At 48.1% G+C, this 142,056-nt stretch overlaps 1 protein-coding gene and 3 long non-coding RNA genes across 10 annotated transcripts; 1 reads left to right on the top strand and 3 right to left on the bottom strand.

Moving 5' to 3' along the window:
* Nucleotides 1–613: 613 nt before the first annotated feature.
* On the bottom strand, nucleotides 614–4,627 carry LOC148051640 (uncharacterized). Its single transcript, XR_015700192.1, has 4 exons — nucleotides 4,435–4,627; nucleotides 3,213–3,346; nucleotides 2,031–2,360; nucleotides 614–700 (listed from the first exon to the last, which is right to left on the bottom strand). It is a non-coding gene; the product is annotated as an uncharacterized LOC148051640 (long non-coding RNA).
* A 21,495-nt stretch (nucleotides 4,628–26,122) lies between these two features.
* Nucleotides 26,123–137,821, top strand: ANTXR2 (ANTXR cell adhesion molecule 2). 3 transcript variants are annotated; one of them, XM_087736875.1, is made up of 17 exons: nucleotides 26,123–26,139; nucleotides 27,581–27,652; nucleotides 30,753–30,824; nucleotides 37,833–37,914; nucleotides 38,954–39,061; nucleotides 39,161–39,229; nucleotides 40,071–40,151; nucleotides 57,616–57,676; nucleotides 58,798–58,893; nucleotides 63,440–63,509; nucleotides 81,986–82,064; nucleotides 85,675–85,770; nucleotides 92,019–92,060; nucleotides 93,102–93,197; nucleotides 97,227–97,394; nucleotides 98,670–98,750; nucleotides 135,932–137,821. In XM_087736875.1, the coding sequence occupies exons 3-17, from the start codon at nucleotides 30,760–30,762 to the stop codon at nucleotides 135,968–135,970; spliced, it is 1,233 nt and encodes a 410-aa protein (XP_087593001.1). In that variant the 5' UTR covers nucleotides 26,123–26,139; nucleotides 27,581–27,652; nucleotides 30,753–30,759; the 3' UTR covers nucleotides 135,971–137,821. The 3 variants fall into 3 exon arrangements, with proteins under 3 accessions (XP_087593001.1, XP_087593000.1, XP_087592999.1); XM_087736873.1 differs by lacking the exon at nucleotides 26,123–26,139 and adding an exon at nucleotides 26,385–26,664; XM_087736874.1 differs by lacking the exons at nucleotides 26,123–26,139; nucleotides 85,675–85,770 and adding an exon at nucleotides 26,380–26,664.
* On the bottom strand, nucleotides 43,236–73,169 carry LOC148051639 (uncharacterized). Of its 3 annotated transcripts, XR_015699777.1 has the most exons (4): nucleotides 72,950–73,169; nucleotides 70,653–70,820; nucleotides 70,022–70,141; nucleotides 69,214–69,876 (listed from the first exon to the last, which is right to left on the bottom strand). It is a non-coding gene; the product is annotated as an uncharacterized LOC148051639 (long non-coding RNA). The 3 variants fall into 3 exon arrangements; XR_015699776.1 differs by lacking the exons at nucleotides 69,214–69,876; nucleotides 70,022–70,141; nucleotides 70,653–70,820 and adding exons at nucleotides 43,236–43,992; nucleotides 59,320–59,452; XR_015699778.1 differs by lacking the exons at nucleotides 69,214–69,876; nucleotides 70,022–70,141; nucleotides 70,653–70,820; nucleotides 72,950–73,169 and adding exons at nucleotides 43,236–43,992; nucleotides 59,320–59,452; nucleotides 60,620–60,677.
* Nucleotides 75,771–81,979, bottom strand: LOC148051638 (uncharacterized). 3 transcript variants are annotated; one of them, XR_015699775.1, is made up of 4 exons: nucleotides 81,620–81,979; nucleotides 80,353–80,835; nucleotides 79,336–79,521; nucleotides 75,771–78,346 (listed from the first exon to the last, which is right to left on the bottom strand). It is a non-coding gene; the product is annotated as an uncharacterized LOC148051638 (long non-coding RNA). The 3 variants fall into 3 exon arrangements; XR_015699773.1 differs by having other exon boundaries at nucleotides 80,353–81,979; XR_015699774.1 differs by having other exon boundaries at nucleotides 80,476–81,979.
* Nucleotides 137,822–142,056: the final 4,235 nt, after the last annotated feature.

The following is a 142,056-nucleotide window of genomic DNA, read 5'->3' as shown; positions in this document are numbered from 1 at the left end:
AGCGGTGGGCAGCCTGACCCGGCGTCTCGCTGGTGGCCACACGGCCTGGGTGTTGTGGGGTTTATGAGGATGTCACTCAAAACTCCCCACCGCGACCCTGGGTGGCCACGTTCAGGGTTACATGCGCACAAGCCTCGGCGGGAGCCGACCGCCCGGCATATTCCCGTCGGGCAGATGATCCGCATCTGGGGATGGCCTTTTCCTTCCCCGCGCAGCCCGCCGGGCTGCGAAGGCCTCCGCGGCTCCAGCGAGCCACAGTCCCTAAAGTTTGCAGGGGTTTGCTAAACCCTGGCGGAGAGGGGGTGGGGAGAGCAGTGAAAGGACAGACAGACAGAGGGGGAGGGAGAGGAAAAAAAAAAAGAAAGATGCAGAGGATTTCAGCTCCGGCTCTGCTACGGCGACTTGACACGGGGTGTGCGAAGGAGCCTGAAACTTGAAAAGATTTATTTTCTCTGGTCATAAATCTCATCCCGTTGTTCCTCTGACCAACCAAGCATGATAAAGTCCTTTTCCATAAAGTATTCAGTATTAAAGCCACAAAGCTCACCCAATCAGTAGCCATCTGCTTCTCCCGTAACTGCTGCTCCAGAAGCAGGGAAAAGCAGCCAGAAGAGAAAGGGCACCACTGTTAGGGCTCCGGGACAAATGAGGAGGCACTGAATAGCAGTCGAAACCTTTAGTTTGCCTTGTATATCTGTATCTATAGAGACAGAGAAAGAAAGGAAGCATTATATTGATACAACAATTGTAAAACAAAAAAAGGAAGAGGCATCTAAAGGGCAATACAGCAGGCATCAGAGGGCCCCACGTAAAAGGGATGCTAACAGATTTATAGAAACCTTTAATTGCTTTTCAATTGAAAGATAAAGAGGCCGAGGAAAAAACCGGGACGAGCGGCAGAGCGATCCGCGTTACGCTCCTGCACGGCGCCCGGTCCCGCGCAGCCGGAGCGTTCCTCGCTCCGATGGGACGTCCCCCGGTGCGGACCCCCCGCCGCCTCTCCGGGAGCGGCCCGGCCGCGCCGCGCTGAACTTGACTTTCCGCCGGCTGGGAGGGAACGGCCCCGGCCCCGGCCCCGGCCCCCGCCCGCGGGCACCCCCGGGCCCCGCCGCCGCCAGCGCCCAGCAGCGCGTTTCGGGGCACCCCTCCTCCGGGGCGGGCGCTCGCCGCCCCCCTCAGCTGCGGGAATAGCAAGCAACGGGGCAGGGTGTAGGGACGAGGGGGTGGAAGGGGGTCCCGGAGGAAGCCGCCGGAGCGGGGAGGGGGCGATGCTCGGCCGGGGAGGGGCGCGCAAGCCCCGGCCTCGTCCCCCGGCCCGGCGGGGCAGGATCCCGCCCCACCGCCGGGTAATTAGCGAGTTAATGACCGAGTTACGCGACGCCGTAGGAGCAAAGGGGCCGAAAATGCCCAGCGCACCGCGCCGGCGGCCGGGCCCCCGCCGCTCCCGGGGCCGCCTCCCCCGCGGCCGGGGGGAGCCGCAGGGCGGCGGGCCGGGCCCACGCACCCGGGCCGGGATTAGCGGCCGCCCGCTGCTCGGGATTACTGCCGGGATTAGGAGGCGGGGAGGCGGCCCCGGCCCCCGCCCGCCTGGGTGACCGCTCCCCCGGGCCGCGCCGGGGCGGGGGGGGGGGCCTCGGGGCGGGGTAAGGGGGGACCCCCCCGGCCTTTGGGGGAGTTGGGGGGCGGCCCGGGGCGCCGGGCGCCCCCCGCCTTCCCCCGCGCTGGTAGGTGCTCTGCAGGGTAAATGCTGCCTTCCCTCCGATGGAGGGCAGGAGAGGAAAGACGAAGCCCGCGACGCTGCCGGCGGCCGGACCTGCGGCCCAGGCACCCTCCCGCGGGAGCGGCAGCGGGACGCGGCCCCTGCCCGGCTCGGACCCCGCTCCCGGCCCCGGCCCCGGCCCCGGGGGGCTGCAGGGACCGGCTGGAGCCGGCGCGGAAAGCGCAGGAAAAAAGGGTGGGGTGGGGGATAGTCTCCTTTTTTCAGGTCCCCTGGCAGGCGAGGGAAACCAGCGCAAACACGATTTACGCACCGCTCGGAAACACGGGCGGCACGGATGCATCGCCCTCCCCGCCCGGGTTTTGTTCCTCTCTTGCGAAACTGGGAGCGAGATCGAACGCTGCGTCGAAGGCGCAAGTTACACCGTGGCTTCTCCCAAGCGCTATCGTGTCCAGCAGCACTGTATTATGTCAAAAATCTGGCATGGCAGCCAGTGGCACATCTGCTAGGTGTGGATGACATTCATTAGCCAAGGTTCTCTGCTAAACGGCCTGCCAGAGTCTCAGCAGTAATGCCCAATGCCAATCACTCGTCTGCTGCCAGCTCAAAGGCAATCCTGCTTCAACGATGGCTTCTTTCCATCCTGGCAGGAGAAACAGAGGAAACAATGCATTTAGATGTTTGGGATGTGAGCGAGGTTGCACATGGGAGCAGCAAGCAGATGCAGCAGAAGAGGAGATGAAGTTGTGAAGTGTCATTTAATAATTGCAGCACACAGGAGATGTACCGGCAAGTTGCGGTTTAGGAAGGGAAAGCGTTAACCCCTTTCCAAAGCACAGGGCAGACAGTGGTGGCTGCTTTTTGAAAGGAAAGGCAATGAGACTAATGCAGCAAATTGCCTGCTGGTGCCCATGAAGGATACACAGCATCTTCAGCGTGGGGAGACTGCGTGTCAAGACAGCCTGGGAAGCGTCTCAGGCCCGTGAACGTGGCGGTGCCTCACCTCTTGGCAGCCGCGAGTCTGGGCTTGAAATCAAGCAGCGAAGCAGCCGGGGTGGGCTTTGAGAAGCCATTGTAACTGACTCGTGCAGAGGTTTTCTTCCTCGTTTTAGTGGGGCTTTTTTGGGGGGAGAAATAAACCCAGGCACCTTTGAGGCAGATTTCCTGCATGTGAGCTCTCCTAAACCCCACGAAAGGGGAGGCAGGGCAGGGCGGCAGCAGCACCCCCCTCTCCACCGCCCGGGTGCACCGAGCCCAGACCCGTCCCCCTGCCCAGCCACTCCAGGCACGACGCGCCGCCCGCGCCGGGGAACGAGCTGCGCCGCCCCGCTCGAGAGCCAGCCTGCCTCCGGCTGTCCTGCCTCGCCGGAGGTCCACCCGCCGCAATCTGGGCAACCTCCCCGCGCGTGACTTAGTGGGCTCAGTGCTGGTTTTGACATTTTGGTTTACAGCCTAAAAAGGGCAGCTGCCTAATTGGGGCAGGCTGGGCACTCACCGCGCTCTCTTTTGAGTGATGTGGAGGCCACCGACGGGGGAAGGAGCACCTGCTCGCCACGGCTACTACCGTCTTTCTCTGGGAAGAGAAGCTCCATTTCCCTCTGCTCGTAGGTCCTGTGAAGGCCCTTGTTCCTACAAAGGAATTAAACCACCGTGGGATGAGAAGGATGTAAAGATGTTCATCTCCCCCTCTTATTACTTTCATAAAATTCCAGCCACCTAACGAGGTTTGAATTTGAGCCAGTATCGGGTTTTCAGTGAACCCAGGAAGCGACCTCAAAGAGGTGCTCAATGAAAGCTTCCCTCGTCCCCCTGCCTGCCTGCTTCCACTCCTACTTCTATTTCTGTTTACATCCATTCATTTAAGTAGTGGTTCATAAAATGTGTAAAATGCTACCTACACACAAGAGCATACAGTCCTTGCCTCACAGATGAATTTCTGTGACAGTCTGAGTGTCTGAAATCTTCTACTACTTTTGCTCACACTGTCAAAGTCCACTGGTGCCTTTCTACTTCCCGCAGCGCCGTTTCTACTTCTTTCAGCCAGTCAAGGAATTATGGGCTTTTTCCCCTGGCGTTGGCCTCTCTGCAATGACCTGTGCTGTTCAGCCTGCACGGACACCTCTGTGCAGCCCCCCAGCAGCCCCGCTTGCCCCCCAGGCCAGCGTGCTGCAGCGGGGGGGTGCCCGCCTCTGACGCCACGCCCGCTCTGCCCAGGGCTTATCAGACACCGTTTCCCATAGCCAGTGGTTGCGGCTCCCCCGATTTCCCCTGCCCGGCCATCTGTGGTGCAGGCTCCGCTGTAAACCCTTGTCCTTTGAGCCTTCTGCTCCCACCTCCCTGGGAAGCCGCTCTGCTCTGGCCGTAGGCAGGGCCGAGCCTTATCCACCTTCTGTTTCTGCACTGGGTTTGTCTCTGTTCTGGTCCGTCGGTTGGCCTCAACCAGCTAAGTGTCTGCAAATTACAAGATATTTCCCCAATTTCCTGCTTTCCGTGGTTTAACACTTGCTGTAGCACACCAACATAATTCTGGCGCAGGCTGCGCGAATCCCACAACGTACCGTCCCCGTGCCCTGGAACCGGCTGTGCTTTAAGAGCAGGAACCAAACCGGGAGGCAGCGAGATGTGATGCTTCCCCCTGCCCATCTCCAAACATTATACCTTCACTTCAATATGTCTAATCCCATTTGATCTACTGCGATGCTTAAAAACAAGCCTACCGAGCGTTCACGGGGCAGCGGCCTCCCTGCAGCGGAGTCAGAGGAGAGGGGAAGGGGGAGCGGGGCACTGCTCCGGAGGGGAGCTGCGGCGGTGGGGAACGTCGCCTTGCTCTCCGTCCCCCCGGGCCATCTTCTCCTTCAGCATCAGGCTCCCCTCAGGGTCTGGCGTCTCCGTCGCCATCAGCTATGTGAACGCAGTAGTCGTTAGGGCTGTCAAGATGGAGGGGAAAAATGTATTTTAAAAACTCTTGTCAAAACAAAAGCCTGTTTTTAATTCCACGTTGGACTTGGCGGTCACCGCGTTTGAAACCATATTTCATCTTATTTTCAAGGTGTTTCTCGCATGACTCATTAAAACCGTGTCCATTGTCACTATTTTCAGACAACTGTGTCAGAGAGAACAGAGTGATTGCTGCTTCTACAATGAGGGCTCTGTGCAGAAAAGCGCTTGTGCACGCGTTTCTTTCGCTCTCAAAGGATTTTAAGCACGTACTTAAATTTAAGCCTAAGTACTTTTTGGAACAGGGACCGTCTCTCAGAACTGGGACTCGATTCAAAATCTGTACGTCCACAGAGCTCTGTCTCTTAACTCTTTGCTTTAAGCACTAGAAAATCTCCCGCCTCAGCCGTACAAAACCGTGTCACGCCGTTCGATGCGTTTCTTGGCACGCGCGCACTCTAATTCACAATACCGCCGTTTCTTCCCCTTTTTGTAGTTTGCTTTTCTTTGGGTGCAATGTATTATGTTTTACTGTATGTACAACTACATACTGCTTGCACAATGTTTTGCATGATCTAATATTCTTTGTTCAAAACTGCAAAAAAATCTAAATAAAGACTATAGCGTGTCGCATCAGTATAGACATCAGCTAACGTTTTCTACGGCATATGGTACTTCAGAAGCCATATGTACCACTGTTTAGTGATTCTGGCAAAGAGGCACAGAATGGTTAAATCCAACTGCCAGGATTTCTGAAAACAAATATGTAAATGCTCCAGTGCTTTTGTTATTCATAACATACCTCTAACACAGCACATACAATATGCTGTTCATTCTGTAACTAGTATACTACTAAACTATATTTGCTTCAGTTCTCATTTTAAAAGATTTTTTTTCTTCTATGCACGATTCCTCCATCCTTTCTATCAAATTCCATTTAAACTGCAATTTAGAAAAGGCACTTTATCTATTTTAGAGGATGCACTTTGGGGGGGGGATTGGGTATCTACACAAGGGTCTCGGAACAAAGGCAGACATTATTTCAGCAGTCCGAGAATGCCCGTTATAACCAGCGGAATGAGAGCAAGCAAGCAAACCGCATTTACCGAGATCAGTTGTGCAGAGTGAAGTCTGTTCAACCAGGAATAACCTCCCAGGGAAAACCGGTTGGTTGGCCCCGCTCGCGGGCTAATGCAAAGCGAGCAGGCTGACAAATCCTTTGGGAATAGGCTCTAGGAAACAATAGTTGTGAAGGAAACAGATGATTTCAGGCAAGTGGTCAAAGGTAGATGGCAGCTGCCCAACTCTGACCTGGGCTGAGAGCCGTCCTGGCAAGCTGGGGCTCCGTCGCCGGCCGCGGAACAAAGGAGATGCTCCGCAGCCCTGGGTTTCTCCCCAGGAGGGCCAGCGGCACCGACGCTGGCACCTTCCGCGCAGCAGCCCGACAAGTCGGAGCGCAGGCATTAGGGCAGCACAGAGCTGCGCGGCCTCCGTCTCTCTCGTTTGGTGACCAGAACTTGCCGCGAGTCCGTCTCAACGCTCACGTAGAGCGTTCGCGCCTCAGCGAAGGCGCTTCGGACCCCGCCGGTGAAGGCAGGAGCACCGCTTCCAGAGCCAGCACAGGCAGGTAAACAGGAATCGACACCTGATTCCCATCAGCCGTCTCCCACAGCCCTGCTCTGTGGTGCTCCTCATCTGCAGAGAGCCTGTCATCTTTCCCTGGGATTTTGCTATGATGAAGTATTTCAAAATGTTGCTATTTAACATTCAGCTTCGCTATTCACAACAAACATTTTAAAATTCTCTGTCGCCACTATTGCCTCTGTCTTTCGGTTTATCGGTGTACACGGAGACGGGAACGATGGGAGCGATCAAACACGTTAGCAAGTTGTTCTGCGGCTCACTCCTGCCTCGTCTGAAGCGAGGCCGTTGTAAATCACTGTCACAGCTCGCGCTCGGTACCCCGGGCTCCGGGCAGCACCAGCGAACCAGGCAAACCTGGGGCTGCCTGCGGAATTAGAGGAAGGAAAAGAATGGCAAAGCCTCTGAGAAACACTTGCCTTCTCATCATCGCGTTTGTTACTGACATCGTTGAAACCAAACAACAAAACAAGGACTCCCCCCCCCCCCCCCCTTTTCAGCAAAACATTGTCACTCTGCAAGTTCTTGAAAAAATTCCACCCTCTCCAGACGTGACATTACCCAAGGCACCCGAAGGCCTTTCTCCCAAGAGATCAAGGGCTGCTTTTCCTTTCTTTGCCAGTCCTGAACTCTAGCACCCCATTTCAGCAAGCGCGACCTCCCTCGCTGGGCTCTGCTGCCCACCCCAACCTCTGCTTGGCTTTCTTCCCACGCACATAACAGCCCTGCTCCTTACCTATGATCTCCCGTCAAGTCCCCACTATATTGTCCTGAACTGCAGATAGTCTGGGTGCCCAAGCAAGTGCTTTTTGGTAGTCTTTTTCCCCCTGCAATGTCAACCAGGATCCCGTTTTCCTCCTCTGAAGTTAAAAGAAATACTCTGTTATAAAGCTTAAGCTAGAGCTCCGTGTGAGCTCCGTGCGCAGCCAGGTCTTTCGCCGCTAAGCACACACTTGTTTTTCTATTTTATCGCAGAAGAAAACCTTAAAATTAGCCTTTATGTTTTCCTGCTTTCACAGATCCTTAAACCAGAACCTGTTTTTTCTATTCTGTTCTAGCCAGCAGGTGATAAAAAGTTGCCACAAGAAATTTTGGCTTTGAGCATACGTGCCTGGATTAGAGAAAGAGACAATTAGAAAGTGAAAAGTGGCAAAAAGCTCCTAAGCAGCCAAAAATAAAAGAACAAACAAACGTACAATCTGGCTATCAATTTTCACTGCAGTAAAACTCCACGATGCAGCAATCACAGAATATTCTGAAAGTTAAGAAATCTATGAGGAGAGGCAAAAACCAACGGTCCAACACAGTCAAAACGCTAAAGCTAGGGACAACCCCGAGAAACCCATCTGAATAAGGCAGCGGGGCTCCGCTGCGATCCGGGGCGCCGAGGTGCCGCACGGAAGGCAGCAGCCAGAAAAGCCAAGCGGCTCGCACCGCGCCGCGGCCCGCTAAGGTGCTGCCCTAATCACGCAGCCGCGCGGCAAGGCAAACTGCACAAAGGGAAGGGAGCCAAAAAAGGAGCGCCTTGGTTGCACTGGCTCACGCACACTGGCGTTTACGGCAGAGAAAAGGTCAGTCCTGTGTCACCTCTTGGGAATCCCTCTCAAATGAGCAGGCTGGTGATTTAATGGGCTAAGAAAGAGGATTTATCAACGTACCACGGGTTGCTGGCCCTAACTCTTAACCCGCTGGCAGAGTCTTTATTTTTTATTAAGGGGGGGGCTATACATGTAACAGTTGCTTGCTTGCGTTAAGAGTACGTGTGATCTCATCCCACAGAGCTTGCTGCCGCATGTAGGACAGACTATTTTTTTCTCTAAGCACAAAACTTAGCGGAAAGCTTCCTCACCTGAAACGTCTGAACAGTTGAGGGCACGGAGGGGAGGGTGAGGGGAAAGCTGGAAGGTCTGTTGCGTAGTTGCTGGAACATCTGCATTCTTTGCCTTATCACATCTGTGAGCTCAAGGTTAGAGGAAACCCAAAACACCGCTAATGAAGAATACAGCAGGCGTTTCTCCCTAGGCACCCTATTTCTTGACCCAGGTGAGCACCCCACAGCCCATGCCAAGGCAGATGCCTCCAGAGGGCGATGCAGAGGTCACGGCTGTGATCTTCATATCACCACCGCAGAAGCTGGCCTGTTCTTAAGGGAGAAGAGTCCTTACGTGGGATATAACCCCCTCAACAGACTTGCTCCCCTCCTCAGTCACCACCCTTGATTGCTCAGCAACAGCGGCTGAACACGGCAAGAGCAATCTGAACAGCTCTGTATTTACAGAAACTCATCCTTCCATCGCTTCTACCAGCAATTTTCACCGAGGTCCTCATCTCTGCACTCCTGGTCCCTTCATCTGGAGCATTGCCTCTGGCTGCCTATACGTGAACTGCTGGGCTGTTTTCCCGCCCTGCTATTCCTAGGAGGTTCCTGTGAACCCTGCTGTATCCAGCATACTTTTGTTTCACGAGACCCAGCTCCATCTTGAAACCCCCTTAGACCCCTGAGCCTTCACCGGCAGCTAAGGAAAAAAAGGACTCTGCAAGCCGTTTTTACACTTAAACTTCTTGCACGCTTCACACTTGTTCTTACCTTTTCCTTTTCCTGTTGCAAACCAAATTCCCCACGGGGCTGAGTGGGAGCACAGGGGAACTAAGTTCGCCCCCTCCTTCCCCTCCTGCTGTCCCAGGCGAACCGCACAGCTGTGCTCCGCTTCCTTCTCCCCGCTGTAAGCGAGAGGCGAGCCCTTCCTACCTCGCAGAGGCGCTGCCAGAGCAAGCTTCCCCGCCTGCCCGGTGCACTGGCGCACCCAAACCCCTTCGGCTGCCTGGGCTGCGGCGAGCAGGGCTGGGAGAGCCGTATAAGGACTGGGAGAGGGATTCCCAATATGTGCTCCTGCAGAACGAATGAATAATTTCTCTTCTGCAGCTAGTGCCAGCACTTGCTCTTTGCCAGTTGGCAGAGGGTACCGCTTCCTTTTCTGAGGAACGCTTAACATCCACCTTTCCCCCCACCGAGGGGTGCCACGGAGGCTGGCGCGAGCCCTTCCGAGCAGCCCGGAGCCTGCAGGAGCCGCAGGCTTGGGGAAGGAGGAGGAATCCAGCAAGGAGGAGATGGCTCCTGCTTCAGGTGCTCCTTTTAGCTGAAAGGGAGCAGCTGGCACATCTCTCTCCCTTACCTGAGAGTTCCCATGGGAACACAGAAGGGCTCTGTAACAGCAAGTTTTGGAACAGGCGTATATGTGAAAAACTTCTGATATAATATTTGAGTCCTCAGATGTTCAACCATTTGCACATACTGCGCGAATGCCTTATTTGCATAGAATTTGTATTTGTTGGTATTCACATTTGTAGGAGAACGCATACATTAGATTAATGTCATCACAGTTTATGGAGATCATCTGTGCCACAGTATCAGCTCGAGGCTCCGGCTGCCTGCAGCGCCCCGTGGCGCACTGCAGTCCCTCCTGCCCTCCCGGGAGCGCAAGGCAGGGCCACCGAGAGCTGGGACCGCTGGCGCGAGGCTGCAGACCTGCAAATGGCCACGCTGAGCCCCAAAAGCCCGGTCCTGGGGGACTATCCTGGCTGTGAGCCTGTGCCAATATTTCAAAGCAGAGAAGTTTAAGGATCAGGAGGAGCAACTGGTCAAAATTGCTTAGCCCGCATTTCCAGAGGTGAAGTTAATTGAACTATTTGGATTTATTCTCTGATATTTGCTTACACAATCTTGCATCACGCTCCCTGCTCACATCCCCAGTGCCAGCATAGGGATGTTCAGCTGCGAAACAGTGCAACTAGGTGGTCCCCTTCCATCTCGCAACAGCATCCCTCCCTCCGTAAAACGGGAACGGCTATTACTCCCTCCCTGGTTTACCATAGCACCTGGGTGCTCTCGTCTGCTAGACAGCTGGAAACTGTCACTAGAGATGCTGTTCTCACAGAAGCGTTGCTAGGCTCAGTCAGATATTGTTGGTAAAGCAGATGGAAAACCTCAGAAGAACAGCACTGCAGCAACAGAAAGCTCATTTTCTGCTAGGAAATTTTTGTTATTGGGCAATGTTTTCATCAGGTGACTGCACATCCCAGCGAGCCCACATGCCAGGACGGCCTAATAACGATTTCGTTAACCTACTTCCATTGTTGAAACCCTACAGCTTTACTTCCCAAGGCTGGCCAACAGCCCCAGGTCATTTTACAATCTCTGCGCTCCCCAATTCGTGGCACAGAGCGCACCTGAGAGCGGCGAACAGCCAAAGCACTCCCAGCTCCGGCACCCAGAAAGCCTTCCTGCAGCCAGCTGCTCCGTCCCGGAGCAGCGCTCACACCGAGCCTCTCCCCTTGGCTTTCAAACCCGAGTCGCTTCTCACCCGCAGGGTCAGTCGGGTTTCCCGCGGAGGCCAGCCACCCCCCAGCAGCAGCAGAGCTGCCTAGGAAGCGGGATGCTGCGCTTCCCGCTGCGCAGGGACACGGTGGGACCAGCCTTCGGCGGCTGCTCAGGCAGCCTGAGCGCCACCAGCTCATTTGAGTGGCCGTTTCGGAGAAACTGGCACAGGTCAGTTAGCAGGAGAGAGACATTCTTGGTGAAATGCTGACGGCGCTACTCCGTTTGCTCAGTCACAACCACCGCTGGGCATGGCATTACAGTGGACTGACGGGCTTCACACTGGCGTTGAGACTTCTCTACAGCTGTTGACACTACGCTACCGCTCTTCCTTCTCCCTCAAGCTGTGCGTGACACAGCCCGCTGCAAGACACGCTCCCCCCGCCCCACAACCACAGTCATCATCTGCTGCTCGAGGGAGAGGTGTAGTCACCAACCAAGAGCCGAATCCTGCACGGGCAAGGATGTGTTTCTGTGAAATCTGTCTCAATCTTGATGATGCAACCAAAAGGAAGCGGGTAAGACAGGGGAAGAGCGCGCATCGCCATATCCGCTTCTAATGATTTTACGCTTACTCCGGTAACTGGCCGAGTAACATCATTTTGGCAATCATTAATAGTTCTGCTATTAAGATTACCGACCTACGCTCGAGCTCAGCACGCAGTCGAGTTGCTCAAATTTCTCTCTTGCGCAGGCTCAGCTCTCCCACCCCACAGCCAAGGTCCCGTCCCTGCTGCATTCAACGCAGACAGTTACTATGGTGTGTAATACTTGTTTAAGAGAAAAGCAAGCCCAACTCTAACGTGTTTTAGCAGACATGATTTGAAATTACACCCCCGTTGCAAAAGTAACTTATTGAAAAGGCCTTTTAATATTGAACGGCTTCAGTCCTACTTTCCAAGTGATTTGTGCACTACGAAACCTAGATAGAAACTTCCAAATCATAATCAAACTCCTCAGATATTTCGGAACCGGTGTTCCCCAAATCTTTCCGTAAGTAACGCCCTTGTGACAAATAGCTCCCTATTTTTCTTTATTGTTGGTTCCTGCTTCTCACCAACAGCTGTCACTAGGATTATGATCTCTAAAGAGCTTCTAAATGATACCACAGCATTCTGCACTGGTGAGCTACATTCAGGAACCAAGTGTTTCATCCTGCAAGACGTGAAACGCTTCTTGCCAGATTCTCAGTGCTCTCCATTCCCACAGCACAAAAGGTGAGAAACTTTGTGTGTTTGTTTGTTTGTGTTTTTGTGTGTGTGTGTGTTTGTTTTTTGTGTTAGGGTTTGTCATTTTCTGGGGGGTTTTGGGTGTGTTTTTTTTTTTTAAACACATCCTATTCAAGGAAACCTGGGAACTTTAAGAACAAGAGACAGAGATTTGAGCCTTTCTGTTGCAAGCCTTTACGTAAAGATGAGGGGCTTTCTCTTGACGCACAGCAGCAAAGAGATGGCATGCATTTCTGTAAGGTGGTAGGACAGCAGAAAAAAGCATAAGGCAGGGCCCCAGAGGAAGTTATCAGTATTTTCATGTTGATTTCCAGTTAGAAATGAAGGCTAGTTGGGGTGATTTGCCTAAGCAGCAGGGATGCTGTGCTGCCAGGACCCAGCCCTGTGCTCCACACCGGCAGACACACTCTTTTTCCCTGATGGCCACACTGGGAGACTTTGGTATCAATGCAACTGGAAAAGTTATTAACAACAAGCAAGGTTTGCTACCTTGGCTAGAAGGAACTAGTTTCACAGCTGTGATTGCACAGCCCTGCAAATGTGTGCCTACCATGCCTGGCAGTCTCTAGATGACTTGGGTCTCTCAGATCCACGTTCCTGCTAATTCGTGAGACAACCTGTAGTACCACAGCAGCCCCGCTCACCTTCCTTACTAAAGCTTGCTCAGAACATGCACATCCAGAGTCACATCCCGCACTGCTGTCACTCGCCCCGTCTGGAAACGGGGTGCTGTGCGCTCAGCCAGTCCTGTCTCAGGCAAACCAGGACGGAAGGAGGCTGATTTCTTGGACAGAGCATACCAATATCCTTCCGTGAGGTAGGCAGCAAGGTGATGGCTCCCTGCTGGTGACTCCCTGCTGGTGACTCAGCTGTGCCTTTCGCTGCCATTCAGCCAGGTTCCTGTGACATGACTCATGAGAGCAGAGGTGGGCAGGGTTTGATTTACAGGACAGGGTTTATGGGTGCTATTCCTCGCTTCCTGCAGATAAGGACGTGCAGAGCCGATAAGCAGTTCCCACGTTTCAAGCGCAGAGTAGCTGTGCTTTCCTTGCAACTCCTGTCTACAGCCAGCCTTCCACTTTGTGTCCGCAAAGCGACTTCCAATCTACTGGGATGAAATGTGCTGTGCACAGCAAACATGGGAATAAGCATTGCCGTTGCTGCGCCGCTCCTGGCAGAGCTGGGCTCCTGGACGCTGCGGTGGAGCGGCTTCGCAGACAGGAACCCTGCAGTGGGGCACGAACTCTTCATTTGTGGCTGTCAGGGCCAATGGCAAGCTGTACGATTTCTACGGGTGGCAGTCATCCCGCTGAACACAGCGCTCTCTTTTGCTGATATCTAAACACAAGCTCTGCATCTTGAGCACTGCTGTTTGCTGAAGCGATTCAACCCATCCAAAAGCCCACACCTACATTTGGCCAGGTGAACTGCGTCTCCATCTTCTCCATCACCCAGAAAGACTAACTCACTGTGGCTGTTTACCACCTAGAACAAGTCAGGTTCACCAAGGTGATGCCATAAGCCACATTTCAGTCCCCTCCGCGTACACAGGGCTGCACATGATTCACCTCTCCTAGCCGATCCCCTTTTAACGTAGCTGCAGCCTTAGCAAGTGCCCGAGCGCTAGGCAGATGCACGTGCGGAGGCTGCAGCGCGTTCCTGGAAGGGAGAAACCTTGCTGGCACATACCTAACTGGGACCGAGTTCCCACACAAACTGTATTTCTAAGGGCACAACTGGAAAAAGCAAGGGGATGCCTCTAATCGCAGAGTAGACTGGTCCCATAGGAATCCTGTTTGACTGAAACCTCTGCCTGCTCTCGCCCCAGCTGACAGCCTCTCCCATTTCTCTTGCTCTGCGTGCACCAAGAACCTTCCCAAGCCCACGCTGACTCTGACTCACTCCCCGAGGTGCAGCTGGTTCCAATGGTTCTTGCCAGGTCAGGAGCACCAAAGCCTAAATAAGCAAATAGAGACACAAGGAAACGCTACTACGCAGAGGGAGACGGGACAGCACTGGCAGGGAACTGCTGCGGGGCCTGTGCACCGTAGCCGGTCTGTGCCGCAAGGCGTCTACTCTTAGGTGTAGGTGAGGTGTCCGTGAGTTGCCCAGCTGAACACACACTGACTCATCGCCGTCACCCACTCAGGAAATGAGTTTGCCAGTGAATTAAACCATAGCTTATTCGCACATCCTCAGCGGGGACTGAAGCATCTCCCACCCCCAGCGTGCTTCACGACAGGCATCTTTGGCTACGATGGTCCTGTAATGAAAAGAAAAAGCTGCTTCCGGGCAGAACCTGAGCAGCACTTCTCAAACTAGCCAGGGGAAATGCAGATAGGGGCAATAAGCACAAGCCTCCCCGTGCACAGGCAGACCGTGTGCAAGCCTGCTTTCTCCGCTGTCAGAGGGAGTCGGGCGGGTGCCCACCGGAGTCTGTACAAGAGGAGGTGCCTGTGCTGAGGTGCTGCAGAGCCGTCACAGCAGGACTTCTGCAGAAGACCCAAATCCACACGGGAATCCTGTGCAGGACATCACCAAGGAAACACAGGTATAACAACAGAGGCGTCCATCCCCTACAAGCGAGGGGCACATGGCTGCTGGCGCTGCGGAAAAGCCTAGAGAGATCAGGCCTCATTGGGAACCGTTTTCTAAACATCCCAGGCAGCAAAGGAATAGCAGGAACCGGGTCCCTATCTCACAGACGGAAAGCTGAAAGTCAAACATTGGATCCCTGCTGGGTATCACACGGGAAATAGCGGTGGGTTTCACATGATCAAATCTTCCTTGGCAATCAGGCCCCTTAACCACAAGGTCAGCCACAGTTTTCCAAAAACACTGGAGAGGCAGCTGAGAGTGTCATCCTTGGTACCATGAGCTATTTTGCTTCTTGTTTAGCTTTGCTGAAGAAAACTTTTACTTTAGAATGCTTTTTTCAGCTAACAGACCACAAGAATTCAATATTAATCTAAAATACTGCCACATCAGGATGACAGCTTAGCAATCTACCTCTTTTCCTCTACCTATTACTGTATGGCAACTGTAAATGTTCCCCAAAGCCATTGCTAAGTGTGCTGGTTCTGGCTGGGCTAGGGTTAATTTCCTTCACAGTAGCATGGGGGATGTTTTGGATTTGCGCTGGAAACAGTGTTGCCAGCAGAGGGATGTTTGTGTTGTTGCTGAGCAGTGCTTACACACAGCCGGGGCCTTGCTGCCTCCCCCGCCCCAGCAGCCAGCAGGCTGGGGGCACAGGGAGCTGGGAGGGGGCACGGCCGGGACAGCTGCCCCCAGCTGCCCCCGGGGACATCCCACACCGTACGAAATCACGCTCGGTATATCAACCAGGGGGAGCTGGGCAGGAGGCAGCAATCACTGCGTGGGGACTGGCTGGGCATTGCTCTGCAGGTGGCGGGCAGTTGCATTACTTGTTTTTCCTGGGTTTTGTTCCTCTCTCTCTCTCTCTCTTTGTTCTCCTTTTCATTACAGTTTTTTATTATTATTGAAATAAGTTTTTAAAATAAACAGTTCTTAACTCAACTCACAAGTTTTCTTACTTTTACTCTTCAGATTCTCCACCCTACCCTGCTGGCAGCAGGCAGGGGGAGCAAGTAGCTGTGTGGTGCTCGGTTGCCAGCTGGGGTTAAACCACAACAGCCAGGACAGTCACACCATGCACAAGAACTGCTTATCATCCAGGCAGCTGGGGGAACCGCTCACACGTACAGGGCAAGCAAGACTGACGCACAGCAGACTCACCAGCGTGGCTCAGCTGATCGATAACCTGGCACGGCCGTGACTCAGCTGGCAAACGCTGCCGCGAGTGCCCTTCCCGCCCAGCCGTCTCTGACGGCAGACAGAACGAGAAGGCTGACCCCGGTAGAAAACCCAGGCTACTTCGTAAATGTGGGTTTTCACCAAGCACACCCTTTAGAAGGTTAGACTGGAGTTAACATTTTGGTTGAAAAGGTTTCAGTAATATGGAACTACACAAGGCAGCAGAAGACAGTTCCTCAGCCAAGTTTAAGCTCTGCATGTCCAAAGCACATCGTACCTTGAAGCCCAAGACGGAAGACCCCCAATCAGGTTTGAAAGTACCTCAGATGGTCCAACCTCTGCTCAAACCATGGTAAACACCAAGTCCAGAACCAAGTTCAGGGCTTTCACTAGTCAGGCCTTAAAACTCTTCCAGGGTGCAGATTGCGCCTCTCTGGGTTGCCCTGCCCCAGTGCTCCGCTGGCTTTGCGGTGACACGGTTTCCCTCTATCCTGCTGCCAGCACCCGGCAGGGCGCTGCCCTCCCATCCCAGCCTCAGGCACGCGGCCAGCCAGGCACCCCGTCCCCTGAGTAACGCCTCGCAACCGCTCCTGCCTGGGGAGGGGAATCCCTCTCCTCTGCCTTCCCATCCCTCTCCTGGAGGGCCCATATCCATCCACTGCAGCACTCCCTCCACCTCTGAGGTTCCTCACGGCATCCTGGACCAAAAGCGATATATGGAGGCTCTGCTTCTCCCACATTTGCCGTGCCATGAGGATATGCTCATAGGCTTTAAGGCGAGCACTCATCTGAGCTGTTTCCTCCCAAGGTCTCTCCAGCAGACCTCACCCTGCCCTGCCTGCTCAGCACCCAGGGCCTCGCTCTGCAGTGCTTCTTCCCTCCCTTGCTATCAGACCCGTGGCCATTAAGACCAGGAAGCAGAGAAGGAGCTCTTCCCCAGCTGCCAGGTGGCACGAGCTGCCAGGCCACCCCACATCAGAGCCTCCATCCACCTCTCACGGCAGCACCACCTCCAGCCATCCTTCCTCCCGCGTGCCCTGGCTCTTACCTGCAGGCAGGTCTCCGCAAAGCCTCCACAAAAGGTCTGGCATCTCCTCGTCTGCCCCTCCCGGTGCTGCGCAGCCCCGTCCCCACCTCCTCCAGCTCTCTCCTCCGCAGGGCTCCTGCAGGCCAGAGCACAGCCACCCCTGTGCCAGCACCGTCTCTTCCTTGGGGCAGCCGGAGCCCCTCCAGCAGCAGGGACAGCCAGGTGCCACCAAGCCCCCACACAGCCCCGCTGCACAGCCCTCATCTTCTGGAAGCAGTATTTCTACCTCTCCCTGCCCTGCAAACCTCCAAACTCTCTCTGTGCTGAGCTCCAGGAGCATGAGTCCCTCCTGCCAGCGGGAGCGTGAGTCCCTCCTGCCAGCAGGAGCAAGCCCACACCCGTGATACCCAGTAAAAGAGCAGAGGCTCTCAGGGCTCAGCCTTTATAATCCCAGACCCACAATCAGGAAATACCTAACAGCTGCTCTTGGCTGCAGGTGGCCGCAGAAGCAACCCAGAACAGTGACCCCGACCTACGGCAAGCAGAACCTGCATGAAAAGATAAATGACTCAATCCCACAAAGAGCTGCTGCGGGGAGGAAAGGAAGAGAAAATAAAAAAAAAAAACCCAAGATGCTTCCTCAAAATGTCACACAAGGAAAAAGATTAAAGAAAAAAAAACCCACCACAAAAGCCTCTCCAAAACTTATAAAAGCCCCTATCTAAATAAATAAGATAAATAAATGCCCCACTGGCAAATCCCAAAACTGGGGAGCACCTCAGATTATGGATGGAAAAAAGGAGAAAGAAAGAAATCCAAATAAACTGGCCAAAACCATGGAAAGGAATGAGACCGCCCTCCAAGAAAGAGAGGAGAACCATGAAAAGTTGTTAAAAAAAGCACGAGCAACAATGCCACCAAGAAAATCTCCCCCGGTCAAAAAACAGAGTGGAAAATCCCCCCCCCCCCCAACCTAGCAGCCTCTGCAAGCGTCCGTCGCTGCCGAGCTCCCACTTCCACGCTGAACTGGCCCCACGAGAGGTAAAGCAAGCTAAGGAACAGACCCGAATCCCAGCGGGCTTTTGGCTGGACCGTAAATGAGTTACGTTTGGTCAGAGCATGGGCAAGGTGTTTCGGCATGCTGTATTCCGCCACGGAGCTGTAGGTAACCGGCTGCGAGCGCGATGTATCCCTGGCTACAGGTCTGGCAAAAGCTTACACTGCGCTGAACCCTGTTTTTAAGGAGATACACGGGACTTCAGCAGCACATACGGCTCGCTCGGGAGTGAGTTTCACACTCTGCCGTGACCGCGATGCTGCAGGCGAACGGGGGCTGCGTGTGGCCTGCGCGCTGTGTGGCGGTGCCCAAACCCCCCGGTGCAAGCCAGGCTCGCAGCTTTCAGGCGCTGCCTGCTGCTGTTGCTAAGCACAAAGCTCTTCGTGACTGTCGCTCGCCCATGACTGCATGCCGGAAGAACGTTGCACAGATGACTTCATGAAACAAAATTAAGAGTCATACATAAGAAAGGACACTGCCACAGCTCTGGCGTAATTAGGAGCCATCATCATCAAATACAGGAAATTGCCACATCTGCTTTCCAGGCTGTTGATCCAACAGTGGCTCGGGCGCGCTGTCAGGGGGAGTCCTGCCGCAGCTCGCTGGCCCTGCAAAGCTGTCTTTGCATAAATATTTACATAATGTTCTCCAAACAGCGGCCTAAGCAGTTGTTTTATCATTTATCCTCCCAATTGTTCTTTTGCCTTTCTCTCCTAGGCCTAGGAAGACAAAACGGACTTTGCAGCATAATGCTCTCTTTCTCCTTTCCAGCCCCAAAGAGGTCAGGCTAGGTAGATAAGCGTTAGTTGCTTTTTGACCAGCGTAACTCCCAGCAGAACAAAAGTTACGTTTCTCTTTGGATGCACCCTAGAAGGGGGTTGATCCTTTTCCCCTAGAGGCAATGATAAAACTGTCGCAAACTGGGTGGCTGTGGGATCATGACCCGTTTCATACCTGCTTCTGCTTTTTTATTTTTGCTTCATATACTACTCCGAAAGTGGTGTCCTTCCCATGGGACGCACTGCTCTTCAGGGAGAGTTCCTGCCTACTTGACTCCTCCGTCTCCTCTAGCTGGGCCGGTGTTTCCCGAGCAGACCAAGAAGGGTCAGTACAGCTCCAGAGTTGTGCTGGAATCCCAGCCGAAGTTAGCCCTCGGTGCTGCTCCGAGCCAGCAGCGGCGCCCGGGGCGGAGCGGACTTCGGTGCTTTCTATTGTGCTTTTTTTGGCTCTCCCGGGCCAAGACGGATTTATTTTTCTTCTGTGATGGTTTGCACCAGGACAGCCCATCTTTCCTTCTTTGTTTTCATTCCTTCTGCCCATCTGAGCATAGTGGAAACAAACAGCTCTGAAAAAAGTGGAAACAAACAGCTCTGTGCCCCGTGCAGGGAGTCAGCCAGCAGATAATCACGCCAAAAAATGACGGAGCCTTCTCCACCTTTGCTGAGACCAGGAATGAGCACCAATTATCATCCCTGGCTCGTCTGGGCAACTAGCGGCCCAATGTGCCCTTATTAGTGACACCACTCCGTGGTCTCACATTTATAACTTCTCCCATCCAACATATTGCTAATATTTAGGTTTCCTAGTTTTTGGAGTAGAGAGGGCTTTTTTTTCCCTGTGTTTTTGTGTGTATTTTCAGTGGGTATTGCAAACTGTTTAATGACGTTGGACAGGAATGGTTATTCAGGAATTCTGAGCTCGCATAATTCCCAGATTTGTCTAGACAGATACTTTCCATCTGGATGATACACGCAACATCGCACTAACATGAGAGTTCCTGTGTTACTTAATGCTAGCCTTTTCATTTATTCATTTAAACACTCATTTACAGAATGAGCACAGACCACGAGGCTACATCTGTAAAGGGGAAAAAGCATTTGTATCGCTAATCCTCCGGGAGACAGCTCCCGAATAACTGCTGCATATTCCATAACTCCTGGAGTCACTCTGCTTTCTGTTTCCTTTTGCAAAGCATGAGACTGCCACGTGTTGTTTATATCCTCTGACGGGACAAGCAAAATACTTTCCTGTGAGCTGCCTTGAGTCCAGTTCTGGTTTAAGCTGGAACGGCTCAGGGGTTCAGATCAGCATCGCCCCTGCCTTTCGGTTCACGCAGCTCAGAGCATCTCAGAGGGCTGGCTGGCGCCTGCCCCCACCGTACCGGCAGCCCTGCCTGCGGATCAGGCAGGCAGCCCGCTGCACTCGCAGCAGGCATCGCCGGAGCTGCGGAAGGGACCAGGACGCCTTCAGCGCTCCCGTTTCACTCCGCTCCTGCAACATGTGGCAGAACGACAAACCCGGACCTTAATCAGAAAGTATATTTGATTAATCAGAGCTGCAGCCACACACACACGCACGCAAGTTTAATTTTTCCCAGACAAAATTTTGGCAATCATTGAGCATCTTGCAGAAAGCAGGCTGTTTCGCCGTTACAGATACAGAGGTATCCTGGACCAGAAGTGCATTTAGCGAGCCGCAAAGACCTACTGCGCCTTTGCAGTCTCTAGAAAAGGCGGCCCGTGCGGTCGCCGAGCCACGGTTTGACTTTGGTTAAGCCCAGCAGTCCTTTCTCCTCCCGCCGAGGTCGCCTCGCCACGGCCATGAAGTATTTCCCACCACCAAGCAGCACCTCTCTGCTCCAGCGTTAACAAGCACCCAAGGGCAGGGCCCGGCTTACAGCCAGGTTACGTTGAAGTCACAGGTCGGCTTTTCACTCCAGCTGCTTACTTCTGAAATACGCTGAGTTCGGTCTGGCAGAAACGCAGTTTGCCTAAGGTCTTCCCGACCAGCCTGTGCCAAAAAGAAGGTGGGAGTGGGTGGATCTTAAGGGACAACATGTGAGGAGATCATCTGCAAGTGCTGAAGAAGAAGAAAGGAGTTGTATAATCCCACACGTGTTGTAAACTGTACTGTTTACTACTTTCTCTGCAGTAAATCTTGGCGGTAAACTTAGGTTCATCTGCACATCAACCTTCCATGTGAAAACTTCTGCTTCTATTGCCGGGCTATTTTTAAGCTGTAGTTAAGAGCTCTGTTCTAAATGACCGCAGATTTCCCTGCTAATAGCTAACACCTTCCGTTCATTATCTGTATTTGCTGCATGCAGAAGAAAAGGACCCTCGGAAGAAGTACAAGTGGCAGACGCTTCTTTTACATGGCGTCTCCCAATGCTGTCAGCCTTATACGTACCAAGGGCGCCCGAGGACGGTTTCTCCCCAGTTCCTCTGTTTTCCCCGCTGTCCCGGCCACCAGTGAGTGCTGGGGCGCAAGAAACCAGCGCAAAGGAGGTCCCTGGGCGAGCGAGCTGCACTCGAGACCGATGGGATGGCGAGCGAGGGGAAGCTGTTGCTACTCCAGATGTGGGACCAGTACCCAGAGCCAGCGGGAGACTCGCCCGGTGGTGAGCAGAGGTCTGCAGCGGGCCTTGGTCCCTCGGTACAGGCAAGAGCATGAGGAGTCCCCTCCTTCTGCTGCAACGTGATCTTTTTCTCCGTGCTGGCAAGCTACTGACACCCCAGCCAGCTCCGTGGATGTAAGCGAGTATCTCCACGGGCGCTGGAGGGAGCAGCAGGAGGGGCCAATTGAAGGAACATCTTGCAGCGTTTCTCCGCTCGGCTCCACGAGCCTGTTTTTCTGGCGGTTTGTATACAAACAGTCGTCAGGGCAGCCCCATTTCCCCGCTCGGCGCTTCCTGTGCTGGTGTGTGCGCAGCGAGAAACGCCCGTCCCGCTGGGGCCGGGCGCTGCAGTGCCAGCGGTACTTAGTGAAAGCAGACCCCGGGCCCTCGTGCGAATAAAGCCAAACGCGTGTAAAGAGCCACGAGCTACTGCCCGGTACCTCCGTGCCTGCCTCCCTCTCATCCAACCGCTCCAGCAAAACAGGAGTGATTTATCCGCTACTTCAGCAGAAACCACAGGCTAAAAGAGGAATTCACACACTTGGAAACAAGAAAAGAGCAAACCCTGGCTACCACAGATCCCCAACTGGCAGGGCTAGCTCGTTCCGAACACAGTCGGTCACATGCGCTTGAAGGAAAATTTCCAACAGCTGGATAACATGACACGTACGCCCAGGCGAGGGAGGCGCTCCTAGGGCTTGGGGCTGACTCGTGCAGCTCTGAGAGCTGAAGCGCAGCTTGTTTTGGAAACCTCAGCAAGCCCGCTCTGCCGTACCGCACGCCTCTGCAGCGGGGGGGAGAGGCCGGCGCTGCACAGCGCTTCCGAGATGTAATGGGTTATCAGCCTTCGCTTTTGTTGGGTCTGTGGCAAAGCGCAGGCTGCTCGGTCCTTCATCTTCCGTGTTTCGTGCATCCACGGGGACTGTAAAATACCGCTTACTGACCCTTTAGCCTTGCTAGCTCAAAGACATTAAGAACTTCATGAGCCAGATCTTCGGCTGACATAAATCACTGTTGGTCCACGGACTTTTGCAAAATTTCCAACTTGCATCCTACTGAGGCTTGGCTTTGCGTTCGGATCGGCACGGAGAAGGCCTTCTGACATGGATGTGTCAGGTCAGAGCACTGTGCCCGCAGGACACCAGCCAAAGACGGCAGGAAACGGGATGAAATGAAAGATCTCCGGCAGGCCGCCTTTGCCTACGACTTTCCCAGCTCCTCTTGCAGAGGGAAGAGGCTTAAGATCCTTTTTGGAGCAGTCGACGTGTCTGATTCACCTCCGTGGCCCGCGAGAGCCACATGATGCTTGTTAGGTCATTGTCTCCGTTAAAAAGCTGTTCTGTCCTGTTGGTGCAGATGAAACTTTCAGTCCCTGGTAGACTAAGATGTGGTGTAGGTCAGGACGGAATTCTAACTGCATGTAATTTTGTGTATTTATTTATTTCACCTACTTTGTTTTGTAAAGCTCTTTTCGGTCCTCCCATTCTGACTTCCTGACAGCGCCACTTCAGCTGACTGCTTCATTTGCACTGAGAGCAAAGGGAAATGATACAGTAAGGAAAAAACATACTGTAACACCAGTACATTTTCAACATTAAATTTGTTCGGGGCTTAACCTTTGACACATAACTGCACACGGGGAATGCTGACAGCAAGCTGCAATCCTCAAGTCGTTCTTTCTATAAGAAATAGCACTTGTTTAAAGACTAAGGCTGTTCAAAAGTCCGCAGCAGGGAAAAGAGAAGTAATGTGTTTGATCTCAGAGCGGTGGGACTGCGTTGTGACCCAATTTAACGTGAAAATACTTGATAATTTTGCGTGGAGTCCTGTCGCTCCAGTGAGCGATTCAGCGTGGGAAACCTGTCTGTCAGACGTGACACGGAGAAGATGGATGGTAAAGGTATCAACTTTGCCAGCTTACCGCTGGCGTGACTGACGCGGGATTCTTCTTGTATTTTATCACGCACGAACAAGAAAGATGTTGACTGGGAGATGGAGGCTCAGCGAGGACAACAGATATCAGCCCCCCATTCTGTGTATTTTTCTCACCTATCAATGATGCCCCAGCTGTCTGGACTCCCCTGAGCAGTGCGCCAGCCTTTACGTCCACGGTAAAACAGAGATCCCGTTACGGAAGCTTGCAGGAAGCTGTGCTTTTCCAATAGCCACATCACTTCAGCGCTTGCCAGAGAGAGGTACAAACGATGTGTTTCTCCTTTAAACTTTTCTTCGGGAACCCCTCTTGGATCCAAGCCGCACTCGGTTTCAGCTGCCGGTACAAAGGACTGCCTGCCGCAAGACGGGGCGTTGCGGTTCGGCGGCCGGAGCGCTAGCTGCGCTGCCGGGCAATGGAGCTACTTCTCCTATAAATCCCGAGGGGATCGTCGCCCTCCTTCTCGCCTGAGCTCCCTGAGCATCAGGCCTGCTGCCGCCGCAGCCGGGGGCTGTGCCCGGCAGTGCCCGCGCCCAGAGCATTTCTGGCAGGGAGGTTTCTGGAGTACCCGTCCCTCCGTATAACGCCAGCAGGATGCCTGGCAGCGTGAGGGACTCTCACCGCATTCAGAACAGACAGCGGAGCAGTGACTGCTGAAAGGGAGGTGTAAATAAGATGGTTAACCTAAGAAATGAGATCCTTACTATGAGGCAAAAAAAAAAAAAAGAGCATCTTGGGACCAAACGGTAGGGTTCCAGGTTCTATCCTCTACGCAGCCCCATAAAACATGAATTTAATAAAAGCCACGAGGCCATGACAGCTTATTGCCAGTCACAAACTCATACTGACTCATGAATAATTTATTGGGCAGGTGACGGGGGAAATCAGTAATTTCAGGGGGTTTTTGTCTTGGTAAATTGCTCACCCTCTGACCACTTCCATCGCTGGCAGAACTGTCAGATTCTGAGGGAAACGCGCTTTTTTGTCATAAGGCACGGGGCACCTCTGGACTGCGTTTTATCTCTCCGCAGCTGGACAGCCTTATTGACTCACTGCTCCTGAGATTGATGTTCTGATGGGAGACCGGCTCTTGAGGGCTCCAGCACCTTACTTGGCTAGCAAGATGGAACTGCAGCCGTCGTGGGAGAGAGTCCTGAGCCCGGTCCGCGCTTGAAGACTCCCGAGGCCTGGGCTGCTCGAGAGCCCCGCGTCTCGAGTGCCCCTGCACCGTAGTGGTGCCTGCAGTCCGCTGTCATTTAAAGCTGCTCAAAGCAGATGCTATATAAAACAAAGCACTGGGCACACAAATGGTGAAAAAAAAGAATAACCAATTTTATTTCAAGTCCTCTTAATTGCTTGTCACATAGCGCTCGTGGAGAAAACTCCAGAAAGGAAACAAAGAAATAGAGGCTAGACATTTATTTTTAACTTACGAGATAATTTTGGTTTATGCAGCTTGTCACATGACTAGCACTTTTCTTCACAGAAAATTCACACATCTTTTTAGCCTTCAGATAATATTTTAAGATTATTAAGTATGTTTGAACTCACTGCAAAAATCTGAAACCACAGATGGTGTCGTGCTTTAACCCCAGCCGGCAGCTAAGCCCCCGGCGGCCGCTCGCTCGCTCGCTCCCCCCCAGCGGGATGGGGGAGAGAATCAGAAGGGTAAAAGGGAGAGCGCTCGTGAGTTGGGATAAAGGCAGTTTAAGAGGGAAAGCAAAAGCCGCGCACGCAAGCAAAGCAAAGCAAGGAATTCGTTCGCTCCTTCCCGTGGGCAGGCGGGCGCTCAGCCATCCCCAGGGGAGCCGGGCTCCGTCAGGCGTCACGGGGAGCTGGGAAGACAAACGCCGTCACTCTGAAGGTCCCCCCCTTCCTCCTCCGTCCCCAGCTTTCTGTGCTGGTCCTGCGGTGCCGTGGTGTGGGATGTCCCCGGGGGCAGCTGGGGGCAGCTGTCCCGGCCGTGCCCCCTCCCAGCTCCCTGTGCCCCCAGCCTGCTGGCTGCTGGGGCGGGGGAGGCAGCAAGGCCCCGGCTGTGTGTAAGCACTGCTCAGCAACAACACAAACATCCCTCTGCTGGCAACACTGTTTCCAGCGCAAATCCAAAACATCCCCCATGCTGCTGTGAAGGAAATTAACCCTAGCCCAGCCAGAACCAGCACAGATGGAAAAATCTAAACGATAATACTCTTGCAGCATAAAGCGACGCTTTCTACGGTGCCTCATGCTCACTGTGCAAGATCCAGCTTATGCTTCAAACCAAATGTCTGCTCTATATTTAGTTTTCCAAAGCCTATTGTAAATCAGGACATTTTGGTGGTTACCACGTGCACAGTCCCAGAGCAACAGTTTGGATCTATTGTAGCCGGTTTCTAACACAGAGAAAATGGCCAATGCGCATGGCTGTAAGAGGGGTTGCAACAGCTTTTAGCTGGCTGCCGATTACAAAAAATGTTCAACGTTCAGCACTCCTGCCAAAGAACCCTAAGACTCATTAAAAAAAAAAACGAAAAGGATCCCAGGAGGCTCCTGGCTGAGTCTCCTCGGAGGGGTAGTGGACGCAGGCTAGCGCAACGGACAGGCCGAGTATCAAATCCCAGCGAAGAAGCGGTTTAGAGGGACGTAAAAGGCAAGCCGCCTGCCCTCCCCGAGCACGAAAAGCCTCGCGAGCCACGGGTGTTGTTTTAATTTCGCGTGTTCATTGTTAGCGCGGAATAACACGTTCCCGCCGTGTCGCCATCAGTGGGCTGCCAAACTTTGCTCAAGCCAGGCCGAACCCGGGCAGGGCAGGGGACGTTGCTGCTCCCCCGCTGACCGTGCCACGGGCCGGCTTCGCCCAGCCGGGGCCCCCCGCGGGGCGGCTCGGCTCGGCCCGGCCCGGCGGCCCTTGGGCCTCTCCCCGTCCGGCTCCCAGCCGCTGCCCGCCGGAGCCGGGCTGGCCCCGCGCCGCCCGTAGCCCGCCCCGGCCCCGGCCCGGAGCCTCGGCGGAGGGCGGCGGGGGAAGCGGGGGGGAGGCTCCCGCCGGGCCCGGCCGCCGGGGACGCGAACCGGGGTGAGCCGCGGGCCGCCGGCGAGGCCGCCGCCGGCCGGGGAGGCGCCTGCGGCGGGGGAGCGGGGAGGGGGGCCGAGACGGGGACGCGGCGGGGTCGCCATTGCCCAAGTTGCGGGTGGCCGCGGAAGCCGGGCGGCTGAGGGAGGCGGGCCGCGCCACACAGGCGCAGAGGGGCGCGCCGAGCCCGCCCGGCCCCGGCCCCCGCCTCAGGCACCGCCGCCGCCGCTGACGGGCGGGGAGGGCCGGGCCGGGCCGGGCGAGCCGCGGCGGCGGGCGAGGGGCGGCCACTTCAGCACCGCTGAGCGGCAGGACGGCAGCGCCGGGCCCCCGCGTCCCCTCGCCGCCGCCGCCGCCGCCGCTCCGAGGCCCCATGGCCGGGCCCGCGCCCCGGAGGCGCCTCGCCCCCCGCGGCCCGGCGCTGCCGCTGCCGCTGCTGCTGCTGCTGCCGCTGCTGCCCGCCGCCGCCGCGGCCCCGGAGGGGCCCTCGTGCCACGGCGCCTTCGACATGTACTTCGTGCTCGACAAGTAAGGGGGGCGCGCGGGGGGACGCGATCGCCGCCGCCGCCGCCGCCGCCTTGCTCCGGCCGCGGCTTTTGTTCGGCCGCGCGCGCCCCTGGGAGCCGTGGCGGGGCTGAGGGGGCGCGCGCCGGGCTAACGGCCGCCCCGGGGGCTAACGGCCGGCCCGGGGGCTAGCGGCCGGCCCGGGGCTAACGGCCGGCCCGGGCTAGCGGCCGCCCCGGGGGCTAGCGGCCGGCCCGGGGGCTAACGGCCGGCCCGGGGCCGCGGTGCGCCGGGGCGGGGGCCGCCGTACCGTCCGCGCTGAAGCGAGGAGGACGGGGAGGCGCGCGGAAAGTTTTGGGCTCTCGCCGTGGGCTCGCTGCGGGGCGGCGGGGAGGGCCGGGAGGGCCGGGCTGACTCCCCCCCACCCCACGCGCGTCCCTGGAAACTCCGGAGCTCGCGGGAAGGAGGGTTTTAGCGGAGGTTCATTTTCTGACCGAAAGCGGACGTTTCTGAGGCAGCGCGAGCGACCGGCGGCATCTGCCGCCCCTCCCCCGCGCAGCTGTTGCCGATCGCGTCCCTGCGGTGAAGCTCGCACCGCGCGGAGCGCCCTCGGCGCGCCCTGCCCGGGCCGGCGCAGCGGCGGCGGGGCTCCGGGGCTCCGGCGGGGCGGGGGAGCGGTGCCGCCGGGCCTCGCCGCCGGACGGGCCGTGTGCCTGGCACCGCGGGCTGCAGGCGAACGGCTGCCTCTGCCGGGCCGTAGCTCGGCAAATCGTGACGACGATCGCGTGCAACTACCGCCGCGAGCCGCGGCCGGTGACAACCTGAAATAATTGGAGAAGCACGCTGTCGTGTCTTGCCTAGTTTCCCACCGAAATTGTCACCCTGCCTTGCCTGGTTTCCTTAAATAAGGCCTCCTAACGTACTTTTGTTTTCTTTTCAGATCTGGGAGCGTAGCACAGAACTGGCATGAAATCTATGATTTTGTAAATCAGCTGACAGAAAGATTTGTGAGGTGCGTTTTGCTCCTTGTGACATCTAGAATACTGGGATATGTTGAAAAAAACCCCATGCTTTTGTAAGCTCAGTAGATGGGTTTCACAAACACGTTAAGAGTTTGGCTTCTAGTGCCCAAATGGCTGGAGAATATTGGAAACCTTAACTGCATTTTCTCATGTTTGGAGCTCAGTAAAAAGGTGGTCATATGCATCTTTAAATACTTAATCTCTAAAGTTACTCTCAGATGTAATTTGATGTTTTTTTTAAAACTTTTGTTCCATAAGCCACGTGCCTCGTTTCTGATGGAGTACTTCTTGTATATTGCTTTTAGAGATCTATCTAAAGTAGGCAATCTGAACACGTCTACGTATATGTCAATACATGCCGCAGGTCAAAAGGAAGGGGGTACCGTTCAAGCTCAAGCGTACAGGAAGTTTTATGCCTTGTTAACAGTATATTTGTTGTACGTACGTGTAATCAGCTTTGGAACTGGCTAGCGGTATTGTCTGGCAAGTATTGCTGCCACAGAAATGGCTGTTGGAAATACTGGCTAACCGTACTCTGTACGAACAGCTGGGGATTACTGGGAGGCAGCATTTTGCTTAAAAAAAACCAACCCAACCCACCCACAGAATAAAACAAAGGAAGCCCCCCAAAGACACAGACATAGGTGCTGTGGTAGTTTTTGCTAAGGAAAATGAAGTGCAGTGGGCAATTACAATCTTGGCTTGCTGATAAAGGGATACAATTAGGCTTGCATAATTAAATATTGCTTACATTCATCTTACAAAAGCAAATCTTTTGTAAACCAAGTGGGTGACACAAGCTTTTGAAAGTTATTTTGTAAGCTTTAGAATTAAAAAAAAAAAAAAAAAAAAAAAAGGGCCTGAGGATGCCAAAGCAGCACTTCTTTTCAGTGAGTGGTAAAAAGCCAGATCTGCCCCCACTGACAGGGCGGTGCTTGTTCAGTGTAAATCTTTCAGTCCATCATCTTTTACAGCCAAAGGGCGCTCCCTTTTGCAACAGTTGCCGTGTAGCGGTCTGGCTGCATTAGCTGAAGCAAAGCTATTGAGTTGGCAAGTTACGCCGCTGGCCTTTCACACCAAAGGAGGATCGCTTACGGCGCACAGCCAGAAGGTCCAGCCCGCCAGCGTCTCCCTCGGTGTCCGGGTGCGGAGGACTCAGCCTTACTGTGGCACAAAGCCTTCACGGCGTGCCGGTCGTTGGGCTCTGGTGGGAGCCGGAACAGTACCTCTCCCCGTGTGCTTCCCTGACGGGGCCGGCGTGCCTCTGAAGGCTGATGAGGCTTTCTCCTGCCTTGAGGCCTCAGCACACTTCCAGAGTAGGGCATGGAGTCATTTGACCTCGCCCTTTCTGCAGCTGAAAAGAGAAGTTGGGGGAAGAACGCGAAGCACCCACTGGTAGCAGTTTCCTTCAGTCCTCACCTGAAGGATTAATTCATGGTGCCGCATCTGCTCTCCAGTTTGACCTGTCTGTAACGTGCACGCGTGCAGTAACAGCGCTGCGTGCTGGTTTTTGGTTCCGAAAGGCCTGCGCCCGGCGGGGCTGTCAGGTCTAAGGGGTGCGTTCCTACGATCCTCCTTCATCGTCACCGTGTCCGAGCGCTCGGAGAGTGGAACTGAAACGGGATGTCTCACATAGAGGACAGTTTTGCCGTTGTCCTCAAGACAAGTTAGCTAAACTGTAACTTTGAGGTTATTACGCACAGTGAGTTGCATCTCAAACGGGGAAGTCTCACGTTACTTGGACTAGGTGGTGATGTAATTACCAGAGACTGGGATTGCAAGTACTTGTTTATTGTTTGGCACCTGCTTGCGGCAACTAAGAAGGTTGATAACCCCATGTCTTAGATTATAATTGAATTTAGAGCGTCTCAAATTTTTGTGTTCAGAGCCTTAACGGACAGACTGCAAGACGGGGTCTAAAATCCAAGATCTGTGCAAAGACTTGCCCAGTACTTACATTTCCACGATGTCAATAATTTTAAGTTGCATCATAGACATAAGTGAACTGAGAACGTACGGTCATTCATCTTTACAAGCGTTACGTCTTTACTAACATTCATCCGATTAATTAATGCTGATACACATATACAGTGAATTATAAAATTATTGACTATATTGAAGTTGTCATGTATAAAAATAAAAAGCAGGTAGGAGAGATGTAGCTGCAACTTACCTTAGGAAAGTTACTGTCTCGGGCTTCCAGAGCATCACTTCTTGTGCATTTTCCACTGATGGCTGGGTATAATTCCTCGTCATCTTGTTGGAAGAGACAGGTGGGCTTCTTCAAAAAAAGGTGGAATTCCTTAATCAAATCAATTCATACGGTACTGCTTTTCATTATGACGTTTCCCCAGATACTTGTATGGAAGTTCATCTTAAGTGTCACAACTCTAAGTCACCAAAACAAAAACGTACTCATTCTGGAAGTTTGTCATGCTGCTTTTTTGGCGATGAATCAGTTGGAAGGCACTGGTTTTTTGACTTTGGTGATTTGATGGCTGAAAAGCACAGTTAGTTTGAAATTTACATTGGGGCAGGATCAACCCTTAAAAAGGGGAACGTGACTTTTGAACGTGCCCAAGTTTTAACACCCTGGAGCAAGAGTTTACTCTGGGTCTGCGTCCCTCACTTGTTTTTACACCAGCGACCGTGAAAATGTAAGGGGATGTGTTACCTTCTGTATGTTGGTAGATGACAACCTAACGGTTGGACTCAATGATCTTAAGGGTCTTTTCCAACCTTAACAATTCTATGATTCTAAGTTCACTTTCAGCTGGGTTGCATGAGATCTTAACTGTTAAGCTTAGCATGTCTTGATCTGGAGTCTCGTCAGGCAAGAAAGAATAATAATTCTGCTACTTCCTTCTCAAAGCATCTGGCTACGGAGTAGATGGGAAGAAATCCTTTAATTCCTCTCTCATTCTGGGTTTGTAGTTCACAAGTATGTTCTTTGGAAGCTGGAGGATAAAGATGATACTAATGAAGCACGAGTAAGCGAATGAAATGCTGTGCATGTGTACATTTCTCTTCGTTTGTCTAAAATGTTTTTTTTTTTTTTTTTTTTTTTCTTCTCTTTCCCTTTTTTAAAAGCCCCAAGATGAGATTATCGTTTATCGTGTTTTCCACCCAGGCACACATCATCATGCCATTAACTGGAGACAGGTTAGTGCGCTGCTTTTTTAATTCTCCCTCTCCCTCCTCAGCCCCAAGGGCTCTTATTAAATCAGAGAACAGTAACAGATACTGAACAGTAACTGATACCTTTAAGTGGTGGCCAGTCATGAAGCCTCTGTGCGGAGCTGGATTTAATTTTGTCAACATATCAATGGATAGCCTAGTAAAAAAGGAAGGAGAAGAACCATGGGAAATAAATTCTTGATGCAAACTCCGCCACTGCTTTGCAAAATGACTACAAGTAATGTTTTAATCTCTGCGTGACTCTGCGTCTTCCTTGGCACAGCAGGAGAAATGATTTTGGCTTTGACTTGTGTAAAGCAACGTCTGTAGATAAGTCTTCAGTGTTTTTTCATGTCTAGGTAAAGCATACAGCGGTAAACTAATGTTTCCCATCATCTCATCTAAGGTAGGTATTTAATTTTGTATTTTCAAATCGCGACTTCAGAATCGGTTTTAGACAGTGGAGTTGGTGCCGCTTGAAGGGTGCGAGAACTTCCTGGCACTGTGATGATGTATGGACGTGCCCGACTCTTCCTTTCGGTCGATGGTCTCAAAGGCAATGGAAATCAAGGCTGCTCACTCTGATTTCTGAAGCAAATAAGGGTTCGCAGCTAGGATGGGTCACGGCTAGGCGGAGGGAAACGGAAGGAGAAAACCAGGTAGAGAAGAGATCGTTGCAAAATGAACTACCACAATCGCAGAAATTGGAAAACGATATAGTGGAATCAGTGCCTTCAGCAGAGGGCCGCTGCACTGTCATCCGAGTCCTTCAGTGTCCTTTCAGCCTTGTCAAAACCCACACGACCTCCTCTCTCTCTCTCCCTTCTGTCCAGAAGCTAATCGCACTGCACAACTTGTTGTATTTTGAACGTGTGGATAAACCCTTTAGGAGTCATTTTAACGAACTGTGGCAGGGCGGACGCGAGGCAGTCCTTCCTTTCTGCTCCCTTCAGTAGAGTCAATACAAAATGTGGCCTGCCATAGTCACTTAGTTTACTGTGTGTTTGGTTGTTTTTTTTTTTTTTTTAATAATACATAACAGCAAGTACAAGAGTTACTGAAGAGACCCGTCACGGACAACAGACAAATGTGTCACGCTACAGAAATGTACGCTGACATCCTGGAAATAGGATGTCTAAAGATCCCATTCTAAGCCCCTCCTGTTTTAGCATTTAAAAAAGTGGCCTGACGCGAGAACGGCCAAGCTTTCGCTTCCCCCCACCTGGACTTGGACACTGGGTCTGCTCTCTGCGGGGAGAGACAAGGTTCTCAGCCATTTTTCCAGATGGCTCGAGAGAGGCCAGGAGAGGACACTTAGGCCTGTTCTGAGGCCTGCTGAAGCCTACGAGGTCCCTTCTCTCGTTTCCAGCAGGCCCTTCATCCCTCTCAGCGGCCTGCTCCTCATCAAGCAGGGAGAGTCAGCACTGATAGCATACAGACCACTTGGCACGCCTGGGCAGAACTCGGGAACCCTGCCATGGAAACACAAGCGCCTTTTTCATTGCCTGTCTGTGGCACGCTTGAAGCCACGCAAAGAACCGTGTTTTTCTCGGAAGCCTCGTTTAAAGCATAGGAAGAACCTTATTGAGTTCCAGCGGGTTCCTCTCTGGGACTTGTCTTTAATGCACGGTTCGCCGACGCTTTTTTAAGTGTGGTAGGGGACAGGAAGTTGCTAACCGTGTTGTTGAGAAGGAGTTGTAAGGAGAATGAAAGAAGAGACGTTCGTAACTGTGACCGTATGTACGTAGGTAAGAATGGACAGATGCGGTTGGAACAGCTGTGCTTTTAAATATTAAAGAAGTCGACAGAGGAAAGTGACTTAGAATGTCTGACTCCCATTGTTGCAAACAGAAGATGAGGATGCTAAGTACAGCGCAGTTTCGGGGATGGGTGTGTATGTGTGTGTGATTATGGGCTATTATGGCTTTGGGTTTTTTATGTGCATTTTGGACTTGCGGGGAAGTTTTTCCCCTTGCTTGCTTGCTAATTCGCAAATGTCAGGAAACCACAATTCATTCCCAGCAGTTATTTCAAAGTAGGGAAGTCTTTTTTGTTTTGAAAGCCTCAGGCTTCTAATTGTTTGCCCTAAGTTCTTGCCGGTTTTTACTGCATAATAAAGCTGTGGATATAAAGAAACCCACACCACAGTGCTGAAGCCCCCAGATTACCAAATATTTTGTGACTATGAACAGTGCTATGGGAATACCTCTGGAAACAGAAGTCACTGTTAACCACCGTACACACAATGCTGTAATAAATACATAGAATAAAAATAACACCCAGGTGGAAAAGGCTGCTTACAATGGTTATATCCCCTTTTAGAGAGACCCGTTTCCCCTGGGAAGTTTAGCTGGAAACCGTACGCTAAGTGGTAAACAAAGATTTGTGCCTTCACATTTGGGGCTCAGTTTTGCTGCTAGTTTTGAAAAGCAAGTTGTTTGGAAAAGCGGGTACACTTACGAATATCATCCAGATGTCACGTCGTCGTCCGCAATCTCTTTTGGCCAGCTGTGTGCTGGCCAGCAGAATTTCAGGTTTCTGTAAACCTCCTTCTGCCGCATTTGACCGACGTCCGTGGCCAGGGCTAGCCCTGCTGACTCTGCTTAGGTGAAACTCCTGTTGGAGCTAAAGAAAGATTATTAACGAGGGTGGAAAAACAGGACACTTAAGTCCCTGGTACATGAGCAACTGTACCTCACTGTGCTTGTCCACAGCCTGGTGGAGCACTGACTGTTCCTTTATTGCACAGAGATGTGTAATTTATGCATTTTGAGCCTTGGTCATGTAAGCTGACCCTACGCTTTGGTTCAAGAAGCTTGCCAAAACAGGGCCATCTGCAGAGAGCATGTTCTGCTGAGCATGTAAAGTACAGCAGTGTCAGCCTCTTGCGTCTTTGTCATCTGGAGCCCCGGCAGGACGCCTGCGGTTTGAAGCAGAATAATCATTATCATTGTACCGAGCCCTCTGTAGTATTTGAGAGATGTAGAAACCAGGAACCTCCTCCAAATTCTGCATCTGAGGCGGCTGATGCGCAGGGTTTACTTTCACCAGTAGGACAGCTCTGTTCGTCAGGGATGTAACCATCCCTCTTTTTGTTAAAGAACACTTCCCCCCCACCTTTGTTTCACTAACACGTTTGTGTGTTTTCTTGTTATTATAGTTCCTTCTTAGCAGCAAAACCAAAGTACCTGTTTTGTTTGCCTCTATTTGTTAGAGATGAAGTACGTTGCCTCGCAGGCACGTAGCCTCATTCCTGATGATAAATACATGCTCGTGGGGAATCACAGTTTCCCTGCCAGCACTCACGGTCTCAACACACTGAAAAACGATTCAAGATTCCAGCACTTCAATAGGTAGAATGCAACATGGAAAAGAAATACAAGATACTACTGTCCCCCATCCGGAAGAGCCAAGAACACCACTACTTAAAACTGCAGCGCTATTAATGGAGACCCAACGTTTCATACAAGGCTAGCCCCTTGCCCAGCTGAATCGGCACGACCCGAGGCTTACGTGACAATTTCACCTGGTTCTAACCTCTGCAGCACTAATGTACATGCACAAAATTTTCTCCCTAAGAAGCAGCAGGGATTTGAATGGGTTTTAAGATTCAGTCCTCAAGCATGCTTTGCTTTCCAGCAAGTATAAACCTTTCTTTGTGCATGTTGAAGATACATTTATTTACTTTAAGGCAAAAGATTGTCCCTTTCTGTTAAGTCTCTTTGCTCTCAACGAGAGTATCGCGTCTCTGAGAAACTAGGGTGGCTAGTGCTTCCTAACGGGTCTGTAGCTTTATCACCGGTCCTCTCAAATGGCTGCGTGATCTACATCCTCCTGCAGCGGAAGGACGTATTTCGTGTCTTCCGCTGTGGACCGGTCTACGCAAGGGAGCGAGGCAGTGCCTTAACGACATCGGTAGTCCGACCGCTCGGCTGCTGACAACACTGTTTTCAGCACAGCGTCGTAGAATTGCAGAATGGTTTGGGGTGGAAGGGACCTTTAAAGGCCATCCAGTCCAACCCCCTGCGAAGAGCAGGGACATCTTCGACGAGATCAGGTTGCTCAGAGCCCCGTCCAGCCTGGCCTCGAATGTGTCAATTAAACTTACTTAAGGCAAGAGATAATACTAGACAGTGATGAAAACAGTACCTGTTGAGTCACCTACATAAAAGCTTGCAGCTTGGTGCAACAGAGCTTCTGCAGAGAAACCTCTCCTGTAAACTGCTGATAGTTGCCTTGGCGTGATTTGAACTCGCAAAGGCAAACGGTTACGTTCGGACCTGACAGTAAATCTGAATTGTGGAGCACGCTCAAATAAGGAGAGGTTGCTACATTTTGATTTATGTTAAACTGATTTCTTCAGCTGATTGCAAAGCTGGGCTGCTTTGTCATCTCTCTCTGCTAAACGGCCTGTTTCCAGTTCTAGATTTAGTTCTGCGTGCCCTGCCTCGGGGAGGCACCGGAGGTACCAGCCGAGCTCAGCGTCGACTTTGGCCCGGGCAGGGAGCAGTATTTGTAGATAGGCCGAACCTCTCCTGACCTCCGCCGGGCTGGGGTTACGCCTGCAGCCCCTGTTCGTGGACTAGCTAAATAGAACCCACGGAGCAAAATGACGAAGAGCGCGTAGCCACGGTTGTGTTTGGCTGGCTGCTGCTGGAGGAATTATCTGATGCCGTTACAAAGCTTAAAAGAGAGAACAGACAGGGGAGCTATTAAAAATTAGATGTGCCTTTTCTGAAAAACAGAGATGTGATGCAGTTCATCCGCTGAATGGGGAAGACATATTAAACTTGTACTCGTTCAGCTCAAACACAGGCAGGCTGCACGTTGCTGATTTTGTTTTGCTTTTTCCACCTCCCTCCCTTGTCTGATTTAAACCACGAAGCCAATGGCCCTTTTTCGCTGTTACTGAGCTGTACTGAGGTACTGTCCAGGCACCCAGACTGAGGTCATGGCTCTGTCATTTCAGTACAGAGGAGTTTTAAAACCAGACGTTCTCTGTGGATTTTTGCGGCTACAAAAGATTATCACAGAGACTAGAGGAAGGAGAGTTTTGAGAGCACTGAGGAGCGGGAATGAGGGCTTCAGAGTGCTATGGCTAGTTGACGAAAGAGAGTCCCGTTATCAGAGGGATTCAGGCAGACACGAGCTCCTGTGCCCACCCTCCAAACCAGCTGGGTGCGAGTTTCAGCGTGACTGAAGCGACCTCTCCTGCTGTCTGGTGGGGCTCACGGGCTGGGGCCTCAAGTCCTGCACCCACGTTGGCCTTGCGACATCCAGGCCAGGACTCGCTCCTACCTGACCAACTCGAAGCACGGGTGGAGCTTGTTCACATCTGGCTGGGCCTATCAAGTACAGATGTGCCCCGCGGGAAAGAGAGGGCGACTGATTAAATGCAGCTAAAAAAGCTCACGCTGCCAAAGATTTTCCTGGAACCCCTTGCAGGCAGAGGCCTGGCAACACCAGAGATTTCTGCGTGACCGGGTCACAAGACATTTTAGATAAATAAATCTGAACTGACTGTACAAAAGCTATTTTTGCAAAATGAAATCTGTTTCAGAAAACTGGGACTTGAGTTGCTGCTTGTTTCTTGGCAGCAGAACACTAACGCCTGTGATGTGCTGCCACTCATTTCTGGCAAGCACTAAGTACGTGGTTTATAATTGCGTTCATACATAATCAGTTTCAAGTTGTTTCTATAGATGCTGAATGTAAAATATTTGGATCAAACAGATTGTATTATCTTACATAACTTGTTCTCTTCCATATATTCAATGCCACATTTCTCCCTTCCCCTCCCCGCCCCGATTGTATCGGTTGATCCTGTGATTGGGAGCTTATTGCAGCTAGGGATTGTACTTTGGAACAGAGCTTCTAAACATAGAGGAAGCCCATCAGCGGAACAAATGACTAGTGGGTGGCATTCAGGCAGAGCGGCATATGCATTCTTTCTCATTTTGTTTGCCCTAAGGAAAGCTTTCACGCATCCTGCGACGTATTTTCCCTCCATCTCCTCACCCCTGCTGCTTTCCTCTTTGTCACCTATATTTGTTACAGCGTTCTATATATTCTGGCCCAAATTTTGTCTCTACTTAGTTTTTGCTCATCCTTTCCTAGCGCAACTTTCCATGGGCTTCACTGGGACTTAGCTTGCGTAAGAATGAAGAACTTGCAGATTTGATTCTTTCAGTACAGCCTCTCTGCCTTTTTTTCCCTGCTCGTGCTGATTTCACTGGAAATTATTCCTCCAGTCTTATCATCGTACTTAAGTGAGCATCCTGCCGTCAAAGACGGATTTATTTAAAGGCCCATGAGAAATCACGGCACAACCTTATCCTCCTGTTCGATGTAAGCGAACTGTGACCTGTCTAAGCGTGATGTCTTGTCAAAGGTCACACGGAAAGGTAGCAACAGCCAAAAATTTAAAAAACTATTCTTAATCCTAGTCCCTTTCCTTGGATACAAGGGGTGTCTTGCAAATGATGCATTTGGCTATCGATACTCATTTTTGAAGGGAGAAGATTTTCCTTATTGCAGTTCTGTCCTACCCCATTAAACACCCGCATATTGACCTGGAAAATTTCTCTAGAAATAGGACTGCTGTTTTAAAGGATTTCTTTTTTCATTCCGGCGTGATTGGAAGTGCAGTTGGTTTAATTGAGCAAAGCAGACTTTACAGAATTTCCACTGGGCTATTTAATACTGAGGCTTTGCCGCTTCTTCGCAATATCTGCTCCGTCTGAAACGTACTACTCGATTCCAGCTCTTTAACTCACTGAGGCATATTGTGTTATTTAGGTCTAAAGTATCCGTTACCACAGTGCCGCTGCCATTGCGAATACAAAATCTGCCTCCACATGGTATCTCGGCTAAATGCTGTATTTTACAGATTTTCAGTTCTCCTCTATGGCAAATACTAATTTTTCCATCAATACACTAACCTCTTTCCCCACTTCAAATCACGCTAACGGTCTTTTACCTTTTTGTTTTCAGAGAAAAAATCAAGAAGGGTCTTAAGGATTTGCAGGAGGTAAAACCAGCAGGTGACACATATATACACGAAGGATTAAAACAGGTAGGTTTTACTCATCTTCTTACAATTAAAATATCCTCTGTTCTCGCCCTTTGGATAACAACAGCAACAACCTGTAACATAAATGGATTGATTGTATGCCTCAGTCTGTTACGGTCGAATCTTTTGGGTTTCCTAAGTGGTCCCAAGACTGCCCAGATACTATGCAAATCCCAGGCAGAAGATTAACCATCACGGAAAATTGCCATATGGAATTTCTTTGACTTGATCCTTCGCGGTAGAGAGCGGTCCCGTGTCGTGAATTTAGCAGCTAACACAGCATACCAATTACATGGTAAATAGTCACACGCAGCTTTGTAGGGCTGCGAGTCTAACAGTGCCTTCTAGAGCATGTGCTTCTGGAGAGTTTACTGCACAGATCAGCATGTTCGAGACAACGGTCTTAATTTTGGACTATCTTAATTATGGAGTTCCCAACTGCTTACATTTTCTTGAGACGTACAGTTAAAGTAGATTTTGCGATCTTGCTGAAAGACTCGGGCCCTGAAGGGGGAGGGTAAGTTGAGGATCTAAGCTTTCACCGTTACGGACAGAAACTCAGTTTCTTCCTTTGTGCCTTTGGGGCCCAGTTTGTAATTGTCATCTGTGGGCTGAGAAGCTAGGCAAACAGCAGTTCTTTGCCCTTTAAAAACATATAGTTTTAAGACATCGTTTTTTATATCTTGGAACCTACTGACTGACATTTGAAATCTGGGAGGGTATCAAAGGAAACCTTATGGTGGATCTAAAGAGAAGCGAGCTTCACAACTCGGAGAGTATCTGTCCCGAAAGAATCGAGTGTTTCTAAGGGTTGATCAGTTAGTGACCCCAGCGCTTCGGAGATGGGCTCACTAGTGACTGGAAAATACCGATGAATGATTTCCTCGTTGGCAGCGAGTTAAAGGGAAGCAGAGGATGGTCACGAGGCTGGGTTCCAAGATGAGGCTGAGTGTTGTTTCAGATGCTATATTCGCTTAGAAGATGCATCTTGGTTCCAAGTCCAGGTGTAACTTTAAGCTGGATAAATATTTTTTGTTTTCAGGCCAACACGCAAATTGCGGAGCAAGGAGCCTCAAGATTTTCTAGTATCATCATTGCATTGACAGATGGCAAACTGGATGGACAGATTCCCTTGTATGCAGAGAAAGAGGTGAGCGCTAGGTGAAAACGCATGCTCTATTCCGAAGAGTTTGGGTGTTGCCTGTTGAATGAAAAAAAATGCTTATTCCTCTGTTCTATTCTGGGGCAGGCAAAGAAATCCAGAGAGCTGGGAGCTAGAGTTTACTGCGTTGGCGTCCTTGATTTTGTACAAGAACAGGTAAGAACGTTACTATTGCAGATTACTAGGCAGTACCTTGTCACAGGGGTTTATACAGTTAATATTAAGTAATATAGAAATTAATTTTACTTGCGTTAGGCAGTATAATGTTTTCTTTGGCTCAGGCAGCAGACACTTAGATGTGTACATAGACAGAAATAGAATACGTGGCAGTCACTTTCATTGCTGAGAAGGCCCATCGGAAATACCCTCGGCTAACCGGTAGCTGCCAGCGGGAAAGGATGCAGGCAAAATCCCTTTCATTAAGATGGCAACCAGATTAGGCTACCGGTCGGGTGAACAGAGTAGCTATAGACAAGCTTCAAGCGGCGTGTTTGACAGCCTTGGGATAAGAAAAAGAAAGAAGCATCCACGGCCTTCATTGACTGAAAGCTCTTCCAGAGTCGCTATGTCCTAACGGACGCTGTAGCTGCTCTTGTACCACCCAAGTGACTTAAACGGAGAAGTATACAGAAGACTCTTGACTACAGAAGGCGCACAGAAAGGCTTTTTAATGGAAGGCAGAGCAAACGGGGAAGGTAATTCTGTAAAGAGTTACGAAATCACTGCCAAGACACGGGCGCCAAAAGGTTTCTTTAGCGCGGTGGTTTGACACGATGGCTAGCCGCTATACCATTTTGTGAGGTGCAGTAGGTTGTAGTAAGTCCTCCCATTTAGACAAGTCATTGTTAGCTGTGAGGGAACTCAAAATTTTCCTTCGCTTTGCAGAGTTGATGGGAGTTGTTTTTAGACACCCATTTACATTTTAAGGGTGAAAAGCAGCGCGACAAACTTAGTTTGCCAAATGATTCACGTGTTTGCACGCGTTTTCTCTCCAAAGCTTGAAAAAATTGCTGACACGAAAGAGCAAGTCTTCCCTGTCACTGGAGGATTCCAAGCACTTAAGGGGATAATTAATTCTGTGAGTATCGGGCAATAAGCTTAACATGTCCTCAAGATGACAGCATACTCTCCTGTACCGCTTACTTTTCCAGGCAGAATTGGTTCCTAAATCAGTACCCGCAATATATGAACTTCTCTCCTTCTTATCTTAGAGATGCAGTTCTGTAAATTAACATTGCCTGCCACTCCTGCAATTATTCACGCTCTGACCTCGTGTGGAGTTTGAGGACTCCATGCAAGTGCAGGGCGTTTGAGGGGCATGCATTGAGGAATGGCTGCTATAGGTTTAGTCTGAAAAAAATAGACGGTTACTCCAGGTGAGTTGAGCACAACTGGTTAAAATCATTAGCAAGAAGTGCAATTTAAGAATTGCCCAAATCTTCGTATACAGAGAAGAATGCTAAATACACACTTGAGCCTTGACTTGAACCACTTCTCCTCCTCCTAAGGGATAAGACTTTCCGTTCCTTTTTTAAACTCCCATCAGTGAGACGAGGCCATGCAACTGATAACTCTGATTTGCAAGAAGGGATCAATGCAAGAGGAACATTTTGGTCACGATAGCGGCTTGACAGTATTTTAGCCGTGTGACAAGACGACACTTTTGGTTGCGGGGACCTAATTTATTTGCCTCATCTTAAACTAAAGGCCGTGTGTTTTGTGCAAGGTTAACAGTGCTGCTGCTGCATGTAGCCAGCACAATGGAAAAAAGCTTACTGTCAAAAGTCAAGTCAAAACCAATAATCAAAACCTTTTTCTGGGAGGGATCCCACTATAATTCATTTCCTTTTCCTTTTTTTTTTTTTTTTAAATAAAGAAAGGATACTACTCACATACAGGATATTATGCAGTCATGAATTTATCGCTTCCCTTGAACAGTGTGGGTTTTGTGGAAGTTAATGTCATAATGAAACAACTTTTTTTCCTTTTTGATGCTTAAAATAACCGTAATTTCAGAATATTCCTCACACGTTCTAAAGAGATACAATCAACCTTTTCATGCAGTGACATTTATTTTCCTGAAAAGATAGTACACCCCGTGTGGTACTGCTTTTTAAAAATCTCATTCTATGCCATTTTAAAGACTTAGACGAATCAGTTTTTCTGCTAGTCAAAGTGATGCAACATTGAAGTCACTAGTGATAGACTGATTTATAAGAGCTGAACGTTTAACCCCAGTCGATTACGTTAAGTTTCCAAGGATACTGCGTTTCAAAACACGTCCGTCAAGACGGAACTAGATAAAGGACTAAAGACATTTGTGTCTGGAGTTTCCCCTCCAACAAGGGTCACTGACCTGCAGATTGGGCCCTTCCCAGGAGTCGGGTTTCTCCGCTCTTCTTGCTCGCAGCAGTGCCAGTCTGCCTCTTATACCTCCCAGGAGCTTTCCAGCACCTTCCCTCGCTTTGTCCACACAAGAGTGAAGTTTTTCCGATACGGTTTGGCAGGTGGTGTTTGCACAAGCCTCAGTCCAGCTTCTTCTGGTACTTGTGCAAAACCCGAGCGTAAAAATCCCAGATCCGTGCTGCAGAGCAAGAAAAGACGCCCGCCATGGCAGCACCTTGCTTTAAGATATCAGCTTAGCACTGACAGGGGCTGTACAGAAAAAGCAAACTTCAAGTGCACTGTTCTACACCTTAAGTGCGTTGTCTGCTCCTTTAAACTTTGAACTCCTGAATTGTTTAGGGTTTTATTTAACAGACTGCAGCTGGAATAGACATTTCAGCACTTGGCTTACTGCATATTTCTGTCCATAAAAAGACTCTTTATGTTGCGGCTGCCAGGGCAGCGGGAAATGTTTTTGCTGATAAACAAAGGAGCACGAGCAGGCCTTTCTGACAGGAATCACATCAACTGACTTCAGTCTTACCTGCATCCATCTCATTGGTTGTGATAAAGGATCACACAAAAACAGGCAGCGCTAGTGATCTGGTAGCTCCCGAGAGCTTTTAGAGGCTTGAATGTTGTTTACAGCTTTCTGAAAAGCACTGAATCCAACCAGAGTTTCATTTAGCCGTCAAGGCATTTGAAACTGTCCTTTTCTCTCCTCTAGTAAGCACAGTAAATGTATTTGCTGGAAGCAGTGGGAGAATGATACCCTGCCAGTGTCCCCGTTTTACCACAGAGCCTGGATGGAAGTATCCACAGATGGGTTTTTTTTGGTGTGTGTTTTGGTGTTCCCCCCCCCCCCCCCCTTCAAAAGCACGTGTGGTGGCTGTATTGACATGATTTTTTGGTATGCTGTAGTTTCAACTCAATTTTCTTTGAAGGGGTTTTGACTGATTGTGACAATTCATTGCATTACAAAATTGATAAGCAGATCCAATTGAACATGAAATAGTCGCAGTTTCCGTTTTTATTCGCAGTTATAAATCCATTTCAGTTTGCAAGTTAGCTAGAGCATACAGGCTCAAAGAGACGCTCTGTCATAAAAGGGGAAGCTAATTTCAAAACAGATGAAAATGAAATACCCAGGTCAGAAACATGCACAAGTATTGCTCAAAGTGTGGTGTCGAAGGTGCAATTGTGAAACCCTCCATGAACACTGCTGAATGCTTCTTGTTTAGAAAAAATACACTGCTCACGGAAAGGGCGGTGACCCAGCAATTAACACCCTCGAGCAAAACTACAACCCCAGTCTGTTGGGTGGGAACGACTGGAGGAGCCTCTCCTACCTTGGTCTCTACCTGACTCAGCTGGGAAATGCTTGGGCAGCTACACTGTTACGCTTGTAGCGAATTCCAGGAGAGCCGAGCAGTTACCTTCATTTGTTGGTGGCAAAAAGAAGCGATGAGCTTTTATCGTAGAGTATCCGTTAGTACCTGCTTCTGCAGTTGTTTGAAGTCTAAGCAATTATTCCAGTTTATTATCTTTGGACAGATACACAGGGTATACTTAATCCTGGCCAGGGATTAACATTCAAGACAGCTGAGATGAGCTTTTAGGGAAAATATAGCTCAGATGTTGAAAAGCTTGCATTGCATTTTGACCACCTTCTTAGTTCAGATAAAACCCAGTGAAGTGAGGAAGGATTTAAGCACCACCATGCTGTGTTGTGTTCCTATTGAATAATATCAACTCACGATTCAAAACCCTGCAGATTTCTGTGAAGTTTCCAGCTCTTCTGGCATTGCTAATATCTAACTTTACAAAGTAGTAACTAAACAGCGCTGTCAGGCTAAATAAATCTAAGCAGAAGTCTAGAGCTTAAAAGAAAAATGCCGAAGGCAAATTATTACGCTATCAGGAACAGTTTACTGATGTAGTTTGGCTGATAATTACATGGAGCATGGCCTCATGAGCAAGCCAGAGCAGTGTGAACTGCAGAGGTTTGGGACTGCACAATTTATATCACCATTTGACAGTTTACTACTGTATAAGGAAATGAAACCCATTCTTCTTTCCCTTCCTTTCCTATATATGATTTATGTTTTTTTTTTTTTTTTTAACCCATTGGAGAAAGAACCATTTGGGAATTGATCATTTACCTTGTTAGATCCGAGTTGGTCTGTCATAACCAAAATAGCACCTTCCTACCTGGCTTTGGGGGAGCGTCGGTGAGCCTGCACATCTCTCGGTGCAAGGGCGTTGAGCTGTAAGCCAGCGGTCCGTAAGCAAGCTAACTCAAGTGTGCCTCCCGTGCATCTAACCAGAAATGGTCCTGAACCAGCACTTCCATCGGGAGAAACTGTGGAGACTTTGTGCTTATCGAATAGCTCAGTCAGACTCCCAGTTTTCCTCAGGGATCAGCTTCTGCCAGGTGACTAGAGACTGCGGGGCTGACAGCCTTGAGTGAGTCGGATGGTATCTCGGGCATCAGGTCAGCTCTTATCCGTAATGCAAAACCAGCGTTGGAGTCCCTGTCGAGGAGGGGAGCAGAATGTTTGTAGTTATAGAAGCAGGAAACGTTGTGTTCTGAACACCGCTCGTTTTAACTGTTTGATCGCTTATGAAACGATGAACAGAGGAATAATGAGAAGCAGCAATTAAATTAAGGAGCTGGGAGCCAAGGTGCTGCTACCACTTGAATCGAACACGCAGATTCTTAAGACAAGACAGTATCTTCCGTAAGGCTGAAGTTTCTGTCATGTTGCCATAACACTCTGCTGTAAATTAGTATGATGTTTCATTTCCAATTTTTCCTGCAATTGTTCCTTGTTTTGCCCGCTTTTGTGGCACGTTTCTGTGCACGTGGTTAGCACAGCTCAGCAAATCCGAATCGCTTTTATGTGCTGCCTTCTGGAAAACATAACCAGCGAAAGACCCCCGCTTCCCCTCTCGCTTAAGCAAACACAAGTCCTACTGATTTGTGAGTGAAAGTTGTCCGGTTGTCTCTGCAGGCACAATCGGGCGAGGCTTGTGCCTTCGCAAGTTACATTAATGGAACTCACTTTAGTAACACCATTAGAGTGCGCGGCAGGTCTAAGTCGACTTAAACACATTTTTATACTAAAGTGAGTTGGCAGTGCTTAATACAGGAAGTTAAAACGTACTTGGTACTTAAGCAAGCCCACAAAGACTGATCAGATAAGACTACAGGAACTGATACATGCAGAACTTGAGAGGAAGTCGTCAGTTTAAGGAAAGTTCAGCCTAGAATTGTTTTATATTTAATTGCTACAAACTTTCTTAGAAAAAGTCTATCAGAGCAGGATTAGAAATAGAATAGTTAAGCTCTCTTCTTGCTCCTTCGTATTGCAGGCGCTCAGTTTTGAATTGTTCATTTTATGTGGGCAAACCACCCTTAAACATACTGGAGAAAACAAACTGATCAAGACACACAAGCTGCGCAGTTGCATCACCTCGAACGTTTTAAATTGAAGCTAACTTGTCTCCAAGTTGGCCGAGGCCCTCAGGGAAAAACCCTGACACTTTGCATAAAGTTCTAAGTTTCTCCAAGAAGAGTTGCGAAGTCAGAGATAATATTGCAACAAAATAAGAGACTCGTTAAGTCTTGAACGTCAGCGCAGGTATGGAGAGACAGGATGCAGACGAGCAAGCTACTCGTCACCCGCGGGCAGCCCCCCTGCAGCTGTACCTTGACCACTGCATTCAGCTCCACTGCTCTCACTGCAGGAACAGTACCAATAAAAACTGGAGGAAGGTTAGCTAACAGTATAACTGCGAGGGGAGAGGGACAGTACGACGGGAAGCAATGATTCTTGCAAGAATAGAGTAATACGTACATCCGTAGTTCTCTTCTCAGGCAGAGCTTTTTTTGTGAAAACGCCTGCACGGAGATGATCGGCACCACTTGCCATGTGGTACCTTACCCCCCACGATGAGACTTCTCAGTATCTACTCAAGTATCCACCTCTTGGTGAAAGGGTCACCTGGGGGAGAGGAGACCTCAGTCTTTGTAGGATGTAAACTCCAAGGCTTAAGTGGAGCTACTTAGAACCATCAAATGAGCATACCTAGGGACGCCAAAACTGAACAAAGGATTAAATGCATCCAGGGTCCTTTAAAAAAATATATTCCTAACATACCCAGCGGCAACTCTTGCTAAAGCGGTCTAAGCAGGTAGCGCTATAAAAATCTTACTGCCTAATTGTAAAAATTCTTTTCAGGATAACTCCTGTTGATGACAGAGGGAAGTCTGCTCTGGCTGTAAAGAACAGTCAGCAAAATCCCTCTAGTATGCAGATTCATTTGAGAACAGAAGAGAACTATTGAATGTCCAGGGGGTTTCCACATCAGTTAGGTGGTTCCTGTATCAATCACTGCGCATGACAACGCATTCCTACCTTTCAGTTACATGGACGGGTGACCACTGGATCAGCAGGGCCCAAAGGGAAACACTGCGTAAAATGAGCGTGGCAGCGGCACATTCAACCGCTCGCGATACCCGACTAGTCGCTTCTCGTCTTGAATGCGGTGACGGTCATTGTCACTACGCTTGTAACCCAGTGCCCCAGCAGAGAGAGGGGCCGCACAGACTGTTGATGAGACTTGGTGAAAAGCAGACCCGTACCCCGGTGCCCTACAGCCTAACAAAACGTCAGCAGGGAGAGAGAGGCACAGAGGGAGAGGCAAGCCACCCATGTTGGGCAGCAAGTTGGCGCAGAGGCGGGAAAAGAACAAAGGCTAGCGAGCCGTAGTCAGTTACGTTGAGGGAGGCGAGAGCCGTTTCGCGTGAAGAACTATTGTAGCCTTTAGGTTCGTAAAACTTATTGCAATGACTTGACAAAAACGCGCTCCAGCCTCCCTCTGTCAATCTGATGCCTTCTGCGCTAGATACGCCATCAGCGGCGCTTCCTTGGTCTGATCTGGCTTTTGCACTGGGGTGACAGTGAATTATTCAACTCGTACATACGAGTCGATCAACATCTCCCACGGTTACCTGCTGTAAGGCAACAAGACAGGTCGGCAGAGTTCTATTTTCGGAGAGTGGGAAACTTAACAACTGCAGCAGTCAGGGTGCCAAGGTTAGACGTTCCGGGAAACATCTCTCCTGTGAATGTTTACTGAGCCTCTTCTGTCTACGCTGCTTGTGTCTCAGCCGCCAAGTCGCAGGCAACTCGGTTATTGAGTAGTAATCGGGGACTACGTTATTTTGAGTTAGACGATCCTTCTGTCTTGAGCCAGCTTGGCTCGCTAGAGCTGAAATTCCTCCCTCGCCTACCTTGCTTACAGTATGCCGGGTCTGCTCCCCCCTTTCTCCTTAAACGCTGTCCCTCAGCTGCAGATGAGGGGAGGAGGGTCACCCAACTGACTGCAGGCTGTTAAGATTTTTCAAGAGCAAAATCAGCTTAAACAGTTCATTATCAATTATACATCAACTTAATTGGATCATTTCCTGTAGGAAGAAAATATGCTCAGTTTATGCACTGGGAATCCAGGAAGCGAACTATTAAACATTTAAGGAGATGGGGGAGGCGAAATGCAACAAGTTATCGTTAAAAGAATTATTCTGATTAAATCAGTCATCGTCTTTAATCCCCTTGGATGGTCTAATGTTCAAGCTGCGCTGGGTGCAAGGTTTAGAACTAACGTTGCGCTATGTTTTCCATGTGATTGAGACCGAGTAGATAGTTTTGGGAATTACTGCACGTAGTTGTTAAAAGGAATCAATGGCCTGGAATAGAATGCTTTCTGCTCTACCCTTCACTGCCGCGCAGCCCTTAATTTGACATTCTCTGACATATTACAAACCATATAATGTTCTCCTGGAGAACCGAGAGCTTGATAACCCAGCAACCTAACTGACGTGATTCCACTCCGGGTGAGCGTGCGTGTGCCTTGTGACTGGGATCCGACTTGTCAGCTATCCCTGCGTGCCTATCACTTCTGTTACGTAAGGGCTGCTGTAGGACTTGCTTAAAATGAAGCACTCGCATGCCTAAATGAAGTCTAGTGTTTCCTTAGCGATAAGTTTCTTCGACCCAGATTTTCCTTACTAATTAAAAAAAAAAAAAAAAAAAAAAAAAAAGCCCAAACAACTTTTTTCCTGTTATGGAAAGTAACAGTTTGTCTCGATTCTTATTTACATTACTTGATAAGTAATGGGTTTGGGGTTGTTTTTAGCAATTTGGGGGTAAAGGTTCCGATGCTGTTAAAATACGCATCTCTCAAGACCCACGGTTTTGTCATCTACATTTGGTTTACTTGGTGACTGCAAATGAGGTACTGCTTAGACATTGTATAATTAGAATATTCTCACTAACCTGACACTGCACCAGGCTTCTCTCTGATGGTTATTTTATGCAAGACCATATGTCTCAGGGATTTTTTTCATTTAGATAGGGGACAGGATAGCAACCTTCCCCCACCCCCTTTACCCTGGCTCTTTGTCTAAGGCATTGCTGAGCAGCGTCAGGAAGTAAGCAGAAATTGGCAGCGAGCTGTAGCTGAGAGCACAGATGTTTGGCAGCGGAGAGAGGTAGATCCCATTAGGTCTAACTGCTCTAGTTCCTTTCCCGTGACTTTGCTGGAGAGAGGCATCAAAATGGCGTTTCCTATGAAAGCCTGCGTTTCGTTCCAAGTTACCTTGAATGGACTGTCTTCCGTCTAGCGTGAGGTGGTCCTGTTGCCTCATCGCTTTCCGCACAGATTAGCGCCGGGAAAAAAATGGGAAAGGGTAGGGCTTGCTTTAACAGAGCGGAGAGACGTGATGCTGGACTGACCCATAGATACAGTATGGAATTTCATCTCGCATATGGATCCCAAGTTTTGGGGTTAGGTTTCTTTAATACTCTTTTTTCATTAAGTTCAGATTATAACGACATGGAACTTGTGACGCTATCTGAAAGAATGGAAGATTCCACTTTGGAAACAAGCAAATAACTTCAGGGAGTTTGAACACGAGTTGCTGTATGGAGAAGCTGGCCTGTCTACAGGCTAAGGTGTGCCGTGAAGGGGCTTCTTGCTTCGAGATCCTGAGCGTGACTAAGGTTACTCAAGTGTAATCAGTGAAATCAAGGGCTCTACTTATATTCCTTTTCTCTTGTAACCTACTCCAGATCTTCATCTTGAAAACCTAACTCTACCACAGCGTAAGGGAGCACAGCTCTTCTTCAGATAGAAAAAAAGCAACGACAACTCATGAATGAGAGAAACCTGTAATGATGCCGGCATACGTACAGCCGAAGCTCATCACCACCCTCATTTCACACATGTTCACTTTTACATGCTGTAAGGCTCAATGAATTCAGTATGAAAAGCACTGATCTATGGAGAGTCAGCATTTCATTCTCTAAAGCAAAAATAGCAAATGAGTCCATTACAGCAATTAAACACCTCCTACTTGACTTTTATTTCCTTTTCTCTGCCTCAGCAATAGTGGAGGAAAGAAGTTTTAAGTTACAGGAAAAAAAAAAAAAAAAAAAAAAAAGAGGAATAAAGCTGCCAGTAGTACTTCTAAATGACTCACAGAAAAATAAAACCACATGGAAACATGGGTTAAGCCCAATCCTCATTCCGCCAATCAGCACAAATGAAGCAAAATAACGTAAGGAACGGAACTAAGCATCTGTGTGAACTGGGTTTTGATAGGCTCTGCCTGCCTCCCTGCAGCCAGACGGGCTGCTGGGCCAACCTAGCTCCAAATGACTAAACCAAACAATAGTACAACGCTGTTTTCGTGACACACTCTTCTGAGGAGTTACACGGCTGCGCGCTGAGATAAAGCTCTAGAAGGTATTAACTTACCAGAGAAGAGACTGACTCGAGAGCGTTGTTCCACAGGCTCAAGCAGCTTCACACAGCTCCGACCCAGAGTTTCTAAACCCCCCCCTTAACACACACTGCTATACCTGTGCCCTGAAGCAGCCCTCTTCCTGCCTACCGCTTAAATAGCTGCTCCCAAGCCCCCGTTGTACAGGTGTGTGGCATTCCCTGAGCAGCACTTAGTGGGAGCCAAAAGGTGTAGGCAGCTCCTAATCAGGAAACAGCCCACAGAGGCTGGGTATTACAGCCGAGGGTCAGAAGCAGCTTTGCCTATGCGTGCAGATCCAACTGAGACTAGTGGTGCTCAAGGTAGCTGGAGATGGTCTGATGTGATCAGGGCCCTCTCAGACGCTCTTTTGTGAGTCACCTGTAGTGGGTGCCATCCTGCCCCCTTCTCTCAGCACATTTTATCGAATTAAGTATCCGTGTTTTGCAGTAACAATTACAAGGTGGTAGGTGGCTAACCTGAGAACGTTTGCCACTAGATCTTGATGGAGGGTGGAACTAAAGGAGATGCAGCTCTTTGTGACGCAGGTTTCGTGGTTAACGGAGAGGCGCTTGGCACGGGACGTGAGGAAAAACACGTCCTCGTTGCGTGTCGCACTATGAACGTAGCTTCTCCCGGGTTAATTATGTTTGCAGTTTACCGTAGTTCCTAGATCTGCTTTCCTCGTGGCTGGTTATTCCTTGCGCACTAGGTGTTGTATTTACAGCATTCCTGGAGAGAATGAACCCCATGTTTGGAAGGGAGAGAGGAAAGAAAAGGGGAAATCCCCGGGGAAAAGCCAGTGTCTCGAGTCTGCTGTTAGACTAGCATTTATGGGTTTTTGTAGTGCCGTTTTGCCATCCTTCTGAATCGTGCAGCAGGCATTTCGCAGCAAGCATGCCCGTGACTGGCTGGCAGCGCATCAATAAGCAGTGCTCCAGGCGCAAGCTCGGAGTGCAATCAGCAGGAGCTAATACTGCTGTAAATATATTTTTGCACACGGACTGTAGAAGTGATTATATTGCACTGTCCGCATGCTTTGCACGTGTCTTGCCATATGTGAGTATAGCAAATAAGATTCTTTTTTAAAGGTGAACAATTTTTTCCTCTTTAAAACTTAGAATCATAGAATCGTTAAGGTTGGAAAAGACCCTTAAGATCATGGAGTCCAACCGTTAACCTGTCGCTGCCAAGCCCACCACTAAACCATGTCCTCGAGCACCGCGGCTACCCGTCTTTTAAATCCCTCCAGGGATGGGGACTCAGCCCCTGCCCTGGGCAGCCTGGGCCAGGGCCTGACTACTCTTTCAGTGAAGAAGTTTTTCCTAATATCCAGCCTAAACCTGCCCTGGCGCAGCTTGAGGCCGTTCCCTCTCGTCCCATCGCTTGTTCCTGGGGAGAAGAGACCGACCCCCACCTCGCTACAGCCTCCTTTCAGGCAGTTGCAGAGAGCGATAAGAATTGGTTCTGGAAATAGCAAGTTAGATGCAGTTGTTTGATTAGGGTACATACCCTTTTGTTCACGGAACTACATTGCCTTCCCCTGTAAAGAGTCAAGCCGGCCTGATCTGGGATCGGTTTCCAATGAGCAATGATGTAAAGGAAGAGGTGCAGGTTTGAAATTGAACCGTAGGGAGTAAAGGCCAGCAGTGACTCTGGAAAGCCTTAGTTGTTCCAAATCATTAGCATGCCAAGCCTGACCAAAATGTGTCAGAGAGCTCTCCTCCTCCAGCAGTTCAGGGTTATACTAAGCTTTATACCGGGAAGCAAACACCTTACACGTCCATATATCATTTTCTAGTTTCAGAACAGTAGACTTAAAAATTGTTACGGTGGTTCAATAAAGAATCCCGCTGTGCTGATGACCTGCCCCGAATCCTGAACTCGGCGTACAGTTCCGGGGAGGAACAGATGCCACGCGCGTTGTGATTTATGGTGCTGACCGCTGCCAGAAACTTTTGAACTGCATACTGGGGCTAAGCAAAATCGAATGGTGCGGTGAAGTAAATTGACGCTTCGCGTATTTGGTTAATTGTTGACGTACAGTTGGGTTGCTCATGGCTCGTTACTACTGCGTTGTTCTCACAATTTCCTGGAACCTGAACTTCATTAAAGTGCTGGAAGGGAAAGCTGCTGTTTTAGCCTGCGCGTAACACCGCAGCGCGCGGTACAGCTCTGTTCCAGAGTATGTTCTGAGCGTATGGTAGTCAAAATACTTAAAAAGCTGCAGGAGCCGTACCGCTTTACCGTTTCAATTCCGAGAACTTTTAAGAGGCAGTAGCAAGGGCGAAAAGTGAGTCAAAGCAGAGCCGGGCCCGGTCTGGGACACGTTAGAGAGGTACTGGAAGATGCAGAAGGCACGCTTTCTATGGGAAGAAACGTCTGTATAAAGCAGGGGCAAGACCTATGACAAGGCAAAATTTATCACCAGAGGTGGAGTTTGCAAAGACTGTAAGCACTAGCGAGCCTTGTGTCGTCTTGTTATTTGGCTGCCTTTTTGCAATTTATGGCAGGGACATCTGCCTTTTCTACGGTAATGTAATTATTAGCGTAGGTGTATTGTTTCTGCAGCTTAAATCTAAGCAAACATGATTCTGTTTTTCAATTCAGACACCTACAGGTCAGAAACTGGCAATGTTTCTGTAAAAGATCTCTAATTGGATTAAATGTTTTACTAACGACAAAAATGCTGAACCGCTTATTTAGGAAGCGGGCCGTGAAGTTTATGTGAGCCTTCGGGAACCTTCTCGCGGGAACCGCATAAAAATCCATGCCGCTGATAAGGATTGATATGGATTTGAAGTACTGATTAACAATCAGGGTGTTCAGAAAAAACTTTGCTAGGTGAAAAGTGGTCCCAGACGGAAAAGTTGATAAAGCCAATGGACTTCCTACAACTGTTTTAAGAAAAATGTACACGTGTACTTGTTTGTGCCTGAGGAAGACTAAACTTACATTGAACAGAAAACTTTGGTCTGTGGCTCGTAAGCCTCTGAAATAGCTTGAGAGATGGAGACAGGCGACAATTGGACAATGTAGGGCTTCAAGAGAAAATCGGAATGCCAGTCAGCTGGTTCAGGAGCGAAACAGTTGCGGTTCTGATTGCTGCATGCTTCGCCGTGGCGAGCGAGCTGGTAGAAAGCGTTTGACCGTAAGAGCTGGGTACATAGAGACTCCTCTACAGGACAGAGCCTCTGCGAGCCGCGTGCACGCCGGACTCTGCAGGACGGTTGTGGAAGGAAGCCGAATCTGATTTTCTGTATGGGACATCAAAGCCTTGATTCAGCAAGGGACATCTTTAACCGTAAGCCAGGATCTCATCCTCCTGGGTCGAACAGAATATTCGTACGCTTAAAGTTACACAAGCAGATAAGGAACGCGATAGCTGGCTCACAGACAGAATGGGGCAGTCCGGCAGCTGATTTCTGAGCGACCCTTTCGGAAAAGGGAAGCTTGTGTGGCAAAAGAGAATCCCAGCGTTACGGCAGTGAGTTTACATCAAGGGTGAAGTCGCTTTGGAGTGCCCACGGGATCTCTCGGATGCCTTTATTCTGAGAACTTCTGCTCTCGGAAGCATTCTGAAATGATTCACTTGCATTACTGAGAAATGCTGTGGAAACTGTACGGTGTCCATTCACTTAATGGCCGTAAGATGCGATTTCCCTAACAGCCTCCGCGGCTCCTCTGCCTTCAGCCAGCCCTCAGAAGCTGTGCCGGCTGGTGTTCGCAGCGCCGAGCATAAGCTGCGTTCATGCCGCTTGTGATGGAGGTAGCTGCTGTAATAACTGCTCGTAGAAAACAGCATAACAACATTTTTTTAATCTTAGATGCTCGGCTGCTGCGATATGGCAGTGATGTAACAAATTTTGTATACGGAGGAGCTACACAATAGGGTTTCCTCGGCAGTCTGTTCTTTTGTTGTTACTGAATGAGAGGATGTTTGAGGCCTGAATTGCATGTCTCATTTTCTTTAAGTAGAAGAGACTGACTGCCTAGAACTGCAGAACTCCACTGCCTTCTCCTGTTCCAGCAGCCACACATGCTTCCTAAGGAGCGTTAAAACGGCCAGCTCACAGCTGTGATTTTGATGTGATCCTCTCTGCTTTGATTAGCCTCTGCGCGTTTCCAGCTGTAACCAGTTCCACGTAGCACCGTTCTGTCTCAGACCTGGAGGAACCACTCTCTAGTTCCTCCGCAGTTCTCCCTATTTGAAGCTGTAAGACGCCAGGACGCAGGCTGACAGGTTTCAACTCTGTTTTGCACGTTGCTTTGGGGGGAAACGTTTCTTGCTGGGACAGCTAGCCTTCAGGGAGGGGACTAGAGGGAAAGCCTCTGCAAGCCCGGGAGAAGAGCGCCCTATATTTGGTGTGGAGCTCTGCAAATGAAGCCAATGACATCAACTCTCTGAATGTCTCCCTGCCTGCTGTCAAACTAGGGCAATTTATAGTCTTACTTGAATTTATTTAATGTTAGCAGACTGTTTGACTATCCTATCCAAGGATGGCCTTATATAGTGATTATTTCAGCTTTTCTTGTGGGCAGTAGGTTTCTAAATAATTGATTTGCTATGCCAGATCATTCTCTTTGATTATCCTGAACTGGGAAAGAGGGAACGCGGTATGGATTTTTGTAGAGTTTCGACCTTGCTAACTTTGCAACCCAGGTTTGCACAGCAAGATAGTTGAAAGTTAGTTTCGAATTTTTACCAGGGGTGGGGGGAAGAGAAGGGAAGTGAAATTACATGCGTGCTTTGGTTTGTGTGTTGCCACTGTTAAAAGCGTTTCCGTAACACGGAACTGAGACGGCTCCGTTAAAAGCTGCTACTGTTGAGACGGGTCAGATCCCTCCTCTCGGGCTGCAGAAAAAGCAGCGAGGGTACTACATTTCAGCACCGTGCACGAGCCCTGCGCTTCTCTCTTTCAGCTGTACGGTAAAGCACCGATGTCTTGAAAAGGGGAGCTCGGACAATGAACACAGACCTTGGAAAACCCCTCCTCGGCTGTTGCTGAAAGATCGTACCACAGGGGTAGCTGAAAGGGTGAAACAGGAACAGCCCTGGTCTAGAGATATGGAAGCATATTAAATAATGAACATGGATCATAAGGCAAAACGGGGGAGACGCCTTCACGTCATCCCTCCTAAAGAAGAGATGAGCTTTTTATTGGTGGGCACCACGCTAGCTTGGAAGGAGCAGCTTGCATGGAAAGAGTGAGAAAAGAAGATTAAAACAGATAGGAAAGAATGCGAGCCAGAGCAAGGAAAGAGCAAAGAAAGGCCGCAAGTTACAATTGTTGCTCTGATTTTTACTTAATTGATGGAAAGTTCGGTTCTGCATCTTGTGTCAGTGTTGCTTAGAGGGAGCATTGAGAAGAACCCAGAATATAAAAGGTTGAGCACAGAGCTATCTATATGCTTTGAGGTTGGTTGCACCTGATTCCAGTCAATTCTTTACAAGGTTTCTTTTATTTCTGCTTCTTAAGGTTACTTGATAATTGTTGTTGAAAGGAAGGATTTTCAGGTTCAAGGCAGATTTCTATACCATTATCCTTTTTTTTTTTTGCAAAGCACGGACTATGAAGAAGCTTTTTGAAGGGTGAAAAAGAACTAGTTAAACTTGGAAAAACAAGTATTTTCACACAGGTTTTTTTTTTTTTCCCCCTAATGTAAGCTTTGTTTGGGTGAAAACAACAGTCTTAGGCCACCATCCTTGCAAAGAGACTCAGGATCTCTGCACAGTACAGCCTTCTCGTGCCAAGTGGAGAATGTCCATAGTTAAAATGATCAAAAATCAGGGTCAAAGCAATTGTTTATTTCTAGGAACAGAATTAAAACCCAGTATTTTCCTGCTTTATGCACATCTCAATGTATAAATATGAATTCTATGCTGCCGCGTGGGAAGGCAGTGTATCCTGAACCCTATACTAAAATTTGCTTTTGTTCACGCGTTGTGCTCTTTTAATCTAAGCCATATTTGATCGCAGTAGGGGTTGGTCCCCTGCCCCCCCCGCCAGTTTATTCTTGAATCCAAAGGGAGTTAAGCATGTCCAAATAGGTACTTTGCCTGTTTTATATTGCATTTGGAAATACAGTGTCAGACAAATCACTATCGGATACCGTGCAGTTACAGAACTGCTACTTTCCAAGAACGGACAGATGATGCCTGTCGTCGTCCTCCCAAGTCAGCATGTGGCCCTGCTTCATCGGACAGCGGGCAAGTGGGGACGGGACAGGAGTTGGAAAGTTCCTCCCTGTCTATATAGTGCTGCTCTAAAAAGAAAATTAATGAATTCAGTGGGCTTTGACACTGCCAACTGCTAGATCTGTACTTCGTATTAAAGCAAGTCCATAGTCTCATTAGCTTAAATTGGACTACTCATCTGACTCTGTCTCTTCAGAGGGTAAAAAACAGAGCCTGTTTTTACAGTAAAGGGATAAAATGCTTTATTCTTTCTGTATTTTATTTTGCACAAACTATCCCCCCTACCTCCCCCAATAAACTAGGTAGCACTTGCTCTCCCTACACCACAACAGGAATCCAAAAGCAAAGTCCTTCTTTGGAAGCGAGGCGAGATCCTCAGCTCACGTAAACTGGTCGACTTGCACTGAACTCGCAGCTACATTCTTTCCAAAGATCGCTGTTGCTGTGTCTTATCCAAATGCATCTGCCTGCAAAGTCTCTATTTTTTTAAGTACTACCTGATGTTTATAAATGGGTTTTGAAGCACTAAAAAGATAATCTGTGCGCAACAGTTTGTGGGGAGACAGGCGATAGGGAGAGTGTTAAATGAGGCAGGCTATTCTTTTTCTTGGGGCTTGGCACGCTTTCTGTCGTTACCATGACAAATATGGTATTGTTTCTGCTGAGCCTGAATACGTAGCAACAGAAATCATTAGCAAAGAGAGCAGACAGAGTAAAATAAGAATAAAAAAAAAAAAGACGTATTTAAAGGAAGGAAAAAGGAGTTAAGAGTACGACAGAGTTACATTTACTGACAGGTAGGCCAGCTCAGGAGCAGGCACAGTTTTGGCAAACGGAGGTAGAGAGGGGACAGTAACAGGACTTTCTACTATGCACAGAATTACAAGGACCTGAGTTGATCCCATGTAGTATTACCTATGAATGCCTGCTAAAAATATACCCCTTATTACAGGGAAAGCTATATAAAGACATGGTGAAAGTTTTCCGAGAGGAAAATTAAAAACCATTGGGAAAAAATCACCCCTTATCACGTGAAGGCAGAAGGAAGTTCAGTTGGGGATTGTTCGGGTGTTTAACCCTACGAGCTTCGCGAGACTCATTCCCCCCGAGTTAGCAGAAATCCCGTTACCTGCTTAGAGAGGAGGATTAACATTTCAGTAATACGTATCGCATCTTCCTGGCCAACAATAACGATTAAGAGATGGGGCCCTGCGCTGGGACTTTGATCCCAGCAGTGGGAGGAGAGTATGGTCTCGTTGTTAGATTCCAGAAACAGTTGTAGTCAGAGCAGCTTGACCCGCTGCATCTGAGATGCACTGTTTTCCAAGGGAGAACCAAGTGGTCTGCAGTAATCAACACCTGGGTGCTATTTATGCCTCTGCTTAAGTGACCATGGATAACCTGATCACTTGACATATTTGTAAACAGTAAAACGCGAGTCGGCTGAAACTAAGGGCAGTGTCTGAGACCTTTATAGGTCCAAAGCTGTCAAAGGTGTCTAGTTCCTCCTTCCTCTTATGGTCCACCCCTTGTATTTCTAAGGCACATGTGGGAGGATTGTTTATCCCTGCCTTCTGGAAGAATATTCCCTGTCTGGTTGGAGAATGAAAGCAGGCCGAGTGGTACAGCAGTGAAAAAAACCCATCGGACAGAAGGCAGCGCAGTCAAGAACACTGTGGGTTCTTGCTCTGCTTTACACAGGGCAGGATGCCCGCACTCGGAATAACGTGCACTTGGCCTGACCCACAGATTGTTGGAAGACTGCTTTTGACTGGCTTAGGTTTTGGATCAGGCTCCTTGTGACTAATTTTTGGCTTAGACATTAGGATCAGCGTTCATGGAAAATTAGGTTAGGGATCTGGACAGAAATTTCAGCACTAAAATCAGACATCACTATGTTTTGAAAACCGTCCCGGATTTAACAAACCAATCCAAGTCTTACGAACTCCTAGGAGACTCGACCGTGCAGAAGTTTTACATGGTCAAGGCAACGTCCTACCAAGTCAGACTTACACAAACCAAACCTGTAGCTGTGCATGTGTATCTTGTGGGGACAAGCGTTTGTTTTGTATTTCTCACTATAATAGCACTCTGAAACCTGTTTATGACTGGTTTCCTCCTTTGCAATAGGTTTTGAAGCAATCATGCACTGAGATTTTATATTTGGAGCCATCCAGTGTCTGTGTGGGAGGTAAGTTTTTATTATTTCTATTATTAAAATAATATTCAGTTGTTATAGGTCTGTGATTTCCCTATGTTACCCGAAGGAAAACCACACAGGTCTCTAGAATAAAACATGTCTATCTTAAAAAAATATCCTCAAGGAGTTTAAGAAAGATCATACCCTTCTCTATTGACTCATTTTGCTCCTCAGAGGAGCTCTCTTCCAGGCCTACTTTCGTCATTTAGGTAACGCATGCAAGAGTTGGAGACACACCGATCTGCCCCTCTCCCATCAGTCTGCACTCGCCCTTGGCTTCAAAGCACTGATACTTATTCTGTGACAGGCACATACTGTTTTACCTATGGTCCCAGAGTGAAGTTCTGGCAATCCTGATAACGTGTGTTCATCTAAACGCAGGACAAGATTTCTAGTGCCCTGCCCCGAATCTGTGGAGCGTAAGCAGTAAAACATTTCACTGCATTTTTGTACAGCAAGCTGCAAAACATTTACTAAGTACTGTCGCACAAAATTCTAAGAGCTTGTCTTCTTTCTGGCTTTCACAATCCACACATAGTTGGAGACCGTTCAAAATAAGGTCGTTGCAAAATCTTCTTATTTTGATGTTTTTGTAAAAACATGGATCGTCTCAATGAAATCAGCGGCCTCGGTAAACAAGCCGTTTTCACTCCTCCTATGTGCAAGTCACAAATAGGGCGGCCCTTACGCAACTTCCAGAGCAACAGTACCGAAGAGCCATGTTGTCGTCATCTGGCACTTTAAGGGGGCCTGATCCAGCGTGGGGGAGTCTCCTTGTTAGGAGGCTCGGATTTCTCATTTATCGGAGTATTCGCGGAGATGCTGTTTCTAACTGTGCAGCTGAGCCCCCGATCCTGTTGATAGTCAGAATCAACTTCCATTTTAATCGAGCTGCCTCAGTGATAGAGATTGGTTCCCAGATCTTCATTTTTCCTATCGTGACCTCACTGAAGAATGCAGTACCAGGGGTCAATTATAAAGACGACCTCAGTAAGTTGGAAGCATTACTATGTTGTGCTTCACTCATTGCAGGCTATATTGAAATTCTCCTTGTCTAACTTACTGCAGTGCGCTACAGATTGGTGATTATGGGTTTTTGCTTTTCTCTCCAGAGGAGTTTCAAGTTGTTCTTAGAGGAAGCGGCTTAACCCTTGGTGGGAAAACCGATAGCGTTACTTGTACCTATCAAGTGAACGGAACTACAATTAGTAAGTATTGATGTTTGAGGTGATCTACCTTTATATTTCCTAATAAGTGATTTATTTTGCTTCTTATTACCTCATTTAATTAAAATCAAAAGAGAAAGATATCGAAGAAAAGGAAAACAGGAAAGCTCTGAGGACTAGTAAGAGGATGCAAGTTATTTCACATCTTGCTCAGTGGTTTGAATTTGCTCCCAGTTGCTCTTAGTTGTGAACTCTGAGTGGTGTTTGGCAGCCCAGCTGGCTTTGTGAATTAACATGGTGATAACTGCCTGGCTCCTGACGTACAAGTAAGCAGATGCTTGCCGATGAAAAAAAAAAAAATGACCACAGAGCGTACTGACCAAGCGTCCCTTCTTGTAAGAAGACCCAGGCCAAAACATAGGCTCTCATCACGATTCCAACAAGCGCTTTTTCCCAAGAAGCACTTACCTTGTTGTCTTGCAGCATCTCTGCCCGTTCGGTCTGGCGTACTGGATGCGTAGCCCTCACGCGCTTGTTTGCGGGGCTTGGCAGGGCGTGGGTGCCCCTCCGGGACATGGGGTCAGTCCTCTTCCTGCAGCTCCTGCAACAGCACAGAATAAGGCCAAGTCAGAACAGCTGGTACTGCTTTGTCCCTGTATTTTGACATGGTTCATCATCAGCTCAGTGTCCCAAGCACCACTCGCCTCCAGGAGCGGGTCTCACTGCAACCAGATCCCTAGCTGGACTTCAGTTCCCTGATCCCTGGAAAGGAATTCTGTTTCAGACACAGTGACCATGGCATCTTTTACAGGCACTTTCCCTATAGCTTCATCTGTTGTCTTTTTTTTTTCCGGGTGGGGTGGGGTGTGCATGCAGGTTTGGTTTTTTTTATTACTAGTACTCACCATCAGTAGTCACAACCCTTATTCCTTTGTCAAGCTACAAGTGTCACTGGGGGCGTTCTTCTGAGTGGACTGCTGCTGAAGTTAGAAAAGCTCTAAGAAGTAATTGAGAGGTAGTGCAGACTATTTTCTTCTTGATATCTGATTAAGTATGCATGCTCACGGAGAATTTAATTTTCAGTAAAATATTCCTGACTTGGTCTTGTCTTGCTCAGTGCATTAACTTGCAGCAGGGCAGATGAAAACCCATGCCAGAATCTGGATCTGAATCCCTGTGCTGCTGTGTTCCCTGAACTGGCACAAGGCAGATGATGGTGGGAAAAACGCCATTAACGGAAACCTCTGCCATTTTTTACATCCAGAAACTCAAGTGGATGGCTAGTCTAAGTATATCCAACTTCTTGCTCTGGGCAGTATCCCTTAGAAGCCAGCCAGACTGGATAATGACCAAAAAGGAACCTGCAGAAAAAACCCCACTCATTTTTTCCCTACTGGCTGTCTGATTTTTGTATTAGCCTGTCTTAAATTCCTACCCAATTGAACTTCTGTTTCCAGTACATTTTCTTCCTTACTCTGGATATCATGTATACTCGAATGGGCTGCCAATCTCTCCTGCCTGTTAAATGTCTAAAATAATTCTGGAGAATAACAGAATAGCACAGTACTTCTGGATAAAGGCAACCCGTGTAAATAAATTCTGCCTGCATAAATTTCACTTCAGTTTCAATTAAAATCGTCACCTTCGTTTCCTATGTTACAATATAGCTTGCTTACTTAAACTTGTTGCGTAAATCAGCTTCATAGAGCTAGAATTTGCAATGTGGAAAAATGAGTGCTACAGTTGTGTATTTATCATCATGGCGTACCTTTCTTGCGTGGAGAAGTGGGGACACAGACTAGTTCAGTTCCAGGTGAATGAAATTCATTTCACACTCTCTAGGGTAAAGAGTTGAGACATCAGTTACATGACCAGAAGATAATTAAAACTTAAACTTCAATTTAAGTGGCTGGTTTGCAAGTCATCAGGACTCCTCAGTTCTGTTCCTGCTTTGCTCCTGACTTGTGGTTTACCATGAGCAGTCACTTCTCTCTCTACACCCCAGTCTGTCCATTTGGGATATTATAACAATAGCGCATACCTCCTTCGCCTGACTGCTTTGAGGCTTGCATCAATCGGGTTATGTTTGTAGCGGCATTCGTACCATTCAAGGTCTTCTGATGGAGCGCATTAAGGTACCGGTGTAGATAAGGACCTACAGCATATGAGAGTTAAGGAGGGACGTAGCCATTTTCCATACGCACCGCAAACGTAAGCCTCCTCTGCCCTGCTGGCGGGTGCTACTACCCAGCTAAAAGCTTTTGGCATTATTTAGTAGCAATGCTAGCAGCACACACCAAATCGGCTTACAGTACCTAATGACTGGAAGGTCGCAGTGCTGCTTGAATTCGGGGCTGTGCTGCGCTGGCAACGGTAGCCCCTATGAACCTGGATTTTTCTGCGCTCCGTGCTACAAGCGGGGAAGGATCCGCTGTGGAGAGGGTCCAGAGGAAGCGGGCAAGGACGGGCAGAAGTCCAGAACACAAGCTGTGAGCAAGGACAGAGCAGTTCAGTTTGTTACACCTGCAGGAAAGCAAGAACGGCCAAAGTAATTGTTAAGTATGGGCTGCTGCCGGGCTGAAAATACTACGCTGGGCTCTGCCAGTCCACTGAGAGGAGAACAAGAGGCAACAGGCTTCAAATTCTGCCGCAGGTCTAGGTGAGGTACGAGGAGAATAGCGGTCACGGGAAACATGTCTCAGGCCTGGAACAGGTTACCTAGAAAGCCTTGTAACAGCTTAGATGAGTGTCACTGAAGAACGTCTGAAGCGTATTGCCTTCTTTATATGACCTTTTGAAATGTTTTCTGACTGGTTTCTCCAGTTCTTCTATTGTTCAGCCTTTTATAGCTGTACGGCATGTGTACGTCTGCTTTGCTATGGTAGAAATAACTATACTTGGACAGGATGAAGCCCCCAAATACTTGCTAGCATCTGATGTGAGAATTTCCACAGAGATCTCTGGGCTGCCTTTTTTTTTTTTCTTGGCTTCAGGAAAGGGTGCGCTAACGCACACGAAGGCAGGGGAATGGCGTAGCGATGTACTGATTATACGTTGCAGTGTAAAAACACAATCTGCTGTATGGGGTCTTGCCAGAGGCCTGCTAAAATCTCCCCAGGTTCTCGTCTTCAGCAGTGGACAACAGCAAGTGTTTAGGGAGCAGTACAGGAAGGCAATAGGGAAATGTTACGCGACCCCTGCCCTGATACGCAGGCTCATTCTCTGCAGCTCTGTGCTGGGCTCCAAGCGCTTTCGTCTCAGAGGAAACCTAAAAGAGCACAGTGGAGGTAGGATGGACAAAAAGGTAGGAAGGCGGCTTTGAGCAGTAGCAGGAAGAAGGAGATAATCCCAAGAAAAGGAAAACCCTTCCTGTGTCATCACATTCGCCTCTACGAAAAACTGGCAGTCTCTCAGCAGAACCCTCGCCACTTGAAGGCGTAACGCAGGGTACTTGCACGAGGACGTACTTGAATGTTAGAGTTCCCCTTACTGACAGCCTGGGCTCTGCTTCGGGACCAGCCTCGGAGCAAACGGTTATTTTGTCAGTTCTTCTGGTTTTAAAAGATGCATTTGGCACGTTTCTCTTTTTGCATTTATAAAGAACCGTTACCAAATGCTAGAAAGGAAACCTGCCAAATGTAGCTGTGGGATAGAAAAATAATCTATGAAACATACCATTAAGACAAAAACATATGGCAATGTGCTAATCCCTCTTCCCCACCTCACAACTAGCCCCAAATCTAGGCCAAGCAGTCAGTGCAGATTATAGCACACGAGAAAAGCTCATTTATGCTAACAGCTCCTCCTTCAGCTGCCCCCGAACTACTTGTATGCCCGCCTGTTCCCTGAGCGCAGGACAGAACGATCTCCGAGTTTATCCGGCAGATCATTTATCTGCTCTCACCCCTACATCGGGAAGCAGCCCATGCTTGCAGGAGCAGCTCCACTACCGAAGTTATCAGTCCTGCCGCGGGGAAGCTGGAGAGGATGGCTCTGCGCACAGGAGCGGAATTCCTCCCAGCTCATCCAACGCGTGAGGTTAAAGAGCTCTCTCCTCTGCTTTTCACAACTGCAGAAAAGGAGCGCTCTCCTGGACACGGTGCTCTACAACTAGACGCTTTATAAGTTTAAGAGATTTGCAAACAGCTAGAGACTCAAAAGCATGAGAAACACTGCAGAAAGAGATGCTCCAATCGCAACTGATGAAATAGTCCTTGAACACAACAAACAGGGTTGGAGCTAATTAGAGACAAACCTTCGTCATCCAAATAACAGGAAACCCCTAATCACGTTCTCACTCTTTGCAAACAAGGTCTTGATTTAAGACATAATCTCTCTGGAAGAGCACGAGCTGACTTGAGTCAAATAAAGTCAGCAACGTAACGTGGGCTCACACTCACACGTAAAGCCAGCTCTGGGTTTTTATGTTCAAGGTGCAGCTTGAAAAAAGCCTCGCTTCCAAGTTCTGACGTTACCAAACCAGTAACCAGCATACTGTGAGAAGGGAAGGGACTTAGTAGCACGTTCACCCAGCAGCTCCTCATTGAAGCAGCACAGTGTATTAAGCTCATGTGATTTGTTTTTTCAGATGAAAAGCCAAAAACAGTGGAATCTGACTTCTTGCTCTGCCCTGCACCAATCCTATACAAAAGCGGCCAGTAAGTACTCGCAACAAATGTCGTCCTACGTTTTGCTAGAAGCGGGCCCATTATTGCTGATGTTTATCATGAGGGGCTTTGGCTAGAGGCAGTCTGTTGTTGTTTTTATGGAGGGTGGTTGGTTGTTGCATTTTTTCTTTCCCTATTCTTGTGTTATTTCCCTGGTGTGTTTGCCAGCTTTGGAATGGGCTTTAAATAGTCATCTGTGACCAAACCAATTTGGACAGTGCCTCAAAAATGAATATTCAGCCAGTTTATTAAACACTGAAAAGGTCTGGCTTGTCATAAGTTTTATGCAGATTAGCTGTTTTAACAGGGCATAATATGCTCTCTTCTGGATAATCTTTAGGCTCATTGTTAAATAGATTACATTATCACTGACACTTACAAGCTATTATTAAAATTATGTGTCAAGATGCATACCACTGCTCAACATGTAATGATAAAACGAGGCACTAATTTAACAGCAGCAGCAACCTCAGAAGAGCACTGTGGCTGAAGTGCAGTTCTAGCCTTATTCTACGTGTCACCGGCCATGGCTGCGCATGACTTCGGGCCCTTTGAGAACTAAGCCTTCCCTCCTCCTCTCTCATGCAGACGTGCCCTAGGCCTTTAAGATCACTTCAACTTCATTGTTCAGTTACGTGAAATTCTAAGCTAAGCAGGAGTCAGAAAACTGCATGTCCGATCTCAGCCCTGGAGGAGGGCGAAGGCTTTCAGGCTGTTGACTTTCTCCCTGTTTTGCAAGTAGTTCTCTCCGGAGAGTTATTTGGGATGAGGTTAATATTAATCCGGTAGGAAGCACAGCAGTTCGTTACAGCTCTGCACTGTCTTTTTTCTGTGGCAATTCTTAGCAGTTTAACAGCTAAGCGTACTGCATAGAGGGTTTTCAGCAATTACTTTTCTGAGTTCAGCAACCATCAACCTCCTCAGTTGTGCTTTAAGACCGATAGCAAAACCCCAAAAACACATCAAGTTTGTGCATTAAATGGCAACCAAGAGGAGCAAAGTTGGAAAGTGGTAGAAGAAAAAAAAAAAAAAAACAAACAAAAAAACCAAACAAACTTTGGTGGTTAACCCCAGAGGAAAAGAGCGGGGTGAATCGCTGCGGAGCAGCTGCATCGCGGCCTCTGCGCAGCAGCCAAAGCTCCCCTCCGGGGAGCGAGCGCTGCTTTATGGCCGCGCAGGGAAAGAAGAGAGGAGGAGAGCTACGTGGAGAGCAGAGGAAGGGGATGAGTTTTTCGCGCTGTTATGTTTTCCTGATACTCAAGTTGCCTTTTACATAGCTACTCGAAATGTCCATCTTGTCCTACGTGCAGGAGTTGGTTAGACCTATCCGCCTGTATATTAAACAGTGCAGTTGCAGCGTTTTCGGTTGAGCTAGGCTGCATGCAGTTCTGTGCCAATTGTGCACAAAACCAGCTGTAACAAACTGCTGTTGTGGCTAAAACAAATCAGCACCATGTGCAGCTGTAAGAGAACTAATTTTGTCATCGGCACCATGTAAATCAGTCAGGTTAAAGACCCCTCCTCTCCATGCCAAGTATTTCAGTGCAGTTACCTTACAACAGAGGCACAGCAGCTAATTAGGCCCCCAGTATTAACCAGCCCAAGACCCGAAGCTCTAAATGCGTTTCCACACGCTGTTCGTCTGACAGTATGTAAACAGCCTGTCCTGCCAAATGAATAACAAATGCACAGAGTATTTATATAGATTAAAGCACAGTGGAAGTTACTTGAACATGCTGCATTTTTTCGTATTCTGTGAAGAGCTTGTTTGGCCTGTGAAACATGACCGAAATAGCCAGCTCGCCATATTGCAACGGCAGTGTCCCTCCAGCACCTCGTTACAGCATCTTTCTTCTCAGCAGCGTTTGAAAGAAAGAATGCACGGACAACACACACCAAGTCACACAGGTTGACGGGGAAAAAATTTTTGAAGAGTTAGCACGTGAAATATCCTTCCATAACCTGATATTGAAGTAGTTCCAGCTTTGGCCCAGGGATAAACAGTTTGCTGTGCAGAAGACTGACAGCTATTAAAGATACATACATACTTGAACTCTTGACTTTCCATTGGCACAGCTCAGACTATTGCTGGATAACTCCCAGTAATTCCTCGTGTAGTGGAGCTAATATTAATCGCTAATGGAGCAACAACCCGTCTGCTCTTTTTCTAGTGCTCTTTTTAGTGGAATTAAGAGCAACACAAGCAGACAAAGTTAGTTTCGTGACTTATAAACCAGCAGGTTTGTTTCTGGGTAAATGGTATAGACTAACTTAACAGGTTTCATTATATTTTCCTGATTGGAGACACTTCTTGTTGACTGATGAATTCGCAGTTTTCACATGGAGAACCATAGAATCCCATGTGGAATAGGTAAAGTGCCAAGAACCCGAGATGTTGGGTTGGCAAACCCCTGGTCTCCTGAACTTACGCCATTGTGTATTACCACTTCCTTTCCAGCTGCTGGCTGCACGTAGTTAGGAGCCTCCAAAAGGCCAGCTGTAGATTTAAGCAAGCATTGTTTTCCAAGCTATTTTTTCACAGTACCATGGAGCAGATGGATGTGGTATCCTTTAGTTATGTGACAACATGACTGTGCCGCCTGTGCCATTTAAAATACCTTCTTGTCGTGCCACTTCTGAAGTGCAAAATTACATACTCTTGAGTACAAAAGCAGCTCATTTTAAAAGACCCCTGCTTAGCTAACAGATGAGAACTACTTGGGATTTCTACATGACCAACCTATGCATTCTAAAAAAATATTCGGAAGTATTGAAATAATCCGGAAAGGAGAAGTACCACGTACACTCCGCAGGAAGATGGTGAGGAGACAAACCCAAGTTAAATTGCTTTGCTTCGCGTACTTTGAGAGATCGCTTAGATACTGTGAGGGCAAGCGTAACATCACAACTAAGCTGGTTTACTAAAAAGGACTCAGATGCTGCTGCGCTGACCATTTAGAAGCCTTATATTTTTAGAGTCTTGTAGAAGATTTGAGGAAATGCGTTCCCCTTTTTAGCTCAGGCTTGAATTGGCTGTCCTGCCGCAGCTCAAGGGAATCCAATTCAATCAGAGACTTCTCTGACCTCCCCGTTGCTTTAGATGTTTCTGCAGTTATTGTCCTTTGGAAAGACAACAGAGCCCTTGTCTCTTCGGGAGACCAGTACAGGAAAAACGGGTGTATTTTTATAAGTCTACGTTCTTGCGCTACCTTTGCTTTTGTTCTCTTCATTTTGCTCCAATTTCTTTGACTACGCATTCAGAAAAGATATCTGTAGGCTTGGCTTCACAAACACATGGCTTCTGTTCCTCTAAGCCAGTGGTGAAATCCCCTCCGCCTTCCACAGAAAGGCCATCAGAACAATATACGTTTCTCTTGCTTCCTAAGCATTTACAAATTCTCTTTTATTTGATGAGTGGATGAGAATAACAAAAGTTTCAACTAGCACAACAATACAATATTTTACCGAAATATTTGTAGTGAATATTTACATGTCTACTGCTTAACTACCTCGGTTCGTTGGGACTCTGGTTTCTCACTGGAGTATTAACAGTAAGAGATTTTGGATTGGGTGGTGCCTACTGAAAAACTCCGATTTGATCTTGTGCAGGTACTCATCTAGGCAAAGCAAGAAAGGTTAGGTCTAGGCTAGGCGGTGAATTATTCAAAATGAGCCCACAGGCTGAGAAGTTATCATAGTTCTTAAAATAGTTCAGGGAACTACAGACGTTGATTTTTTAATGCAGCTGCAGTGTTGCTGGCCAGCTTCCACCTTCACGCATCCTGTGCTTGAATTCAGAGACTCTTTGCTCCAAGATTAGCTCATAAAACGACTTGAGCATTACCCCTCGGTCCAACACGATACATAAGCTCCTCATCACTTGAAACACATTGACTAAGTCTATCTGAGCACATGTACGAAGAGCTGGTTGTGTGTTTCAAAGCCCCAACAGAAGGGCAAACATCGGGTTAAGTGGGATCCCTGCTTTCCGTCTCTCAGTTGAGCGACATTTTGACACCCTTGCGGTGAATGGCGCTTGACTCTGCCTATCCGAGGGCTGCCCTAGGACAGAAGCGTGCCGTATCCTTCCCCTTGGGCTTGTAAGCTTAAGGAATAACAAAGCCATAAAGGACAAATCCAAACATAAACCTGCGTACAAGTGAAACCTTGCTCACGGTTACCTTGAATTTAAGATCAGATCACACGCAGAGACGGTGCAGCCTGCACTTCTGTTTTTTACTGACCCTATCTGCCCCCTACTCAAACCGTGTTGGCTTCAGCTTGCCGATGTCCCTTCCTACATCCTGCCCAACGCAAACAGCCGGTGGCACTTAAAGAGCAAAGATTAAATAGGAACTATTTTTCGTGTGGTAGGAAGGAAAATGACTACACTCGTATTCCCAAATCCTTAGTTGCTTCCAGTTTCAAACCAGCTGACTTAAGTTCAGTCTCCAGCGTGCAGTTCACTTGACACAAAGCACACTACAACGCACGAGATGATCTGTTAGCAATCATCAGATTTTTTTTTTTTTTTTTTACTATCACTAGTAGTAAGAGCTCTGGGCAACAGCACAAGTTCACAAGTATAGGGGTAACTTTAAATGTACTTCCTATCCAGGCATTCCGATAAGGAGCTACCGAGGGAAAAATTAACCTTATTAAGCAATTCTTACAAGGGTCTGAATGTAATTGGCAAATAAACAGCTCAGACTCTAACAGCTATAAGAAAAAGTCAGAACTTTTATCCTAAAAGAAAACATAGTGGGAAATGATCTCTAGGCTTCACATTTTAATAGTTTTTGTTTCTGGTTTACCGCTGATTTCCTTTTGATCCTGTCTTTACAACTCGGATATTGTCCCTTAGTCCTTCCGATTGAAAGGATGAGGGAAGGAAGAAGCAACCATCGCCTCGTTTTATGTAACACCTTCAGCCTTTAAGTAACCTGTTTCTGCAACGAGCTTAAGCACCTATTGCTTCCACGTGTCTTCCCCTTAAGAAGTTTCTCAACTTCTTTACATATGAAAATAAAACCTTTTTTTTGGGTTCCGCTTCACTTTTAGAAAATCAGTTGTTTTCCCGCAGCAGGAAGCAAGTCCCGCAACGCCCAGTGACGCTACCTGGCTGTTTATGCTTGACAGTTCGCATTACCTGCCCTCTGTCCATTTTTGTTCGAGCTAGTGCCAAAACAAGCTCCACTTCTTTTCTTTTTTATACCATTTTTGTGTGGCCTGTGATAGCCTGAACGCGGGCAGGAGTTTTCTCTCTCTGGCCGAAGTTTTGGTAGCATAATCTTCATCTCTGAAGTACAGGTTTAGGGCAGAATGAGCTGCTCTGCCTTTCGCTGTGGATCACACGCAGGGTTGAGGACAGTGGGAATTAACCACAAGCTTCAAGTTAAACCTGGCTTTGAGAGCACCTCTCCATACGAGGCTTAAGGGAAGCCAAGGCTCTGTCTTCATTCTGGAAGAGCTTGTAGCTCTGTGCAACTGGAGAAGTAGACTCGTGAAGCCAGTGCATTTCTTCCTATGGGTTTCTGACAAACTAAGGTAAAAACATGTTAAAGTAAAACAGTACTGCAGGACTCCATTTAACAGGTATTCATTGCAGGTTATAGGACGCACCAAGAAACTCCTGCTCACTGCTGTAGGGGCCTTTGGAACAGTCTTCACAGCAGCTATGCAGGTGAAACCTAAAGCTAGCCGAAAGCCCAGGAATTCACGCCCAAGCTGTCACTGGCACTCTGGCCCTCGGTTTCTGCCTCCCTGGGAAACTCTCTCCCAATACAAAGAGGAAGCACGTGCTTCATATTTAATTCTAGGTGCTTTGAGTCAAAGATGTCTCCGAGGCAGTGGAACTTGGAGTCTTGCTTCCCAGTTCCAAAGTGTTATTTTTCTTAATACCAGCCCCAGATTTAAGAGGAAGAGCATGGACCCACGAAAGCAAACAGACACAGTGAAGATGAATGGATTGTGGGCTCCATCCTGCAGGTGACCTCATTTGGTCTCTAGACAGCTGCTCTCATTCGAGAGCAGCTGAAAGGTGTCCTACAAAACGGTTGTCATGGCAGGCTTCTAAGAAAGGATCCTAAGTTTTCCCCCCGCCCGACTAGCCCAAAGACAGAGCATATTCTGCTTTTACTCTATCCACTGCTTCCTGGGACAGGAACCCGGGGGCCAGAAACTTCAACGTTACTTTTGAATTCCATCTCTTGGGGAAGGGGAGCACGTTACATCGGCCAGCAATGCTTCCGACTTCGTTATGCAGGCAGAATGCCACGCAAGCGCTTGCACCTTCAGGGATGCGTACAATATATGCAGAAGCAGCGAAGCCATCCTTTCTCCATTTGACTTGACTATACTAAGAAAAAAAAAAAACAAAACAACTTTCTCCACTGTTAATTCCCTTTTCTCCCACACCTGTGGGTCCTTAAACAAGCCTCCCTGCTTCCTCCCATCCGACAGTGTACTTGCAGCAGTAAGAGGCACATAGTTAAGGCAATTACCTGCAGCATTGCAGTGTTCATTAGTACGTGGTGATCAGATGTCATAAATCTGTTTTTTACTGCAGCTCTTTTATGGGATCTTTACTTTTTCCCTCCTTTTTCCTGTGGTTAATAATGGCTCTAAAGAAGTAAAAGCAGTGTTAAAGAAGCAATGCTTGTAAGGTGACTCATGTTTAATATGTCTGCCTAATTAACTCCTGGCTAATAATTCTAACCCATTAAGTAGCTAGTTAGTACATGTTACAAATAAACACATCTGGTCCCGCCATGAGCGAAGGCTCTGCCTGCGTGTAGATGACAGATGTGACGGTAGCTTCCCCAGCGCTCTCTGTTAAATAATTAACAGCACAGTGGCGAAGTAGCCTTAGACAGACAGCCGCAAAGCCAGCTGCGTAGTCTCCGGGCTGTGTCTGCGGACATGTGCCTCATCTCGTTAGTCTGCTCCAGCTCTTACATGCCCTCTTCTTTGGCATTTCACAAGCTACATGTAGCTCTAAAACACCCTTTTCAATAACTTTGGACTCTTGGCTTCTGGTCTGAAAGGCAGCAGGAGAAGACAGAACAATAGGTCAGGCCACCCAAGGGGCAAATAGTTTCTAATTCACAAGCCTTGCAGATTGATCTCTCTTACCGAACAAAGGGCATTTGAAGCAGTCCCACCCTGCTGTTTCGTTACGTGGAGTTGCTGGGCTAGGTTCGGAAACAACCTTCTTTTCAAGGCAACGTCGTCTTCTGGTAGCCTACTTCTTCACGTGGTCAATAGCTGCCTAGGCTGGAACAGCTGGTAATTCTTGTCCATCTCAGAAGTGAGAGAAGCCAAGATAAGCTACATGCAGAAGAGATCATTCCTTCGACTCAGCTGTCATTTTGTTTTTAAGATTTTGGCTTTTTGTGGTGGGGCTGTTTATTTTTTTCTCCAGATGGAGGGAAGAATTATGTCAATAAATTAAACAAACAGCAGGAAATTTTGCAAGAGGCTAATTTGCACAAAAAATGACTTCTTAAAAGCGAGACTCGCGTTCTCGCTTACCGAAGGGCAAGGTAAGATTTATTCCCGCTTCGGAGGGCGCGTGAACCCTGATCGTTCTGTGCCTCTACCGTAATGGTTAACATGCAGCTGCCATCAGTTCTAGCGATACGGGCTCGGTCTGTGACCTTTGTTTTGTAAGGCATCAACAATAGCACAGCTGCCCCTGCATAGCTGAGATCTCAAACCTGCAATTTGGCAGGAGGAACAGAACAAATTGGATAAATATACATAAACACATTGTGAAGGAAGGGAAAACAGAACAGAATGAACCAGAGCATCATCCTACAACTTGTTTGATAGGGATGATTTAAGTAGGCATATGGTATAGTTAGATGTGCTTTCAAAAACATTGGCCCGATTCTTCGAGCAAATACGAAATAAATATCTAAATAGCGAGAGCGCCGATACAGTATCATTAGTTCTCTCGAAGGAGGCATATGAATGCCTTTGGAAACGTGTGCGGGTGGGGGCTGGGCGCGAACGATAAGCAGATTTACATTCCCACACAAAAAGTGTCATTAACTTATTGTTAAGATTACACAGTTGTACTTCCTTCTAGCGCTGCAAGCATTAAAACACCAAGCAGGCAATGCGCTAATATTTAGACCTAACCCAGCACCCATTTTCACATCTTATTAGCTCAGTGTTGGCGTAACAGACCACCGCAGCCACCGTAACAGCTCTCGCACGCAGAGTTTCCGTCCAACAGTCGCACTGCCACCAATGCGCACGTTTAAGAACTGAAAAATCACCGCTGTGCTCATCCTACGTGGCGACCTTTCAGGGCCGTGTTATTTAGTAGCTCAATAACAATTGTAAGTTAAAATTAGCCTTTGTCTTTCCGCATTCATTTTACCAGATGGAAAGAAAACACTAAGTAGATAAGCTAGGCAACTCCAAATGTGTCATTACAAAATAAATCTAAACATGTCTTTACATGATGCTCTACACAAGTCACGCCAGGTATAGCTCCCACATAAGCTGCATGCAAATACTCAAATACCCAAACCATGTCATTTCCCGAGCGTGTAGGTAGACATACTAGATTACCTGTGCATTCAGACAAGCCTGTAACTGCGTTAAGGTCATTAATCCGAGTAGAACGTACGTTTGTCGGCCTTAAGGAGTATTGATAAGAGTGGCATGTAACTTAACGGAGTTTTCTTGTGGCATGGAAGTCAGTAGCTGAAGACCAGATGAAGGCAATAATTACTGTTGTTTGCTATGGCAGGAATGACTATTATTATTATTATTATTTTGGTCACTTTTTCCTCCTCAGCTGAGAAAGGTAAAATTTTGGGCGACACGTTGCAAGCGCAGAGAAGTAGTGCCAAAGGAGGGAAGTTGTATGCAAGCTGCAGGTTTGCCTTATGTATCTTTCAGAGTCCTTTAAGAAGTTTTTTTTTAAAGGATTACTATATCACGGGGTACGGCGAGCATTTTCTGTTCTCTTTCCAACTAAGAAGTTACGTTTACCTTCTGTTTGTGGTATTGTTAGCTAGATAGCCTTATTACAGCCTTAGTGGCAATTAAAGCAAGAGACAAATTTTGCCACAGCACTAAAATACTCGTTAACGTAAGCACGTGCGATGAGTACTTAGCCACTTGAAAGTTACGCAACTTATTTAACATGTTCAAGTGGGGGTTTAAGGACCCATTTTTCAAAGTCTCATCCTCAGTCTATAAACTACATTGCAACCACACGTTGCTTGAAGAACACCTTGACTAGAGAAAAAGGGAGCATTTAAAGTAAGGATTCAATAGGATTTCTCAGAGAAGATGTAGCTTGTTGACTAAGATACTTCACATCCTAGATAACAGCAGTCGTAACTGTAAAAAGGCAGGACCACAATAAACCCGCGCGAGCAGTTACCTCTAGTAATCACGTTCAGCCGTACCTTAGGAAGCGCTCGACGAAGGAGAACAAGCAGTCCGCTGTCGCAGAAGGAGGTACCAGCCATGGGAACACACCCTGGGCTCCCTTTGGCTTGGCAGCCTTCCCGAAGCCCCGCTGCCTCCCCGGCGTGCAGCAGCTGAGCCCTTCCCTCCTGCGGGGAGCACAGGCAATGCCCGTGCCCCCGAGAGCAGGGAGGAAAGGGAGAGAGGAGCTCTGCCCGCTTTTGAGTTCGTGCTGCCCGCGCCTGCCAGGTGGGATGCCCTCTCCGAATCAGGTTGTTTTCACCTGTTGTTCTCATGGCAGAGCCTCTGTGCCCAGGTGACTGGAATACTTCTCCATCACGGATGCACTCATGGCTAATTAGGCCCACTGATTTGATATTAACATTATCCTTCAACGTAAACAACCCCTTTTCCCTAGTAGCACTGGGTAAAGAGAGTCGAGGTGAATCAGATCCTCTCCCACCTGGACCTTCCTGTCTTTGCAAAGTCATTGAGACTTAGCGTTTATTTTCAGCGCTAGCGCTTAAGCTTTTTTTTGCCTGTGCGAGCATTTTGTTCCAACAAAAAACAAAAGAGAGTATGGTTACCAGTCGCCGGTTACTCACACGGTACAATGTCCCCCCTCCAAAATAGCTAGAGAAATAAACTCAGGTAGGGGGGAACCAGAAATACGGCTGGATTAGGCTTTATGACTGGATTAGGCTTAATGTCTGTTATAAATATTAACTTATGAAAATATTTTAGAAATACATTTAGTTTGACACAATTAGATTATAATGGGAACTATTCACAGATGGAAACATCCTCAATGAATTGTGTAGGCTAACTGGCTCCTAAGACATATGGATCTGATGTTAAGATCAGTAGTAATTTCTAATGCAGTCCTTCACGTTCCTCAATAGGGCACACGGTGTTCCCAGAGCATTAAGGAAGAGTGCGTGAGCAGAACTAAGTGCTTCATATTATGCAATGGAGATAGTATCCTGAGCTGAATTAATAGACTAATTTAACATAATAATGACATTTCATACCCTGTTACTGCGGGTTCCCATGATTCCATGAGATCAGAGCTAATTCATTGCTGGCTTCCAGTTCTTTCAAATCCACTAGCACTTCCCAGACGTGAAATCCTTACTTCTCCATCTCTGCGCTTCTGGCCGTTTCCCGTGGAAAGCCAGACCCAAATAGACGGTATATTGAACGCTCTGCTGAGAAAGCCAGACGGTTCTGAGGTAACAAGAGGGGATCCTAAGAGAACTATAATTTGAATTTATGTCAGCGCTGCGCGACACCAAGAAGGCCGGGGGGGAGAGTTTGTACTAATTCTTTACCAAAACCCCAAACCACCGTGATTTTCATAGACTGCAGGTCTTGCTATCCTCGGGAAAGTAATTAAATATCCCTTTTTATCCTTGTGTGGTTGGTGGGAGGAAAACAACTCTGACCATCTATCGTAACGGCAGATTATTAACTGTCCCCAGTGCGATTCCCATCGGCTCCAGTAAACTGTTTCCCGTGCGTCCCAGGCATAGGTGACCCTTGGCACAGCGGAACTGCGCCGAGCGTTTGGCAGGCAAGGTTTGTAACCCTGCTCCGAGGGAACTTGCCGTGTCCTTATGCAGCTGGGGCTTTTGATCTAGGAAGAGCAACAAAACCAGAAGCATGGACTTGAAATACCTTCCTCCGCGGCTTTGTCTGGCCTCCTCCTGCTGCAGGGATGCGTCCCCAGGGGCAGAGACTCGGCTTTGTGCTCCTGCAGCGCTTGTTAACCAAGCAGAGGGGAAAGGGTACTCTGTGCTTTGGCTGGTGAGAAAGTGGGAGTAAATATTGGTTGTACCCCCAGCAAATAGTGGCCAACGATTTCAAACTCAAGTTGGTCAAACGAAACCCCCGTGTCCCTACAGTGAGATTGGCACTGCCCCCGCTGAGACACCACCAGCTACCGCTCAGCGTCCTGCGGCTGTCCCCCCTGCCCTAGGGCTGAGCACGAGTTGTCTCCCCGCGTGCCACTGCCCCGCCGTTCGCCCCTCGGGCAGAAAATGAGGGGTGCCGTGCCAGAGGCTGCCTCGCCTGGCACTACGCATTTCAGTCTGCCTCCCGAGGCGAGGTCGGTACTGCTTGCCAATGGAGCTTTTCCTTCAAACTCTAAAACGCGGAATATTGCACTGAATGACACCTTGTATCTGCTCCAGCTGTGAACGGCGGTGAATATTTCTGCGTTAAAAACCTGAACGTGCCACCGTCCGTCACAGCACGTTCCGGTTTCCCCGTCCTTCAGGTGACCACCAAAATAAAGTGCGGTCGCGGTGGCACCCCTTTGTGCTGCCAGACTGTTGTGCAGGGGACGGTAAAGTACGTGGGGGTAAAGCGATAGGCATGCAAAAACCCCATGCTTAAACGGTAGTTCCAGCAAGCCCTTCTCCCACCCCGGTGACGGACTGTCCCGCGTGCGATTGCTGCATACGCACATATGCGTGCAAACACACAGGCAGACGCGTGTGCGTGTGTAGGTACATTCACAACACATACACACGCTCTCTTACTACTGGCTTACCAACGTTAACTGTGTAATAAAGCTATACGTTAATGCACGGAGGTAGGTTTTTCTAAGGGAAAACACCCTTTTAAATACATAGATCTATTTTTTTCCTTCCTACTCTGTACGGCATTTTAGCTATTTTAATCCTGGCACTTGCTTCTAAAACACCTTTGTTACCGTAATTTTAATAACTTTTTGAGCAGTTGCCAGTTTAATTCTCAGTGCGTGAAAATTGGAGGTAAATTATTTATTACTTCCAGCAAATGTCTTTCACAATTTTATTTAATTTTTTCAGCTTTTTTAATGGGTCATAAAATGGCAGTCTTTTACTGGATACTCATAAAGTAAGGAGCAAATGAATACTTTGCAAATAGGTTACTGCGGATTGAAATGTCAGCTGTATTTCACAGGGTATGAAATTCTTTAGACCAGCGCTGTAGTGACATATGGCAGCGGGCCACGTTCCTCTTCCGTAACAATAAAACAGCAGCGGACACGAAGGAAAGAAAGAATTGCAATTGGTGGGTCTTCTCAGGTTACCTTTTTTGGTAAATTATTTATTAGAACGGCCAGCGGGCCATGACTGATGCAGTTTAAAGTAGCGAGAGTCTTGTGGTTAACTTTGGGTCACGAATAAGAACATTTTTTTAAAAGCTCTTTTCAGACTAACTTTTCCAGGATTGATTCCCATCCAAAAAGTGACACTTCACAGACAAGATGTGGGAAAATCCCTTCCGCATTGAGCAAGGGCTATGAACTGTAAATAAAAACCACAGTGTTTTCCTATTCAATGAAACAGCTTTACAAGTATGGACCACTGGAAAATTGCACATTAGACCGGTGGTACATAAGAAGCCATAGAGTTGCGAGGATCTGCACAGCACGTTAATTACACGTGCGTAGTAGCTCACGTTTGCCATCCCTTTGGTGCCGCTGTGCTCAAGTGCTGTGTCAGAAGCGGTCGGAAGACAGGAACGAGCATCCTGGCTAAAAGCCTTCAAAAGAGGCTGGACTTGGGCACTGCTGCGTTTTTGAGGGACGGTGTGAAGGGCTGCGCCTGCCCTTCCCCGGAGGCTTGTCCCCGCAGCCGCGGTCTTCAAGCCAGACACAGACAAGCTGGCTGACTCCTTGTGCTCTTGGGTATGGCTGCAAGGAGGCCCGGGTATTTGTGCCCGGCGTGAGCGGGCCTGGAGCATTCGAACCTCTGACTGCTGTCCTCGGGGCCTGCTTGCCCTTCCCGCGCGCACGGATGTAAAACCCACGGCGCGACCCCCGCAGAACGCGCCGGGCAGCAGAGGAGAGGCGCTTATCTGGTGAGAGGAGAAATCAGCAGAGGAGACAGAGGCTGGTTCGGCTCTGCGCTAATTTGAGCTTTACTGAAGGAACCTGACACTCACAAAAGAGGGACAGTCACGGCGGGAAGTAAAGGTGCCCCAAAAATAGAATCGCTGCTGAACATCGTTTTCTTTTCAAAATATTTGCAGTTCATGCACAGTGCTGAGCTAAAAGCCTCACACGTGTGGACGGTTACTAGAAAACACTAGATGTATTTATATATACGTCTTTCTCTTGGATGTTTGTGAATGGGCGAGTAGAAGAAACAGGGCACCTAGTTTTGGGAACTCCAAATGTGAAGGGGTAGCGTTTATATGAATCAGAAGTACACATAGCCCATCAAACAGGTGGATGCTAAACTAATGAAAAAAAGGCATTTCTTATACCCTACAGACACGACAATTTGAGGAAAGAAGTGATTTTGTATGTTGACAGGTTCATCCTTTTGAAGATGAGATAATTATCTGTATGAGTTCACTCTGTGGCTTCCAGAACTGAGCGAGTATGATCAACTCCTGTGAAGATCTCAGATGGCTCATCCCTGCAGCTGCGTACCAGAATGGAAGTCGATAGGGAAACTGGTTGTTCCTACTGCATCGTATCCGCGCCGATAGCTGACGTGCTCAGTGAGCCTGCTGCCTGGGATATCTGTCAGACCTCCCGACAGCTAAAGGTCGGGGGAATGCAAAGCTTGACAGTAGCGAGGCGGCTCACGGCACCGGGGACTCGAAACCCGCTCTTACCGCAGGCCGGGGGAGTCGGTGAGCTGCGGGCCCCGTTCTCGTTCAGACGCACGTCATAGCGGTGCCCTTTTTGGGCGCCGTCTGGATTGCCAGAACGGTGCATGGCGGCGGTGCTGTGCGTGAGGATCAGATCTCCAGACCTCCCTGGCAGCAGAGTTCAGTCCCAGAGGGAGACAGGCGCTTGCTCAGTGGCACCTCCTAAAAATACGGGCAAGCTCCCCATCTTAGTAACCGTCTGTAATACCTGGCCTTCAGCAACTGGCCCGAGCAGGCTGTGCGGTGCGCTTCTGTTCCGTTAACGGCAAGTTCCTTCCTGGGCGTTTTTCCTGGACTGGGATTTTTGTGCCGCTTTCGAGGAGCTGTTTCCACTCCGGTAGGAACTGTTTATTTGTCATTGACCGGGTGCCTGAGCGCGCCTGGGTTCTGAAGCTGAGAAAAAGAGCTTAAAATGCCGGAGTTGTGTCCCGGTGACCCTGCCCGCTCAGTACGCCGCCCCTCTGGGACTCGGGCAAGTCACGTAAGAGAACAGATTACAGGTGTCCATACTCACTGTTTTTCTCCTAAATCCCAGGTAAAATATTTAGATAAGCGAACGGAGGCAGAACGCAGCTCTCAGGCCTGTACAGCACATCAGCCGAGCAAACGTGTTTTTGGTGGGGCTGGAATGCAAAGCTGCCTTTTCTAGTAGAAGACGGTAGCGGTAACGGTGCCGCTTCTCAGTCCATCGGAGAATCCCAGTTAGAGTGGAGCTTGTCAGTGGACATAAGCAAAGGCCAGTTCTGCGTCACAAACAGTAAGGTGTAAAGACGGGCATTAGTCCGCTCAGAAATCCTAGCTATTATACAAAATTTTTCATACAACCTAGTGAGTTCCAGGAAATTTCAAGATCCGCAAGATACCTGGGCAACGACCCTTTTCTTTAGTATGTGTTAACATGTTCTTCTGCAGTGTGTTATCCAAATGTCTTTCAGGTTCCTGTTTTGCTCAATTTGGTAGCAAAGACCATATAAAAAACCAGCTTTGTTTCTCAATAGCTGAATTAGACAAACCTTGCTTGTTTCGGCCTAGACTCATCAAGCTCGCAGCGGCAAACAGCGCAAATGTGGTAGCTACAGAGCACTGCTAGAGAAAGACTAATACAGGTGTTCCGTACAAAGGCAAGAGAGAACGGTCCCTCTAAATGTAAAAAAATAATACCTATCGCAGAAGGAGTACGTAGTTTGCTGCACGACACAAGGATGGTAGAAGAGAAAAGGGTGACACTGGCTCCAAGCTTTAATGCGTAAGAGAGCAAGGGAGTTTAACAGGATCGACTGTCGCGTCTCGAAAGCGGGACTTGTTCTAGGGAAGCCAAGAAAGCCCAATGCCTGAGTCACAGGTCCAGGCATTCCTAAGGTCGCCGTCTGTCTCACGCTGAAACAGTTAGTGTGAAATGCAGTATTTTAGCGAGTTAGAAAATCTGCCTTCAGCATAAGCCACGATGGGTGCCTAGATTTTCGCTGACGAACCTGGCGGGGCGTGGGGGGGCAGCCGGGAGGTTGTGACTATAGGAAGCGTGGTGCAAAAGAAGTAATTTGGTTCCTAAAGATCTAAGGGATATGTGGAAGCCTACTTTTATGAAGATCTGCGTGAAATAATTTATATTATCATTTTAGTGGTCCTAGCAGTTTTTTTGTGTAGGCTTTCTTACACAGGAGAGTGAAATTAAACGTGAGTAGCAGTCAGAGGTACTGCTAGCATGGTGAGAACACGCCTCGACAGTACTTACCTGCTCTGCTGAAGTTTCAAATGTGTTTTGTTTCCTAGCTGCTCAGCTGAAAAACACGCGGCCCGAGTATGTGACATTTCAGCTGGTGCCTGCTGCTGCTGGCAACGGTAGTCAGCCACCGGAGCATCTTCCTTTTCAGCCGCGTAGGTCTGGGACTGGTAGTAGCACGTCATGCAAATCAACAAACTGCCAGAGGATAAAAGACATTGTGAAATGATGTTAGAAAATAGTCCTGACTGACAAGAACACACACGAGTCAAGAGGAAGGATGATATTGCCAGGCAGCAAAGGGAATTGACTGGATAGCAGAAAGACCCCATAGGAAATCGAGGATTCACATTCACCTTTTTTTTTTTTTTTTTTTTAATAAAAAGAAATGGGGAAAAAGTGAGCATCTGAAAGCGCTTTGGAAATTCGACTCCAGTAGCTGGCAGCAACTGTAGTCAGATGTGGCTGGCCAGATCCAGCAGTTCTTCACTAATGCACAGGCAGAATTATTTTTGATCTCGGTGGGAGTTTTGCCCAACAAGAGACCACAGAAATGGTTCCAACCAAAGGTAAAACAGCTGAAAAAAACCGACAATGTATTTAGACGCAGTTCAAATATGATCGGAAATAAAGTCAATGCAGGAGGTATAGAAGGACTTAGGTCCTTAAAGAACACGGTACGTTCATTTAAAAATCAAAATTACTTGGCGTACTACATTTGGATTTAGAGCAGCTGGAAGGGCTATAGCAGGCTTTGAACCAAGCCATATAATCCCAATTATGGCATCAGTCAGTGCCACGGCACCCACCGTTACTTAGGAAAGGTCAGAAACAGCAGAAAGGCTGAACAGCTTTGCTGTCGGGAAACACGACCGCAATGAACGCCCTGTCTGGGGCGTAACCAAGTTCAGCACTTGGTGTGGAGCCTGTGGCGTGTTTCTCTAAGTCATGCTTTAAAAAGGCAAGGCTAATGGGGGAACACGAAACATTTAAGAGATTCATCTCTCCCTCTTGGAATCTGTGCTTAACTGAAAAGCTGCCATCAAAAATACTTCTGCGTGCTGTGGATTCTTCGGGATTTACGGGCTGAATTCAGTTATTCCCTTCCCCCTTGAGATATTCCACGATTCTACGGTTCGGTTACACCCGTACAGTCGCAGTTAATGCAGCGGCGCGGCCAGGGCGCAGAAGGATGCGACGCCAGGACACGGGAGCCAGGTTAATGGAACGGGGCTGTAGGTTAGCGACTTGGAGAGAAGAACGCTTTGGCTGATGGGTTCGTGATGCGCGCCTCTCCAAAACGTTTCGGAGTTTCAACACGCAAGTCTCTTCGGGGACAGCGGTCGGGATTTGGGCCGTGTTCCGACAGCACGGCGCGGGTATTCAGTCCGTCTCTGAGTAAGAAAAGGCACGGCATGAAGTCCTCTTGCACTGCAGTCAATAGGATTGTTTTGCCAGCCAAACTCGAGCAGAATTGTCGTGCTGAAGTTTCCCACAGCATTTCTCGTTACACTGGCAAAGCAAAACATTGGTTTAAAAAAAAAAAAAAAAAAGGCATCACATTTATAAAATTCATCACTAACAAAAGTTTTGGTATAGTTTGCTTTGTATCTGTTCTGATTCACTTATTCCAGTAATAATTAGAAGTAAATTGCAGTTATTCTTTCTCTTAGATCAATTATTCATAACGCAGATCATTTAAAAATGAGTTCAGCGGAAGCAACTTACTTCATCTTCACTAAAATGGAAAAAGAAATTAGCCAAATTAGTTAAAATAGCTTTGAACTCCATATTGACTAAAGCATTTGTGCCAGAATAGAAATTCATGACATATAAGAACGGTATAAATGATTAATCGTTTTAGTTCATGGATATCTATATTTTTATTTAATTACATCTATGCATAATATAAACTGTCTGAATCTTGGGAATCCAAGCCAGGGAAGCTGAAGAGTCTTCTTATGTTTAACATTCACCATGTGTTGTTTTCTTCTAGGGTTAATTTGTAAAATGTAAACCACATACTATTTGTATGCAGTGTTTATGTACTATTTATGGAAAGTCTTGACCATTTATAATTATCCGACATTTTTATCCATAATGTCTGCATATGACTAAAGAGATGTTTATGGAACAGACAAAACAATGTTATTTTTACAGTTGAACTTCAATTTATTTTATGTAAAACTTTTTGGAGCATTTTACGCTACGCGCACTAGAGAAGGGATAGTCTCTACTCAGATAGCTCTCTGTTGAGAAGACGAAAATGATTTCCAAACAGGAATCAATGCCGTACCCGCGGCAGACCGTCTTGTTCATTTTAAGCGGCGTAAATTGAGGGAAAGCAAGCTCAGCCTGAAACAACCAAAGACTGGTTTCTGACAGCCACAAGGACCAACCCTGTAACAGCAAAGTATCTCGATCACTTAAAAGTCATGAGAGGTTTCTAGAAATGCTAACACAAAGGCATCGTGTTCGTTTTGTGATTTCTGTGACGTCGCTTCTGACGCCGAGCGCAGCTCAGAGGCCCCCACTCCCGTCTTCCTCTCTTGAACCCTTTCTCTGTGGAACAGAGTCTGTCCGTCCAAGCGCCGCCGTAGCGTGTACGCGCTCCTATCGACTGCTTTATGGCTGCTGATTTTCTTTTTCTCTTTCTTTCCAGAACTCTGGAAGTTTTGGTGAGTTTGAACGAAGGGCAAACTTTCATGTCCAGCTCATTAACAATCACCGCTTCAGAGTGTGTAAGTACATGCTAACATCATTCCATGTAAAATCCTGAAATCCAGTTTCTCTTTTGGTTTTACCCTTGCATGACGTCTCAGTGCAGAGAACCTCACCGCACGGCAAGTCCCGTGAGCTGTTCAGAAGGCACAAATCCACCGAACTAAAAAATACACCTGTGCAGACACACAAAGAATAGACAGAATTTCATGATACGTGATTTCTTAATATGTAGGTGCATACATACGTAGATGTCCTGAGTTGCTTTCTCTGTATTTCGAGACTCGCTTAGAATCTGTTTTATAACGCCACTATAGGCAACAAAGTTCTCAGCTGTTCTGAATTCCCTGATGAAGTGTGCGGGGGGGTTACAGACAAGATTTTGTTCTGCAGTTACATAAAACGATTCCCTTAATTCTGCCCATTAAGGTGGCAAACGGCTTTATTTTAGGAAGATCGGTTTTTGCAGGATTCCACACAAGTGAAGTACTGCTGTATGTACCATCCGATCCTAGTAAGAGACGAAAGCCATCTCTTAGGCGGCAGGCTTGGAGATTTACCTTTGCCTTCTGACACAGGCCCTGTTATAAGGGTTTCTCCTTTCGCTGCTGCTGCGTCGGTTTTGCTAGCTGCTGCAGGGGCTGCTGACTGGGACCACACGCAGACCGTATGTAGCGGGAAAGCCGTGGAATCCTCCTCCTCTCCCAGGCTACCTCTGCGGTGTCTGTGCGGGGCTTAGCTTTTTCTATAGCTTGTGAATTGTATTTTGCTAGATACATTACAACAAATGACTTCAAGCACAGTGTGCAGCTGTGCCTTTCAAAGTATTGGGAAGCCTCCATGCCATCAGAGACTCGCTCACTCTAAATATAATCATGTCACGAGAGCCAGGTGCGACACAGTCACCGGGGGTCCCGCTCCAGCACAGCTCCACGGAGCGGGATCGGAGGCAGCAGGCTGAGGCCGAGCAGGCAGAACCTTAGGACTTCAGCCTTGGTCTGGAAGGTGGTTATAATCCTACAGGAGGATACTAACGCTCCGTAACTTCAAATACCTAACTGCGGTGCCTGAGTAAGGAGTGTAGGCTCTCAGCTCTGGTAATTAGGGGAGATAGGCTGGAGTACCTAAGTTAAGCTTAGGGTTAAGGTAGTGTGAACATCCTGCTATGTTTTTATCATAGCCTTATAGAAAAGAGCTAAAAACAGCTTCTAGGATAAACCCGCATACTTACGCAGTCAGTGACTCATCTGACTTAATACATAAAATTTCTAATCTCAATTTCTGCTCTCCATTAATTTCTTCTGTCCTCTATATTACATAGGCAGGACAGTTAAAAGTTTTGCAGTTAGACACAAGACCGCAAGGTAGCGACGGGGGTTCTGAAAACGTGCTGCGCATGGATACCGTGCTTCTTTAAATGTCTCTCATTTAAAGTGCGACTTTAGCGCAGCTGTCCTGTCAGGCACAGAAGCATACAGAACAGTACCTTCTGCTCATCAGCATGTATTTTTCCAACGGTATTTTTATCGCTCATAGGTAATTAACCTAAAAGGGAAAAACCGACATTCTTCTTCCATCCATTTAAAAACGAAATACTTGGGTAACTGTAGATATCCGAGTCATCTCAGTCTGGCCCTTCAGCCTTCAGGAAGAAAGCCTGAAGGAACGGAGAGCTGAAGAAAGACGCGCTACCCAAATCACGTTAAAGGGCCTCTTTATCACTCGGAAGCATTCCCACCTTACAGCAAAGCATGCTGTAGCAGCCTCGCAGCACGCTAACCTAAGGACAGCACAGTCGCAGGAAGATGCTGGCGACTAACAGGAGACCGCTTTTCTCTTGATCTTAGTCCTTTCGGAGAAAGCAGCACATGTTAAGTCTGTCCCCACGTCCCCTTAAAAATTGCTGGGATTGAAGAGATCGGTAGAAACAAAGCCCTGATGCGGAGCAGATCATACCAAATTGGCGGGTGCAGCTGTCTTCCCTCTGCTGGACTGCGACAGTGCTGCTCTGTGGTCAGAAGTTGCCACTAACAAGAAACAGAATGAGTGCAGATGTGCACTGACAGTAAAAACTGTCGTACTTCTGATCATCCTTTTTTTTCTTTTCCCTTTTTTTTGCCGTTCATACATGTTGCAGCAAAGAGAGCTCCATACAAGGAGAACTGCTGTTTCCATAGTAGCAGATGGGCAACTGCAAGAAATGGGTCACTGCTAGAATTGTTCCACTAATTCTGATAGCTGAGCAGCTGATGGCCAGTCGGTATACGAGAGCTACAAGTCACAACCTCCTCTAGCTAACACACGTTGCCGCAGTGAAAACAAACAAAAAATAGGTTGCATCTAGGCACCGGGGCATGCATCTTACCTGTTTCTCCTACATGCGTATGCCTCACTGCACCTACGTGGACTTGGCACAAAGCTCCGTTTCACCTTCCATTTGCAGTGGTGTACCTCCAGCACAACTTCTCTCCCTTTGTCAGAATTACTCAGGCTGTACTCCAGCCTTAGTGATTCCCTCCTTTCCTTTTCCCCAGCTGAAGTCTGAATAACTTCTGTTTCCGTAAGGTCACCGTTGCATTTTTCTCGCTGTTGTTAAACCGGCACAGCAGCACGGAAGACCGCGTGTAAGAATACAAGCACCTACAGGACGTGGGTTTGAGGTGGTGGGAGACAGGCTGCTCGCTTCTTCATTAAAAGCAGTATTGCTGGAAGCAGTAACGCTCGCCCGGAATGTCTTGGGATGGTGGCTTCGGGTTCAAATAGCACTACTACAGGGATTTAGCGTGCTATAGTCTGTACGGCGTGAATGCCCCAGATGTGTGGGCGATAAGCGTAAAAGCCTTGTATATGGATTGTCAGTAGAGATTCCTTAAAATTCCACCCACCCACCGATTACTGTGGTGAGACCTGAGTCCTCATGGGAGGAGAAGGGCACCTCTTGTCCACAGGCTCAGCAGGAGACTTTCCCTGTTTGTGTCCAACAGCTCGCTTCTTAGCAGTCAACGTACCCTTTCTTTTCTTCACGTTGGGCCTCATTCTTATCTCAAAGGTATCAGTTTTTCATCAGAAAGAATCCACTGACTTCAGCAGAAATAATCCTGGCTCGGGCCTGCTACCCATGCCTGAATGACTGAATTTGAACTTAGGTTTACAGGGAGGCAGAAAAAAGCAGTTTCCCAGACTGGTCACTTTCAGGGGACTGTGTCCACCAGCACTGCTGTTTTCGGCACGCTGTGTTCAGTCCCTTAGAATACCTGAGACTTGCAGGCCCCAGAATACGTAGGGAATGAGAAACGGGAATAACATCTTACCGCCTCCTCCCACAATGACCGATTTTGACACGCAGCTCCCGTTGAAGCAGCCTAGCTTGCCTTCTACGTAACTCGTGGAACTGAGGAGACTTACAACGGAGGGTGGCACCGAACTCGTGCCAAATGCCCATTTAGCTAAGACCCCCTTCTTGATCCCTGGCGAGGAATTTCTCCGTTGGCGAGAATAAGATCCGAGGAGTGGGAACACTTTGTTTGGGATTTGTATCGGTCAGTAGGAAGCTGGTCTGGGGCGAGTGGGAAAACCAGGCAGCAGTTATTTGCAACATCCACTGACACTGTCTTTCTGCTTTCTTCGCAGTCTAGTGGAGTAGCAGCGCTTATTGCCATTCTCGTGCTGTTACTGTTAGTGGCACTCGGTCTGCTCTGGTGGTTCTGGCCCCTCTGCTGCAAAGTGGTGAGTAAAGACTATTAGAAAAAGTCCCTGGATGTGTGACTCGTGGTTGTAACTCATACCACGTTGGGAAACACAGATACCGTAGGAAACAGGTTAAGTAACAGGAGAGCTACGTGTGACATAAGCCATCTGTTGAGGGAGCATTCTTTCATTAGCGATAGGCAATAAATGGAAGACGAGACCAGCTTCCTTCAACACTGTGGACTGCACTCTCAGCCGTGCTTCTGGCTTTCTGAGACCTGCACACACGCGAGCCAGCATCAGCGTGCTGGTGTGCTGCTCGTTGGCTATGTACTGAGCGAGCACGTGCTATATTTCTGTGAAATCTTCGATAGAAGCCTTTTCTCTATTATTTGAAAGTTGTTGGCCATAATAGTATGCAGATGTTACCCTGAAAGCAAGGACCATTTTAAAAGTCCTGTCACTAAAATTGCTATTCGTAGTCCATTATGGGCTCTCAAGTTGGAAATCCCTTATTGTCTTCATAATCCCTTGCACACATTGCATCTCTCTTCATCTGAGTGCGCTCTCTAGCCTTCTAGCAGCAGTCAGCCGTGCTGTTTCACTAACTCTCCTTCCATCTCCTTGCGTGTTGGGGTTTGTACACTGGCGAAGTTTATTATTCATCCAGTTCAACGACAGCGCTGAGGACTTGGGAAGCCGAGCTGGCTTCCAGGCTGCTACTGTGTTCCTTGTCTTGTCTGGGGCTTGTGGAACCGGGGGCGGCAGAGGAACCGGCCTCCCTGCCCGACCGTGCCCAGGCCCACGTAATCAAAAGCTTTGGCGTGGTCCGTCAGGCTGTCCTAGGGCAAGGAGTCCTCCGCCCCCACCTGCATCCTCGTGGTCTGGGGTTTCCGAGGCAAGAAGGACGAGCTCTTCTCTCATAAAGAGACCCTCTTCTGTCTCATTCCCCGCAGTACAGTCCATCAGAAATCTAGGGAGGAGGTTGTCTGCTGGTCGTTTTACTTCAACTTTACTTTATACCATGAGCCTTCCTGTGGAAAAGGAAAATTTGAAATCAGTGAGAAGAAAGCTTCCTATTGTCTTATTTTAAAATAATTGGCTAACCTTGATTCATAGACCGTCTTCACACTTCTTAGTTTCTACGCTTGCTGTCTGTAGAAAGCGGCTGCAGCTAGGCATTTCATGTGGATCTGTCACCTGCGGCAGGGTGAGAGGGAGATGGAGGACATGAAGGAAATAATATTGCAGCAGACTTGCGCTGGTAGGAAAGCAAACATTTTGTGTTTCAAACTCTAGTTATTTTAAAAATACACATGTAAAATACAATTTAAATCCTTAGGCGAAGCCAAGTAACTTTTCTTCCAGTGCCTTCTGTCGGCTAATGACAGACATACTTTGGAGTGAGTTGTTTCATAGTTCTTGAGGGGGATCATCATATCCTTTCTCAAGAGCTGCTTTTCTGAAAGCAGCTGCTCTTCTTTTGTCCTTTTCCTGACTTCTCAAGTTTTTCTTTTTTCTTTTTTTTCCCCCCCAGACAAACACACTTCCTTTTGAGTTGACTGCTATCAGGAAACCTAACATTCCTTTAGTTTGTCAGAGCTCTCAGAATGAGTCACCTCACTGAAACCGTGGCTTTTGTCACTAGCTGGATGCCACTGTCAGAACATAATGCATGCATCTCTAATTTATGTTAGGCCGGAATCAGTCTTTCACAGCTGGAAGCGCAATCGATCACATCGTATCCAGTTGCGCATGCAGTTTTAATCGCTTGCCAAGCGGATGTTTGTTTTTTACATGCATCAGGTTTACACATGTACAAGCTAGTGAAAAAAATCAAAATACTCTTCGCGTTGGTCAGCGTTCAGAAGTCAGTGCTCGTCCGTGGTCGGTTCCCACGGCACAGTAAAACTTCATATACCACGCGTTTTCCTTTCAGTACAGTGAAGAGCGATGGCAGGAGCTCAGTCCCTTGAGAGCAGGAATTCTCTGTCCAGTGACGGCTCTTAATGACAATCAGTAAGGTGCTTTCTGGATTTTTTAGTGCCAAAGTCCTACAGTAAAAAAAAGTCAAATGTCTACTTCCATAGTATTCATTTTGGAAGCTACACCAGATTAATACATAAAAAGATTAGCTGCACCAGCCTATGCTTGTTGTAAGTGAAAAGAGTTCCGCTTACGTTACAGGTGTGCATCAACACACCATGCAGAGCTGGGGAGGGATGGATACCTAAGCTAGGACCCAAGTAACTAAAATCGAAGCCCTTTATAATGAATTGCGGAGCAAAGATGCTACCTCGGGTGCTGAGGATGCACCGTGGCGTTAAGGCGTAGGGTTCTGTCTGGGCTAACCTCCTGTGCGGAGCTACACCTCCCCAAAGAGCCGCACCGAGCCGTGCGAAAACGTCCCTTGGTTCTGATTCACCTTGCGCTTAAGTCTGTTCCTCCCTGATATTTACTTGAAGGGACATTAACTTACCCTGAGCGTCTTTTCTGGATATAGTATTTGGTACAGCAGTAATTGGCTATTTCTCGGGAAGGCTTGAGCTGTAGGTTGAGAAGTTATTGCTAAGAAGCAGCCTGACTTCTACGAGAGCAATGTCAACCACGGCACTTTAAATGTTAGTGCCCTCTGTTGCTTCCTCCCGCCTCTCACGGGTATTACTTGTTTCTTGAAAAAGGAAAGGTAATTTTGGGACTCATTGCTACAGCAATACTGAGTTCCAAACCCACATACAGTGGCATTGAACCTATTGCCGAATACGGACTCTTCCTTTCTTTTTGTTTTGATATCCGTTTCCTCAGATCATTATACTGTGCCACCATTCTCTCCCCTCTCTCCTGCACCTGAGGCTCTCACGTGCCATGTTACTGCCACTTCTGGCTGTGAAGTTCCGGGCTTCGGTGCCAGTGTCCTTGACAAGAGAGGCAGCGTTTTAGGGCCAGGCAGGACCTCCTCTTCCCTTCCCCTGAGTCCGCTTCCCTGGCAAAGCGGAGCGTCTGGTTTCATGGGACAAAGGAACAGGAGCAAGGAAGAAAGCAGGAGCCCTCAAACCTCGTAAGCATCCCATGCTTCAGAATCAAATGGGAGAGAGAGAGGCGAAAGGTGTTGCGGGCTGAACAGAATAAGCATCCGGAGCCACAGGAGCGCGTGGCTCCTACCGCCCGCAGGCAGAGTGGAGAGCTTCAGGTGGTTCGGGCGCTCCACTCCACCCTGGTCTTGACAGCGTTCCTTGCTAGGAGCTCCGTGTACACTTACAGGTTGGGGTAAGGGGACTCCTTTTTCTCTTCTTCCTCCCTCCCTACCCCCTTTTTTTTAAAGGCAGTTCACTGTTGACAGTTCTTTCACTCTTCCCTCAATATCAGAACATATGATCGCATCAAGCTGGCTTCAGGCTCTGGTGCTGACATTTCCTAATGCCCACATCACGCGAACATTTGAAAAGTGTTAATGAGCAGATCAAAGGGACTGTTGCCTGAAGCAACTAACTTTTTTCTTCCCTTTCTTTTTTTTTTTTTTTTTTTTTTAAGAAATTGGCTCTCCTCCAAACTCAAGTCTTCATTCTTTGCAACCAAATAAATGAGATGCAGCCTTGCCTGGTGATGATGATGATGATGATAAACCAAACCAAAACAAAATTAGGAAGTAATCAATCTCCATGTGGGGTTAATAAAACAGCAGCATTATTCACAGTCTTCGGCATTTAAACCAGCTGAATCAAGTTCAGGAAAAATCAATTTGCAATATGATGATCTTCAGTAGGTGCACTTTAATGCCATATTTGCATTGTTTTCTGCCAAAGCTGCACGGGTTCCTCGGATTTCTCTTTTTTAAAATGGCTTTCTACTGATCTCACTTGAAATATCGCACAAGGCTGAAAACAATCTTTGTGTGTGCACGTGTGCGAGAGAGAGAGGGAGTGTGCGAGCGTGTGAGGAGCCTGGGGAAACATAAGGATGCAGCATTTACATTCCACTTCTGTCAGCAGGGGTGAGTATCTGCTACTCAAAGCAGATTATTTTCTCACACCACTGTCACGTTTAAAACAAGTTTCATTTTCTGAAGCTATTAGAAATAACAGCTAATTAATGTATTGGTTAGCTTCAAATCAGGTTTACCCTATATCTTCAGGGAGTTTAGCAGCTGGCATAGGATTAGATCCTTTGCTCAGGGAGTCCACCAAAACCCGTCGTTGACTCGTGACTTTCAAAGTCTCGTGAGGTCCAACACGTAGAGTTTTTCTTGATTCACTGGGGTAGAAATTTTGACTCTGTAAATATCAGGAAGCGTAGGGCCCAAGCGAACTTTAGCACGCATCACAAAGAAGTTTACTGTGCAAAGTTGTCTTTGCTTGGGACACTGCAAGACTGAGGAATTGTAGAACTACAGAAAGTGGAGTGATAATACTGTTTAATGCGTATTTATATAAATCCGAAACCTAGCTAGGCCTTCCCCCGCCGTACAGCTTGCCATCTTGGCAGCGAAATACATTTTTTTTGAGATAATCGTTACAGACGGGCAAAAGGGAAAAAAGAATGGGAATTAAATAAGATAAGGTGGCCCTTAATATATTGAAAGTACTGTTTTACCGTTTCCAGTCTTTGAATGGCTTTCAGTGCAAATGAAATATCTTCATGCTTTGGAAAATCTTGCTCGGCATCCGAGTATCTCTCAGCATCTGTCCCGTGATCCCTCTGTGTTGTTGTTTCTTGTAAAGTTAGGGCAGTAATTCCCATCTGGCTCTCGGGAATGTTTCACTAATTAAACAATTGACTTCTGTTAAGTATTCTGAAAATTCCTGATGGGCGGGAAGAAAAAGTATTCAGAAATATTTAAGGAAAAGTAATTTCTGGCACGTTTTTGCAACATTGTGGCAGCAAAGGGATGCCTGGTTAAAATCCAGAGTTGACTTTCCAATCCGCTCCAAGTACCCCCCCTGAGTTTGCTTGATGAACAGTTCAATATCTTAAACCTGAAGCGCTGGGGAAACAAGGGTGCCGTAACTCATTTCTCTTACTTGATAGAATTCCTGTATCCAGTGCTAAAAGTCCATAGCTTGTTTTGGCAGTAACTAGTAACTATCTTGGTGGCCCTGTGACTTGAAATGTAAATCAAGAAGGAAAACTCTTGATTATTGGTCAAGAAAAATAAGTTTCTTTTACGTATGATGCTATACATCTGTCCAGTAACATTATGAATAGGCAGTGGTAGAGTAAATGAAGGTGCTACAATTAACAGCACGGCGTGAATAAAATAAGACACATTTCAATTAAGGTACTTAATCCTCTATTAGGAGATTTAGGTGTTTGTCGTCACGGACAGTTTTGGTTATGTTTGTATAATACTAAGGCACAGCAGAAACGGACTCCTTCGTATTCAGGGGTATTTCTTAGTCATTTCTACACAATATTCAAGCACAAAAAATGACTCGATATCACTGAAGTACTTCTTTTTAGCTTACAAACCTGCTTTTCTTGGGGAAGAAGGGCTGCGCGTTCAGGTTTCACCTTAATCGTTTAAGAGGGTCGCTGCCTTCCTCTTCCCGCCCCGTACGCTTCAGTGGATTCCTGTCTGTACCAGGGAACTCTCCGAGATTTACAGTACGTACGTGAGAAAGGGAACAGGGAGAAACGGTAGGTAGAGGTTTAAATATAGGTGCAAGTGAATTATCCCAGGAGCGGGCCTTATCCAGAAACAGCATCAGAAGCCTTGCGAACGTTAACTCCCACTTGCAGGCACTCCGCACTGAACAGTCAAGGAGCTACATGCTTACATTATTAGATCTGAAACGTGAGATCTGCGGAAACGATCTGGGCGTCTAGAGGTGAAGCCTGAGCTACCAGAAGGCATTTCACACTTGTCATTGGGCCAGAAATTATCCAGCAGCATGGCACAAGGAAGCAGGCATCTTGGCCCAACATTATGCAAGACCTCACGTAGACCTTGGGATGCTTTTCCTCCCAGGCTTGCTAATTAGCTCCACGGGGTTTCAGCAGTGGCTATTACTTAGAATGACTGAGTCTTATCCGGTCAGGAAGCAAAGTGGCAGACACGTCTGCCCAAAGAGTGTCTGCCAGTCAATTGATGCTATTTTCTATTAGACGGATGGTGTTAATTTCCAGAAGGCCTTGATAATCGATACCCAAGGGACTTGGCAGCAGCGGTTGCCAGTTTGCAAGCAGATGTGGGGGACTCGGATGGAAACAGTTCACTCTTAAAATTTTCTGTTGGTTTTTGGATGCTGCCAGTGCAATTCCTTACGCTTTTATATGTTCGGCTCTTTCAGGTCATCAAAGATCCCCCTCCACCTCCGCCAGCTCCGAAAGAGGTACGGTACGACGGTGCTCCGCTCGTCCCACTGGTTTCACGATACCGCTCCTCTGTGCTTTCCTGTGTGCTGCGAATGTGGCTCTTTGTCCTAGCTGCTAGAAGAAGAAAGAACTGCCCCGTGGGAAGCCTTAAGCTGAGAGCGGGATGGCCAAAGTCCAAATCTCTGCTCTGTCTCAGTCATCTCAGTACGGCATGAATAAAGCTCAGATCCACGGAAATATTTAGGGGCTTCATCCCAAGATAGTGGAACATTATTTGTCCCGTTCTGCAGCGAAAGCAGAAAGACTGAGTAGCTCTTGTATAACAGTCTAAAGATTCATGTGCGATTTAAACAGCACTTTCCCACAGCTTTGGCATTCCAGACACTGAAGAACCCTTACAAGGGAATTTCTCTCCCTCTTATGGGCAGTAACGCACCAGAGGATCTTCTGGTATCTTCAGTATTTTTGCCCCTTGCTCTTGATTTAGCCAATCGCTTGAGCGTACTCAAGTGTACTCTGACGGTGAAGTCCGTGATAAGGCACACTTCACTGAGCTGAGGCAGCCAAGAGCGAGTTTGACAAAGGTTGGCTTAGGAAACTGCGATCGGCTGCGTAACCTTTATCTGCAGATCTGTTGAACACCGTCTGCTGAATCCAAACGAGTAGGGCTGATGAGCTGGCTGTCTGAAGGCATTGTATTTTCTGTAGAAGAAGCCACTGCAAATCCTTTTCTTTGTGGGTGTTTTGCTTATTTTTGATGAATGGAAAGGAAAAGGATGAGGCAAACAAATGACTGTCACTTAGATTCCCCATTTGGACCTTCCTAATGGTCGCCACCAATGCTTTTCCCATGCAAAACATGAAAAATATTTCCAAATGTGACCAGGTTTTGTTTGGAAATGGGTAAACGCTTGGGGAACCTAAATATCTGGTCTTTCACACCTAGCCTGGGGAAAGTTACCCTCTGTGAGCGCTTAGTGAAATATACTACAAAGACACTTAGTGGGAGGAGAAAAAAGTGTCTTCTTAAAGTAAATATTATTTGAATGTATTGACAGGAAGAAGAACAAGAGCCCTTGCCTACCAAGAAATGGCCCACAGTGGATGCTTCCTACTATGGCGGACGAGGAGTTGGAGGAATTAAAAGGATGGAGGTTTGTACGATACGGAGGCGCCAGTTCACTAAAACACAAGCTCTCTGAGGCTGCACATGGTGGAAACAAAGACTTCTAAAGTGTACTGGAAATACAAGGGCATAATGTGTGCTTCCTTCCCAGTGACATAAGCCTTGTAAAATTTTTTACCGTATCGAACAGTTTTGACCTTGCCTATGAAAGAACAGCTTTCAGTAGTTCCATTTGACTGGAACTTTAAATAGCTGCCTGAAGACATGCTCTTTCCATCAAGCTAATGAGAAAGAGAGAGTGAGAGCCTTTTCTGAATGTTTTGGAAGAAATTACAGTGAAACATAAGTCCTCCAACTGCGGGCCAGCCAAATGCGCTGACAATGGTGACGCTAAGGAGAGGCTTGATCCCAGAGGAACTCACAGCGACAACAGTGCCTGTCTTTGAAGAGACATGATAGCATCATGTTAATTAAAACAGAATGAAAAATGTGCATCCTTATGGGCACATCCTTATGTCAGATTTTATAGTCAAGTCAGCCTCTATGGAATTTGCGAAGCAGTTTTCTGCAGTTTTTAACTTCAATCTAGGAGGCTGACTCTGTCTGAAATACTCACCTAGGCCGTACTGACGTTATCTTGATGAAACTTTAAAGGTATTGGCCTAAGAATCGGCTTTGCTTGAGTTCTTTCTAAACGTAGCAGAACATGCAAGTTTAGGGCTGTGTCGCTTATACGTGTTTCCTTCAGCAGTTCAGAATTGCTAATCTAGAAGAGCCTCAGATTTCAGAGAAAGAAAACATTTTGTTCAGTGCTTTTCAGAGGCAAACTAGAAAATACCTTCCAGCGTACAGCTTTACAAGCCTGCATTTATGACGGGAGCCATGATGAGCCTCCAGGAGGAATTCCGGGAGGGGTTCCGGGGTTTAAATCACTACAGTTTGTAAATGGGTTCTTGCGCAACGACTCGGCAAACCGATAGATACCTCATTAACACAAGTAACATCAGTACCATAAAGAAATGCGTGTTCACCACACGGCAAAAATACAGTATTTCCTCTTCAAAGAAGAGAGCAGAAAGTAACGATTAGGTTAGGAAACTTCTTCATCTGTGCTAGGAATTTTGTGCAGGACTAAGAGCTAAAGATGTAAACCAACTGAAATTGCCGACAACGCGATCGTGGGCTCCTGAAAGGCGCCTCATTCTGTGGAGCTGTGTCCCTGCCCTTCTCTGGGACCCGAGAGCACTAACATATTCCGGGGTTGGGCGCCGCATCGTAAATGCCGCGGCATTTGCATATGGAGCTTTACCTCTGTCCTGTAGTATCTGCAGCAGCGGGGCTGAGGGAAGCGCTGGCGTAATAGCCCGTTCCCAGCTGCTCGGACAGAGCGGTGTCAGACCTCGTACCTTTCGCTGACTCAAGAGAGCACGGTGCTCGTCTGGTGAATCAGGGCAGAGCCCGTGTGGAAACGAGAGAGGAAACAAAAACGGTCTAACAAGATGATGCAGGTGAGCGGGTCAAAGGGAGGTTATTCCTTACCTGGCATTTCAGTGTGGTTTCTGTGCTGTGGCCAACGAAAAACTTGCTGGAATAGTCATTACGTGTCTTCTCTGTTTTCAGTTCATCTGGTAATGCAGTTGTCTATTTTTTATCGCTTCTCTGTGCTTTATTCTTCTGCCATTCTTCCGGCAGCTCGATTCTTCTGGCAGCTTCCCTGCATAGAGAAAAGGAGAGAACGAACCAGTGAAGTTCCGCTTACCGGTCCTGTCCGACTTCTCTTCGCGTACGATATTCCCTTTCGGGGCAGTTACACATTCGCTCCTGCCTTCCCCACTAGCATCGCCCCTCTGCGACAGTCCAGGACCATTTAGCCAGTGGTGTTCGCTCTTGCCAGATCTGCCTTTCGGCATTGCTTTAAACTTTTATGATGTCCCCACCCATCGCAGGCAGTAAGTTTTTATGTCGAAGTTGTGTTGTCAGACTCCACAAATTCTGGTTTCTTCTGGGTGAAGTTGCTTTAAGCTGAAGGAGAAGGTCATTTTATCAGTAGGGAATCCACCATCTCTCTCTAAATGGTTTTAACAGTGTTTAAAATACATTTTAACAACCTCATAAAAAACACCGTAAAAGTACCATTGATCACAGTGAAAGATACAGATGCATTTTAATGACTCAGCAGGGCCTACTTGAACATGAAAGCCCATCCTAATATTGCAGAGAGAGGATTCCCCAGCGAGAAAAAGAAATCACTAAGCAAGCCAAACAGTAAAGTTCAAAGTAACAGAAAGGTCCAAAACAATCTCCCCCCAAGAAACGATGGTCTGCATTTTACCAAGGCGAGTTATAGTATTACAGACCAAATTAAGCTCTGTCGTGCTTTGCTGCTCTCGTTCTCTACATTGAGATTACAGCAGAAAAAACCGCTTGGCGGTGGTGATAAAATGCCAAGACTTTTCTCCAAGGTATTTCACTTTTCTGAAGGGGGCTAGAGTCTGGCTTGCCTACGTATTCTCCTCACTTTCCGTATCAGCGCATTCTGCATATGGCGCTGATGAGGATGAAGAAGTCAGGCTGCTTCCGTCTCCCATCCTACGGCACAGCTATCCCGGCACATGACAGAGTGTCCCGAGCAAGACCTGGTGCACTGGGTAGCAGAAGGAAGACGGGGGCATGTCTTTTTCCTGGGGAGCAAAACGATTCTGTGCTCCTCTGCGGTGGGAGAGTTGTTGCATCCCACTGTTTCTCTGCCTACTTTTCAAGTGCTTGAATCGGCAGGTAGCAAGACAGAAGTGACACATACCTAGCAAGCAGCGTGCAGCGATGCTCTTCATTCTTCCCCTCAGGGTGGAAGGTCAGTCTTCTCTGATTTTTCTTGGAGTCTTCTCTTCTCATGCCTGGCATCTCCAGTCAGGAGGCCCCTGAGAAAGACAAGAATGTTGGTGGAGTCCTGCAGTAACGGTTAGCTATTTTCCAGCAACAGTTTCATGGCTCGTCAGCATGTCACATTTACCCAAGATGTAATGTCAGAATCTAATTTCCTGGGTTTAGGTGTATCAGGTCCTCCTTACGGGCGAGACTGTAGCAGATGGCACGATGCAGAAAGCCTTGCACTGAAAATCATCTGGGCCAGTTTTACTAAGGACTTTCCAACTCCAGCCATAGCTTTCAGATGCTCTTTTTGGATGGAAACAGTCTTGCCTAGGTTTGTTTCTTCGTACAATACAGCAAACATCCTTGCTCAAATTGCTGCACGGTGTTTCCAATTACAAGATGAAATAAGATCGCTGTAGCAAGACAAATCATCTCCCTTAGAGGGAAGGTGTTTTCCTGTATTTCCTCTTTGCAGCACAGTAAGCACAGCCTTTGATGGAAGCAGAAATACGTGCTTGTCTCACCACCAGCAATAATCCAGGTTTCCCTTCTCTTTGAAGCCTTTGTATATATTTGATATACTTGCGGCAGTAACAAAATACACATCGCTGCATGTTTTACATGTACTTATTAGGCAGGTTAGACTGCTTCATCTGCGTTTTCTCCAGTATGTGTCTTCTTGCAGAACTACTTGAAAACCTGAGCAGTTTCAAGGAGCTTCTGCTAAAACCTGCTCAAGTATCGCCTTCTATCTAAGCTGGGGTTCTCAACAAACATGCTGTGTTCGGCAGTCTGGGGTGACAAAAATGTAGGCTTTCATCGGTGCCAGATTAAGGTCTGGTATTTTAGGATAAATCCGAACTGGAAATGATATTTTTACATCATTAATTAGAGAGGATTCCCCAGCTCTCCTGTCTCCTGTCCAGCCTGTGTGATGCAGGGTAGAATTTTCTTTCAGTATTTCTCTTGACTGTTCACTGCTGAGAGACTCATATTTGCAAATGTATTGAACTAAGAATGCTTGTCACCAAAAATGCAGAGGGAACATTTTCCTCAGTACCTCCCCCTCTCGTTTATTTAGAACTTCTTCCAAACTTAAAACTTTTTCAGCTACTTCTGTTATTTGCAACAGTCCCCTTGTCCTTTGCGTATGGCACATTTACGTCTCAATTCTGGCTTCGCTTAGGTTCGCTGGGGTGATAAAGGATCCACTGAAGAAGGGGCGAGATTAGAAAAAGCAAAAAATGCTGTGGTGAAACTCCCAGAAGAACCAGAAGAACCTTTTCATCCTAAACCACCTAAACCAAAGCCTACCTCACCAGCCATTCAGGAGAAGTGGTATACGCCAATTAAGGTAACCTTTTTAGTCTTCAGTACAATATGATTTTGTAGTACAGGCTGATTTTGCCCGCCTTACCAGTCTTATGCATGCCGAACTGCACGTTATTTTTCAGGCATTCCCATTCAAGTGTAACGTACTATTCTCAAAGCGAACACCTACTCAGGAGGAATAGCAGGAGCAGTTTTTAGCCCTAAATGCGTACTTCGTCGTTACTGCCGCATTCTGTTATCCTTCCCCAAAAAAGGGACATATCGTAGAGTACGAGTACTAAAACCTACGGGGGCTTTATCGGCATTTGGTCTGTCTCAATGTGTATCTAATTAAGCCTAAAATTACACATTTTGTAGATGTTATGCTAGGTTTTAAACATACATACTCATTACCAACCAGAAAGGACAGCAAAAAATCATATAAAACAATATAATGCACAAAGTCTGACAAACGAGTGAAACATCATAAACAGCATAAAATAAAGACATTTTCCTCTATAGATGCCGTGAGTCACTTGCAAACCCGTATAAAGCTCTTCTTAAAAACTGGAGATGGGCCCATAAATACCTCGCTTTAAATGCGTAAGAGCAGAGAATACAGAGGTTTAGGTGGGAGAACGGATACGCCTATTCTGTCTTTGCAACTCCTTGCAAGTCCTGTCTGACCACCGGAAAGTCTTGAGGACGTGCTGTCCACCCGCACACACACGCTGCAACCCACCCGTGCGGAGCGGGATGCTTCTGACGAGCCTCAGAGCTGCCGTGCGCGTTCTGCGCAGGCAGCCCGAGCGCTCGCAGTGAACCTGCTGCATTCGCTGCACGCGGGACTTCCCGCCCAGCACGCATCAGCTGCGTAGCGCGTGCCCGTACGCCTAGCAGGTCCGAGGCTTCCCGGGAACGATGAACTTGCTGTATACATGCTGTAAAAACAACTACATTTACGTGGGAGAAACCCCAGATGGACACGTGGCAATTCGGCCCAAAATACTGGCAAATAAACATATTCCTTCTAGATGGCTCGGAAGGAAACGTGGGTTAGGTCACAGCCACTCCGCTCCCAGGGGAGGCGGGAGCGCAGTACCTAGCCGTCACTGGTGGGAAAGAGCAGCCCCGCAGCTGTGTGGTGTGGGTGACACAGCCGACGTTTGTACTTTGCTTATCCGGCCCTAAGGGACTGGTGCCCCGTTCTGCCAGTACATTTCTCCATGGATCTCCCTGGACGGTTACTTGGCAGGTGCGGTGTGCTCTCCGTTGACCCATTTTATTGCACTGAAAGTCCTCTTGCTCTGTTGCCCAGGGTCGACTCGATGCACTGTGGGCGCTGTTACGAAGACAGTACGACAGAGTCTCTTTGATGCGACCACAGCAAGGAGATGAGGTTTGTGTGCGGCGCGTCTATCTGCTATGTTGGCAAAAGAGGGGCGTGTTACAGCCAGGCTTTAGCAGCTGCTGAACACCGGTAATTCTGTCACCTTAACTCAGGAAAGCGCTGCAGCCAAAAAAAATGGCACAACAGGAAAAATAATGCGTTGGGGAAACAAAGTGCATTGAAAGATGCATCACGGCAGCCCAGAAATGTCGCAGAAACACGCGTCTCCTGACAGCAGAGCGCAGGATTCTGTATTTTGTGCGTGTTCGGCTGGAAGCCAACAACAGAGCACGCGCTTCGTTCAGTGAACAAATACCTCTCTGTAACACATACCCAAATCTTTCTTATAACCAGCTATTTTTAAGAGTAGAGCCTGGCAATCAGAATAGTAAAACCACATCAAATTTAAGTGACCACTGATAACTTTCATGCAAGTTGCTTCACCTAGCTTTGCACTTCCACGCCCAAGGGAACTTTCGCAGAAAAGAAAGGTGAGGAAACTTGTTTCTCAGACAATCCTTTCTTCTCGTACACTCATGACCCACGAAAAAGCGGCCTCCGCTACAAAGACTGTATTTCTGATTGTTATGCCTTAAGAAAGTATTACTTTAAATCTCAGCATTTATCTCAGGAAGCGATTTATCATCAAGGTATTTCAAATCTACTAGGAGCGTTCAGCTTCTCGTTTGTGGCACACGGCAAGAGACATAGGAGCACACGATTTTCTCTAAACGAGATGGCAACTTTTTCTCAACAAACCGGCCCCAGGTGGGCGCGACAGATCAGATTCTCTCATACCACAAAGCAGTAGTGTGCGAGAACGCTATTTTTGCAACGTACGCCATAAAGATGACATAAATTACAAGGGTTCAAGGGAGGGAGTTACCTTGGAGAGAATGAGAGGTAATTGGTATTTAGATTATTTTCCTGGGATGAAGTTCGGTACTGTTCTTAAGGAAGAAAAGGTGAGATTTAGTTAAGACAAGCGTTGGAAGAAGCGAAGTGGCAAAGGGCAATGCTGGCAGTAGGGAGCGTAGTCAAATACTGGTGTCATCATCCTAGTTGTTAGGTTGGCAAGGTATTTACTGTTTGCATGAACGATGCCTGTTACACGTAGCAGAATTAACAATAACAGATCTACATACACAACAGACAGTACCATACCGCTTTACCAGGTACATTCAGTGTAAATAGGAACGTAGAAGAAATGGTGCCTGAACAGGCTAAAAAACTGTCGGTCAGGCCCTGTTTTGAGGTTTCTGACCATAAAGAGAGGCAGTTACTGTAAAAATTGCCTGCCAGGGAAAGCTTTGCTGAGCCACTGTCAAGCCAGGCACCGCCTTCTCTGGACTTGACAGGAAAAGCTTGACCAGTGTGTTGGGTTTATGGAAACCAGAGAAGTAGCTCGCTGATCTTCAGTATCCCCACTGAAAAAAAGCAGCAGAATTTGTACTGAGGAATAAAATCTAAACCAGTGGTCGTTAAGGTGTGGCCTGTGACACCGTAGGGGGTGCGATTTCTGTCTGGCACGGTATTTTACATCTTGGGGAAAAAAAGGAAATCTTTTTACGCGTTCCTAACCCGCCAGGTAGAGGTCCCATGCTGTGCCCCCATGGGTTTAAGTCAGCGAGCGGTGAGCGGTCACGTGTACGTACAGCGAGACACGCGCACACGTACTTACTTCGGAAGCACCGTTACGGTAAACAGCAGCCACAGAGTGGTTTTGTTTTGTCTTCTTTCTTTTATTGTTTCAGAACTCGGTAGTTCCCATTTGTAGAAGAATTCACTGCTGAATTCAAGTCCTTGATCCAAGTAATTGAAATTTAGGCATGAAGTATCAAAGCAGAGTGAGCTTTCTCTTCCTCCTCTCTCTCCTCTCCCACCTCTGCCACGGTGCCAGATAATGCTGAGGGTGGCCCAGTCCAAGGGCTGCTGGCGGTGGAGCCGAGAACCTTTGATTGCGGACGGAAGTCCTCCGAGTCATAAATTTTTCAGCTAGCAGTCCGCGAGGTTAGGGAGGCTTGTACAGGTGCGAGCTAGCAGGTTGTCGCCGACATCTGTTCGGCGCGGAGGCACGGGTCCTCGGCAGCCTGCAGCGAGGCGGCAGGATTGTCAGCAGATGTAGTTAAGAGTGGCAGAACAGTTTTGGTCTCACATTTGGCGCCTGGGGGCTGAAACACTAAAGGTAGAGTGGGGGTGGACACAGCTGCGCTCCCAAACATGCCTCAGGCACAAATAAAGAGATCTAATATAGTTTGACTCTGTTGCGGTGGGGAGACGGGAACAGAGAGCCACTTCAGAGACAACTTAACGCCGCAACATCTGCCACCAAGTTTCCAGGGAGTGACAGGGGACAGCAGGTACGGATCGAAGTCCCCACATAAACAGCCTCCATTAAGCCATGAACTCTTTTGAAGGGCTCCCATCAAACATAGGGGAGTCCGCAGCAGGACATTTTGTTTTCAAAGCCGTGTTTTGTTTTCTGCACTAACAAGATAATTTATAAATGATGCATTACCCTGCGTCCGTACTCCTATTTATACTTTCTTTCCCTTTTTATAGAAAAGGGGCAAAGAAGAATGAACCACGGCAGTTTTGGGGTACTTTGATAAACCAGTTAACTGTCCGAGGGTTGTAACTGAGGTTATGGCAACCTTCGGGCCACAGCGTTGCGTTCGGCTAGGAAGCGGAGCTGAATGCGCGCGCCGTTACGGCGTCGGTGCGGAGGAGCGTCTGCCATTGCTCCCGTACTGGAGCACCTCTTCCAGGGAGCGCGTTGCTGCGCGAGAACGGAACCTGGCACGGGCTCGCGATGCGAGCGGTAGGGTCCTGTTCTTTTCTCTAAACCCCTGTGTGTGTTTGCTGATTCGTAGTTTAGCACCTAAAGGTAATCATCAGGGTGTTTCAGATCCTTCATATGACCTCGTTTCTTTGTGCAACTGGACAGCGGCTGAGATTCCGATCCCGTGCACACTTACGGACACAAATGACTTTTAAGTCCACAAACAGCCTATGGCGCTTGCACTTAAGAGTCTGCCCTATCGGGATGCAAATACGTGTGACTGGTAAAAGGAAAAAAAAATCTATAGCTAATTCTAGAAGAATTTCTATAGTAGAACTGTAGAATACTTTCAGCTTTTTTAATGTTACAAAACAGTCTAATAAAAAGGAAGACACTTTTACTGGGTTTTAATTTTAAGCCTATTAGCGTTTACCTGCTTTAAAGATTCTGTTATAAGAACGGCTGCAGAATTAATACAAACATCTGTTTAAACTAATGTTACTTTCCGAGCATCTCTACGTTAGACAAAAGAATTATATTCTGCGTTGTAACTCTGTCAGCATCACACCAGTTTACAGTTAGAAACACTTGGACAGGATTATATTCTCCTGAGATGAGGCCCGTGTTACCCTTCCCTTTGTGTTTCTTCAGTCATTCCTACGCTGGGCACAGGCAGAAAATACGAAATCATTAGCTCAGTCTGCCAGCCGTCGAGTGGAATGGTAATTGTTAGCAGGCTGAGGCTTTAAGTGCCTTACAACTGAGAGAAAACTCGCTGTTTTGAAAAACCAGACCAACTGGGGTGCCTAGGAGCACCCTAGCTGGCAGCTCCCCCGCTGCCTTCGCGGGGCTCGGCGGGCAGCGCACCGCCGGCCCTTGCCGCAGAGCTGCCCGTCTGCCCGCGCTGTTCCCAGCCTGCTGCTCTGTACCTCACCGAGCAACGTCCGCCTGCCCGCAGGGCAACGGGAACAGGAGCGAGACTGGCGACAGCCGGATTTTTTGCTCTACTCCTGTATTCTCTAAAAGCGGAGCTGGTTGTCCGTTTTCTAACCAAGGAGGACCTCCTTCGAGAAAATGAAGGTGACGCGGCTTCTTTTTTAATCCCTGCAAATTGTTGAAATGTACAGAGAAATAACAAGTTACAGTTAGAGGCAGATTACTGTGGCTACTTAAAAGTAGTACACTTCTTGGTTTAAGACTTTTAAAAATCAAACTGTACCTAGCAGTAATTCATACCACAACGTCAGACTCGGTTCCCTGGAGCTCCTTGTTCAATCATAGTACGGTATAGTGTATTTTAGTGGAACATGGAAACGATTGTGCTCCAGAAATTGTTGGCTGAGAGTTTTAAAAAGAAACTTCAGTATCACTCATATAGCAAAGTTTATGTTTATGTTGGATCTTCTAAATTGCTGCAATGGGAAGAAGATGCAAAACATGTTATGAAATGTGTGAGATCAGAAGGGAGTTCGAGCGCCTCTCTTACTTAAATGCTTTCTGCCGAAATATTCCGTCTGCAATTTCCTCAAGTGGGAATTTGTTTGTACAGACCTGAGAGCTAAACTGGAGCCAAACTTTTTCTTAAACTTCCAGAACAGACCCATATTACCTTTAACATTATTAAGTTCACTGTTACAGAAAGCAGAAGGAAACATTTTAAGAGTATTCATTTCAAACCGCCCTATTCAGACTGAACTCGGAGGTCAGTCTCCAGCATAAAGCGATGCATCCCGCTGAGCGAAGCACTGAGCTAAATTTCCGAAAAACAACCGTCCCTTGGCCTGCCTAAAAGAAAAAACTCTTTTTTGGAGAGCACAGCCGCCCCATTTGTTAAAGTGGCGAGCGATAGCCAAGAGATAAGCAGGATTACGAGTTACGAACTTACTAGAATTTTCTTGTGCTGAAGACCCAGAAGAATATTCTGCAATTGAAACACCTAGACAGCAGTACTTCCTCCAAAAGGATGCTCATCGTAAACGGGTATCACAGCTTCACTTTGTTAGAACTGGACTGCAGGCTACCGCGCCGGAGGGCCCAGCCCCTCTGCCTCTCGGGTGCCCCATCCGAGCTAGAGTGGTTATCGGAATAGTTGGATCTGCTAGCTGTCAATCAGTGACAGCAGCAGCAATCATCTTTATTAAAAGACGATGTTGTTCCGGTGTTAGGAGAAACAAGGATATTTTCCCACCTACGCAGGCAGTCGCTTCTGGCACTCCCTCCGCTTGTGCAGATGAGTGCTGTTGCTCTTTTGAAAAGGAGCCTTCCGAATTCATTCGTGTGAGTATGAACGCTTGTATGAATGAAATAGCAGAAAGAACGAACTATCTGAAAGATGAGCGCTTTAGGCCTCCTAAAATGCAACAAATACACCGTACTGGCGTCGCGGTAACTTAGGCGGTGCTGGCAGCGCGGGGATAGTGCCTGTTAGGAAAGGAAAAGTCACGCTTTTCTGGGTGGCGTACGAATTTGCTACAGCTGTCAAATACCTTCTCTGCCTTCCTGAAGAGCATTACAATTCTTCCCCCCTCCGAGCTGTACTAAAAAGAAAACATTTCATTTGGCAGCGCAGTTTTTGTTAATAACTGTGTGTTTCATCGGGCACGATTCAAAAGGGAAAAAACAAACGTGTTTTCTTAATTCCTCAAAACATCTTTTTAATGGAGCGGATTGCGGTAAACCCAGTTCTCTTTAATCACGACCTGGCTTCCAGCGAGGAGAGGGCAGCACGTGTCTGACCAAACCCAGTCATCAACCCCAGCTCCCCGCGTGGGCCCAGCCCTCCCGTAGTTTCTGTTAATGCCGCGTATCTCGTTAGTCCGGCTCGCAGAGAGACCGGCTACCTTCGAGAAGCAGCAAGAAGAAAGCTGACAGGTTCATTCGGTCGCTGCTCCCCAGAAGAGACGTGACAGCTTTAACTGTCTTGGGCGTCCAGATTTATGAACTAGTCCTACGCTCCTAACCAGATTAGTTCCCTTGCCATTAACTGCTGAAAGTAGGGCAGCTGTCCGAGCGGCTGGTTGTAAATTCGATAATGTCTGCTGTGTTAATCTGCAGGCTTTTCAGATGAAGAAGGCAGCAGATAACAGGATTAAAGTTTCACGACCCAGGGTTTTCACAGCCCGAGACGCGGGCGTAGGGGGATAGAGAATGACTTCTGTCATTAATCTTAATTGATTGCCAAGAGGTTTTAATCTGGGTTATTAATTAGGAAGGTCCTTAACACACTGTCTACATATCAACATCAGATGCTCTTTTGGGACTTCTGGGACATATGGCCTATCTTATATTTACATTCACACAATTTACACATACATACATTTCTGTATGAAGAAATCCTTATATGTATATATGCATACAAATAGCTGTAGAAGCATTTGCATGCACAGAGGCATCACACGCTCTTTGGCAAAATGCGATGAAAATGAAAAAACCGCTTTGCACAAAGGTTCTGTTTCCACACAATAAACATGTATACCTCTATTTACGTTGATACGTGTATTAATCCATTTCAATTATATATGCCATTTATCTAGATTAGCTTCCAAACGGAAACCTTTGATTTGCAGATTTAAGTCCTGTTTAACTCAAGTGCAGCACACGTCCGCGTGTGCCTCTGCCCGTTCAGACACATACCGATCGCAGACAGGAACATTACTATTTTTATCTCTGGCAGTTTCGATGAGTTAATGCTCAGGCCTTCGCTCTTCCCTTTTCTTATTTTTAAAGAAGTTACTGTTGGACAGCCAGAACGGACAGAGGTGCAACCATCCATAGCTGCAGCCACCTAACTACCCGATAAATCCCAGTAACGCTGCTTCAATGTTTACCAAAGCGCTGGTTTGGTTGCAGGAGGAAATAGGAAATTATGATTTGAGCACATAAACTAGGCAAGAAAAGAAAACGCTGTGACAGAGTCCTGGCATCTGAATTTTGTGCTCTTTCGAACTGCGCTACGAATTTCTGCAGTCTTTCCTTTCTTTACAGAAGATTATTTACAGGATTAATCCCACGTATGGAAAGGGAGCCGGGGCTGAGGAGGCCTTTTGTTTTAGGTGCTCTGCGAGCCGCGGCGGAAGGTTCCTGTTTCGCGCTAAGCGTGCTAGGCCATGCCGAGTCCCGCTTTCCGAACCGCAATGCACACGTTATAAGGCGGCAACCATTTAGCTACTCAGGAGCTGAAAAGTCTGCTCCTAAAGTGTTCACAAGTAAGAATGGCTTGAGATACTTCAGCCTCGAGAGAAGGGTATAACTGCTGTTTTTTAGGAAGAGGAAGAGAAGGCCTATAATCAGGGAGGACTTACTGACAGCTGAGGCCAAGAACTTCCCAGTTTTTCCTGGGAAATGGAGATCGATCACTTGGCTCACCTAAAACTAGCCTGTACTTGGTGACAGAGCGAGGTGAAAAGAAATAGGCTAGTTTGCCTTTGACTTCACTGGGCTCAAATTCTCTAACCAACAGGAAAGGCTTGGGAAAACATCTTGAAAAGACTACTTTTAGAAAGCGGGAGTTTATGCATCACCTAGGAGGTGTCAGTGTCCCCTGCGGGTAGCCGTGGCGGCCCAGGCCTCAAGGAGGCTTACTCCCTTAGGATGAGTTTATGATAAGCTTATGCTAAACTGCAGCTAATTGAGTTCAGAGTATGCTCAAGTGTGCCCTCCCAGATACTCACTGTACCAATACAGGAGTCTCTAAAGCCTGAAAGCAGTTGCACATGTTAATCGTTTAATGCATGCACATTTTCTCATTAGCTTTAAATACAGCATTATCAGAAAGAAGGCGGGGCGAGGGAGCCGTTCCATTATCTCGACACCGATTGCATAGCTCCCGCGGAGTCAAGGAACGAACGAGGAGATAAAAAGTTGGGAAGGACTACAGCACACGTGCTGCTGAATGTGACAGTTGTATGTTAGAGGCGGACAGTGGGGAGGACAAAGAGGACAAATGATCAAAAATTACATTTATTGCTTCTGATCGTTTTACTGTATTCCCATAATTCAAACTTATTTTTGTTCTGAAACCAATTTTTGCGTGTCTAAGTCCATTATGAACTAGAGATCCATAAAGAATTAACGAAAAACCTAAACACTCGAGTTATTAGCATTTTAAAATGACCGAGTCTTCACAAGCCGTAATATTTTCTGAACAACTCAGCTGCAGTATCTTTAGGGAGTGCCTTCAAGTAACGTACGCCTCTCATCCCTGCCTGTTTGTACCCTTTGTCTAACGAGGAAACTGCCACCTAGCAGAAGAAGCGACCGCGCCATACGTTGCCAAAGCCCATTATACTTTAAGGTTCAGGCGGACATCCATCCATAAATTAGAATGTCTCAGTACATTTGACTTCTGTCCCTCAACAGTGTGACACAACGGCACGCCCTCAGCCTTAACATTTAATTTTAATATTGAATGTGCTGCTTTTTGATGGCTTGTGTCATAGCCTTCATGTAATTTAAACGCAGTCTTTAAAAAAGCTAATTCAATTACAAGTAATGGAGTAGTTAATGCTGCTTCGTGTCACTAAGTGTATATGGATGCATATGATTCTGTTCCTTTCAAGTCACTCTGAAATGAATTTTGCAACTTCCGATAACTGTGGTGGACAACTGCTAAGTGATAATCAATCACTTAGGTTTGAACGGGCTAAGCTCACCGTCTTCCTTCAGCGGGCTCTGTCGGACAGCTAACCAGACGATAAGTAACAGCTTCGCTGACCTGTAGCCTTCGAACGTCTAACACAGCCCTCCACGGACAGCACTTCAACTGCCACTGCCTCGCTTGTACTCTAGGGCCGAGGATTTCTCATTCACAGATAAAGATGACTTCATTTTTGATACACGTTTCTCTCCGTAGTTTTCCGCCACAACCTCGCTCTATCTGTATTACTTAGTCTAGCAATCCAAACCCTGCAATTTAAATCGGTTTAACCAAATTAAAAAGGATTAGATTTTCTTGGAATTCATTATCACTTTTTTCCACTGGAAACAACAGATATTCTTTAACGGTCTGAAATACAAGTTTCCTTGCTGGATGCAAAAGATTACCGACTGATCAGAGAGGGTAAATGCAGGGGGAAAGCGCACAGTAGCTAGCAGCGCGTTTTATATCTTTCTGTGCCGAAGTAGATGGATGAGATTTTATTTTACATTATAGTACAACATAAAACCTGCTAAAATTTGGAAGGGTTGTAAAAGGATGGGCAGGCATCTTTAGGAAGCAGAGTATGATCCCAGAAGAAAGTTGATTATTTAGAGCTGAAGGGTTTCAGAAGAGCCTAGGGGCTCTCAGGGTGTTACTCGGTTCTGCGGCAGGACTTTCCCAGCAAACCCAAGCACACCCCAGCATTACCAAGTGTAGCAGGTCTCCAAACCGCACAGAAATCCTGCGTGCGGCCACTCGAGAACCACGGCTCAGCCCAGCAGAGAGATGTCACCTTTCGGGGCACGTCCTTAGGCCAGGGCTGCTTCCTGCTCTCTGCCGCTGCTGCCTCGCTGCCCTGCTCCTGGCTCCGTTCCTCGGCTGTCACCGACTGCTCCGTGCGCCCTCACCACTGCAGAGCTCTGCGGGGCGGCCTTAAACCTAGACTCTCTCTCTCGACTAGCCACAACTAGTCGCAAGTCATTTATTTCATTTCATTAATAAAATCATAACGTCCATAGACAAAGGCTTCTGCCCGCTAAGAGTCAGTTTGAGGCTCAAGCAGTTGATGGGAACAACCTTTTGCAGTCGTGCAGTCGTTTTCATAATGATATTCAGGGTCAGGCCTGGCAACCAGCCTGCCATGCCTTCGTAGTAGGCATCGGTTCCCTTTGGTAATACGACACAGATGTACCCCAAGCAGAAGGGCAGAGCTCAGAGGTGGCTAAGGAACTCGACGGGGCATTTCATTAAGATGATGACGACAACTAAGTAAGATTTTTCCCTCTGATAACAACATTTATAACAGAAAGAAAGGTGTGTAAAGGAACAGGAGAATATAACGGACTACGTTTCCGTTAGATCCAGGATTCTGTGAATTAGAATTCTGTGAATGCTGTGAATTCTAGATTCACCCCCAGTGCTCTGGACCCTGCCCCGATGAACAAACTGCACTCTCCCACTGGGTGTGTGAGGCGCAGACCCCATTCAAAAGACTGTAAAGTCACCAGAAAACCAGGAAAAATGTTGAGAGAAATTACGGATAACCTGTTTTTTTCAGTACGTGCTCAGACACAGTACGTTCTGTGCTTTTGTCAAATGTGGCTTTCACTGGAGATCACCTGAAAAAGCTAGTTTGGCAGTAATGAAATGACTGGTAGAAGGAAATACAGTATCAGCGACAGGAACTGGTGCTGTGTTGACAACAACTTGTGGTTTAGGACCTCTCTCTGCAGTTGTGGCTCACCCTCTGTGCTGCAGAGCCTGCGGTAAGGGGCACCGTCCCGAGGCACCTACCATCTGTGACACCTACTGCAGAACCTATGCGTGCCGTAGCAAAAGCAACAGCAGCTATTTCTATTTCCCCGTTCACAGCAGATTGTATTACATGCGTTAGGATGACTTCACCTTCTCAGACTTGTAGTGAAATAATGCCGGTTGGTGAGAGAGGGAGTCCTCCATTTCCTTTTGGCATAAGTGGATACGGATCTGTTTATATCGGCGTAAGTTTAGTCATATGCGTTCTAAGTTTTTGAGGCTGATATTTTCAGACGTGCTACTCAAATCTATTTTAAGGGTTCTTGGTGCTGTAAGTTTGTGAGGAGCCTGCCTTAGAGTTTGAAAGCACTGCTTTGGGAAGCTATTATCGGTAGATATTAATTATTGAACGCTCTACCTTCTGGAGAAGTTGTTTCATCACTGGAAAGTGACCTTGTTAGAAGAGGCAGAGGGAAAGAGAGACGTATGGTGCCTCCTGAGATCAGGTGGAGTGATGCGTATCAAGAGGAGACACTAAAGATTTATTGTCTGTGGCAAAAGAAACACAGATCTCTGCCTGCGCAGTAAGTGTTTTTGACATCACACACCGTAAAGAATGACTGGATACTGTAGGTTAAGAAGTGTTTCACTGAAGGAAAGTAATAGACGCTTTCACAGTGCTGTTTATATTAAGAGGCCTGACTGCGTGGCCGTGTAGCCTAGCCGGTCCGGAGCATTTGACGGTGTCCGAGCTGAGCCAGTTTTGTGTTAAAAGGCGGCTGAATAATCCCTAAGAGAGGATACTGAGGGTTTATCTAAGTGAAAGGAAATGTAAGTTAAGGGAAAAATCTGTGGGTTTTTTTTTTTGGTTTTGCCTTTTTCAACGAGGTTTGTAGTTAGCGAACAAAAAACACGACTGTAGCCTTTGACAGCTGCTGTTAGAAAAGACACCGGGAAAGCGTGAGTGAGTGTCCCGCTCAGGGAGGTAGCGCAAACGGTATCGCTGCGACGGTGTTAGGTATTGCATCTGTGACACTCCCTGTTTCACCACAAAGGCTGCGAGCTCTGCAGCTCCCCTTTAACATCTGTTGAAAGAAGATCCCTTTTGACCCTGGTGATCGCTGGTACGAGTTCTTACTGCATGACGTCCACGCCACGGGAGAAGTCCAACATCAGCACCGCTGGGAAGCCTTGCATGGAAATTTCATTTATTAACCTCACCCTGGCCTTTCCCCCGGAATTTTTCTTTTTTTTCACAGCTGTTTGTGTAGCACTATGCTTGTCTTCCAGTAATACTGCTGCTGGGAGTTTTCCCATTGCTCAGTCAGCTTGAACTGTTTAAAAAACCCAAGATAAATAGGGATTCGGTTTAAAATAAAAGCTAGGGAAAAGCGACCGCTCAAACTCATCTCTCACTTTCATGAATACCGCTGTTAGATTGGAGAGCAAGGCATTATGGCCAGAGAGCTTTTAGATAAATCATAATTAGATACACGTGCAAATACATCAGCTAGGCCTAGGCGCACAATTAGGCACCTAATTATGTTGAAAATGCAATTGCACACTTAGCTAAAATGGCCACGCTCCCTCTGAAGCCGTCCGGTGGTTGCCGTCCCGTCCTCCGGTGAGGCGCTGGGATGCCTCCAGTTGGAAACGCCCCTGCCAGCGGAGGCGGAGGTGGGCGAGCAGGCCGAGCGCCCCGGCCTTCACCCAACACCGGCCCTTCGGACGGGGGAGCGGCTGCCGGGGCAAGGCTTTCCGGGCGCGCTTCCGCCGCCGTCTGCCCAAGCACATCCCGCGTTTGGGGCTGGCTTTCCCGCCGAGAGGGAGGTGATGGTGCTGTGCAGTGACGGAGGGGACAGGCTGCAGCACGGACGTGCTGACCGACCGTCAGCTGGGAACGAGCCTGGCACATGGCACAGCAAACTGGAGGTTTCACAGATGTCACATTGCCTGTAAGCACCCTGGAAGAAGTGGCCAGGTAGAAGAAGAAGATGTGGTGGTGTTTCCTTGGAAGGACAAGCTGTAGCACCGGCATCTCCCCGAGGACACGCTCAGTATCCACGCTGATGTGCTCGCAGGGTATCAGTCTGCGGGGAACCCGGCGGCGCCGAGCTGATTCCGGTGAAAATGCTTGGTTTTGAGGGAATGCGCGTGGAGTCATCAGGGGGTAAGAGGAGGAACTGGTAGTTCCCAGCGTCTCTGGCATCGGGCCATCCTTGGCTTTTATTTAGCTATTTTTTTTTTCTCTTTCTGCTGCGGCTTCTTCTTCTTTCTTTCAACAAGGAAGAGAAGGGGAAAAACCCCGCCAACTGTGATCTGTGATTCAGCTGACAGACAGCGTGTGATTGAAACTGCAGCTAGGTTGATTCCAAAGAAAAAGTGTGGTTGAAAATAACGTTGTCACTATTCAGGCACAGCATTGTCTTTACGGAAACGTCTTATCTGAGAACGTCGTCAATGTCGCGATCCACTCGGGACCCGACTGTTCAGCCACCGCTTTGTCTGAGATCACTTCCCACTGGCAAGGCTCACGTGCGAGAATGAGCATTCTCCAAGTAATGAGGTGCGAACTGGAAGGTGAAGCTGAAAAGTGGTGGGGGGGAACAGCTTTCGCCTTTCCCGTTAACACTGCGCAAGTGATAGGCGATTGTTTGCCTTCATTTCTGGTTACTTCTGCTGAAAGTTTTCAACCTGGATTTTAAAACCTGAGCCGAGGGTGACCGAGTGAGGCGCCGATTCGGAGATCAGGAAACCTGAATTGCGTTTTTCACCTGCCTGTTCAACACGCTACGACTCATTTTCTTTATTCTTAGCCTTTTCACGAGTTAGTAAAAACATCATGGCTTCACATTAAGTCCTCAGAAGTCCCTCCCAAGCACAGCATTACAGAAGCTTATTAATGCCGTGATCTCCAGAGGCATGTGCAGAGTGGCAAGAGCCCCTTCCGCGTGGTACGAAGGGGATACCCGAGACACGGTTTTAGAAACGGGGAAGGCAGAAAACATAGTATGTCTACCTGGCAGCGGTAACCAGCCAAGCGCTAGCTTATAACCCTGCTGGAAACAGAGATCACCACGGAAGAGCAGGAGCCACAAAACAGCATTTGAGCCAACGACGCAAAAAGCCCTAGATAAGCGACAGCAGTTAATTTTGCCTGGTAAAAGGACAGCAATAAGACCAGAACTGCCACGTTACTCATTCACTGAAGGACCTTAAAAGTTCGGAAAGGAAAAAGCTAGATATTTATAAGGCTGAATGTTTATACATACGTAGGCGCGCACACACAAACCCACGCTTGCCTTCAAGGAAAGGAAAAGAAGGGCTGACTGCGCGGAGCGCTGGGAGGTCGGTCCCCAGCGGGGCCCCGGAGCCCGGCCAGGAGCGGGGAACGCTCAAGTGGCAGAGTCAAGACTTGAAAGATCCTGCCAGCAGTGGTGGATATGCTTAATGTGTTTAAGAGCTTAACGGCCTATTGAAATTAAACTGCAAATGTCTTGTGCCAAAGTCTTCTGTCTGCCAAGAGGCCTGGGAACTGCCTTTCCGAGCTACCACGCTGCTTGCCTTCCCCGGTATTCACCAAAGTACAAACCTGCCGTTTACTCCCCTGACCAAAATATTTTAACCTTGCCATTTACCAGGGACCAAACGTTGAGGGAGATGGGGGGGTGTGAGGATGATTTTGCCTGTGTTTAGATATACGTATCTTTTTCCCCCTTTCTAAGCCTTGAAATGCAATATTATAAAATTCAGAACTTGTTTCTCCTACTGCAGCATTTTTTTTTAATGTTCAGGTCATACAATTTTTTTAATGGTTGTCATACGAGTAGTTATTCTTGCATAGTGCTCCATTTATTAAGCATGCTGAATAAGAAAGAAGCAGCCCTTAAAATAAAGCAGTCACTTCTCCTTTTTAACACTATGTTAATGCCTCTGGAATTGAAAACTTCATGTTACAAGTCTGATTATAAGACTTGTTTCAGAGAACTTACTAGCCAAGGCGTGAAGATATGTTTTGCCCCCATCGTATTTTTTTTTAAACACTATAAAATCACAGAACGACTTTCTAAAATTACTGTGGTTTTTACTTTCATATTGATAGAATTTGTAGAAGCTGAGGTGCTACTCAAGGAAACTTTGTGTACTTCAGGGGATCTTAATTAGGTTGATGTGAACATGGAAAAAAAGGGTTTCTGCACAGATTCTGGAAGCGGGGCTGCCTCGGCCGCATCTTCATTCATTTCCCCCCCAGTTGCAACGATTAGGCCATACAGGTGAGAAGAGTTTGCATTTCATTCTTGTGTTCGCACCCAGTACTAAATGCTGAGCCATTCTTTTGCTTGGGAGAAAAATCCAATATTTCACATTTTACCAATTTCTCACCTGCATTTCCAAAGAACGCGTCCGTGTTCTAAAAACCCAACAAAAGTTCTAGCAGTTCTTCGGGTTCTCGATAGCACTAAAATTAGGAATTCTAATTGTATTTGAGAAAGCCAGTTTTTCTGCACTTTGATCTAGATTTTGTAGTTGTTAACATAGGGTTAAGTAAATTAGAGAAGCACCTGGACCTTTAAGTGCTGGTCAGAAATAAATACCTAAGCTTCTGTTGGCTTGAGAGCGCAGCGGTAGGACTCGCAGTAAATACTCGTCCTGCGGGGGAGCAGAGGTCTGGGGGACGGGCTGGTGCCCAGCGGAGCTGTGACCCGTCCCACCGGCGGTCTGCCGGCACTGCGGCACGCCCTGCCCCGGGACGCTCGAGGGCGAGCAGCGCTCGCGTGTCCGACACGTCCGGGCTTCCTTTCCAACGCGGCTGCAGCTTGGCACCGCCGAGCTGCCAATGGGGTGTCGCTTCCCGGCTGCAGCGGGCCCGTGCCTGCCTGGCGGCGGGCTGAGCCAGCCGGACGATTAAAAACATCCCATTTGAATGCCTGACCTAACGAACGGCTAACTTCTTAGTAGCAGCTCTGAAGTTCTGCTCGCACGCACCTGCTAACAGACGGCGTCTCTCCGAGGCTATTTCGGCTGGGTGCTTGTGGGCAGTCCCGTGTGCCGCCGTGTTGTGCGAGCTCCTGCTGCGCTTAGAGCACCGTACTGAACCAGGACCAGCTCATGGCCGTTCCTGAGATAACGTGCCAGTACAGCTGGCGGCTTAATCCCTTACAGAACTCACAGACGTAGCACAGGACCTACTACCTGCTCTTTTTTCGTATTTCCCTCAAACAAAAGCTGGCCTCTTCCTCCTCCTGCCCTTTTGCACGTTGCCAGCCTCAGAGCAGCCAGTTCGCCGGAGGCAGAAACGCCCGAGCAAGGAGGAGCGGTCTTTTGCAGGCCCTGCCTTTGTGTGCCCCAGGAGGGGACGCAGCAGCCCGCCGCGGAAGCACGGATACCGCGGGCGGCGTCGCCCCACTGTGACCGCGTCGTGCCCGAGGGGGCTCGACGTGGGGCAGACGCTCTCGCGCCCCTTTCTGCTCTTCAGGATTCCTCATCGTTTGCTATTATCTCTCCTAGAGAGGAAGAATAGGCACTGTATTTTCTTATTGTCACTATCAAGTCCGCAGTGATTTATTCCTATAGTCTGAATTAAAATCTTAATTAAGCCTATGCCACTTTTTTCTTCTTTTTAATTAGGTATAGCCAAATATCTTGTCTCTGGGAAGAACTAAGAGAAAGATAAAGAGCGGAAGCTTTTTTTTCCCATCTGTACTTGTAGTAGTGAAGCCTTAGTCAGAACATCCTCTCAAAAAGATACCAAAAGGGTTTTTTTTCTTTTTCATGAATGTTAAGAATGTTATTCCTCCCGGAAACTTTAAGCCTGCTGTGCAGTTATAGCCTATGCCTTCTACCCAGGGCACTCCTGATCAAGGTTCAGCCTTGTCCCGCCGAGCCTGGCGGTGCCCGCCGCTGACCTGCGCCTTAGGTGCAGGACACGCACGAGCAGAGGCACCACGGCGAGGGCTTTCCCTTGAACGCACCCAGCGTCTGGCCGGCGGCACTGCTATCGGGCTGAAAAGCAGCGGCGCTTAAGAGAGACCGATGAAGAGGTCCCATCCCGGCGGGGAGTGGCTGTACCGGGCCAGAGGAATAACACGGTGCCAGCGCCCGTTCTCCACACACAGAGACCTCCCTCTTGCCTTGCTTGCCCTCAGAAACGGCCAAGACCCCCGGCGTATTTCTGGTGAGGAGAAAACAATCGCCAGCGCCCCTCCGTAATACCAGGGGCTGCTACTGCAGCTCCTCTCCCTGTTCTGCTCACAGGTTACGTAAAATTCCTTGCACGCTTTCATTCGGCAGAAGCTTAAGCGAGGGAGCGTTGGGCGAGTGCGGCTACAACTGGATTTTGCCTTTAGGTCCCGATAACCACAAGAAGTCATGCGCAAAGTAACATCCCTGGCTATTCCGATTTCAAAAGCTTGCGACCACCGTGGTGTGGCACTGGGGGAAGAGGCTGGGCAGCCAGCCGAGGAGCCGGCAGCCACCCTTCCAGCTGAACGCACCGGCCATGCTTAGCTGCGTGCCGCCACCTGATCGTCAGCACCATCAGCTTTTTACTCAGCTTCTTATCCGGGCTCTTACCGGCGTAAAGATAACACGCTAAAGAGAGTGCTGTTGTACAGGAAGCCTCAATAACTCACGTAAATATTTTTCTCGAGTGTTTCCTGGTGTGAATTTCACACCCGGCGCCTGCAGTTCTTATTTACTTTAATAAGGCACCAGGAGATGACACGTTGCAGCAATGAGGTTTTGATGCCTATAATAAACACTGCTTCCATCTAAAACAATAAATCATGGTAAAATGGACAATTAGCGGCAGATTTGGCCTGTGGTACACTACAGATGTCCTGGCTTTGTAGATGCGGCTACGATCTTAAGCAGGCTGGGGGGAAAGGGTGAGCTCCGCTGCACCTCCCCGGGCTTCCCCTGAAAGCATCGCTTCTCCTTCCTGCCCAGGTTTCACCCACAGCAAACCCAAAGCAGATTACAGGGTTTTCCCCAAGCAAATTAGAAGTTTGTACTAAGCTCTCCTAAAATATCAAGTGCTGCCAGCAGTGAAGTGTAAACCTGTAACTTTTAGCAGTGAGGGGATTTTTGTTTGGTCTTCTCTCAACGTTACCCTTCCATCTTACTCTTGCCTCAGCTAGCCTCTTCAAAGGCTACAGCCTTGTGGAAAAAATGTGAGCCGGCTCTTTTCGGGGAGCCTGTCGCTGAGTTAGCGTACGCATCTGCAGGGTGGGATCCTTCCTAGCTTTCCGCCTTCAAAGGTCTGGATTCAGCCAAAGCTTTTTATCTGGTCTGTGTCGTGTGGGGCGAGGATTTCAATCCAAGTTACGTTGCCGTGTTTCCTCTGTAACGCAACTTCATAATTCCCATTTGTTACAAAAGCCAGCTTCTGCAGTTTCCTTAGTGTTTATAAAATACGTTACTAATGAAGCCTTTATTAACGAGTCTTAGGAAGAACCTCTCAAGGCTCGTGAAGTGCACGTTCCACGCCTTCCCTGTGCAAACACGAGGCACTCCTTTGGCTTCAATCAGCTGTTTACTGAGACGCTTTTTTTCCAAAAGCCTGTCTCTTGTAGTCATGACTAAAACCACTTCTTTCCACATTAACCTCATGATCTGAGTTTAATCTGTGCTATCCTTCGGGAGAGAAGGAGCTCTGGCATGCGATTGTTTTAATGTCCAAGTGGCAGACTTTCAAACACGCGAGCCCGTCTCCAGTCTGACAGCTTACTCCAATTAAGGCTGACACTCTGTCCTTAACTCATCCTCTGGCGCACAGGTATCGCAGCACATATGGCAGGCACCATCGCGTGCTGGCCCGAGACCTCTGCTGCACCTTGGCGTGAAAGGGAAGGCAGGCGAGAGGGCTCGGAGGGATGCTGGTCCAGCTCCAACCTGATTTATGCCAGGGCGCGTGCACCAGGCTGCGTGGACGCCCTCGGACCCACGGGTGCGTGTGGAAGCGAAGCAGCCGTCCCCAGAAATCCCCTCCAGTCTGCAGGAACATGTGCTGCCGCTGGCACGTCGGGCTGTTTCACTGCACGAGGACCGAGATTTTCAAAGGGGCTTAGGGGACGTGAAGCGTTGCAGTGGGACCCGGAGACTTTAAGCTCCCCTCTAAATCTCTTGCTTAACATTTGCGCGTCGACATTTTCTACTTAAGGGGCCTTTTGGCATCTTTTGCATTAATTTATAATGCTGCGATAGTTGGGTTGCGAGCACTGCAGGAAGGCTGTTTATTTTAAAAAGAGTTTGCTTTGAAATCGGATTTGATTCAATGCAGAGACTGACTACATTCCAGCCTCGCATGTCACTTTTGGGGGTCTTTGGGGTTTGGTTTTTTGTTTTTAGATTTTACAGATGTATTTCCTAACAAAATTTTCCTGTATCTTTACATTTCACTGTTTTAATGAAGTGTACATGACACTGACAATATTTTGTACACCTTCCTGTGTTAATGGTGTCTTACTGTAGCCCCACTGATTCCAAGAGGATCGGTCAAGGAAAAAAACCCACCTCACTGATGGCAGCTCCTGTGCTGTTTAGCTGAAGTACTTTATTCGTAACCGTTCTCAGAGTTTACACCTTTAAAGATTATGGGAGCAAAAAACCTGGGCTGTTAATTTGTCCATTACGGCAAGTAAGATTACATTTTGTGTGTATACACACACACACATATATATATTCAGCTGTAGACGAAGCTGTATAGTTCTCATCCAGTAAGGAATAATGCTAGCAGTGTGTTTTCTTAATCTGGCCTTAAGTGACAAGAGCAGGTCTTCAGTGTTTCGTACGCGTACGCTGCACGTAATTCACAAGCTCCGAAACCTTAGTTGCTTTGCAAAGGCATAATTAGAAGCAAGGATTTTTAGACAAGCAAAGCGGGGCGTAGCAGGGCTATTTATTTCAGCAAGGCCTTACGTACGCAAATGATAGACAGGCTTGATTAAGTTCTATTACAACTGGTACAAGGCCCCATATCAACATGCCTGGGCCTTTTTAAAATTCTAAAAATCATTTAGCTTAGATCAGCCCTTTACTAACTGCAGCTAAATATATGTAAGTCATTTTAAGACGGTTCCCAAAGCTATCTTTACTAATTTAACTGCACTTGTTTCAAAATATAATTTGAAATATGCAGCTAATTGCAATCAATAAACCTATATTATATTTTTGCAAGAGCATTCTTATTTATAAGTTTATAATTGAACAGCGTAGGCTTTTGTTTTATTATGGTTTCTACTAGAAATAGCTGTCATCCTCATCAGTGATAGGATTTAAAAAAGGCACCAATCTACCCGTACTATAATTAAATTCATGCTTAAGTATGTGTGCGTCTCCAGCTTTAGAAGGTAATTGTGCACACCTCATTGCTTTTTACTTCTAAATGTTGCTGTGGTCATTTACCAGGTAATTTCAGAGACAAGTTCTAAATGACCACTGATTTCATCAAGTTTAAAATATTCATACCTAGCTGGAGGATGACTGGGCCTTTCCTCCCCCCTCCCAAACAGCAGATTAAACCTTCATGAAGAAGACCTCAAACAATGGGGGAAAAGGTGGGCACTTCGGGGCGCTCAGGCAGCAAATTTGCCCAGTTTACTCTGCCGTATCACAAACAAGGTGTCACCATGGCAACGGCCACAGAACTTCATTGCTACACAACGAACGACAAACCCCATTTCCTTTCCTAAATTCACCACTTCGATTCGATTTTTAAATCCTACCGCGCTTTAAAGTACTGTACCGATTCCCTGCTCTTTTGTGGATCTTTCTGTGGCGATTGTTAGTTTTCTTTTTACCAATTAAAAAAATGCAATACCTTAGGCAGCAATCGTGAAATAGCCTAGAAGGAGGATGATCCTTGCTTTCAAATCCCTTACAACTTTTTTTCTCCTTCTCTTGCTGACGTGTCTAAGCGTCTCTTCCTGCAGGGCGAAAGGAGCCTTGAGATGCGCTGACCGGGGGCCGCGCGGCGGCCGCTGCGGTTGCAGGGCCCTCCGCCCGCACGCCCCGCACGCCCGCGAGGCGGGCGCCTGGCAGCGCTCAGCGGGCACGCGCTGCCGAGGAGCGCGCAGAGCTCGCTCGCGGGAGGGAGAGGATTTGGCAACGCGCGTCTTCCCGGCGCGGTGTAGGCAGTGGCTCAGTGGCTGTTCTGGCGAGAAGCTCCCCGGCTCTGCCCCCACGCTCCCTAAATCCCCCGGCGCACGGCTGGCGCCGCGCTAACAGCAGCCGGCCCCCGGGGGACCCTTCTCCTCCCCGCAGCCTAGCGAAGCTGCACGGCCACGGGGAGAGAGGTAGCTGGCTCAGAGCGTGGACGTGGCGGGACACGGACGCTGACCTGGCTCACAATGAAGTTGGCGGCGGCGACCCCGTCCCCCCCCCCCAACCAAAACCACAGGCTGAGCTTATATAAAATAATGGTGGCATCTATAAAATAATCGGTAGCAAGTTGTTCCACATTTCAGTACTGCAGGATGGATCACCCATCTCGCTATGGCTGTCACCTGGCTATGCAGGCGAGCAACAGGGACTGCTGTGTACAGAAGCAGAAGGTCGGTAGGAGAACCCCGTGTAATCCCAGACAGGGCAGTAAGAGAGAAGGTCTTTTAGGTCAGAGGGTAGGAACCTACAGAGATGTCGGACGCTGGTCATTTTTCATTTGTGACAGTGCAGCTCTTCAGTAGAGACCACTTCAAGTAGTATCCAAGTACTCAAAGGCCAATCCCTAAGTTAAGTGGAGGGGCTTCCTTCCTTAATTACAAAGCTGACAACTCGATCACCACCTCTACATGCCAATGTATAGCTCTAAGCTCTGACAAGCCTTATATATGCTGCAAATGAAGAACCAGATGTTCGCTCTCTCCACCGCTCTTAAAAGTTCCTTTCACATTCTGAAATTGTCCTCAAGGGTGTTTCCCCCCTCACTGCGTTAAAAAAAAAAAAACAACAAAAAACAAACCAAAACCCAGAAGCTTTTGATAATGAAGCAAACATATTTTTGTGGTGTGGGCTATTTTTTTCAGTCTGCTGCTAGTTTTTAAATATAAAGTATAGCATATGTTGAACACAGAACATATGGAAAGAAAGAAAAAGCAAATCTTGAATTCCAAATATCGTATTCTTAGTAGAAAAGATTCCACAGTGTCAAAGTGGTCATTCAGAACAAAACCAAAAAAATGTATTTATTATATATAAATATTTGTAAAACTAGCTCTGGTTCTTCTCTTCTGTATCCTGATGTAAATCTGCAGTAAGACTGTTCAAGAGAGCACAAAGTGTACAGAAGAGAATGCCAACAAGAACCTTTTGGGAGCAGATCAGTTGAGTATGCCTGTAAAAGCGTGTCTGAAAAACCGACCTTCATGCAAGAGACCACGAGCAGTGGCTGCTGCTGTTCCGCCGTCTGTGTCACCAGCGGGCTGCGCCCCCCCAGCCGCTCGGCCAGCACGGGGTGGACCTTCCTCCCCTGCGTCGGGCTGGCCGAGGTGGGCCGGGGCCGGTGCCCCCCGGGTGGGCGACAGGCCTGAGCCCAGCCACGTGCCGGCCTGGCGCACCGCCGCCTGCAGAGCCTGCCCTCGGCACTGCTGAGGCATCGCGGCTCGCCTCGTCTGGCTGGAGCTGCTGGTCGGAGCCTGCTTGCTGCTGTAAGACGGGCAGTCGTAAAGCTCTGGCCTCTGCACAACGCTCCGATTGCTCAGGAATCCTCCAAGGAGGTTACTATGCTGCTCTTCATCACTACTCTGACTTGCAACAGGGAGCGCTTTTTGTTTATTATGACAAACAAGGTGACAGACATTTAAAAACCAGTAACAGAAGAAAATGCTCACCTCTCCCTTTACCTATAGGAAAGAAACCATAAGAGGCTATTTCACACCTAAGTTTTTTTGACCAGCAGATGACTCTGAATAGAAAGCAAACGATAAACCCAGCATGGTGACATCTGCATTCCTACATGCAATAAATATTGCAACTAACCTCCAGGACTAGCTGACTGCGTCCAAGCTCTCTCTGACCAAACTGAAACAAGATGCAATGGAAAAAGACCATCGCCGATCCCAAACTGTCCCTCAGACCGCAGTCGTTTTTTCTCCTGCCTCTTGCCAGTTGGTCTTTCCTTTAGAACACAAGGGTAGGGAGAATTTATTTGAATACCACGACAGGATGAAGCAGCTCTTCTTTAGAGAGAAAGACTCGGAAAGGGCACGGCAGGTTTCAGCAGCAGCTGAAACGAGGGAGGTGAGTGCAGGTGTGTGCGCCCACCAGTGCGCCTTCCTCCCCGAGACCCATTAGTGCCAGCAGCAAGCGTGAAGCTCTGGGTACCGTCCTTACCGTCTCTCTTCCTCCTCCCCCCCTTTCTTTTTCTTTCTCTTTTCCCCTTTTTTTTTTTTTTTTTAGTGCACTTCCAGATAAATGCCAGTCATTTGGCCAGGGCTAACTCACAGAAGGTACAGCAGGCACAGATGGTACTAATGCATAAATGTAATCTAGCAAAAGGATGCCAACACCAACCCAGAAAAGGTTCCAAATAACTGCAGTGCACTTACAGGAATACAGTGATTGGCAAGGTGAAAGCTGAGATTTGCAAGAGCTTACTGTTCCCAAATCAACAATAGAAATTCTACAACAAATGAGCATATTTATTTATTAATTTATAAAACGCACTTAATACCAAGATCTCTGGGCATATGTATAATAAAGCCTCACCGAAACCCAAACTCAATATACAAATTATACTGATCAGAGTAAAAAAACGGAGAAAGGGAAAGGCGGAAACTGAAAAACAGAGCAAAATCCAGCACCGCGTACCCACTCCCCCCTGTACCTTGGGGGAGCTCCTGCAAGGAGAGCTGGGCAGCGCAGAGCTGCTTGTAAGTCAAGCGATCTAGGCAGTGTCTGGGCAGCGACAGAAGCAAATCCCACGCGAGTAGCTCTGCAGACCACAAACACCCTCTCCCTCCTCAGGATTTGGAGCGTAAAAAGACCCATACCAAATTTTTTTTCCACTAGTAGCTGGTAATGTACGCTAAGGAAAAACGTCCAGGGAAGAGAATAAATGCAGTTTGACTGTGTCCCCGCGGGACGCTTCTCCTAGCTTCATCTGCGCTAAGCACATCTGCAGCTGTGATTTCCAATGAGGAAAAAATATTTCCGAGAGTAGAGGCTTCACCCCACGTACCCCAGTCCAGAAGGAAGGGAAAGAGTGCAACTGCTGCAGGACTCGAGCAGTATCTCTTTGCGGTGCACACATCCTAGAGGCTGCCAGCTCCACTTAGGATGGGCCACCTGCTTGGTAGTCCTGAAAAGGAGCCCGTGATAGACACCACGCTGTTACGACAGTTATACAATCTGAGGACCAGCTTCTGATCTTATTTCCATGACCTTTGTGCTGCTGACTTGAAAGGAACTATTCCCGATTTTCAGCAAGACGTGCGAGATGAGCAGCAGTGCCTAAAAACTAACAGAAGCTGGTAACCGTGACACTAGTACATCCGAGCGAATTGTTAGCAAATACCTTGCTAGTGGGAAATAAGGGGAGTACTGCTAGCTGTCAAGATAATCCAGGACAAAAGCGTTCCTAAACTACAGACCTCTCGGTAAAGAATTACTGCAGAAACCTGCTGCGTGCGTGCTGCCCACCCTGCCTCGCTTGCCGGAGTAACTTGTTGTACACTGAGAACTCTTACGTTCCTCTCTTCCTCCCCTGGCTCCTGACCGATCCTCATCTTCCGTCGCGCGAGAGCTCTCCCATTCGGAGGCTGCTCTGACCTGTGCCTGCTACCCGTAGCCACAGCTCACCAGAGCACTGCGACTCCTAGCACCGTCTCTGCTGCGGTCTCTAACGTCCAAACGAGAGATCAAGCTTTAATTGCGTATGCAAGGGGGCCAGACGTGCAGCCCTCACTTGTAACGGTTTGGGTTCCTGGGCAGAGGCACCGGCTCCTCATTCAAATGCTAGACAGATGTGGAAATGCATATTGGCATTTCATCTTCGTCCCCATTTATTAGCGTCAGAAATCAGCACTTGTTATTGTAGCGGACTAGTTACAGCAACCTCTTCTTCTGTGCTCTCTGAGCACAGCGGATCGCGGGTCAATGGCGAGGGCTTCAACCAGCAGTAATGCCAGCAACAATAGCAATAAATTAGCACCGTTTGAAATATGCCTGACATACAATTAATAGACATTTCTGCAAACCGAGAGCAAGCCAGACTGACAGAGATGTGTACGAACATAAATCAGCCAGCTTCATAGATTCTCCTCTCTCATAATCCAGAAGGTCTAAATCAGATGTAGAGCAGGCCACAGGAGAAAATATATTCTGCGGTCATTTTAATTACGGTGTTGCATGAGGGTTTGGCTTTCAGGAAGGATTTAGGCCTTGGTCCAAGGTAGAGGATTCTGGAGCTGCCACTTCTAACACTGCTCTGAATGGAGAAGGGTTTTTCCTTGGGGGGGTGGGGTGGGGAGGGAAGGATGCCCAAATAGCTGTGAAGTTTATAATTATTAATCCTTTTGAATTAAAACAAAAGCCTAATGATGCGCTGCGGGGCTTTGTCTGCAGGAAGGAGAGTTGACTCGTTGACGTGTACTCATTGTACTGGGGAAGCCGACGCGGGTCGAGGGGTGGGGAAACAGCTTGGCATCTGCATTCCTTACTGGGCCCGGTGGTCAGCGCCGTTAATGCTGAGTTCGCTATCGCTGGGAAGGATCCAGCTATCGGATAGCGCTGTGAAGGCTTCAGCTGGTGAAGTGACAGCTGGATCACAGTGGCATCTAGAGGGCTGCGACATGCAGTGTGTGTGCCGGCATTCGTGTGGCCGAGCGGGGCTCCTGCTGGGGCTGGCTCTTCCCGTCTACGGAGCCCTCTCAATCCAAGCCGTCACAACTGCGGTGGAGCTGCACCCTCCTGCCGTGCCGGGGCCTTTCCGCCCGTCCTCCAAAGAGAACCCACTTAAATCCTATCTACATCTTTCAATAGATTCACATTTTCCCTTGGAATTTCATAAGTGGAATTTTTTTCCTCATAGTAATTGCATGATAATTGTTTCAAAATAATTTACATAGCATCCTAAATGCTATACAATTGGGGTGACTTCTCTCTTTACAAGTAGTTATCATATGCCAGTCAGATACCAGCAAACCAAATGGGCCAGGTTTTTGGCTGGGGTATGAATGCCATGTTATCGCTCTGGTACGAGCGGAGAACGTGACCCCTGGATGACTTAGGGACTTTACAGCTGTAGAGCATCTGCTTCTTAATAGATACATAGATATATCTATTATCTAGAAATAGATGAGCCATTTGAAGATGACAACATCTCTTCAGAGAAGCCTGGGTTACAGAGGCCGCTCAGGCGAAGGAGGCTGGCAAGTATTCCTCAAGGAAGGAGATTTTTAGGAGAGGTTTGAGGGGGACTTTGCTGAGTTGAGGTCACGATGGAGGAGAAAAGGAGTTGGAAGAGAATGCTTCTTCTGACGGTTATGGTTTATCTCTTGTTACCTCTGATTTCAGAGAAAGATAAACCACATTCTTCTCACTTCGCATAGTTGCACAGAGGGGAGGAAGGAAGAATAATGGACGTGTGCGACTGTTGCTTTAGAGATGCCAGCTCTAGGAACTGTAAATTTCTGATATCCTTTGCCTTTTTAGATGAAAGAGAGCCCAAAGCGCCAGGTTTCTATGTTTGCTGGTTTTAGAGGGCTTCAAATTGGGCTCTGTTTTTGGTTTCACAAAGCGTGAAATAGGATGCATCTAGTAGCATATTCTTTCTTTTCTTCCGGGAAAAAAAAAGATGTAGAGGACTCGAGGAGTCATTTAGGATGCTAACACGAGGAGACCATTTGGCACTAAAGATCAGGCCTGCTGTCAGTTTGGCTGGCGTCCTCCCCATAGCATAAATCCCCAGTAATACTTAGTCCTGACAAGGATTCATCACAGAAAGTTTTAGAAGAGTTCAAAGAGCCAAGACGCTTCTCAGAAAGCCTCTCTCCTGTTCTTCAGCACTCCCACCCCGCCGCAGCGATGCAGGTATACCGCAGACATTAAGGCCGAGCTCTCGAAGCTTCACCTGGAAACGCGTGCTACGATCCCACCCCTCCGGTTCCTCGCCGGAGGAGAGGGAGCTCTCCCAGTGCCAGCCCAGAGCATCGCTCTGGGGACGGCAGGGGAAGAAATGCCCTGGTTATCGCGCCACGTGAGCGAGCGCCAGCACCGGGTTAGGTGTGCGCTGGGATGGCCGCCAGGACAGAGATCACTTTCCCTCTGGCAGTGAGAACGAGCTTGATCTGCCTTCCAAGGCATAATTAGATCTGAAGGAGAAGAGCCCTCCATTGGCAGGCGCTTGCAATGGGAAAACAAAAACGTGTCCTTCAGGAAAGAAGGGTCAAACCTTGCCAGGCCATGGTGTATTTCCACAAAGGCAGAAGCGCCGCAAGCGAGGGAGGCTTACTGCCAAGGGGTCAGATGGAGAGCGCGCCGGGGCCCTCGCTCCAAAGAATCCGTGGCAGAAAAGCAGGGACTCTCCAGGCCATTTCCACATCCTTTCCTTTTGCATAAGCAATGCTTGCCTTCTGTGAGCAAAACAACAAACTCCTGCCCTCTAGAGACAGGAGACCTCCAGCTCTGCTGAATAAAATATTTGCCACAACCTCCTTTTGAAGCAGATGCTACAAATGCATACAGTTTTATTCTCCCCTAAGGCCCAGACAACCAGCTCAGCAGCTCGCCGCGCTCTCTTCTCCCAGACCTGGAAGGCCAACTCGCAGGAGAGGCAGCTTGTCACAACCACTCTTTTTCAAGACAGTACTTTATTTGGCGAACCGCTGAATAAAGCGGTCACAGAAAACTTGGCAAAGGAAGATAAATCCCTCCCTTCTTCATTACCAAAACCTGTCTAGGCAGGACGGCAAACGCTTATGCTAGTTGAGCACTTGTTTCCTCTCCCTTCCCTGGCTGCCTGCATACCTCTGCAACCCACTCGCCCTCTTGTCCTGCTCTCGAAACCGGTCAGGGCGAGAGCTGCTGCCCTGGTGCATAAATGAGAGCGTGACTGGCGCTCGGACACAAGGGGAGTACCTACAATAAGAACAACCACGGCTCCCGTGCTCGCTCGCGCCAACGGCCGCCCCGCTCCCGAGCGGCCCCGCAGGCACAGGCCCGGGCGGACGCAGGCGAGGCGCTGCACGGTGCCCGGGCCGTCCCTGTTTGACTCGATTAGCAGGAGCTCCGTCTGGACGGAGCGCTTCAGATGAGTTTCAGATTGCGGGAGTTAACTTGGAATTTCAAAGGTGGGAAAAGCGTGTTGAAAGCTGAGCCCTGCATCTTTGCTCTCCAGTACCGGGAGGCTTGGCAGAAGCGCTCCGTTCGGTGCCACGTAGCATATTGAGCTACGAAATCCCTTCGCTCCTGGGTTTCACAAGGTTACACCACTGGTAAAGATGCACTTCAAAGATTTTACTCACTGCAGCAACTGTGCCGAAATGTCCATATGTCCAGTTACAAAATAAGCGTCATTAGTGGGGTGAAAAGCTGTTCTTAATAGCATTTTCTCAAAGCCGCCAGTGTACTAAAAATACTCCGGATAATACCCCTCGAGTCCTCACTGCAGCGCACCAAGTATTTTCATTTACGTCCAAGCAAAGCGTGTACGAAGCGGACGGCAAGCCCCGCCAGATGACAACAGCAGCGTTTTATACGTGCACCCTTCCTCTGCATCAGGGAATGCTTGCTCCAAGCCTGTAGCAAACCGTGGCAACACGAGATTTACCAAAACACACGCCGAAACCACAGGCACTTGAAAAAACCCAACAAACCAGAACTTAGCAACTTTGTTCAGTGGTAGCGACCTGCTGAATCGGGACTACGTCAGATACAACACATAAATGGGTTTAAGATACCTGCAGGGTTTCTCCCCACAAATTAATACTTACTGCATAATATTTATATTTAGGTAAAGCTTGAGGCAGATGGCTACAACTGCGCTGCGTACTTTCCTGCAAGAAATACTTGTCTGGCACAGCAGCAGCAGACTCTTGGCCACCCATTACACATTTCATACGTTTAGACAGCATCTTTAAAATACCTGTTTCGGACCTATTCCCATCAGTTTCGTTTCGTCGGCCTATACTCTAAAATACAGCGCTCGTTTGGTGCAGAAAGACAGGAACTATCTTGTACGAGAAATTAGTCCTGGCCTCCTTTTCTGCACTTGACTTCACGTTCGCTTCACTAGCCCACAACTAAAGCAGGACCGAGGGGTGAAAGGCGGCCGTGAAGTCGGACTCGGCAACGTAGGTACCTGCAATTGTGCCGGCACGTTCTCCTCAAAGCAGTTTTTTTTGAGGCAGATGATGCCAGTTTTCACTGTGAAACTACTGTTCTTGAAATTCACATTATGTCACTTTGGAAAGCTGACCGACAGGACGGCTGGATTGCTTGGAAAGGTCACGAGGTTCATGCCCGCATGCTAAGGAGGCTGCATTGCATGAATATGAGGACGATGAACAAGTGATGTGCCTTGCCACTTATCTCAACTTACTGGCAAAAATTGCTAGAATGAAAAAAAAAAAAAAAAAAATCCTTCTTAGGGTAAAAATACATAGCCATTCATCTGTAGTTTTGTTTCTTTTTATTACGCTGTTGTTACTTTAGGAGGATTTTGAGCCCATCCAGTGTTGTTCTTGGGGTTCAGAGCCTACCTCATCTCTGTCAGTGACGTTCCAGCCATCAGTTACGTCATTTGGGGAGAAGCCTCCTTGGGCAGCCCTAGAAGCGATCCTGATGTCGTAGCGACGGGTTCTGTAGCGATAACGCCAGTTCAAGATCATTCCTCTAAGAGATTCACTGCTGATTTGTTCTGTGAAAAATGATACTTCCAGCAGTGAATAGGACTGCAAGTCATCTTTTCCCAGGTGCTAAATGTCTACCGCCGTAGCACCGTTCAGGGCTGCCGACTGGGACTTCTTCACTTGCAAGTTGTGCGTCTGCCTGCTGGCACTGCCTTAGGATGGCAGCCGGTCAGCACGCAGCCACTGAAACCTGGTGTGGGTGGCCGTCTGCGGGCAGTAACGCGACGTACGCAAGGACAGGAAACTCTGACAACTTGGAATGGCGTTGCTTTACATAAAATAAACATGCTGGTAGCAACACGCATCTGCAGGCAGGAGGTTTGAGCACCGAGAGCTTCGCAACGGAGCACACAGGTTTCTGTTAGCAGAAGCGCAAAGCCAATTCCTAAGTCTTACCATGTTCTGAGCTTCTCGGGTCTCTGAGACGAGGGATTACCTGATCGCCAGAACAGAGAGATGTCAGTTTAAATCTCTGAGCGCTGCTTAGGCCTGCACAGGACACGGGTGCATTAGCAACCCCTCTCCAAAGTAAACGTATAAATCAGCTATCTTAAAAAAAAAAATACATAAACGTAACTTCAGTTGTATGCTCCAGCTTGTCAACGGATATTTACGAGGTGAGCGTAATATTATAACGGTTATAGCAGTGAAATACATCCCGAGCGGGGGAGCTAGTAAAGAGGCGCACGGATGTTAATGCCAGTAGAATTTTAATGCCCAGGAGATGGGGGCAAGGTGACACTAGCTCTAGTTAGCGTTGCTTTTGCTGGTTACAGCGAGGGAAGCTCACTGATGGCCCTTTCTGAAGGCTGAAAGCCAGCGGGGTTTGGCTCCCGAGCGCGACGCAAGCTGCTCTCTTGTTGCACTCCGTGGTACCAGGCTCTGCCGGGGGGAAGCAGTGGGATTTTTCCAGTAAGGAAAGAGCCACCGCTGTTCAGCTCTTGTTAGAGGACTTTGAGGAAGGTGCTGCCAGCGTTGGCGTCTCAGCGCCTAGTTTGAATCCCTGCCGGTTTTATTCCTTTAAAAGGCCCTTTTATTGTCACAACTGCACATCGGTGGGTAGGAGTTCATTATCCCCGGTAAGCTCTGTGCTGGGAGTTAATGATTCTAAAGAGGTTTGGAACGCTGGAAATTGCCTGTTCTCGCGCATTAGCAAAGAAGAAAAGGTTTACACAGTCCTGTCCTTCCTGTCGGGAAGAACCCGACGCTCTCAACTTCGATTCCTTACGGGGAGGCAACCTGCCGTCTGGGCCACAGCTAAATAAGCGTAAGAAGAAATGGCATCAGGTAGAGCAGGTTCTCGCCTGCTGATCCAAACTGCACCAGCAGTCTCGGCAGACTGTCGTGAGAGCTGTCGCGAGAAGACAGCTTCCTGGGGAGCGACAAAGCCGGGCTAACAGGGATGCACCGATCACAGAGATGAAAGATGCTCTGATAATGCTGTGAAGACAGAGCCAACCTAAATGACTTCGCTAAATATGCGTCTCGGGAGTGACATTATTCTAAAGCCCTCTCCTTCCTCACAGCTATGCGGGCACCGATCAATTGGGCTGGAGGGCACGGAGCTCACGTGTGCCATATAAATGACAAATCCCAGAAGGGTACCTTCTCTTTATGGGGACACTGCAGCTGGGGGTAGAAGCACACGATCCTCAGCTCCTGCTGGTATGGCAGCAACAGACAGCGGAGGATCTTGGTCCTCTAAGGCCCAAATGAGCCAATCTTCTACGCCGTTGTATGTTACGGGGGGTAATACAACTGTTGTGGACAAAACAGAGCTATAAGTGCTCCTCTGGAAGACGCAGTGGTTTTTATCAGTCCTGAACTGGATGCTGAACAACTCAGCAGCGTACAGGGAACCTTCTCCTATATATACAGTTACTCAGCATGTTAAAGAAACGAAGTCATACGCAAGGACAAGGTATGGTTGAGCGACAAAGCGCTTGAGACCGGACGGTGCAGCACAGGCTGGGTGACTGGATATCACCACATCCCATCTCCACCCTCCTTGATTTTACAGACTGCCTCATCTTCCCTTTCTGAATTACCGAAGAATACCACAAGCGAGGCCAAACATACCGAAGGAGACAGCAGCCAGAAAGAGGGGGTTGCAGGTGGTACCTTAAAAGCTACCTCCTGAGACCCATGACTGCCCAGCGGCAGGCAGCTACTTAAACGCTACGCGAATAACTTGAAGTCCTGGTCTGAGTTGAGGAACTCTGTCCCTTCAACTCTCCGTGTCAAACGGGTTACAGTTCGCAGGTAGCCCGAGCCTGTCAGCTCAGTAGCATTTGGAGGAAGGCTGCGACGAAGGATCCACAGCCTCAAAGGAGATCACGTCTCACCGGGACCCTTGAGACAGCATCCAGAAGCTGACGCTGGGTTCAAGGTTTTATATAGAGAACCTGACTTCCTTTAACTGCATCCTTTTAGGCCATTACACAACACGATAAAGGAGAGCAAACCAGAAAACTTAAAGCATTTGTTATCCAACCCATGATTAAATACTCATTTTGGAAAAGTCCTGTCCATGCAGCGAGGCCCTTCGGTTCAGAAGGTATTGATTAGCGTGGTATTTCACATGCGAGGACAGAAGCCTATCGCGCAGGAAAAGAAAGAGGAACAGTTCTGCTGCCAAATTTCAGCTTCAGCGGTAGTACTGCGAGGACCGCTGTCGCTGTTTCGGCAAACCCAGTCCACGTTTGAGATGCCAAGAACAGAGCCCATGGATCCGTATCTCTGTATTTGTCTCTCCTTTGCATATATGTCATATATTAAAAAAGATGCTTCTCAAAAAGCTCTAGGCACTCCAGATGGCACTTAATAATAGAAAAAGTTATACTCTGACATGACTGAAGGCAATAAACGTCTCCCCAGCCGAGCAGGCAGCTATGGCATGGGCAGGCGGCTCCCCCCAGCCCGTGCCCACCCTGCAGGGCCATCCCACCAGTACTGGGACGCGGGGGAAGGGGACGGGGAAGAGTACGGGGCTTCTGCGTTCATCTCAACAAACACCATGCACACCACTCCTGCGACGGCCAGGTATCATCCTGCTACTCGTTTTAAATCTACTATTAGGCCTTTGTTGCCTTTCATCTGTTTCAGTTTGGAAAGATCTAGCACAATTTATTAGTCATCTCCAGGAGAGCGCTGCCGCTCATTCTCATCCCTGCACATTCTGAAACTCTTTTTGCTGAGCCGTGTGTCTTCTGGCTGTGTCACTCGAGGGGAGGGAAAAAAAACCACCTCAATAGGCAGTTTTAAATGGCTGACCAGGACATAAAGTTTTATGGCAGTAGATGTTTGCAGCTTGTAACCAGAAGAGCAGAAAGTCTGTACTTCAGTTTGGAAAAAAACACAGCAGAGAAGCAAAACCTAATTTACTCTCTAGATGACACAGGAGGTACACGGCGAATATTTGTACAGTGCTTCGGACAGGGCAGGCCGGCTCCGGCTGTGCGGGCGGCCGGCTCGGCTCCAGAGGAGCCGGTGCAGTTTCCCCCACCGCCTCCACGGAAGAGCCCAGCGTTGGGGTATGGATCGTTGGAAGGCGGCGCACGTTTGCTCACACGTGCACACGTGCAGATTAAAAGTGCTTTTCACACCTGTCCCGCCAACATCCACAGCCGGGTTCCAGGCTTGTATCAGAGCGTGTCCAAAGGGCATCCTCCTCCCCGGGCCCGGGGCACCGCTCCAGCGGGGCTCTACAGGCTCACAGAAGGTCACACCGGAGGAGGAAAGCTGCTGTTTCTGCAGGCACCTCCTCCGGCCTTTTGTCTGGGGGCACTGCCATGCGAGGCTCTAGTCCGCACTTCAGCGCGAGCATCCGCTTCCCCTGCAAGGACTTGATCTTGGCTGGCCCCTAGCTTAAACTCAGTGCGATATTGTTGTGGTTTAACCCCAACCATTTAAGAAATGGCTTTGATGGAATATAAAAGTATTCCTTCTTAGGTAAAAACCCTTGCTGCAGATCTCCTTCCTCTTTCTTTTTTTTTTTTTACCTGCCATATTCTTCTCCTGCAGTACCTGCGGTGCATCTTTGAGAGCTAAGGGTGGTGTTTTTTCTACTGAATCTGGTGCACGGAGACTCCCGTATTCCACACAAAGACCACAGAATGCTTGCATAACTCATTTTTTAATTACTCTAGTCCTAAACCGCTAATTTAGTTCAATTTTATACTGACTACATGTTGGTACTGTTAAGGTTTATGATCCAGTGATTTACAAGGCATGATACATCTGATTTCAAATTGGTTGTATTGATTGTTTAATTGAGTACGGGGACAGGCGTGTACCATTAATTCACCAAACTGGTGGATCACGGCAAGGCTGCTAGGACGGCAATTCGCTGGCGCAATCAGTTACGTAGAACAAGCGTGTTTTAACCGTGAAGGCCAAAACCAGACCGATGAGTCTGCTGCTTGGTAAATCGTGCTTCTATTTCAGTAAATAGTCCTTTCTGTAAAGTTCAGATTTATCGGAAGAAAAATTTAATGTTCTGCTGCTGAAAGCTGGTCTTAATGATGAAACAGATATCACTACATAGGAAGTTTTGAATTTATTTAGAGGAACGACTTAAAAAAGCATCTATGTTTTTCTCACAACCAACTTGCACGAAGACAGCGACATCGGTTACATCGCATACAGAGCGGTTTTCTAGCTGATGAAAACCTACAGCTGATACTGGTTTGATGTGGAGTGATAAATCCTTAACAACTGAAAATGAGTCTTCTGCCTCCTTCAGTTTGCCCACCTAGACCGTGAATGGTTTAAAATCGCACTTAAACTACTTGGCGTGTGTTTGTTATGACCTGTTATTGTCCGATACTGACAGTGTTTTGATAGCCGCTATTTGCAGGTGCTCTGAGATCCTCCAGTTAATGGCGTTCTGTCTGCCTGGCAGATGGGCTGCGCCATCAGGGCCTGCCTGACCAAACAGCTCCGGCTTTCTCTCCCTGCTCCCCGATGAGTCCTCGGGTGAGGAGGCTGGGGGCAGAGACCATGGGAGATGAGCGGGGAACCCGTCATTGCTCACTGAGACATCTCCTCTGTCCCTGCCATGTCTGCAACCACGCGTTCGGGAAGGCAAAACCCTCTACGCCAGCATTTAGGGGAACGAGTTACATACCTGAAACAAACCGTGGCAAAGAGACCGGGAGAGAGGCTTGACGATGTACATGTATCTATTTTTGCTAAGAAATAACAACACGAAAGGTATAGATGGTAACTGTGCAAGCGAAACTTAAATTGCAAGCACGGTGAGAGCTTAAAGCCCTTTCCGTTGGCTTGAAAGCTACTTCTTAATGCGTTTCATGTGTAGGTATGGTGAAGCCAGGCACCTTGTCACATCCCATTACCCGAAGGTAAAAGCTGCTCTCTGCTACGCTGGCGTGCAGTATTTGCTGTTCCATTAACGACACTACAGTGTTCCTGACCTTCTCGTTAATTAGCACTTTCAGGGTATTTTCCAACATCCCCATTTCAGCTCTGTCCTCTGCGAGGATCCCGTTGTACACAAAAAATGGCTTCTTGCGCGGAAGGCTTTGTTTCAATTTGAAATCTCTCTTCCTCCCGTTTTCTTAAATAAGAAAAGCTAGTCCGAGTTGCCCGCACAGCAATTCACAGAAGTTATAGCACTATCTGATCATACATCAAATACACTCACTAACTTAATGCCTACGGGTAAGTTCAGAGTGGAAGTGACTCTACCTCAGGTAGAAAGGGAAAAAAAGAAGTATCCCAGGAGCGTCTTCCAAAAACCTTCTAACCCTTACTAGAGGCTGGCAGAGAAGACGTGCTCAGAACAAAACAGAACATCTTTTTCTTAATTCTAGTGAAAGCTATGCCCTGTAACTCCTAAGCTATCACCTCTAAGTTTTATTTTAAGGCTTGACAAACTCCAGTGTTATTTTGGAACAGGTTTGTGTTCCCTTTCCTCCACAGTTCCCCCCGTTATATTGTTGTAAAACCCCCGACCGCTCACGGTCAGCCTTCAGAAGGCAACGGACACTGCAGAACTGGGGGCCGTTGTGAGCAGGCAGCCGGGCAGGGGAGCAGGGCCCAGCACGTCAGACCCGGCCTGGCCCCTTGTCCGGAGCGGCCGGGACGGAGCAGGGGGAGCAGCTCGGACCGCGGAGCCGGCGCCGCTGCCGCGCCTCGCGGTGGCTTTGCAGCGACAGTTACAGTCGTGCTACCTGGTAGGGTCCCAGCCAAGGCAGAGATGGAAACCCCTGCTGCCTTCGCTGACAAGAGCTCGAGGCAGAAGTTCTACCTGATTTTCGACACACAGCTCTTCAACTGGAAATCCTTCCTAGGGCCCCAGAACTCCGTCTTCCCCGGAACTAAGGGGCGAGTTAAACCCCTTCAGCGCCACTCGTTATAGAGGTCACTAATGCCATGGTGCAGCCAAAACCACACGCGGCCCCTCTTAGCGCACTGCACTTACTGACTGCATGCGGTCGGACCTTGAAGAACTTCTTTTTGATTCCAGTGATTATTTCAGACCTCGGGTAAAGCACGGAGCCACTAAAACGCCTTCTAACTGCAAACTGAATGCAAACACCAAAGTGAATAATAGTCAAATCGTTTGCCCAACATTCATATAAATTCACGCACCGGTAACTATCTTGAGAGAACACCGAGCAAGCTACAAACAAAAGCAGAAATTTTGTATCGATGGGTAAATTGTAATATTAATTACATCAGGTAGGAACTACTGCAGTTCCCCCTTAACCTGTTTGCTGCTCATGTTTTGCAGAGCCTTGTTTTTCCACTGTGGCATTCACTTGGATGTAAACATCCTTGCTGTCAGTGTTTATCTGACATTAGCTCTGCCGTCAGAAGTGCTCGAGCTCCACAGCGTTTCTAGATTTTATGCTCCAGAAATACTTTGCTTCTACCACAGAATTCATTTTCATCTGCTGAATTCAAAAACCCAACAACAAACAAAACACACAAATGGAAGGCGCGTAAAGATGCCCAGGCCTATTGTACTTGGCACTCCTGGTTGATCTCTGCATCTCTTCTACATTTATAATACAGATGGTAGCAGCTAGAAGTTACTACGATTACTGCACCCACCTATTCATCACTTTTGTACTTATTATACAGTTGACAGAAGTCGAATTATGAGAAGAGCATTAGGGGGAAAAAAAAAAAAATCCCTTGATCAGAACCGTGCCCCTTTCGTGCCCGGCCAGGGCGGGCGCAGCCGAGGCTTGCTCAAGTAATGGCAAATAATGCCGTGGGCAATCACCCTGTTAACCAGTAAAATAAATAAATGAAAGGAATATGAAACCCAGCCCTGATTTCATTTGATAGCTCCATTATCTCCTAGGTTTAAGAAGAAAGCAGTAATTTTCCCCCAACCACGCATCTTGAAAAAAAAAAAAAAAGGATTCAAAGCGTAAGCGCAGCTGCCTATTCCAAAACTAGCACAGTTTACTTGGCATCATCTTTTACAGTTCTCTTACGAACTGCTTCCTAGACAGGGCAATTTCCACGCCCTCAAGTAGGAACTGAAGGGGACAGGGACAAGAAAACGCGCTCAGCTTTTTTTCATTCAGCTCCACCAAAAGCTGTTGAGATTAATCTGGGCCCATCTACGGCAGAATGGTATTTACTCGGGTACGACGGCAAGAGAAACCACTTCTCCTTTTGGTGCACAGCGATTTTAAAGCGCATAAGAACAGAGTTTATAGATGCAGAGCTCGGGTTATTGCTAACAAAATACAGTTTCAAATCAGCAGCAGCTCTGCTAACTCACAGTCACATCTATCGGCGCTGCACGGCGCGAGGAGCTGGCTTGGGGGAGATCCGTGGGGAGCGTCTGCCTTTGCCAGATCGCCCTTTACCACCTCGAGATAGGTGTGAGGTTGCTCACTACGGTTACCGACAATTTGTAAATTATCCTCACAAAAGACCTGAGAGTGTTCAGAATGTGTCTTCTGTGTCATCGCTGCTTTCCTAACATCATACATTTGTAAGTCAAATGTAGTGCCTCACCCTGGGTAATTTCCATTAATTCTTAAAAGGTTTTTCATGGGTATGTTATTTTCACAAACATCTGAATTTAAATTACAGCCGCCTTCTAGCATCTAATATGCAGCATTCGAAAATCTCGGTTGCATTTATTACTGCACCACTAACAGCCTCTCTCCCCCCCCAGGGCCGATGTATCAACTTCACCCGGGTTCCATCTCAGTAGAGGAGGAGAAGAGGATGCCAGGAGGAACGACAGCCACATTGCCACTTTTCAACCAAGCAGAGAGAACCAAGCACTTCCTCGCCTTTCTTGGACCATCTTCAAGCCCGAACTCAGAGGGTTTCTGCATGCCCCGCTCCCGGGAGCCAGCACTGCCGTACCGAGCTCCTGCGTTTCACCCCAGTGCGCTGATACTCCGTGATTTGCAGCAGTGACAAGAGGAGAAGCATTGACTTGCATGCCTATGCTTTTATAGGACACAAAAGGGAGAACACAGATACCAAAGATGATAATGTTTTTCTATTTTTGTTATTGTACGTTTTTTTTAAGGACTACACATTCTCAGGACGTAATGTGCTTTTAGCGGAGATGCAAAGTTTCTCAGATGCAGAGACGGCACGTGTTATCTAAGCAGGGACTACTAGCCAAAGGCGGAGGACAAAAATTCCCACCAGGCTAAGCAAGCGCAAGAGCTGAGTGCCTTACAGCGACGTCAGCTCACAAACCCCTTGCGAGCCTCCCACCGCATCGTGCCTTACGGGAACCTTCGGACTGGAAATCTTGTCATTCTAACACTGAAAAGTGCACACGCATGACAAAATGTAGACACGATGCCTCAAGGTATTGGTAGCAAGCAAGACTTTGCCCTTTAGTTTTTGAAGACACCTTTCTTTCATTATGCACCCGGGACAGGAAGAAAATTAATAGAGCGTTATTCCACGGGAAGACAGCCTGTAACCAGAGATCTTGAGCGGAGTTTGAGGGACTGATGCTTCAAGACCTTGACACTGTGGCTGGTGGTTTTTTCCCCTTTCCTGCATTCAGAGTTCAGTAGCGCATAAAACATCATCATCTATAAACATACCTAGCAGTCGTAGGCTTATGTATTTTTTTTTTAGATTAAAAAAAGCAGTAGCCACTAAGCTGGTATCTCAGGGTTTTTCCACCCCACCCCCCCAAATCTCCAAGGGCTCTTCAGCGTCACAAGCCAGCAACTCTCTTTGCATGAGAATTTCAAAGTTTAATTAATATAATTAAAGGCAACAGCAAGCAGCAGCCTGTGAAGATTTTGCTCATCTTTTTTATGCCTTTTGACATTGAATGACCTATTACTGTATGTGCATTACTCAGTTTCCGAGGGGGCACCGAGCACTGGTTAAGATTCAGCAGCGGAAAAAGACCTCCTTCCATCAATTTAGAAATTAAATTTACGGGAGCGCCGGCCATCACAAAACATTGACAATGTATGTATTATAATTTTTTAGAAAAACCAGTGTCGTGTCACGTCGACGATGCCAAATTATGTTAGCGTGAGCGGAAACACTGTGGGGGAGGAAGGAGGGAGCAGCTGAAGAAAAAGGCTCAAATGATCCAGTCACTTTCGATACTGTACTTCAGATGCAAAATGGATATTCGAGTCGAAACCTGACAAAGCGCGCCCGCTTTGATGGGAACCGGTATAGACAATGACCAGTGGCTGGGTCAGTGGGATGTCTCTCTGCGAGCAGGGAGGCTTATCAAATGACACTAAAAATAAGTTCAACAACCATCACGTTGGAGGGGAAAAGGCGAACATTTCACATTCGGTGGGCACGAGTGTGCGCGAGATGGAAAGAGCGAAAGATGCGAAGCATCCCGGTCTAATTATCTCCTTTGTGCTCTTCGTTGGAATTGCGAGGGACATAAATAATTCTCTTGGTCGATGTCCAAATTCGTGGCACTGCCCAAAGAAGCCTTTACATATATCCGCTCGCTTACGTCTTTTGCTTGAGTTTATTTATGTCACTGGTAGCCTCATCATCAACCGCCATGTGTGCACATTAGACTATAAATAAAATGATTATCTAAGTTTCAGTGATTATTTCCTTCTTTTCCTCCCCTCTAGACTCCCATCCTCTTCACAGCTTACACCTTCATTTTGCCAGCTACACGGTCACCCTCGACACCGGCTTCCACGGACAGCCCGCCGTCCTGCGGCCCCGCGTGGCGCGGCGAGAAAGCCCGCCACAGCCTAACGCAGGGGCTCCCGACCCTTCCACAGCTACCGAGGACCTGTCAGACGCCGGCTCGCGCAGCACGTGGCATCGGCCACGCAAACAGCACAATAAAGTGCCGCAGAGGCGGCTTGTCGCTCCCGTACCTCGCGAAATCGCAGCTTCGACACCGCTGGCCGTTGGCTGGGGGTGTTTTAGCCCAGTCGCGTACAAAAGGCTGCTTTTATCCATGAAGCCCAACCACCAGCGAGTCTTGGGCTTAATTCAAGCCACTGACTAAACCTCTGTGTACTCTCTGGCTTAACTCGAGATGAACCAAAACTAGGTAGGTTTGCTAGGACACAGGTGAGGTTCTGTACCACTCCTCAAGACACTGAGGCGGTACAGGCAGAAACACCGATCTCATCGGACACCCAGTTAAAATCCACTCTGCTCCGTTTTACTTATTCTTCCTCCGTTTTTAATGTAAACGCGACACTTCTTTTGAGATGCGGCTGGAATTGTCAGCTTGCATTTTGAGCAGCGCGCTGCGTAACAGGAAAGCAGGCAGATGAAGAGGATTTTTTCCCTCGCGTGTTATCTGCTGTCTCTCAAAGACTGCTTGTAACAAATAGAGCCACAGAAACAGAAATCCATTAATAATCTTTTGTCCTCTCTAGCTGTCTACCCATATTCATTAAAAATGGTGGAAGGCGCAATTTTTCACAGAGCGGCTGATACCAAGCAAAAACGTATTTCAGGTATCTACGCTGATTTTCCCTTCTAATTGGCATGATATTACAGTATGTTACACTTTTCATTTAGCTGAAGATAATACCCTAAGAGTTTCATTATTACACAGTGTGGAATATCTGTCACAAATAATTTGGGGGGCAAGAAGCATAGGGTAATAATACTTTAAAATCCACTGATTCAAAATGACACAAAGTAAGACTTCCCTGGCACGAGAGCTCAAAATGCTTGAGAAAACCACGGTCGGGAGGGTTAAGCGAGTACGTCCCTTGCGCCGTGTCAAACCTTGGGTATCACCTTACAGAAAGCCCACGTCCCGATAACGTTGCTGGTGTCCATTTTAGCCTGCGCAAGAAAAGTTAACAGTCTCTTGAAAAATTAAATGAGCGTAAGAGTGATCCAGAAAAGATTCTACTTAGAAGTACGTATAAACTCCACAGTCTGAAACCGTTCTTTAACAAGGTGCCTGCCCTTATTCCAGTATCTTATTTCCCTATCAAAAAGATCCTCGAAATACAGATGACGCAGCGACTACAGGCATTGGTTGTGTAACCCTTCACATGTTAAACTAGTTTAGGAAACCTCTGATCTCTCGAAAAACGACGGGAGAAAGAGCGTCTCATCCGACAAGTTCCCCTTCCCAGGAAGGCGCAGTTCTCCAGGGACGCGCGCTCCGGGTTTCCGTTCGGCACAAGGTGAGGGGCTGCTGCCACGGCCCGGCGAGCGGAGCCAAAGACGGCCGCTCCCGGCGAGCCTCCCAGGCCTACCCGCCTGCCCCGGGTGCTGCGCTGCGGCGCGCGTCCTGCAGCCGGTGCTCGGGGCGCTGGTTTGCTCTCTGGAGGCTTGCCCCGGAAAACAGCACGCTTGGGGTTTTATGTCGTAAGCGTGAAGATTAACACAGAGCCAAGAAAAGAAAAAAAACCTAAAACCCTGTTGCGTGGCAAGTGACACGTGCCCGGAGAGGTGACAATAAGACCAATCTTCTCCTGAGTGGCGTGTTATTTCACTTACCTGCAAATGCCTCGTGTTGCACGGACACTGAGCGTTCATTTGCTTCGTTCCAGCGGAACTACAAGTTCTGCCTCGGTACCAGCTCTGTAACCGGGACAGACCTTGCTCAGAAACACAGGGCGCTGACAACGTACTGCGGATGGACGACATGAGACTAATCATGGGGAAGCAAGTATCAGTTCCAGGGGACAAGAAATAAAACCTAAATGGATTCTCAGCCAGACGCCACCAGCTACACTGAAACCTGTTTCAGATGCAGCACAACCGAGCAGAAAAAACGCAAACGTTAGGAAAAGGGAAAGTTGGGGGTTTCACTGTCTTTATGCTCTTTTCCCTGCTAATCCGAGATGCTGCGAACGCGGTTCTCGGGCAAGCCGTTCAAACAGCACTGGGTCTGCAGGAGACGTAAACAGCACCCTATAATTATCTCTCCATTTTTAAGAGATTTATTGATGCTCCTTTGATTGATCACGCTGAGAAACAGAACGCATACCTCGCCACGTACGAGAGCATCACCAGCGAGACAAGCACATCAGTGAAAATGTTTTTTTCTCAAGACCCATGTACAAGATGCACAGGAACACCGCCAGGCAGTCCTTGAGGAGCTCCTGTCACGACCGAGACAAAGCAGGATTTATAGGAACAGGACGCATCGTTGTGGACAACAGGATATCCTAGATATAACAAGGCTGGTTTTATTTTATACATTTTGATAATAGCAGAAATTAATTGGATGGAGTTAATAGGAAATAAAAATGAAAATGAATTTTTCAGTGTTCCCTTTCAGTTGTTTTTTAATTTAACAAGAACTACGGCTTTCATCAACCATTAATCCAGTGGGCTTAAAACAAAGGAGCCGGGTCAGGCTGCTCCAAGGGGAGAGGGAAGGGAACTCTCGAGTGCCGGGACGCAGGCTCCTTCCGAGTCACGAGCACCGCGGGAGAGCCCGGGCTGGCGCTGCAAATCCGCGCTGGTGGTTTTCCTGCAGCGAATTACCGTGCCTCATCTCTCCTCTCCCAACCGTCCTCAACGCGGCATCGCGACTCTCTGTTTTACATACTGATGTTTACTTAACGTCATCAGGTGAAAATGCTCTAACACGCCCGCGTTGTGGGTGCAATCTTAACTCCTGTGTCTGGTAGGTTTGGTTGTTTGTTTTTTTTTTTTTTTTTTTTTTTTTTAAAGGCAAAAGATAACGTTATTTTTTAACCATCTCAGTACACGGTACCTCATGCGAATCATGTTTACATCTCTTCCCCATGATTTTGATCGACTCTGAATACACAGTTATCCAGCCTCTTCAAGATTTGTGCTGACACAAGACTGCACTGTTCATTGTTTTCACTTTTAAGCACGTCCTTACCATTCAAATCATGTTGACGAAATCAAGGGGGAGGAAAAAAAAAAGGTGAAAGCCACAAGCAGGGTAGGTTTTACCTTTTGCTTTTCCTCCTGCACATGGAAAGGGACTGGGGAGTTTTGTGTTCTGTCACTTTAGACGAAACCTCCCTCTCCAGCTGCGGGAGAACTCTCTCTCTTATTCCTCACAATTGAGGCTGCAGGGAAGGGTGAAGAAACCGAGGGCTATCCGTTAGTTTTTTTCCAGGTGGGGAAAACACACATTTTATCCTATGGTTATTGACTTCTGCCTCTTGACTAAAATAACACTGGGCTGCTGCAGAACAGTTTTCTGTTTTCTAGCTCACTGGGAAGCAGCGAAGGTGCCGTCACCATCTGTCTTGAGATTTTAGCTCACTGGAACTTCTCACTCGCAAGAGGAGCCTCTGAGGAGAATTTCGGAACTAAAATCGGCAGCGTTGGAGGCAGGGCCCGACTCTGACCGCTCCCGCCTCCCGCGCGCCGCTGCATGTCTGCCGTCTCCTACGAAGCCGTAAGGCGCCCCGGGACGCTCTGCGGTACGCACGGGCCTCCCGCTCAGCAGCTAGTCCAGACGTACTAATCCTGCAGAAGCACTACTGACTTTTTTCTCCATCCTACGGCCGCCGTGGCTTGGGATCTCCCAAGAGGCGACACAAGGAGTTGGGAGAAAGAAGGCGAGGTAACCATAACTTGACCTCGATGCGCAGTAGCTGTCTTCAGATGTGAGCGCACAAGCCGGGGCGCATCTTGTTAGAGCCACCTCCTCTGCATGTACGTATCGCCAGGCAGAACAACGTCCGTGTTTTTCAGGAGCTCAGCTTTGCGCCTGCCCGCAGGCAGAGCTCGGCTCGCCCGGACCGAGGCCGGGCAGGGAGGAGGACGGCCAGCGACAGGCTGCGCAGAGCCTGCCCTCCGCCGCAGCCTGCAGCAGGCACAGAGGCTTCCTTCTTCAAGAGTAGGTTTGCTGGGTGG

Source organism: Nipponia nippon, unplaced genomic scaffold, assembly GCF_047370975.1.
Source record: "Nipponia nippon isolate SJK-2023a ecotype South Korea unplaced genomic scaffold, ASM4737097v1 scaffold_6, whole genome shotgun sequence".
NCBI lineage: Eukaryota > Metazoa > Chordata > Aves > Pelecaniformes > Threskiornithidae > Nipponia > Nipponia nippon.
Note: the sequence above shows the minus strand (reverse complement) of the source record. Positions and strands in the feature narration are given on the sequence as shown.

What these genes read in the sequence shown, in the direction of transcription:
- ANTXR2 (XM_087736873.1), top strand. Translation starts at nt 26,510, where the DNA reads ATGGCCGGGCCCGCGCCCCGGAGGCGCCTCGCCCCCCGCGGCCCGGCG. An exon ending in GGCCCCTCTGCTGCAAAGTG is followed by an intron (nt 85,771 to 92,018) that starts GTGAGTAAAGAC and finishes CGGCTCTTTCAG; the next exon opens with GTCATCAAAGATCCCCCTCC. An exon ending in CTCCGCCAGCTCCGAAAGAG is followed by an intron (nt 92,061 to 93,101) that starts GTACGGTACGAC and finishes ATGTATTGACAG; the next exon opens with GAAGAAGAACAAGAGCCCTT.